This window comes from Melitaea cinxia, chromosome 6 (genome assembly GCF_905220565.1).
Source record: "Melitaea cinxia chromosome 6, ilMelCinx1.1, whole genome shotgun sequence".
In the NCBI taxonomy this organism is placed as follows: domain Eukaryota; kingdom Metazoa; phylum Arthropoda; class Insecta; order Lepidoptera; family Nymphalidae; genus Melitaea; species Melitaea cinxia.
Window position 1 is genome coordinate 10,038,920 of NC_059399.1, and position 144,179 is coordinate 10,183,098.

Consider the following 144,179-nt stretch of genomic DNA (forward strand, 5'->3'; position numbering starts at 1 on the left):
CAATAGCCTGCCGCGTTCTACGTGAAAAAATATATTAATTTAATTCCAATTATGCTTAATATAACAGCATAAATATACATTAGGTATGATGCGGGTGGAATGTTTCTCGTTTTGAATAGTACAAAAGTAATATTTTAATGTAATTTTTGTAAGTAAATTAAGTAATATAATTGATTACAGCTAGGGTGGAGTCGCAAGTGGCACAAGCGAGCAGCAGGGTGTGGTGATGGAGTTGGTAATACTGAAAGCGAGAGCCCAGCTGAATCGTCTCGTGTCGGGAGAGCGGCGCGCGAGCGCGAGCAAGGAGCGCGAGGCGCGCGCGGGCGGCGGCGGAGGCGCGCGGGCGGCGGCGCGCGAGCGCAGCATGGCGCCCGCCCGCCCCGCGCCCGCGACCGCCACGCCCTGGCTCAACGCCACGCTAGCGTACAACCTCTCGCGCATCAACTCCACCTTCGATACCGACTACGAGCTTCTTAACGCTAGTGCGACTGACGAACCCGACAACCACTGGTTCTGTGCTAAGTGGACCAGCGCTCAGCAAGATCTATTTCAGGTGACATTTCAATATACTTATAATTTTGGAAGCCTCAAAAATTCAAAATAACAAATGAGCAAAAATTTTTCCATTGTATGATATTAATTTTATAGTGAATTCTCTAATGACTCATAATGCACCCCTATGTTTATTTTTGTATTACACGTCCAAATTGTTTCACATGCTATAGATTCAGATACATACTCTAATTAATTATTACAGATACTCAAGCATTTACTTTTCGAATCTGAGCATTAAACTTATTCATTTCTATGTGGCTTACCCCTTTTAAATACTCGTTTCTTCCACCGTTAGAAAAAATACTTTACGAGTTTCACAGGCAAACGGGGATGAGTAGAGGATGATTCGTTTTATACGTTTTTTATTATTTTACAAAAAATGAAAATGAATGAACAAAGCAGTCTGAATTTTATGTTAATAAAGTTCACCAGTTTTTGTCCAAAATCAACGGTGACGATATACAATTACATACAGTAAGTTTAGATGCACACATTTTATTCATAGATAGTACCTACACGTCTCCATATCAACGATAACTAAGACATACCAATATTGATTATCGATAACGATTCTAACAGTAAATATTAATTGATATAGGCTGCAAACCTGTGCTTTGCAATCGCATTTCTGGCCCCGAAGAGCTTCAAGCAGAGTATATTGGTGCTGCGCGCGCTGGCGGCAGCGGGCGCTGTGCTAATGGGCATGTGGGCGGGCGCGGAGGTGTGCGCGCCCGACGTGCTCGCCTGGAGCCTCGCGCTCGTGCTCGTCAATTCTATACACACTTTTTTTCTAATAATAAGGTTTGTATGACCCTTGAAAAACAAAATTAATGGACTGGAGTATTAGATTCCTATCTATCAAATCTAATACAACTAGTTTTAATTTAAAATGTAGGTACTAATCACGTTAGACTGAGAGTCTAGTTTGACATTTTTCATTAATATCTTCTTGAAAATCAACTAGATTTTTTTGGATTGTTTTATTCATTTCATATAGAGGAACTAGAATTAAATTAGTTTTTATGATTAGTGGTTCTTGATTGTTTTTTTTTCCAAAGCTTTGCAGTTTTATTACTGTTTCTATTTCCCAAACACGTTGAACATAGATACACAAGTAGCGTTTATAGACAACATCTTAATAGTTTTTCGTGATTTCTTTTAAGCGACATTTCCTCAGGTTTCTTCCACCGGCGTTGTCATTAGAGCTGACTGATTTGTACCTGAAACTATTCAAGCCTTTGAAAGTGAATAAGAAGCACTTTCAGGAGCTAACTCGAGAAGCGAAGGTCGTGAGACTAGAACCGGGCGAGGCGTACGCGGTCGAAGAAGTCACGCCGGCAGACGAACAGTTGTCGATATTGTTGAAGGGAAAGTACGTACTAACTCATGCTTTCGAAGATGTGTTTCGGGGCGTTTATAACATTTGAGGTTTAGCCGGTTACTGACGCGGATTATTCTGTGTAATACGAGCAACACAGAGGCTGCTCGAATCAAGTTCTGTTCATATTTTCGATTTTATTTTGTTACTAGCTGTGCCCGCGACTTCGAGCGCGTGGAATTGAACAAAAAAGTTTTTGTTCAGTTCTCAGAGCTATAAAATAAATAAAATTCTAAAATAAAAGTAGCATAGGTTACTCCGTACTACATCAGCTATCCACCAGTGAAAGTCCCGTCAAAATCGGTCCAGCGGTTTCAGAGATTAGCCGGAACAAACAGACAGACAAAAATTGTAAAATATGTTATTTTGGTGTATGTACCGGGTATACACCCATATGCATCTAGTAAAAAGCGGTTATTTTAATATTACAAACAGACACTCGAATTTTATTTATTTGTATGTATATAGATGTTAACTAAGTTAATCGTGACAGGAACATTGACGGGATTGCATTTACTATGTGACATTCTTCTTTTACATTATAATATTATTATAAAATAAGTCCAAAGTAAGTTTTATCCATAGTATTTATTTAAAAAATTTTTTGATTCACTTAGAGTAGATGTTAAAGTAGAGTTAGGTGTAGATGTATGTGTAAGGTGTAGTAAGATCATTTATAGTTTCTGTAATCGTAAACTGGCGTGGTGTTACTTTGGGCTTGGTCAATGCCGGTAATATACGTAGGTGAGTCCCGCTAGTTCACTTCCCCTGCCTGACCATTAGGGAATAACGTTACTACGTGGCCTGCTGTCACTTTTAGAACGTATTATGTACGTATTTTCAACTCATTTCACCATGATGTAAATAATATTCGTTATATTGAAAACATATTGTTGAAATGTATAGGTGTACATTGATCATGTAAAAAATAGTGACGGTATTTAAAACAATCTCGTATTTGTAGTTTTTTTGTGGAATAAATTTTTGTAACACTTCACACTTTGAGTGGTGTCCACGCGATCGAAACTGCTGGCGTTAGCTACCGTAGTATTATATAACTTTGCGATTGAAAGTATGATATAAAATAAAACACCTCTATCAATTTAATACTTTCAATCGTTTCATGCAAATGCAAGTTTTTATTTAATACATCAAACATTTTCGTTCGTACAAAATATTTTTTGAAATATGCAATACTTTGAAGAACAATTACGCAAAGTTTGCGAATAGACGTAGAGCGCTGTACTTTGCTGCACGTTAGTTGTAATAGGAAAAACACGCAATTTTCTTCGCCCACGAATAGAGCCGCGGTCAAAATTCATTTTGCTCTAAGTTCATACTTACGAGTACTACTATACTTATATTTTTGCGTAGGAATAATTTACTTAATAGGTTAAAAAGGTATTAAATATCGCTTAAATTTAAATGTTTTTGGTAAAATGTTTTTTAATATAAATAGTTGAAGGTATATGTAATTATTTATCTTGTTAGGTAAAAAAAAAAATAATAAAATGACTTAGATGCATATCAACTATTATATGTTCATATTTAACTTTGAATTCAGTAAGTTAATTAAATAGTTTTAATTAGAAAAGGGCATAAATATTATTTCAACGTTAAAAGTTTATGCAACGTCGCGTTGATATGCAAGATCTTAAGGAATTTAGTTTTATTTATAACTTTAGCTGTGCCCGCGACTTTGTCCGCGTAGAATTTAATAAAAAGGTTATTGTTTAGTTCGCAGAGCTATAAAATAAATAAATTTCTAAACTAAAAGTAGCCTAAGTTACTCCTTATTACATCAGCTATCTGGCAGTGAAAGTCCCGTCAAAATCGGCCCAGGTGTTTCAAAAATTAGCCGGAACAAACAATAAGACCGACATACAGATAGACAGACAGGCAAAAATTTTAATAAATGTTTATTTGGTATATGTACAGTGTATACATCAATATCATAATCGCATTTAGTAAAAAGCAATTATTTTAATATTACAAACAGAAACTCCAACTTTATTTATTTGTATAGGTTACAAGGCTGAGTTTTAAGTTGGTAGTTATCTTATTTATAATGAAATTCTTTACTATGACTTTTTGAGAACTAAAATACGTATATAGTACATAATGTATATAATATTATATTTACAGTAATTTAAGTAATTATTTAATAATTTTATGGTACGCAAATATAATAATACTTGCGACCTCTGTCCGTCCATAATTTTTTGACCCGATATGTAATTAAAATCTAAAATCTCCGAAACACGCTCATCTTATGGTATAAGTGTTATTCCGATCGGTTCACTAGTTTTTGCTGTATTACCGAACAAATAAACCGGCTTTCCATTTATTAGTATAGATATGGATAGATGAATGTATTTGTAATAACTACATTACAGGCAACTAATGAAACAAAACGTTTTGTCAACTTTGTAAGCAGTAATGTGAAAATAATCGAACGTAGGAAATTTTTGAATATTTGTTTTTCAAACAATCAAAGTCGGTCATTTTTACTCGTCCAAATTTCCGAAATATTTGGAAAGAAATAGAAAATATATTTGATCCATTAGGAAAAACAATTATAATTTTGTGTAACTAAGTTCATTATCATATTTATGATGAGAATTAAAATTATAAATAAGCTTAGATTTATTTGTTCAAAGTAAATCTTGTTCGATTGCTAACTAAAGCAATGTATTAAATAATATTTGATTTCGTAGAATCACAGCTACACGGTGCGATGGCAATAAAAAAAAAAACAAAGAGTTCGATAATTTAATTTTCGAATATGCTTTTTTTAATGAGATTTTGTGAACTCTGTGACCAACACGATGTTACCAGTTTCATATGAATTTATTTTTTTAAAAGGATGCGAGTGAGCTGCGATGAAACACATCTTCATTACATACAGCCTTACCAGTTCGTCGACTCGCCTGAGTGGGAAGCGAACCGCGAACAGTCTGATGACGTCTTCCAGGTAGGCAAAGAAATATTACGTAGCTCTGAATTATAAGAAAATATACTCTCGAAGTCACCTTCAAAAAGTAGGGAAAAATGTATGAATCACTTATTATTTAGACTATTTTTATTATTATTTGACTGCACAAGGTTGAATAGAGTTTAAAGTATTTCTACATTAACTGTTTATTATAAGTTGTTTTGTACGATGAGTTGTATTTGTGATTATATTTCAGTCGTTTTGAAAAGTTAATCACATTAATGACTTTACACGTTCTAACTATTGCTACTATCTCGTGTCGAATTTTCAAAGGTTATCTTGATGTAACTCTTTCAGCGATAAAGTCGCCTTTGTTTATCATTTAACGCATAGTTACGGCAAGCGTTTATTTTTTGTCATGTGTACACCACATTAATATATATATATGTATATATATATATATATATATATAAGTATATTCAGATATAAATACAGATAGCACGGATTTTAAATATAGCTCTGATATTTATATATGACCAAACGATAGCGCAACGGTCACAGCACTGGATTTTAGCTGTTGTTTTGGCGGTTGCGGGTTCGATCCCCTTACATAGCATGCATTTGTATTGGACATGGTTGGTGTTTGCAGTGATCTAGGCGTTTGCGCTTGTGTATTGTGTAAATAATATAAATCCTAGTGGGGTCCTTTGTTGTGAGACGTTTATTTATGTATTTATATAACTATAGACAAACCTATTATGTAGATACAAGTAAAGTGAGAACGCAATTACGTTAGTAATAAAGTATTGTACACAATAATATAGAGTCTTACATAGAGGTAATCAATCCTTTTGTTCTCAATTCGATTGAGGTCGACATTAATGATCAAATATAACACGTGGTTCAATAAGTCCCGAGACTAAGTACTAAAAAAAGGTCTTTTTTATAAAATTAATTTTTATTCATCAACATAGTCTCCTCCAAGAGCGATACAGTCCCTCCAACGCTTTTCTAACTTTTCTATCCCATGTGTGTAGAACGATTTGTCTTTGGCTTCAAAATAAGCCTCCGTTGCTGCGATAACTTCACTATTTGAGTCAAATTTCTTACCCTGAAGCATTTTTTTGAGGTCTGCAAACAGCCAGTAATCGCTGGGGGCCAAGTCTGGCGAATAAGGGGGATGAGGAAGCAATTCGAAGCCCAATTCGTTAATTTTGGCCATCGTTCTCACGGACTTGTGACAAGGCGCGTTGTCCTGGTGAAACACCACTTTCTTTTTGTTCATGTGAGGTCGTTTATCCGCAATTTCGTACTTCAATCGCTCCAATAAGCACATGTAATAGTCACTATTTATATTTTGCCCCTTTTCAAGGTAGTCGATGAAAAGTATTCCATGCGCATCCCAAAATATAGACGCCATAACCTTACCGGCCGATTTCTGAGTCTTTGGACGCTTCGGGCGGCTTTCACCAGCCGCTCTCCACTCCGCTGCCTGCCGATTGGATTCCGGAGTGAAATGGTATATCCAGGTTTCATCCATTGTTACATACCGACGTAAAAAATCCTTTTTATTATGATTCATCAGCGCCAAACATCGCTCTGAATCATTGATACGTTGTTCCTTTTGATTGTAAGCAAACGCGGCACCCACTTAGAAAAAAGCTTTTTCATGGCCAAATTTTTATGTAAAATAATGAAAACACTACCAGCTGAAATCTTCACTATCTCGGCTATCTCTCGCACTTTTACCTTCCGATCTTCCAATACGATTTTGAGGACTTGGTTAATATTTTGTTGAGTCACTGCTTCATTTGGACGACCTGAGCGTTCCCCATCATTGGTGTCCATGCGACCGCGTTTGAAGTCGGCATACCACTGACAAATGGTTGCTTTAGACGGAGCTGATCCTGCATAACATTTTATAAGCCATTGCTGTGCTTCAACTGTATTTTTTCCCATTAAAAAACAATGTTTTATCAACACGCGAAACTTGTTTTTTTTCCATTGTATCGAAATTACAACCGTAGCGTCACTTAAATGTTTCAAAATCAATAATTTTATTGTTCCATTTTTAAAAATTTGACACATATTCTTGTATTGATAGCCAGTACTTTTAAAAATCAAAAGAGTTTTTAATATATGCGCCATTTCCAGGTTAGTCTCGGGACTTATTGAACGATCTAGTATTCTTACAATATAGCTTCAATGGTTCGAAACCTTAATATTTACAAGAACAATAAATAAAAATAAATTTTCTAGCATAATAACATCAATAACAAAGATGTAAGAGTTACTCTAATAACAAAAGTCATTGTTGTTTTGATTTTCTGTACACTTTTAACTTACGTAATTGAAGTGAAAATAACAACAATTTAATAAATCCATATACTATGATTGACGATTTTTCAAAATAAAAATAAACATAATTCCATTACAGTAATATATAACAACAAATACTTATTTTGAGTTAAAATACGTAGAAAACTAAGTTTCCTTTACGGATCTTTCATTATTTTGTAATGTACTATTCCATTATTTTTAATTTTCCTTGTTTTTCCTCAACATCAAGAAAAGCTGGATTTTGGTAAAAATTTGGGTCTTCTAACGAAACGAAAACATAATCAACAACAACTTAGAGTCCAGTTAGGTAAACAGGCAAAGTTGGTAAGTTGAGTTCTGAGTCAAGTGTTTTGTCTGATGTAGGTGACGGTGGTCGCAGAGGAGGTGTCCACGTGCCTTTGCTGGTCGCGCATGCGCCTCGAACGTGTCCTGCGTCACCGCCCTGCCCTCAAGGTCGTACTCGACTGTCTCATAGGTTAGTCAGTCAGTCACATATACATATTTGTATATTTCATTTGTATATATATATATATATATATATATATGTTTGTCTGTATGTCATCTATAGAATCGTAAACTATACATTCGGTCATGTCATGATCTTCAGCAAAGTGTTGTGCATGAGCCCACAAAGATTTCTGAGTTGGTCCGACAAAAAAAAAAAGAAAAAAGCGTAGCAACACGCGCAGCGTACAGCTAGTTATTTAATAAAATATTAAAATTATAACGAAGAGAAATAATCGTTGTTCAATGTAACTAGCTGAATTAGTTTAATTTTGAAAGTGGGGGTGGATCTGATCCTATTTCACACTTGTTAATAACAATGTAAGGGTAACACGAGATCTTAGTTAACGGGGGGAGACGATCTTCTTAGCCGCGGTTGCATCGGCCGTTTTATACACGTCAGAATGACTCGAGTAATAGAATGAGTGCGGGTAGGTGAGTATCAAACGATTTGCTAGGTGGCGAGGTCCAGTCAAAATTGGTCCAGCCGTTTCAAAGATTAGCTAGAACAAACAGACAATGTATGTGTAAAATTGCGTGTATATATCCATATGGATTTAGTAAAAAGTGATTATTTTAATATTATAAATAGACACTCCAATTAAGCTTCTAGCTCTAAAAATGACGATAGGTTCTTCCATACAACTTTTCATCACCACCTATCAACCCCTTACACCCCTTTTTTCGCATTAAATAGTAGCCTGTGTCCTTAGCTCTATCTGTGTGTTGTATGTAAATTTCATTTAAATCGATTCAGTAGTTTTGGCGTGAAAGCGCGACAGACAGACAGACAGTTACCTTCGCATTTATAATATTACTATAGTAAGGATAGAGAAGGAAAAAAAAAAAAAATAAAAAAATTAAAAATAAAATTAAAATTTATTTATGACTAGCTGTGCCCGCGACTTTGAGCGTGTGGAATAGTGACTTTGGACAGCATTTTTTGGATATCTTTATGGTTTATTTTGGATTATACACGGTCGATAGGATATTTACATGTTCAACTTGATTCTTTAAATTGGTATAACTTTTTTTCAAATTTTAGGTAAAGACATCACGCACAAGTTGTACTCAGTGAGCGAGGGGCTGGGGGCGGGCGTGGGCACTGAGAGCGAAGGTCAGCCGGCGCACCTCACGCGCTCCGCCAGCGTCGACGCCGTGCACGAAGGGACTCGCGGCCGTCTGCGGAGCGTAGCGTGGAGAGCGAGATCTACTTCTACAAAGGGTAAGCAACATATGTAGTGAACTTAGTCGTGTGTCGACGCCGTGCCTGAAACCTCCTCTGTTTGTGATGGAAAAAGATCTGACCGTTCACGTAGTGTTCGTAGCAAAAGACGATCAAAGCAGTAAGGGAAGGGATTCGAAGAAATCCTGTCCGAAAGCAAAATATTTTATCTCGGGAGATAAAAATAGCACATAGAACCATGTCGCGTATTTTAAAAGATGATTTGCAGCCTATAAGAGACGCACTGGTCATTTCTTAACTGATATATGCCTATTTCAATATTGAATACTATAAGCAAGATTTTTAAACGACTAATTTACAATGCGATTGTGCCAACTATCCATAAATCCATCCCATTAGAGCAGCATGGCTTCATGCTTAAGCGATCAACACAAAAAAATCTAGCTGTTTTTACCAATTTTGTTCATATGGCTATGGATAAAAAACAACAAGTAGATGTGATATACACGGATTTTCAGAAGGCGTTTGACCGGGTAGATCATGTAATTCTATTACAAAAGCTTCAAGCCCTCGGTGTCAAGGGTGATTTATATGGATGGTTTTGTTCGTATATATCAAAAAGACAGGAAGCTGTTGTCATGGGCAGTGCTCGTAGTGATTTTGTACACGTAACCTCAGGTGTCCCGCAGGGTTCTCTTTTAGGCCCATTACAACTATACAACGCCTATTTATACAAAATATATAGATGTTTCAAATATTCTCGTTTCTTGCTATTTGCAGACGATAAGAAAATCTGTAAGGCTATAAATAAAATTTCGGACTGTGTGGAATTGCAACATGACTTAAATAATCTTTCCAATTTCTATAAAGAAAATAAAATATTTGTCAACATTAAAAAAACAGTAAATATAACATTCTAAACATTTTTGAATATCATATCAAAAATTGCTGGAGCGGTCAATTTTTGATATGATATTCAAAAATGTTTAGAATTCCTAATGTGTGGGTAACACAAAAATAAAATCATACATATTAAATATAACATTTTCAAGGAAAGTAAAAAATATTAAGTTTGTCTACTACATTGATAATAATCCTATTCAAAAGATAAATTCTGTGAGAGATCTTGGAATTCAGTTAGATCATAAATTACTGATGACAGAACATATAGAAGTTATAACTGACGAAGCTTATAAACAATTAGACTATATTAAATGTGTATGCAAAACATTTACTGATGTTGATTCCATAAAAATGTTATATTTTTCATACGTTCGAAGTATTTTGGAGTACTGCTGTAGCATATGGTCACCAAATTTTTCAAAGTATAAAGATAAACTAGAAGCGATACAAAGACATTTTCAAAAATTTCTGTGTTTTGGAGATTTTAGAGAATATAAAAATTATACAGAAACCTGTAAACATTATAAAATGGAAGCTTTAGAAATCAGACGTCGGCAATATGATATGTTTATGTTATATGAGATATACTGGCTGGACATATTGATTGTAATGACTTAGTCAGTGTTTTATATTTTAAAGTGCCCAATCGTCGTACTCGTCACACAGAACTATTTTATACACCTAAAGTAGGCACAAACTATGCACGTAATTCTATCCTTAGCCGTATAGTCATCACATATAATGAGTTTTATTCAGAAATAGATTTGTTCAACATGACAAAAACAATTTTAAGAAAAGCACTCAAAAGTAAAAATGTTATTAATTAAAACACACGCACGCACACACACACATACAAACACAAACACACACACACACACATACAAACACACACACATACAAACACACACACGCACACACACATATACAAACCCACAACTACTCACTCAATTAGATTCATAATTTATTTTTTTACAAACGCTCATAATACGAGATGTCTTCTAATTTGTTAAATAATATTTTAAACAAACTGTGTAATCCTATTTTGGTTCTAGTAATTGTTATATTATACTTTAACTAAAATAAGCTATGTATCAACTGTTGGATTATCTAATAAATAAATAAATAATTTAAAAAAGAATATTGTAGTAAAATCAAAACAACCAACTACTTAAGGGGTACCCCAAAGGGAGGTCAGAGAATTTTTTTATTTACGGATGAGAAGTTTTACAATTTAACAAAAAGAGAAATATTATAACAAACAAATGACCGTATTTATGCTCAAAGCTCTAAGTAAGCTTCCCAATTAGTCATCAGAGTATAACTTGGGCATTATCTGACTTCAGTGATGATTAGGTGAGGTGTTGGCTATGAAGGAGTAACTGAGACATATTTTTGTGAAAAGGATATCAAAACATCAAGACACACGTGTATCAAGATACCATTCTTGAGAAGGTAGTTAAACCTCTTAACAACACCATGTTCAACATTGTTTTTACGAAGTTTTGCTACAGTCGTATAGTCTAAAGCAAACTCTTTTTTGTCAAATAAGCGTACGGCGCACCTGTTGCCTGGTGATAAACGGTTACAGTAGCATATGGATGCTTGTAACACCAGAAACATCGCAAAGGCATTGTCGACCCTACCCTCAATCTCCCCAGGAGCTCTGGTCATCTTACTCACCACAGGAACCCAGCACTGCTTGAAAGCAGTAGGCACCTTTTATTTAGTTGTGATTTACTGTAAAGTCGAAGTACTGTCCCAGTCGGACTGTTCCAGATTTTGAGCAGGATATTTCTTGCTGTGGCCTACTTCAGTAATTGTCTCAGGAAACATTTTAATAATCCTTCTCATGATTATAAATTTTTGTAAAATTAATAATGAGATTGAACATCTAAAAATCCCCGTTATATCATCATTCATCATTACAGCCTATACAGTCCACTGCTGGACATAGGCCTCCACAAGTTTACGCCAATAATACGTGAACTCATGTGTTTTGCCCATAGTCACCACGCTGGGCAGGCGGGTTGGTGACCGCATTACTGGCTTTGTCGCACCGAAGACGCTGCTGCCCGTCTTCGGCCTGTGTATTTCAAAGCCAGCAGTTGAATGGTTATCCCGCCATCGGTCAGCTTTATAAGTTCCAAGGTGGTAGTGGAACTGTGTTTTCCCATAGTCGCCTCTTACGACACCCACGGGAAGAGAGGGGGTGGCTAAATTCTTTAGTGCCGTAGCCACACATATGTTATATCATCATTACATATACAATTTTATTACGTCATTTAATATTGTTATTATAGGCACATATACTCGTAGTATACTCGTAGTATACTCGTAGTATACTCGTAGTAGTCGTTACTCATAGTAGAGGGAATATATCCACTAACCCGTAGTAGAACAGCAGAGTGGATGAAGTGCTAATCTTCTCCTACGTGGAGAAAGAGGACCAGCTATAAGATATTGCAGGCTGAATCGTGAATCGTGAACAATACATAGTATAGTATAAAATAAAAATATTTATCATAAGTACCTACATATGGGTAAATATATATTTTATTATGTATATGTGGCGACATCTATCGCGCAACATACTAACTACGTTATTAGAGAAAACTGACGTATATTACATCGCGCTATCAGAGTTTTCAAAGTGATTGAGTAAATACGAGAACCGGACAACAACCGTTGGGAGTGTTAGCCCACCAGACACAACACCCGTCTGGTTGGAGGATCCTCCTTTTTCGATGGCCGACGTGATTCTTCACACCACGTTCCTCTCGCTACTAAATATACATTACAAAATCTTTGAATTAAAATCTAATTTTAAATCTCTGGATTAACATTTATATGCAATTGTAATATAGTGTAACGGTATTCGCGTTTATTTTAGCTTAGTCATACTCAGTTGGGATGAGATAGCTGGCACTGCCACCAGGCGCCAGCCACCAATATCTTCACAAATATCAATATATTGCGCTCCATCATATTCACTACTTCTATACTTCCACAAGAATTCCTGATCATTTCATCACTCGATTCACTCATCTCCTCACTCACTCATCTCGATCACTCGATTTCCTGATTCATACGATAATGTAATAAATGCGATATTCCAGGCAGCTCGTACTGGCAGCCCATGGTGGCGCGGCAGTTCCTGCGGCAGTCCCCGTTCGCGCGGCTGCCGGCGCAGGCGTCGAGCGCCAGCCTGCAGCCGCGCCGCGCCGCGTCCGTGCGCCGCAGCCGCGAGGTCAAGTTCGCGGAGAGCGCGCCCGAGCCGCTCGCCGAGCCGCCGCCCTGACCGCTGCACACGACCGACTTCTAGGGCCCTCCCGTAATCGCGTGAGGCTTTGTTGAATATCACCAGCTTCTCATCGTGTGTTTATAAATCGTTGAACACACCATTTGTAAATATAAAAAAAAACAGCAAGACACCATCCGAAATTGACGCCTCTCTAGAAATTTTTATAACGATGCTCAATTTTTCAAAATACAATCTGATGATCAATGACGGTGAAATCTAAATACTTATCTGTGATTTTTGGGTATGGGAGGGGATAGTCTAAAACCTCACCATATATCACCAGGAGGGTGTTAAAAATTTTCTAATAAGCATCACGTGATTAATGGACGACCTTAACGGCGACGCTCCGACGAGATCACTCCGCTTTCGGACGGTGCCGTGTAGTGAAAGAGAACTTCTCGTGTATCCTGAAAGGATACTTCAAATCGCACTTCCGGAATGAAACGCTTAGTGTTCACGAACTATGAAGTGACCGGAAGACTCGCGTGGGCATGTGCCTGACTGCGTGGGCAGTTTAGTGACTTACTTTAATTGTTGTGTGAAAAGTAGACTAATCTAGTTAGATGTAAATGTATTTTTATTGTATTTATTTTGCGTTACGACCGCACAAATTCTTTTTCGACCAGTCGCTTTGCGGATATTTTTTGTTAAAATATAATATTAATTTGCATAACAAATGACTAGTACTTATAACAAAAATAAAATAATTAGCAGCTTCGACAGTATAGGCTTTAAAGCGGAGCGACGCCAGAGAGAAGACAAATACACGATGATAAAGGATTAGAAATAGAGAGTGCTGAAAATTGTCTTACCACGTGATGAAAGCCAAAGCTGAGCCTTGATAGTTTATTTACTCGTATTAAAGTGTAAATATCACAGTTGTGTAAATAATGTGTAAAAGAATCTTAACATAGTAATCACAAAACATGCTAGTTTTTTTTTCAACAAAAGCAATTCTAACGCAATACAATAGGTTCTTAATCGCCGTTAAATTGCAACAAGACCAAAGGAAGTCAGAGTATGCTTACTTATTATACTTAATTGAAAACGTCATTATGCTTATTTAGATGAAGTCAACATACAAAGTTGTTGTTATCGAGTCCATAATACAATATGTGACTATTTAGAGAGAGATTTTATAATTATGTTGTACAGAATTAAAAGTAAACCTATATATTATGTAAGTACATTTTTTTAATCCAAAGGACTCTCAAACTGTATTTAGAAATAAATTGAAATGTGTAATTAAAGATACAGGTACATAGATTTTGCATACAGTAAATTGTAGTGTAGTAGTGTAAATGGTTTAAGTGGTTTATTTTTTTTTTTTTAATTTTCTTTATTACATGAGTCTTCGAAATAAATTCTTCCAAGATTTACCAATATTTTAAAGTATCAAAGATGGTCATCTTTGATACTTTAAAATAATCATATGTTACGAAAATGTCCTTTGGATTGATTAGTACTTTAAGTAGTATTATTTGTAGAATGTCTATATGTAATAGCTAGTTAAAATATTAAAATAGCAAAGTGAGCGATAAAAGTAACTTTATTTTAATCTACTTAGACTGAACTGCTCACTGAATGAAGAAAATTTAATTATACATTTTTGTATCCTGTCAGCAACTGTCTGATAAAATTTAAAATTTATTTTAACTGACAATGCCTAAATACAACGCGAAAATAGGAAACCATCAAAATACTCAACTAAAAGGCTTCAAAAATATTCTTAAATTAATAACAGACATGTAATATTGATTAAGAGTTTAATTTAACGTTGACGTTTGTGTTACTAAGCAAGCAAAATAAGCTTCAAGAATAATGGATAAAAATATTCAAAACTCTCATTCATATATACATGCTAATTTATGCTTTCTAAATGATTGGCCTGGCATTGTCGTTGATAAAAGGTTGTTAACATGAATAATTATTCTAACATTTTTTATGCAAACTATTAAACACCTATGCATATAAAATACAATAAACCGCGGTAAGATCGGTAGGTACTTTGTTATATTACGTAAAAAACAAGTATTAGATTTGCATTTTTTTTTTTCATTTCTAATTTTAATATACTGTTTACAACGAAAGAGTAAATATTATAATCTTGTAAATTTGTGTTAACCTAATGGTAAGAAATAATAAATTTAAATCAGACTGAGCTGTTTTTAAAAGGGTTTAATAAACAAAAACAGTCGCTAAATAAGTAATAAATGTTGATTACGGACGTATAATAATATTTTTCTGGATGTTATATAGTAGCCTCGTTTCATAAAGACTCGTTTCGGTAATACAAAAATGGTAGTTGCGAACCGGATCTTTATGAAAGATAATTTAAAAGTTTTATAGCTAAGAAACCGAAATTTAAGAAGTGAGAAAGACAAAATGTACATAAACTGTACGTGGATTCAAAGTAATGATAATGAAAAACGCACTATTGAAACAATTTTCAACCTCTTATCTGAAATGCACATTACAATACGTATATCACAATAATGAACAGACAAGTTCTTTTTAAATTTAAACAGTTGTGCTTTTATGAAATGTTCACTTAACACATTGTCGTCACACTCGGTGGTTTTCACATTGTTAGGATCTTGTAATTAGATGTCATTTCACATCTAAATAATAATATATCACGTCGGTGTTTAGTTGTTGTTGTCGCTTCGTGACTGTACGTGTGCGGTGTCAGACTAGGTCAACAGTAGTGTTCATATTTATTCTGTATAAGCCATGTCAAACGACTCTTCGGCACTCACTGTAAAGTGGACACCGTGTAATAAGAGCGTAACACTTTAATAAGCCTGATCGACTAAGTAAATGTAAGAAAGGATAGACAGCTTTCGTTGTTTTGTTCTTATTCAACGGTGTCTTTTACAAATACATATCGTACTACGTCTTCTCTTATCTCGTTAGTAACTTGTCTAGTGAAGGATCAGAAACCGTGTTTGCCATATTCTAGGCAGCTGAAGCTACCTTCACCGTTACTCGTAACTCGGCACGGACGTCGCTGTAACCTGTTAAAAATTTTGTTAAAATAGGTTCAATGTCAGTTTCACTAATGTAAAAACAAAATGAGATAAGTGTGGTAATGTGATACAAATAACGTTATTTATTCATAAAAATTAAATTTCTTGTAAACGATGTTATTGGCTTCGAAATTATATAAAGCTGAATTCGCAACGTTTTCAATGTTATCATCTTTTATATAACAAAAATGTAGGCCTTGCTTTTATGGTGTATTTAATGACATTGGAAAAGGCTAGTGAAATTTTGATAACTTACACAACTAGATTTGAAATTAAAATTGATAAGATTTAAAAGTTGACAGATTTATATAATTTCTTTACACATCATAATGATAAATATTTACAAATTCATGTTAAACTTTAATTTTGTTACGTGTTTGTAATTTTTGGTTTATGCTTTAAATGCATCTACATGTACGGTACGGACGACTTCGAAGGGTAAACGACTGCTTGTATTTTTTTTATAATGTAACATAAAAAGAGTAATGCTAAGTGACTATATTATCTAAAATTTTTGTAAACTTGGAATCGTAAACATCTTTAAAGGATTATTTTAAGCAAATGTCTGCGTAACAAGCTATCATTTTAACATGCATATAATTTCAACGTGAAAGCGTCTTTACTAATTATTTAAAAAAAGGTCTTCCACTGTTATGAACTGTCATATTCAGTCTTACGTACTTCAGATGTGTTGTGATTAAAGTTATTATGTAATTAACTACTTCCAATTAAAGTAAAATTATTTATCAACAGATTTGTAATTGTTTAAAATGTAATCGACATAACAGATACTCGTATATTACATTCAATGTAAGCAAGGTCCTGCTACTTTGAGTTTTTATACATATATCTAATAAAAACGTTAGTTTATAGGAATATATATGTATTTATGTATTATTTTCGAATAGCACGATATAACGATATTTACAAAAAGGTGATCGTTTTGCCTCCTATAATATTAATAGATTAAATTTTAGATCAGAGTTTGAGTTTAAGTTGCATATTTTGACTTCTAATATATTTCTTTTTATTTCTATATTGTTCAAAATACATTTTAGTTAATTTAGGCGTTCAACTGGAGACAAATACAGGAAAAGATGAAATGCTAACAAATAATATACAAATATTATTTATGGAATGTGTATGTTTGTCCGGAAATGTTAAACCTTGGTATTTTACCCTATGTTTAGTCTTCCTACAATTTACAAATTCATCCTTATCATCGAAATACAAACAAAATATGTTAATTTAAATTATTATTAACAATCGACTAGCACTATTTAAAATTATGTATATTTAGTTAGCTCGAGTTGAAAGTAAATGAAAATGTAAAATTGTATATTCTTCATTATATACATATATAGTTAGATATGTGTTATAGGCAGTTACGATGTGATAAATATCAGCGTATTCATAGACTCAGCGTAGCGAAGTAATGCAGGTGTTTAGGTGCATTGATTTTCTTTTATACGTACTATACCTACTTGTTACGTTTTATACTTAATTAATGATGTTTATACTATAATTATTTAGAGTCCGTGCTTACACTTTATTATGTTAATAATGCAAGTCGATCTTGATTTGTCTCTCGATACAGCGTTGCTACAGAAGACAAGACAGTGACAACTATAGCAGATATTTGCAGAGCGCCTCTGTGATACACGTTAGCTATTTAGAATAGAAGTCGTCGTTTAAAATATTGTGAACTAGCAAACTGATATTATTCCGATTATTATGGGTTGCCCCGCGTCTCGTGCATTACATTACCGTTATCAATTATATATATTATTGTATTTATTCACTTTATTAACGTGTTTATTATATCTTTAATAAAAACAATTGCTTATTACGCATATTATTTCATGTACCCATTCAAAGGCAATTAAAGGATATATAAGAAAAAACAACAAATACTTATGTACAAACTACTACTATCTACTACTATCACCGAAAGAATTCTCATACTTAATCGAATTAAAAAAAAAGCAAAACATTATATTAACTTAAAAAAGGATCCGTAGACCAACGGTCACAGCACTGGTTTGTGGCTGTTGCGCTGGCGGTTGCTGGTTCGATCCCCGCACATGACAAACGTTTGTATTGACCATACAGATGTTTGCCGTGGTCTAGGTGTTTGTGCAGTCCTCGTGGGTCTCTCTACCGTACCTGAGAGAGCACGTTAAACCGTCGGTCCTAGTTGTTATCATGTACCGTGATAACGATCTTTACTCAGGAATATATCCGCCTAAAGAGGCCTATGCCCAGCAGTGGAATATTACAGGCTGTAACGAACTTAAACACGGGTGCTGTTCCGTTTATTTAAAATTAAACATATTATTTCACAATTTCTCATTATATAAGTTTAAAGTTGACAGGATGTGTTATATGAATTCTTAGCAACGATTAAAATAAAATATTGATATACTTAGTTAACGTACTACAAAATTTATTTAAACTTCGTACGTTGTTTAGCTGGAAATCGTTAAATGACAAGAACAAAAAATATGATTCTGACTTGCACTAACATTTACATAAAACTCTTTTTTATTCTAGTCATTGGATTCCATGGATGTCATTCCATGGAGTCATAGATGCAGAAAAAAAATAGATGGACACAGTAGCTGAATATAGTTATATTTTTATACTTAGTTTATAATATTTTTTTATTTAATGACAAAAAATATATGAATCACTTGCACAATTAATCAGTTAATTTAATATAAGTTTTGTCATACGTTATAGTTTATATACAAGTTTGATAAATTTTCAATTTGGTGCCTGAATATGAATCCTACATACAAAATCTTTTCATGGACGGTACAAATTTTTTTGACGTTTATAGCAAATATTTTAAACTTGTCAAAACTGTAACACTAAACCGTCTTCCGCGATTTCGCATACACGTCTTTAGCGATGTCTGGGCTAATTTTAAGTGACCATAATAATGTACCCACTGTTTGTTAGTCGTTACTAGGAGTAATAGCATGGTGTAGCTCACTCATGCTACTTTTAGATAGTGCGGTTTTTAAATTTAAGAACAACTATTACAATCGGTTAGTTATTTCAGAATTCAGACTTCTTTTTTTAAATTGAAAAGATAGACACGACTTATCCCCGAGTGAACCCTGAATATAAAACGTCTAATTTTTGCTACTCTTTTTTTAAAACTTGTATAGCGAGAATATACGATAAATTTAATATTATGATATTTGAATAACAATAAGACTTTAGGTTTCAGAATGTATAAATAAATACAAATATCTAGGTAAAATGTGGTTTAAACTGTATAATTAATAGCAACACAGCGGATACTGTTATTTTCAGATGATTTTGTTTATGCACATTTTAACGACCACGACAATAAAGAATTTAAAGTATCTATACATATAAATAAAATTGAAGTGTCTTTCTGTGATTTCAAAATGACGTATTTTTTATTATTCAAATATCATATACGTATTTACACGGTACTAAAACAAACAAACTATTTTAAAAACTTGCCTGTCTGTCTCTCTGTCTTTCTGTGTGTCGGGGCTAATCTCCAGAACGGGAGAACCGATTGTTATGGGACTTTCGCTAAAGTATAGAGGAGATTATGGAACAACAAAAAAGCCATTTTTATCCCGAGTTTTCTGCGCGCGAGTATTTACCACTTAGATATAAAATAACGAAACACTTTTCTGTTAAAAGCGACAATTTTTGCTAGCAAAAATAACTAAAATCTTAGTACTAAAGTAACTAAAATCCCATATACTCTCTATCCCATAGTTCCCATGGGGTCAGGATCTCTCTGTTAAAAACTAATTAGTATCCAAATATAATATCCCACACAAAGAAAGTCGCAGGTACAGCTAGTATAATATATAAAAGTAAAACGCCACTCATTCATTCACTGAGCAGCAACAAGTTCAGTTCTTTGGTTAATGAGCAATAACAAAATCTTCATGCTATTAAAACTATGTTATGTACGAGGTTGAAAGGTGACACTTCAATACTCAGTTGGAGTTTCGTAGTTGTGGGTAGATCGGAGATCGGATAGATGAGGAGTCGTCAGCTAAGCAAGGACTTTATTTTTATAACTTAATAGTGTATTTGCTACAATTTTGCTATAGAAAGTAAAAATTTCTTTATTATAAAAAAGTAATTATAACGAGGAAGAAGTCACAGGATAAAGCTTGTGAAGTACCTACGTTTTCAAAGTAAAGAAATATTTTTTTAGTTAATTAAAAAAAATCAGATGCATTATAAATAAAATATTAGACATTTATTTAATCTCTCAAAATGATTCACATAAACGATCGTGAGCGTGCCTCCCAACGTGAGCCGAATACCTACATAATACAAATAGACTCATTAAATATATATATATATAAATTGGCTTTGTAAGAATATCTAACGCTCGAAATTGTATAAAAAAATTCGATAGTAAAAAATAATAATGGATCAAAATCTTTTACTGTTGGATATTATCATCCGTTAAATAGCGTTATACACAACTAGTGAAACAGGCCCTTAGGGCGTTGTTCTTTTTTATCATCGAATTCTACTATATGTATGAGATATTTCTATTTGCATATATTAATCTTAAATTTGCAGTTCATTAATAGAGGAGAAACATGTCTTATTGGCCTATTCTACCTCCCACTGTCAAAGTCTATCTGTATCGTCATCCATCAAATAGCGTTATCCACAACTGGTTAAACAGGCCCTTAATGTAAACACAACGAATTATCAAATATTTTAAAATAATTGACTTCAAACTTGACCTCCGTGACCACAAGACGGATGACGTAGCAACTTACGAAACATGCCACTTTAGTGAATAATATATTAGTGACTAAAATGGTAATCAATGCCCCGGCACAGTGATAATGTAGTCTGATAAAAGCAGTTGTGCTCGTAAGGCATGAAATATTCGCCCGCGACATGTTTATATTCTGATTATATATAAGGTTATGTTCATTAATTAACACAATGGCATTTGCAACAAGAAAGTGGTTGGTGAATTTAAGGAATTTAAACAAATACAACAAATTCGCTGTTTCGAGAAGTGTAAGTCGATATTTTTAATTAATTTATAATTTATTTATAATACTTTTAATTTATAATACTATATTCAGTTTTATTAAATTATCTATATTAAATATTTTCAAAATTACGAACAATTATTTACATTTGTAAATTATTATATATCTATTTATTTATTTATACTTTTGCACATCAATACATAATGGATTAACCTCATAATATGTAAGAAAATGTAGATGGACTTTTAGAAGTAATTTATTGTTTATTATTTTTTTGTATGTTCTCAACGTTACAGTTTAGTTAAAATATTTTCAAATTAAAAAATATGATTAATGTTTACAACAAACGAACACGCTTGAACGTACTACATGCATGAAATGTACGATAAGGAAAGAGCCAAATCTTATCAAACGCAAACGAAAATTAAACCTCATCAAACATACAGTTAATTACTTTATTTAATATATATTCATATTTTAACATACGGTTAATTAATTTATCTAATAAGATAAGATTTCCTATTGTTCGGCTACATATTATAAGTATTACTTTGAATAATAAAAAATGTGGAATGATTTTTAAATATTATGAATTAAATAAAATTTGTATTGATTGCCACTCATTTACGTTACCCGAATATAGAGTAGACATCTTAAACAAATTTTGCGCTTCACCAGCAGTGCCCACGCGCAAACACTAATTAAATTTAATTGTTATTTACATACTACAACAATAGATACAACATAGAACTTTTTCCTCACTGATGTTTGCGTTGTTATTAAACAACTTGGCAATACTTCATCCTAGAACTGGGCATTATAAATTAAATCATTGACTGCAGATTGTTTTCGATTTGGTTTCATATCACATCAACTTACAAAGATCTGCATGATTATATTTCTTACGTAAAGCCACGAGTAAGATTGGTGTAAAGTCAATATTATGTTTGATCGCAAACGGAAAAAAAAACTCCAATTAAATCGACAAGTAATTCGTATTAGGTAGACGAAAATATCGTCAAGTGAATACGTGTTATCAAAGATTACTTAAAAAGTAGTCATCAGATCTCAATAAAATTTAAAATTTTGTGGTCCCAACCACAAGACAAGCACCACCTTTTGAGAGGTAGCAACTCTGAGGTACCTAACACATATAAAATAGCACAGTCGATTTGAGAACCTGCTCCTTGTTTATATTGGTTGTAAATACAGTTTTACGTTAAAGAAATATAAAGAAAAATTGTAACAAAAATGACTTGATTGCGCACTACGGACTACTTTTTGTCTGATAATTTTGAAAACGTCGCAAATGTCAATTTTTTTTCATGGTTGTCTTCTCGATAAAATTAATACTTACAAAATTAAGCATGTAGATTAATAATTGATGTTTAACATATACCTTTGACATTTTTGACAAACAATTCTTACACACACTGCACACACACATACTGCAGCCTATCACAGTCCACTGCTGAACATAGGCCTCCACAAGTCCACGCCAAAAATGGCGCGAACTCATGTGCTTTACACCATTGAATACGATACCTAATCATAAAACTAATAATTTAACAAAATCTTACAACACTGTTCCCAGTACAATACGTACGCTATGTACCTAATCGTTAGATCTCAACTACATAGATCTTTATCCATCAGTTTAATTGATGAAAATGATTTTAAATCTACATTAATATATTAAAAAACAATCGCGAACGGGTTGGCAGAAAAATTCCTAGCCAGGCTGTATTTATTATATTTGCCAACCGCCATTCAAACCAGTTTTATAGCAGACAACCCTATAACATGATATTCCTAATAGAAGCGCCTATTTCGAAAAGAGATTTATTGATTAATTTGTTTTGAATACCAGTATCAATAACAAATAACTATTATAAACTAACATTAATAAAGTTCTTTTATCATTGTTTTCTAACTAGATAAAGTATAAGTAAGTATAATACACATAATTATAAGGATCAATAAATATATTTAAATTAATATCATCATCGCTTCAGCCTATCGCAGTCCACTGCTGGACATAGGCCTCCACAAGTTCTCAAGAACTCTCTTCAAGAACTCATGTGTTTTGCCCATAGTCACCACGCTCGGCAGGCGGGTTGGTGACCGCAGGGCTGGCTTTGTCGCACCGAAGACGCTGCTGCCCGTCTTCGGCCTGTGTATTTTCAGCCAGCAGTTGGATGGTTATCCCGCCATCGGTTGGCTTTTTAAGTTCCAAGGTGGTAGTGGAACTGTGTTATCCCTTAGTCGCCTCTTACGACACCCACGGGAAGAGAGGGGGTGGCTTATATTATTTACCACACAGTCGAACCATTTTCAATACCTACTTATTTTATTTCCGCCAGCGGCTTCACCCGGGTGTAGACGATTTTGGCTGTAATCTCACGTTAAAATATGCCTATATCTTATGTCACTCAATGATAACGTAGCATTGTACTGGTAAAAAATTGAAATCAGTTCAGCAGTGTCTGAGTTTATCCATTACAAGCAAACAAAACATCAAAACTTTCCTCTTTATACTATTAAATGTAGACAAAGGTATTATTTGTATATAGTTAGTATTATACCTATGTATATATGTATGTATAAATAGGTTTGATCATTCGATTTTATTTACGTTAATTTTTCCACTTTCAAGGATTAGCGTAATAGTTAGCCACGCATAGCCTTGACCTTTATTAATAAAAGATTCTCAGACTTATACTTCAGGTGACGTTAAAAAAATTTTTTTGGAATGTTTAAATTTGTTTCACACACTATGCATGTTTTAGCTCGAGTTGAGTTCATAAAAATACTATTCATAAATTTTCAGAGATCTTTATCATCATGGAAATATTCAAATTTAAAAATAAATAACCAAGAGGAGAAACTTGTGCAGACCAGATGGATACACACGACGAATACAATTAATAAAACGGTTGCCTTCAAACTTTCTGATATCGGAGAAGGCATAAGGGAAGTTGTTATAAAAGAATGGTAAGAAAAATTGCATTGTATTTTAGAAATAAACATATTAATGTAATTGTTATTATTGATTACGGCAATTATTGTAAAGAATTTAGAAATCATCTGAAAAATTATGTATATATTATATCAATACGTATGTATCTTGTACACATCAAACAAAGCAGCTCGTGTGAATGATATCTTACATTTCGCTTAGATCCTGTTCTACTACCTGATATTTTTCACATAAGTTACTGATATGCCTCCGCAGCAGGCGATAAAATAAGCCTTTTGAGTTTATTTCACCTCAACCAATAAACTACAACTTTTGGATTAACAAATTGTAAAAAGGTTTTTTTAATAAAAATGAAATATTTTAACAAGACTTAATTTCATTGCACATAAGTACTTAGTCCAATCGTTAGATGGTAAGAACCGCTATTTGGCTGACCTTGGTACAACAACATAAGATATACATAAACATTGACTTTTTGTAAACTACTGAATTAACACATTATTTGATACCGCTCACTTTTTCTGTTTTTTAATCGCAGAAAGATAAATTATAATTAAAAAATGTAACTAAGATATGCTATGCGGGTACAATCATCTACTGCCGATATATGGTAATATTGTATTTTTTTTTCTTTTGTAAATAGGTAATGAGCATTGTTTTGAACAATTTTTTTGAGATGTCTACTATTCATCATCATTATCATCATCATTATTTCAGCCTATCACAGTCCACTGCTGAACATAGGCCTTCAAAAGTTCACGTCAAAAATCGCCGTGAACTCATGTGTTTTGTCCATAGTCACCACGCTGAGCAGGCGGGTTGGTGACCGCAGGGCTGGCTTTGTCGCACCGAAGACGCTGCTGCCCGTCTTTGGCCTGTGTATTTCAAAACCAGCAATCAGTTCAATGGTTATCTCGCCATCGGTCGGCTTTTTAAGTTCCAAGATGATAGTGGAACTGTGTTATCCCTTAGTTGCCTCTTACGACACCCACGGGAAGAGAGGGGGTGACCACATTCTTACTGCCGTAACCACCCAACACTATATACTATTCATCGACTCTTAATATGGTAGAGGAAAGCAAGAAATTTCATGCTCAAAATATTCAGCAGAACGACTGGGAGTACTAACCCTTACATAAAACCACAGCTAAATAATACTGCTTTCAAGCAGTTTTGTGTTCCTATGGTGAGTAAGGTGACCGGAGCTTCTGAGGTAGATATAGTTGGGTCGGCAACGCGCTTGCGATGCTTTTAGTGTCTCAGGCTTCTTATAAGCTACGCTAAGCGCTTACCATCAGGTGAGCCGTACGCTGACTTTGAGATACACAGGCCGACAGCGTCTTCGGTGCGACAAAGCCAGCTCTGCGGTCACCAACCAGCCTGCCCAGCGTGGTGACTATGTGCAAAACCAATGAGTTCACGCCATTTTTGGCATGAACTTTTGGAGGCCTATGTCCAGTAGTGGACTGCGAGGGGCTGCTGTGATGATGATGATGATGTGATGAGCCGTACGCTTGTTTGCTGACCTAGTTGTATAAATGTGCTGCTAAATGAAAGTAGTCATGAAAACATCTTTCAGGTTTGTCAAAGAAGGAGATAAGGTACAACAATTTGACAACATATGCGAAGTTCAAAGTGATAAAGCCGCGGTGACTATAACAAGTAGATACGACGGCGTTGTAACAAAATTGTATCATGCTGTGGATGAAACTGCACTAGTTGGACAACCTTTAGTCGATATTGAATTAGAAAACTCAGGAGATGAAAGTAAATACATTACATAATAAAAAAGCGTACGTGTTGTGTGTCAGCTCCGACACGCGACTGGAGTTATTCCTTAATAACGATTACCGTGATATTAAAAATTAAACTTTATTACTTTACTGTCAAAATATCGAATTATAATTCAAATAATAAAAGTCCAAAATCAAAACATAAATTGACTCTTGATATACGTATGGGTACAACAGTAAATAGTGGTAGTGGTAGTATTATACTATTACCCTTAATCCTATATCTTACATTAACCGCTAAAAGGACTAAAAAACGTTTCACCCGATTTCATTCCACATATGTGTGTCATACCGTGCGCCTTATATCGTTTCTTAAGGCAGTAAATTTTGATAATTCAGACCACTATTTCCGTTACATCCGTTGATAGTATAAAATGCAACCTCGATTAAAGACAGAGATATATTGATGCCTCATTTAATCTTTTTGTTATAAATTCGCTACTGTTAATATCTGAGAAAAAAATCGTAGCTTAAAACAGTCCAAATAATGCTTAAATTCATAACATTGTTACAAAATAAGTTTGAGCTGATAAAAACTTGAAAAAACTTATAATCTTGTACGCCTTTTAGTTTCGAATAAGAGCAACAAATGAATTTCTTTAATTTTTCTTCAACGTGGATTATTCCTGTCTTACATTCTATATAAGTTAATTGTATTTGTATTCATATTATTATTTTCTGAAACGATTATTTTTTTAAATAAAATATTTAAAATATATTTTATAGGTACAGCACCAGAAAAACAGACAGATGACGTTGTGAAAGATGCAACGAAGGCAGAAAATATTAATACGCAAAAAGTGAAAGTATTGACAACACCTGCCGTAAGAAGAATAGCGGCACAATTCAAAGTAAGCTAATATTACAATGTATATATCCTGACTTTACTTCTTTCGCATATCATACAACATTCTAATTTTTGATTTTTTATCATTTACGCAAGGTAGACTTAAGTACTGTGAACGCTACTGGAAGAAACGGAAGACTGCTTAAAGAAGATCTTTTGTCATACCTTAATATTAGCGCAGATAAGTCTAATGATGTACCAAAAACCGATTTTACAGTTGAAGCAATTTCTATTCCTGTGACTGAAGCCTCAGCTAAAGCAGAAATTTTACTAGAAGACAAAAAAGTCCCTGTCACTGGATTTACGAAGGCTATGGTGAAATCTATGACAGAAGCTATGGTATGTTTTAAAATCAAAACAGCAAAATAATATAATATTAAATAATTACAATCTTCGCACTAAAATTTAATTATATTATTTCAGAAAATACCACACTTTGGATTTAGTGACGAATATGATGTTACAAATTTGGTGAAATTTAGAGAAAGCCTGAAGGAAATAGCTCAAAAACGAAATGTTAAACTGACTTACATGCCTATAATTATCAAAGCCGCATCCCTAACTCTTTCCCAATTCCCAATAATAAATAGTAGTCTAGACAGCGCTTGCGAAAATATTATTTACAAAGCTAGTCACAACATAGGTGTGGCAATGGACACACCAAACGGCTTAGTTGTCCCTGTAATAAAGGTATTATAAGTGAAATTGAATAACTTTTTTTTATGTTTATTACAAAATACAAATAAAACACATTTTACATTTCACTATCTTTTAGAATGCACAAGCCAAAAGTATAATTGAAATAGCAAAAGAATTGAATTCCTTGCAAGAAAAAGGGGCGAAAAATCAACTAGGGCTCAATGACCTAACTGGTGGAACATTCACAATTTCTAATATAGGCATCGTAAGTTACAATTAAAACAATAACTGATGATAATATTTTTTATAAATACCCTTATCTAACAATAAAACTATTTTAGGTTGGAGGAACATATACAAAGCCAGTAATATTGCCACCACAAGTATCAATCGGTGCCTTAGGAAAAATACAGGTAAAAAAAATCTTGTATATTACGCTATTGTAATTGTGTTTGCTCGCAAACGTAAAGAAAACGACTTTAATCATTAATTTACATCGATAAGTAATACAACGTAGGTAACTTCCTACGACCACATGACAAGCACTAGCTTTTGATTAAAAATTATTAATAAATTTGGTACTCACAGTAAACATATATGAGATTAGCACACAAAAAATACAGTTGACTTGACAACCTCCTCCTTTTTAACCGACTTCCAAAAAAGGAGGAGCTTCTCAATTCGACTTAATTTTTTTTATGTTTGTTACATCAGAACTTTTGATCGTGTGGACCGATTTCGACATTTTTTTTTAATCGAAAGATGGTGTATGTCAATGTGTGTCAATCCAATTTAGAATTTGAATTTTGAGATCTAACAACTATTTTTCGAGTTATATCTAATAAAGCGTTTTTACTTGACGCTTTTTTCGTCGACCTACGTTGTATTATACCGCACATTTTCTACTGGATGTACCGATTTTGATAATTCTTTTTTTGTTAGAAAGGAGATATCCCTAGTTTAGTACCATGATAAGGAAACCAGGGTCTGATGATGGGATCCCAGAGAAATCGAGGGAAACTCTTGAAAATCCGCAGTAACTTTTTACTGTGTGTACCGATTTTAATAATTTTTAATTTAATCGAAAGCTGATGTTTTTCATGTGGTCACATATAAATTTTATTGAGATCTGATAACTACTTTTTGAGTAATCTTTGATAACACGTAGTTACTTGACTATTTTTTCGTCGATCTACGTTGTATTACTCGTCGATGTAATTGAAGTCGGTTTTTTTTTCGTTTGCGAGCAAACACAATTATTTGAGGTTAAAAAACAAATCAATCACTTGTATTATTATAACTTGTTGAAAAAATTTCAGGTATTACCAAGGTTTGACTCGGAAGGTAATGTGGTAAAGGCTCACATTTTATCAGTGAGTTGGTCGGCAGATCACAGAGTCATCGATGGTGTAACAATGGCACGATTTTCCAACCAACTTAAAGAATATCTCGAAGAACCCTACAAGCTACTTTTAGATCTGTAGATTTATGTTTTAGTATTTAAATTTATTTGTCACATTATTTTACGTTCGATCATATAATTATTAAATAAACATATTTTAACTTTGTAAATTTTTATTTCCTCTTGTAAAATTCGTGTTGACTTATTACATTATTATTTTCAAAGTGTTGAAATATTTAATAAGAAACTATATCAAATACGAAATATAGATCGATCGCCATGTTATTTGCACAGTTGTGATAATTGGTTTACATTAAAATTATTATTGGGACGAGCGCCGTAAAACCTCAAATCTGGTTACTTTAAAAAACGCTATTGTCCATTCCGGTATAGAGTGCGGAGTGTACTCACGATGAAAACGAGCAAATATTTCAGCAAACAAGAGCATTTCGATGCTATTTATTGTAGCCCATTTCAATGCTAAAAATGCCATGTCTACATCGCAGAACTTTTTATCTGAAAATATTATAATTTTTTTTAAAAAGTAACAAGAAATATTCTTATAAAACTTACTTTAAAAATATTAGATCACAAATATCTCAATTACAAAGTCTTTGATATTAAATTTTTTGAATCTTAAGGTAGGTAATAAAAGTCAAAAGAAAAATTCGTCTTTCTTATCCTCGATTTTTGAACACAACTACATTAATAATTAAAAATCGAATAACAAATTAAAATGTAATTGTTCCTATTAGAATGAGAATCGTTGGTTAAGGGTCCAAAACACACACGTACGCGAAGTCACGAACACAAATGGTCAGACTACCAGAAACATTATTTTGTATTTATAGTCTACAAAAATACTTGTTATGTGCGGATCGAACCGTCGATTGATAGCACTTCAGCCAGTTACTGTGCTCACTGCATCAAAGCGTTGTCAATAGCGCTCGTCCATTAGAGTTTTAACATTATGTTATAGTGTGGTTAATAACAAAATATTATTCAGCTGTGTACAACCTAACAAATTGGACCATTTAACATCTCCAGGGGCGTAGCGGGGCGGGGGCAAGGGGGGATGGAGCTTGAACGCTAAAAAGTTAGTGCCGCGGGCGCGATGATGAATGTCGCTACGTGATTGAGCATGTCGTTGCTAGGTTGTATAAAAATAGTCAAATAGATGCAATAGCTTAGACGCAAGATACGTAGGATAACAAATGAGCTTAAATTAAGTATATACAAATATACGTGGTCTCCTGTGAAGCTACGGCAGTAAAGAATATAGCCGCAATTAATAATACTTTTTAAGATTAAAATTGAAGATGGATTTCCCTACAACTTCTTGCAGATAAAGCGACTAACAATACTACATCTTGATAAAATAAATAGTTTATTCTTTTTTCCTATATAAAGAAGGCTGCATATAATGCTTAGTCAACAATTTTCTTCTTTTAGGAAATCCATTCCATTAAAAAAATCCCCACCCAACTAAAACGGATAGAACAACAGTTTCAAACAGTAAATCAAAAGATTATTGTTTAAAGTCAAGTTTAAAGTGCTACATGAATTGAACTCCCGACCCCTGTAGTCCGGTCAATTTAGACATTCGAAGTTACCTAAATTCCCATCAAGCTGAAAATCGGTAAGATTGTTTAAAATATCATTAAAAACAAAATTTGAAAGTTCCCCATCTTTCCCCTGTAAGGAAAATTTTTTATTCAAGGTCAAAGGTAAAAAATAATGAGTTTTTCGCGATTTTCAGCAAAACGGTAAGTTTTATCATAAAAATATTTTAAACAAAAATTGTAAATCATAAAATTATCTACAAAAAATTAATTAATACTTTTTTTTCTACGAGCCACCGTTTTTGAGATATAACGATTCAAAAAGTTGTAAAAGTTGTAATCGTCATAATATGCACACGTTTCCTCGCCACCTATGAGCTAGTGTACTTAGCGCGTTTTTTTTGTGGTTTCCCCAGTAGGCCTATTCCATGGGTCAGCTTTGATCCTGTTTAATTTAAAACTATTGAAAAATAATGGATATTAGCAGAGATTGAAAAGATAAAAGCAATTTAAGTTAAAAAAAGTAGTGAAATTTAATCGTCCGAGTCGTAACTTTCAAAATCTTCTTCTTGTTCTTGTTCTTCTTGTTCTTGTTCCTCTTCATCTTCATCCTGAGTGCATGTAAACTGCGTTAATAGCGATGTATCGCATGTTGCCTCGTTGGAATCAAACGGATCCTCTACTGTTGGTGATTCAATATTAGAGCACAACCGGCCTTGACAATGTGTACATGTCGGAGAACAGAACAGTCCGACTTTTTTGCAACCACATTTAGCACTGCATCCCTTTTTGCAGTTGCAAAAAATCGAGTTCAGCAGCTTTTCCGGCGCAGGTGGAAGTAAAGTGTGCACTGGTTCTAATAAATTGTTAACCAACTTCCAATCCCAGTCTGTAGGGTCTAGCTGATAACCAAGCCACACTTGAACCTGGTAATATACCCTAAAAAGATGTTGATGAGCAGCAACTGAGGTTGTTTGTAACAGGGGACAGATGTTTTCTCAAGGTTTCAATGGCGTATAAATTAAGGGACTGGGCTTCATTTTACCTGATATTCTTATAGTTATAACTTATGTATATTTTATATTAGTAGTGTAAGTTACAATAACCGATAGAAAAATATTTTAACATATATTACAACTATAGAGATGTATATATACGTGGCGTACTCATGCATATTATGACGATTACAACTTTTACAACTTTTTGAATCGTTATATCTCAAAAACGGTGGCTCGTAGAAAAAAAAGTATTAATTAATTTTTTGTAGATAATTTTATGATCTACAACTTTTGTTTGAAATATTTTTATGATAAAACTTACCGTTTTGCTGAAAATCGCGAAAAACTCATTTTTTTTTACCTTTGACCTTGAATAAAAAAATTTCCTTACAGGGGAAAGATGGGGAACTTTCAAATTTTGTTTTTAATGATATTTCAAACAATCTTACCGATTTTCAGCTTGGTGGGAATTTAGGTAACTTTACTCTTATTTTTTGGTCTAATTTGACCGGACTACTGGTGGTTAGGCACTTACATGGCACGCCCACACGAGAGCGCTTGTCAAATAAATTATTTTTTTATCAATTTGGTTATATACCATTATTATATTTTCTCCTCATATTCTACACTTTCTAAACGTCCCTTTTATATCGTGTCCTATGTCAAAAGGTTACCTGGAAGCTTTTCAGCGATAAGGTAGCCTTTCTACATCTTTGCTTTTTTGTTATTGTGTATTTTTGTGTACGAAAAGATATATTTTTATTATTATAAAAGACGCTTTCGTATTTATGCTTTTTACACACAAAATGTATTTATTATCTTTTTCGCGAAAACAATTTGCTAAAATATTTGTAACAAAAGTTTAGCGGTAAAAAGGATAAATCATACAGATGTTATGTTTAATTTTCTTGTAACTGTTGTCATGTTAAAAGAGAATATTAGTTGTCAGTCGGTTGACATCTAGGATGCACTATAGGGATATGTTTAACTTTACTATACTACTGTATATTACTTACTATTTATGTTTTTTGTTACCAATAACAAGTAGTCACTGCAATTTATTTACTGCGATCGCTATCATGAGAAAAAGAAACGTAGGTACTGCTCTATATTTTTTACTAAAGTAAAAAAAATACGTATTGTTCCTCGCACTTGGCCGGTCAAATCTTTATTAATCAATCCAAAAATATACACTTTTTCAGTAAAGTAACTCTTATTAAAAATATGTATGCACCTTAAAAACATATCTTCCGGAGTTTATTTTAAACTTAAAAAAAATCAACCGAAACCAAAAAGTAATATGTTACAAAAACTCTTAATATTGTTTGTAGCGTCAATAGAATTGAAATTTGGCTATCGGTGCTTTAGTACAGTGGGTTAGTACTAGCAGTAGATATCTACTACAACGTTTTTATAGATTAGATTATATGTATATTTTTGCATTTATCTGAATGCTGAACGTCGTAGATTACAAACGTTTAGAGCAACTATTTAGTAGTTTATCATCTCAGCAGAATTTTAATATAGATGTGGGAGAGAAAGAGACTGGGATCACTAGTACGGTAGAGTCCTTAGCGCAAGTCACTTGGAGTAGCAACAATGCACACGTAAGTACTTAATGATAATAACAAATGTTTCATTTCATTTCAACATTTCAGTTTGTTAATTTGTCATGATTTGGTTTATTATTAGTTGCAACCTTGATATCAGAAGTACGTTTAATCAAAGCATTTTGATTTTCTATATGATAATGACTAAAAAGAAAAATAAACAATTAATTTAATATTCGTTAATTGATCCTACTTATCTTAAGTTATCGTCAAAAAGCAAAAAACAATTATAAAAATTGTTTTAATTATGAATTCTATATCTTTTCAAATTTTACCCATGTTATAATCTCTTCGGATCTTTTTAAACTGAGTGATGTTTATCAATATATAATTAATTGTTGTTTTAAATTTCTTATTACTATACGACCCGTGAAATAATACTTTTGTGTTATAGACTTGTTTCTACCTTTATACCTTAATAAATTATTATCAATATAAGAAATATTTTTTCTATAAAAAAATCTTTGACTCAAAATTATTTGAGTTATACTTAAATGAAATACGAGTAGTAATATTTTGAGTCAATAAATTTTTGGTCGGGGGGCTGACAGGTCTGGTCTAGTCATTAGGTAAGGATTTTTCGTGAAAGTAAGTTATGCTAAAAACAGGTTAACCGCTGTTAATTTTTCCTAATCGTTCATAATAATAACGCTTAACATAGACACTGTATTAATATTATAACATCGTATAATCATGTGACTACTTTTTATTTTGACGGTACCATCAGCTATTCCAGTAGGCCCCTGCATTAAACTTCATCATTTCAGCCTATCACAGTCCACTGCTGGACATAGGCCTCCACAAGTTTACGCCAAAAATAACGTGAACTCATGTGTTTTACCCATAGTCACCACGCTGGGCAGGCGGGTTGGTGACCGCAGTACTGGCTTTGTCGCACCGAAGACGCTGCTGCCCGTCTTCGGCCTGTGTATTTCAAAGCCAGCAGTTGGATGGTTATCCCGCCATCGGTCGGCTTCTTAAGTTCCAAGGTGGTTGTGGAACCTTGTTATCCCTTAGTCGCCTCTTACGACACCCACGGGAAGAGAGGGGGTGGCTAAATTCTTTAGTGCCGTAGCCACACAGCACAGCATTAAACTTAAATTTGTTAAATGTGTTACTGATACAAAACGATACCTCCAATTTTTATAAAATAGACTTTCCGTGGTGATGATATTTGAATGTCGTCTCGTTTAAGAGCTATCAAAGATCGCTGTTTTTCTGTCCAATTACGATCTAATTCACGCACTAGACTCACTCGTGCAGCCTTTGTAAGCAAGCCATTCAGTTCATTAAAGTTACCCCCGCTTATAAGTTGTGTCACCCGAGATATCGCCTAAAACAGTAAAAGTTGTGGTTATATTGTCTTTTATATGTTGTAACACAACGGCAATGTTTTCTTAAGTAACGTTGTTTGAATTTCGATGCAGACGAAAGAAAAGTTATACCCGGTTGCTATATCTTCTCGTTTTGCTTACGAACCTTTTATTGAATACCTATAGCAAGCAAGTTTTAACTATTATAAAGAATTTACTATTTTTTTTTGTGATTTATTGTTATTATTACCAAAGCATAAATAATAACTGAGGTAAGGCACAGCAGGAAATTACCTGCTCATAATATGGAGCAGCCCGACTGGGGAAGTACCTTGACCTTACAGAACACCACAGCTAAATAATACTGTTTTCAAGCAGTATTGTGTTCCTGCTGGTGATTAAGGTGACCAAAGCTCCTGGGAGGGATTGAGGATGGAGTCGGCAACGCGCTTGCGATGCTTCTGGTGTTGCAGGCGTCTATAAGCTACGGTAATTGCTTACCATCAGGTGAGCCGTACGCTTGTTTGCCGACCTAGTTACATTAAAAAAATGCATATTACATCTAAAGTAATTTATTTTAATAAAAGAAAAGAAGTGAACTTGGCACTTTTTGGATTGATTTCAGTATAGTGCCGATTAATCATTAATTCTCAAATATATGCAGCGGGATAAACTACGAGTATAATGGTTACAAGTGCTTCGTCATTAACCAATTAAAACAATAAACTCATTTGTCTATATTTTAACAAAAATCAGAATACTTACTTGGCGAGTGCCGAATTTGAACTCTCTTTCTTGGAATTCAGGGTCCCAGACACGTCTCAATATGCCAAAATCAATTTTTATCATTATCCAAGTAAAAGGATTTTGTAATAAAATTAATTTAGGAATACGTTTCTTTCGTTTTTTGGGTTCCTCTTTATTATGTCCGAACATAAAGGTTCTTGAAACATTTTTAAGATAATCTTCATGACGATGTGGACTATGTAAAGATATACGAGTTAAATTTCTGTTAGGTTCAATAGCTCGAAAATGATAAAGTTCATGATGAAGAGACGTGATGCTGCGTTTACAAATAATATTATTTGATAAAGTCTCAATACTTCTTAGTTGATAACATTTTTGTTGCACTCCAAATGAATTTGCGAAACGCGCTGCAACAGGCATGCAAGCTCTTATAAAAAAATTTGGATTGGCGATCATCTGCAAAATGTATAAGTGATTTTATTTTTATATAACTAGGTCGAGAAGCAGCCGTACAGCTCATGTAATGGTAAGCGATTGCCGTAGCTTCTAGACACCTGCAACACCGGAAGCAACGCAAGCGCATTGCCGACTCAACCCCCAATCCCCCCAGCAGCTTTGGCCACCTTAATCACCACAGGAAAACAACACTGCTTGAAAGTAGTATTTATTTAGCTTTGATCTTCTGTAAGGTCGAGGTACTTCCCCAGTCGGGCAGCTCCATATTTTGAGCAGGTGGTGATGAGTGGCATCCTGCTGTGCCACGGCTCAATTAAATTGTATCAAATTCTTGGAAAGATTAAATAAATTCGCATTCAATAGATATTCGTAACTACATTTAGCTACAAAATAAATTACCGTAAGTCCATTGCAACGTTTTCGCTTATTTAAGGAGGAGGATTTAATTACATTGATAACGAGCAATTTTTCATTGTATTATGAGTACGTGTCACAAAAATTTACTTAATTATTACATATTTTACAAATGACATTAAAAATATTAAACGGATATAATTGACAAGATGCAACCGTCGAGGTTTTATACCTACTTAGTTTATTGTTTTAGCAGAGATAAATTACAATACAGATACAAATTAATTTAATTATTTATTAATTAATAATTATAATACCTATACTTGTATCTTGAATTATTTCACTTTTCGCTAATGCTGATATAAAAATATGATTACAATCAAAAAAGTCTATAATTTAATTTCAAAAAAAAAAACTAAAATCTGGAATTCGTAGAGTGCAGGTCATGAAACAATGATGGGAACTCACATCGTAATTTGTTACGCTTGAGCGACTTTCCGATGAGTTCGTGGTGTTTAAACGTATAAGGGAAAATACATAGTATTTACTTATCTATAGGTTATGTGACGAACACAAGTCGTATATAAATAGTACAAAATACAAAACTGTGCTTTAAGTAAATAGAACGCCGTACACCAGACTTAACTGGTTTGAAACGCTCCGTTAAAAATTTTATATAATAATTTTGTGTTCAAAATTATTGAATTGTTTATTGAAACATTCCTTAAATAAGTAATTAAAAATTGTTTTCGTACACTTGTTTCGGTTCGGTATACTGAGTTTTATATCTATTATCTACTCCGCTTGCATAGCAACTTAGTACCAACGTAATTAATGTGACCCTAACGAACGATACAATCAAAATGCAATCGATATAAATACGATAAAATCAAAAGCTTATAGATTTATCAAAAAGATTTGTTACAGAAGTATAAATGAAAATTAAATCTAGAATCAAAACTCAGTTTGTGAAGATCTCGTGATGGTGTGCCAGTAAGTTAAAATATTTATTATTTTGTGAGCGCATTGCTCAATTTTTTCATTTGTATAACACTTAAGTGTATGTATTTAATATTTAATACTTTAATTGCAAGTCTATTGTTTATTCATCTCTTAATATTATAAAGGTGAATGTAAGTTTGTTTGTTAGGCTTTTACGCGAAAACTACTAATCTGATCATCATGAAACTTTGTGCACTGTAGTTTGGACATACTTTTTACTAAAAAAAAATCTATGCGTAAGAAGCCACGAGTAAAAGCTAGTATAAAATATATGTAAAAATAGATATATATGAATATGTATTTTATTTTGTAATTTCGCTGGAACGCGAAAAACCTAAATGAAACACTCATTTATGTTTTTTCACGACAACAACCTAGATTTTTTTGTACGGATATTATGTAGGTACTAGCTATTCCCACGACTTCGTCCGCGTGGAATAGTGACTTTGGACAGCATTTTTTAGATATATCTTTTGATTTATTTTCGATTATTAACATCGTCATTTGGATATTTACATATTCAACGTGATTCTTTAATTTGGCATAACTTTTTTATTTATAAACCGATAGACATGAAACAAACACTCAATGTTAAGTGAAGCTTACCACAATATATTAGTGAAAACCGCATCTTAATTGGAATATGAGATTAACGTGCACAAACATATTACATTTACAATTTTATTATATGAACTAGCTGTGCCCGCGACTTCGTCCACGTGGAATTTGAAAAAATAATTATTAATAAGTTCGCAGTTATAAAATAATAAATCTAAAATAAAATTAACCTAAACTATTCCTTATTACATCAGCTATCTACCAGTGAAAGTCCCGTCAAAATCGGTCCAGCCGTTTCAGAGATTAGACGGATCAAACCGACAGACAGACAGACCAAAATTGTAAAATATGTTATTTTGGTGTATGTACCTTTTTACTACATCCATATGCATTTAGTAAAAACCGGTTATTTTAATATTACAAACAGACACTCCAATTTTATTTATTTTTATAGATTAATATTTAAAATTTGTAATAGGTATAACGTATGCTTATTTATCTGCAACAAATTAAGTTAGTGCAAATCTGATATTTAAATAATTGTATTTGCTCGCAAACGAAAAATAACCGACTTCAATTACATCGACAAGTAATTACAACCTGGGTAGACGAAAAAAATAAGTTTAATCGTAACTTATTTGTAGGATAACCTTTCACAACCTTTCTCATTATCTTAATAATAAAGAGGAGTGAGTGTTAATTTAAATAAAATACATTTTTGATGTAAAATAAGTATGTAATATGTTTTGTTGTGATGTAAAATTAGAAAACAGTTTTCATTTTTACGATAAAATTTATATTAATAATTCTTATAATTACCGCAAATGTTAGCTATCTAAATTTCAAGTTACACTCGCTTTACTGTAAAAAATGTCTGCTTGAGAGCTACCATTAGGAAATTTGGTAGATATATACTTTAATACGAAACTTTTTGCAGCGCGATGTGGTCGTCGTTCTTAGGGGTAGTGGTATTATCGTCAGTGGTCAGCGCGTGTACGCCTAGTTTGACCACGGTGAGCGGTACACACGCTCCGATCACTGTATGCTCTGGAGCCCTAATTTTCGCTGATGACTTCGAAGAATTCGATCTCGAAAAATGGCAACATGAAAACACTTTGGCTGGTGGTGGTGTAAGTTTATTTTGTATATATTTTTCATTTATAATTTTTATATATCTTACAAAATATTTTGGTCAATTAATTATTGAGTATATTTATTAATCACATTTTTAATGAAAATATTTATTCTCAAGTATGATATGTAACTTTTATTAAATAATACGTAACTACGAGTACCTTATGTGATAAATACAATAATACTTTTAAACTAAATTTATGTTAACGTAAATTTTCCATCATGAAAATAAACTAAGTATAATATAGTCTTTGAAAATATTAATAATAATAATGATGTATTCATTATTATTATTAACCTGTTTTTTGCAGAATTGGGAATTTCAATACTACAACAACAATAGAACAAACTCATTCACACATAGCGGAAGGTTATTTATTCGACCATCATTGACGTCAGATCAGTTTGGGGAGTATTTTCTTGCAAATGGTCACCTCAACATTGAAGGTGGAGCTCCTGCCGACCGGTGAGACACTTTTTTGGTAACCTTTCTTACTCCTAAATTTAAGTCACATACAAATAAAAATACGACAATTCAATAAACCCTTTCATTGGACTATTAGAAAGAATAGTTATGTAATAGTATACTTTTTTTATCGAGCGATTTTATAAAATTAAAAGTTTATGACAATAAAAATACTGTTAAACAATATTTTTCAATTCATTGATTTCAAAACAGTAGAGGCGTCATGAACTCATTTATCGATGTAATTATACCTACATATTTCAATGTAGGTACATTTATTTATTGGCATATCGTCACGCACCACGCCACGTTCTGAGTAAGTAGGTAATGTACCTAACATTGGCGATAAATCTGTTAATATGGAAATGACGCAAGACTTACCTACAGTTTTTTTTTTTATTTCCATCTCAAGTTTAATACTAATGAATATGTAATTATTTTCAAGGTGCACTAATCCTCTATGGTATGGATGCGAGCGTACCGGTTCGCATTCAAATATCCTAAACCCAATCAAAAGCGCCCGTATCCGCACGGTAAACTCGTTCAGTTTTCGCTATGGTAGAGTTGAGGTCCGCGCCAAGATGCCCGCCGGTGACTGGTTGTGGCCAGGTAACTTCAACTTGATATTAATATTATATTAATACCATTTACATCCTACAGGTGATTCAAGAACCGTTATTTGATCGTTCGTTGAGATTTTAGATATCACATAATTTATCTAAATATGTGCACAGATAAAAATGAAACAATATGCATAAGATGTCTGACAATTTAATTCAGAATTTATTGCTAAGAATGGCCAATTTACCAAACGAAGATGTAAAAATCGCCACTAAGCAAAGTAAACACTCAAGCTTTAACAGAATACCTGTATTTATCAAATTTTCATATTTTTTTCTGCATATGTATAAAAAAATAAAATACTTTCTAGGGTTCCGTATTCAAAGGGTAAAAACAGGGCCCAAACTAAGACCGCTGTCTGTCCGTCCGTCCGTCTGTCTGTCCCCAAGCTGTAACCTCAAGAACCGTGATAGCTAGACAGTCGAAATTTTCACAAACTATGTATTTCTGTTACTGCTATAACAACAAATACTAAAAACAAAATAAAATTAAAAATTAAGGGGGGCTGCCATTTAACAAACGCCATTTTTTGCCTATTTTTGCTCGATATCAATAAATGGTAACAGGCAGGCACTTAAAAAATTCACAAAATACTTACTTGTATATTTATTTTAATAATAAATAATTTAACTATAATAAAAAATATATTTAGGGGGGGCTCTCATACATCAAGTGACTTTTTGGCCACTTTTTACTCGATACTAAAACCATCACTAGGTAAATGCTTGAAATATTCACAAAATATTTAGTTTTATTTAACAATTAAATATTTAACAGACCATTTGTTTATATTTAGTTTAAACAATGGTACGGAACCCTTCGTGCGCAAGTACGACTCTTGGCCGATTTTTTTATACTCTTAAGCCACATAAAACAAATTGAGAACATGTATATTATCCTGAACGTAAACTATCATTAAAAGCTATAAAAATATCAAGCACGTTAAATAAATCAAACTAATGATTATTTTACAGCGATTTGGCTTATGCCCGCTTACAATACATACGGCAGTTGGCCAGCGTCTGGAGAGATCGACCTCGTGGAGTCGCGCGGGAACCGCAACTTGCTCAACAACGGCGTCCACATCGGGACACAGGAGGCGGGATCTACATTACACTACGGGCCCTATCCCGAACTAAACGGTTGGGAGCGAGCCCACTGGGTTAGAAGGAAATCTAGTGGTTACGATCGAGAGTTCCATCGCTATCAACTAGAATGGACTCCAGGTATCTTAATAATACCAGTAGCTATAGCAGGGAAAGACTATAATGTGTTTCCAAATCTTACATACACAGATATTTATGATTCTAAGGGTTTTAAATCTTGAAAACTTTTCTGCAGACTTTTTAAGATTCAGCATCGACGATGTGGAACTTGGTCGAGTAGCACCTGGTAACGGAGGCTTTTGGCAATACGGCGGTTTTAATAGCAACCCTAACATCGAAAACCCATGGCGATATGGATCTAAAATGGCACCTTTCGACCAAAAGGTAAGACATAAGTACATATACATACAAGTCCAATCGCCTATCAGTTTTCGATATTGTATATATCGATCCAATTTAAAGATATTAAACATCGACATGTTATTGTATAAGTAAACGTGCTAATGTTATAGCAAGCACACATAGTTCCAAATCTAGTATTATTTTTTTTCGAAATTGAGGTCATTTTAGGGTTCCGTACACAAAGGGTAAAAACTGGACCCTATTACTGAGACTTCGCTGTCTGTCCGTCCGTCTGTCTGTCACCAGGCTGTATCGCAAGAACCGCGATAGCTAGACAGTTGAAATGTTCACAAATCATGTATTTCTGTTGCCGCTATAATAAGAATAAATATTTAAGGGAGCCTCCCATACAAGAAAAGCGATTTTTTGCCCTTTTTGCTCAATATCAATAAAGGCAACAGGTAGGCACTTGAAATATTCACAAAATACTCAGTTGTATTTTTAATTTAATAATAAATAATTAAATTACAATAAAATAAATATTTATTTGGGAACCCCCCCATACAAAAAATGCCATTTTGGCCTATTTTTGCTCGACATCAATAAATGGTAATCGGTAGGCACTTGAAAAATATACACAAAATACGTAATTGTATATTTACTTTAATCATAAGTAAAAAAATTAAAATAAAAAATATTTAGACAAAAAAATTGTCTTAATATTTTATCTAGTCAGTGGCATGGAACCCTTTGTGCGCAAGTCCGATTCGCACTTGGCCAGTTTTATAAACTAATCGTTTACATTGTCCCACAACGTCACCTTCGGCAACATTTGAAAAAATCGTTTGGGTGTGTGTGTGGCTATGTTTAAAATGACAAAAAATTATAAACTATATTTATACGAGTAGGTAGGTATTTACATTATATTAAAATTGGTTTTTAAAAACTACATTTATCCAATTCTCAATAAAGTATCTGAAAAATATTGTTCAAAAAATTTAAATTTGGAGATTTAATAGTATTAGTCGAAAAGCGAATTAAGTCGTCTTCAAACTCATAATAATTATCGAAATTCTATAAATAAATAACGATTAGATAAGACATAGAATAACAATTAAGTAGTGTATTTTTTCAACGTTACGACAATAATTAACTATTAACACAGTAAAATAAAATTCACCTACAAAAACACTTTGTAGTGTTGATTGTACAAAATAAATTATTTTTTCAGTTTTACTTAATCATCAACTTAGCCGTGGGTGGTACTAATGGTTTCTTCCCCGACGGAATATACAATCCCACCCCCAAACCATGGTCGAACAATTCACCAAGAGTAAGTTACTTTTACGTAATTTGAACCTACCGCTGTATAAGAAAATATGTGTGTATGATTCTTTTGAACATTAAAACATAATAGTATGTGGCGAACTACGATACACTCTTAGTTTCGCCACACGGGAAGATCGAGAGAAGACAATGAGCGCAGCGCTCCGAGTCCAATTCTGCGGGCAATGGTTGTATGACGACAACTAAAGTGGGCGGAGCCAGGAAGCGCCCAACGGCCGCCGTAGTAACGAGCGAACCGAACCCAAAGAACCTGTGTCGAACGCAACACGTCCGATTGTAACGATCTGCATAATTGAATAAATAAATTATTGAAGTAAAACTTCTTTTACGCACACTTGACTTAGGGAGTAAGCTGGTGAATACGTTACTAGCCTTACGAAAAGTGTGATCGGGCGAAACGAACGGAAGTTGAGAGGAAGATATAAATTAGTGAGAGAGAGAGAGAGAAATAGAGAAAGAGAGTTACGTTTCGTATATTACTGCAGCGGCAACTAAAGAAGTTTTACATCAATCGTGTGTGGTCTAAGGCAAACTCGTTTTTTTATAAGCTAATAAGTATCACTGATAACGTACAAAGGATGAATTTAAGGCTATAATAAAAATATCCTCTCTTAGGAGCATTGTCTTGTACATAAATAAAAATGTTGTCGGATTCTTGTACCAATATATTTTTCAATCTTCGGATAATTTTAATATCACGATTTAGGATACGTCAGTTCTTAGTTTGTATGGTGCTAGATAGATGTCGCTACATATCTAATAAATGTTAAATAAATATGATATTTTATATGACGCTGTGTGGCTACGGTAGTAAACAATATAGCCACCCCCTCTCTTCCCGGATAACACAGTTCCACTACCACCTTGGAACTTAAAAAACCGATGGCGGGATAACAATCCAACTGCTGGCTTTAAAATACACAGGCCAAAGACCTGTCTTCGATGCGACAAAGGCAGTCCTGTGGTCACCAACTCGCCTGCCCAGCGTGGTGACTATGGGCAAAACACATGAGTTCACGTCATTTTTGGCGTGAGCTTGTGGAGGCCTATGTCCAGCAGTGGACTGTGATAGGACGAAATAATGATGATGATGATGATATATAAAAATATTTAATTATTTATTTATTCTTAATTTAAATGTATACAATCTGCTAACAGGCCGCTACTGATTTCTGGAACGGGCGATCAGGCTGGCTCCCTACCTGGAACCTGAACCAAAACGACGGGCAAGACGCGTCTCTTCAAGTCGACTATGTACGAGTGTGGGCTTTGTAAAAAGATAATAACAATATAAAAAAGAACTACATACAAAATCTATTATATGTTATATATTATATTTTTAGTAATAAAACATTTTAATATTTATGTTCTTTATTAGTAAACCATAATTATTTTTACATAAAAGGTATGTGGAAGCCACTTTCTGAACAATTTGTTTTGATTTGTAAAAGAGTAACTAACAAAGATATAAAGTGGAATATTTTTATGAATTATATTAAATAATAAAAAAAAAAACAGTTTTAAGATACTCTTACAATCTCCCGATAAACTAGTAATGAAACTTAAATAAACTTAACCAATAGCTTTAATTTTTGGTAGAAAAATAATATGAAAAACTAATGGATATGTCAGATTACAGTAACTCTTCACTGATACAACTCTACAATATATATGTGTTACTATTATCTGTAATTTTTACAGCTTAACCTGTTTACTTACTGTATATATTAAATTTAATACATCTTTTAGTTACAAGGCATTTTATTAATCCTAATATGCCGCTATCGATGTTTATCTGAAACAAGGTTGTTTTTTTAATTATATTACTATTAAAGTTGAGATGCTAGTTATCTGAATTGGCCGATAAACTTAAGAGGAAAGTTATACCTGAGAGACTTTTTGAAAATAGGTATTCGAAAAAAATGTTCCTGTCTCGCTGTATGCTACCGCCGCGCCCCAAGACAAGAAAGGGACAACTGCAGCTCAGACATTTCGTAGTCGACTATTTTCTCCCCAATACATGCCAATTTTGTTAATTTTTTTTTTTTATGTAACTAAAAATACCTTCAGCTATTAGCTTCAGTCCCTATGTTCTCAGATTTTTGTAAATATGCGTAATTTCTCTTTAATGGGTCTAATGGGGAATTGGGTTTAATGGGGAAGGTCTGAAAATGTATAAAAAAATTAGGTAATATTTCTAGAATTAAATTAGGTAATATTATCCAGGGAGAAAACAGTCGACTACGTTTGTATGGAGAAAAAGCCTACCGGCTTCCTTTCCTCTTAATCGTCATTGCGATGATAGGAATTTATTCGCGGACCTGCAAATGCTTGTGTTATAGGTAACAGCCGTCTGATATAGCTGTTTTTTTTCGATAAACATACTTATAAATAATACATAAATAAATATATATATTACACCCAGACTCGGAGTGGGAATCGAACCCACCCCCGAAGCAGAAAGCAGGGTCACTACAGACTGCGCCAACAGGCAAGTCAAATTAATAGGCTAATAGCATGCGTTACTTTATCTCTTCATATCATATTGAAAAGTCATCGAATATATAAAATATAAAATATAAATTGAGAAAAAGTCGTCAATTAAATGTTATAAATTGTTGATAGCTCCGCTACTCTAAAAATGTATTTGCAACTATCTTTAATAATCGATTCCTTTCAATTTCTAAATACATTACGATAGATATCCAGTAAACTCACCGTTAGGCAAATAACTAGTTTATAAAAGAGATTATTTAATCTACACACTTAAATCACAGAATCCGCCATTCGCTCTCGTCTCAGAATTTTTTTCGTAATCAGCGCCGCGGGCCGCCGCTTGTTGTATATATGACATGTGTGTGGACACAGCACATACCCGGGGGTGCGCCGTCAGTCCATGCGGTAGAAGCGCGGGCTGAGGTAGGCGTGCGCGTGCGCGTGCGAGCGCGCGGACACGGGCGTGGACAGCACGTGCGACATCAGCGCCGCGGGCCGCCGCTTGTTGTATATATGACATGTGTGTGGACACAGCACATACCCGGGGGTGCGCCGTCAGTCCATGCGGTAGAAGCGCGGGCTGAGGTAGGCGTGCGCGTGCGCGTGCGAGCGCGCGGACACGGGCGTGGACAGCACGTGCGACATCAGCGCCGCGGGCCGCCGCTTGTTGTATATATGACATGTGTGTGGACACAGCACATACCCGGGGGTGCGCCGTCAGTCCATGCGGTAGAAGCGCGGGCTGAGGTAGGCGTGCGCGTGCGCGTGCGAGCGCGCGGACACGGGCGTGGACAGCACGTGCGACATCAGCGCCGCGGGCCGCCGCTTGTTGTATATATGACATGTGTGTGGACACAGCACATACCCGGGGGTGCGCCGTCAGTCCATGCGGTAGAAGCGCGGGCTGGGGTAGGCGTGCGCGTGCGCGTGCGAGCGCGCGGACACGGGCGTGGACAGCACGTGCGACATCAGCGCCGCGGGCCGCCGCTTGTTGTATATATGACATGTGTGTGGACACAGCACATACCCGGGGGTGCGCCGTCAGTCCATGCGGTAGAAGCGCGGGCTGGGGTAGGCGTGCGCGTGCGCGTGCGAGCGCGCGGACACGGGCGTGGACAGCACGTGCGACATCAGCGCCGCGGGCCGCCGCTTGTTGTATATATGACATGTGTGTGGACACAGCACATACCCGGGGGTGCGCCGTCAGTCCATGCGGTAGAAGCGCGGGCTGAGGTAGGCGTGCGCGTGCGCGTGCGAGCGCGCGGACACGGGCGTGGACAGCACGTGCGACATCAGCGCCGCGGGCCGCCGCTTGTCGGAGAACGGGCTCGCGCGTGAGTAGTAGCGCCTCTCAATCACCTGCCACAAGAACCACTTTACGTATAGCGTCGATACCGTATTACCACATAATGTACTAGCAACCCGCCCCGGCTTCGCACAGACAGTGTGAAAGCTGTGTCGATCATCGGACGGGAGGCGCGACGCGGCTATGATCGCACAAAGCGAGTCTCGTCATCGGTGAGGATTTACTTCTGTTTAGTATTTAGGTCGGCAAACAAGCGTACGGCTCACTCGATGGTAAGCGATTACCGTAACTTATAGACGTCTGCAACATCAGAAGTATCGCAAGCTTGTTGCCGACCCCATCCCCAGTTCCCCCCAGGAGCTCTGGTCACCTTACTCACCAACAGTGTTATTTAGCTGTGATCTTCCGTAAGGTCTAAATACTACACCAGTTGGGCGAAAGGTTTTATTTACCATAACTCCTAAGGAATTCGTTTAAAATACATGATGTATAATAACGCAACAGTTGACAATCTTAATGCAGTTAATAATGTTACATATTACATCAAAACTACATGTTTCCGACTTACTTTACTGGAGCTCTGTGTATGGTGACCAGACTACAGTAACCACTTACCATCAGGTGAGCCCTTAAGCTAGGTTGCTGATCTTGTAGTAAAAAAAAAAATCTTTATGAGCCAAGGTATATGCATACTTCTGTAAGAAAATCTCTGTAAGAAAATCCATCCGTAAATAAATTTAAGATTTACACTATTACTCTGTATTATTTAAAACGATAAAAACGGATGAATTTAAAGGTGTCCTTTTATTCTACCAACTTCAAAAAAAGAGGAGGGTCTCAATTCGACTGTGTTTTTTTATGTGTTATTTCTACCTTTTTCTGGGTGTACCGATTTTGATAATTCTTTGTTTAGTCGCTAAAAATCTCACTGTTCAAATTACATTCTTGCCTAGTGGGCCAAACCAATACGAAAATATTAAAATAATTCTCACTTTATCGAAAAATCGCGTCAATTTCACAGAGTTGCTTGTACCGGGAGCGAGAGATCTGAAAATATATTAAATAATTCAATTATTTTTTTGTTTACCTATTTGACGATATTTTTATTAAAATAATATACATTTTTCACCTCGCTTGGTAGCAATTCACGAATATCTCGTCGGCGCCGCATTGTTCTGCTATACTGCTCGCTAATCGCCTGTATTGGTTTTTCCTTTGCTTTTCTTCGGCTAAGTCATACTTTGTGCCTATAACGAGAATTGGAATCTGAAATAAGATTGAAATAATAATTTTACTATTGTTATATCTGTAACTAAATGACATGATTATAATGTTGTTAGTTAGTTTTTGTTTTATACATGGAACCTCAATTTTAATTCTAAAAGTAAAAGTTACCCAAGCACCGTACCCTAGACCCAAAAGAACCATGGCCCAGGGTGGCGCAAGTTGAGAATACGAATCTACTAGAGATAATCAATTTTTTCAAGAATCGATTTTTTTTTTTGTTATAGTCAATTTTTATTGATAAAGTCAAATAAAAGATAATAATGGAGCCAAAAATTTAACATACTACATTACAAAGAAAATAATCCATTTTTTACTTGTCGATTTTTTCCAAAATTTCATGTCTCATACACTCTTTCCCTATTTTACCTTATTTATAATCAATACAAATCAATTGTCTCTACCCTTTAGTTAGCAATCAATTGTCTCTACACTATTAGTACCTCATAAGTAGACTCATTACAATTGATGTTTAAAAAATTGTCTTAAAAAATATTAGAATTTTTTTTTTATTTCTAGGGTGAGGGTTCATTTTATAATAAAGCTGATTTGAACATAAAAACAACATATTTTTTAATTTCATCAAATGAATTATTACTTGAGTAGAACCCAGGAACTGCTCAGGATCTACATCAATATGTTGGTAGTTTGAATTGGTACTATCTTGATTTAGGATTTCAGTCAACCATTTCTGTAGATTTACTTGACTTTTCCTGTTTGTCAAGTCATGTACCAGTATAATACCTAAAAATTACATAGCGTATTAAAAATATAGGCAAAACTGTATATAGAGATAGTTACATTATAATACATAATCAATACATAATTATTTATAATAAAATAAAACTATTTTTTGTATTATTAAATATTGTTACATTTTTTTGCGACTGTTTGAAAATAAGTTTAGCAAAATTAAAATTTACTTATTGAAATAGGCTACAAAGGCACTTTTGAATCGTCATTTTACAAATTAAAATTTGATAAATTAATTATCATTAAAGTGTTTAATTATAGTTAAATTTTGAGACCGAGTTGTTGCAAGCCGAGAATGATACTCCGCACTTACTCTTTAATAAAAAAAGTCTTTTGTTAAAAAATTATTAATATCTTGCATGAAGTACGGCGCCACTGAGTTCACACATCTTTATCATTAACTAGCTTACCGGGCGAACTTCGTATCGCCTAACACAAACTATCGTATGGTATTAAAGTTCAAATTGACTTTTAAGTATTATCACAAATCTTTTGTATGGGAGTATAGAAAAGTGTTGTTTTTAGACTTTTTCAGGAAATTTAAAAATTTTTTTTTAAATTTTTCTCTCCGTAAGAAATAGCGAAATTCTTAAAAAAGAATTAGCGAAATCGGTCCAACCGTTCTCGAGTTTTGCGCTTAGCAACACATTCAGCGACTCATTTTTATATTATAGAAGATATAATCTTGAATGAAATAATATACTTTAACTATTAAATTATTTTTAATATAAACTTTAAATTTATTATCTGGCACTTGTAAAATCATTTGAGGGGTTGTTGTTATAAATACACATATAACAATAAGAATACGCGAATACCACCACCTAGACAAGAGACGTTTTCTTTGCGCAGTGTTATAATTTTGCCATTCCTTCTTGTTCGGATATTAAAATTATTACTAGTTATGTCATAATAATCAATATTCTTGTGAATATAAATAATTCTTATAAATTTATTGAGACGTAATTTTAGTATAAATATATTTTTAAAAACATTCTGCAGGGAGAGTCGATCCAAGATATTAAAATGCAAATAGCGTTTATTTTTAAAATAAATACAGTCTCAAATCTCAATCTGTACCATTACCTCAAAGTAGCAGACCGTAAGACATTGCCTATACTATGGAATAGCTAACATATATTAATCGAGCAGTAGCAATCTCAGTCAATTAAGTAACAAACTTTCTTAATTGTGAATGCTGAGGAGCTATCTTTCAGTCAAGGTTAATGTAATGATGAAATGGGAATTAATAATAATAATAATAAAGACGTTTATTCACCAAGCATAAAATAATAGAAAAAAACAAAAGATTTCTTAAATTTTAGAAAAAATGCTGGTGAAAATGTCGTAGACTCAGCTTATAGCTGCTTTTCAGTCCGCACCTTTACAAATGCTGCCAGCACAGGACGTTAGATTTACATTTTAAAAATATATATAGTAACATATATAGCATTAACAAAGTATTTGAAAAAAGTATTAAAAAAAAAGTATTAAAGTATGTTGCCGAAGGTACAAGTAGACAAATTGGTAAGCCACGTGTGACACACTATACGCTTTTAATAAAGTCATAGTTACTACAAATCCGGCTTAGTGAGCGTTTCGTACCAACTGTCTGATGAAATGCTATAGTCGCCTATATCAATATATTGATAGCTTCACTTTTTGCCAATTTGATTCCGATTTTTGCTGCTCAAGAAGCCATTTCTTGGTAAGATTACAAAATTTCGAGCGAGTTGCAGCAAATCTAATGGGAAGTGGGATGTTGTTCCAACATTTGGAAGCTGCAAAGCGAAAACTACCTCTAAACGCTACTAAGCACGGACGAGGTACAAAAAGGCGATACGCGATGACCGATAATTATCTGTGTCAGATGCGTTTAGCCACCTGTTTCTGTGCCAAGTATGATGGTCTATTATGCTTTCTCAGATCAAAATACGATAGCATTCAATTTAAGAGCACGTCTATTTAGTACATTAAAACTATTTAGGAAAGGGGTAATATTAGATCCACGAGGAAAATTATGGCAAAAACGCATACAGGAATTTTGTACTTTTTGGATCTTCGCCTTGTTTTAAAAGACATGTCCCAAAAACTACATCACATTAATCCAAGTGGGACAGTATTAGTGCGTTCACAAGTTTTTTTTCTAACAACAGCATTCAATAATGGTCTTAACTTATAAATCATTTTAAGCGAAGCGTATTGGCTATTTTTTTATGAACAGTTTCTCTAAATCTTAAAGAACCTTCAAATTCAACACCAAGATTTTTTACCACTTGAACTTCTGGAATAGTACAGTTATCTACTATGATACTTGGGCTAATCCGATGGATCATATCAATTTGTCTTTTTGTACTAAACACTGTGAATGAATATTTTTGTGCATTCAAAATAAGGTCAGGTTTATGAGACCATGATGGATGCCAGATCTTCATTTAAGTCATTTAGGTTTTTGCTCAAGTCTACATTAAAACCTAAATTTAATTTCATTGAGATCTGCGTATCATCTGCATACATATGTATGAAAGAATATTTAATGCAATTAACCAAGTCTGATGTATAAACAGAATATAGAAGCGGACCCAAAATAGATCGCTGCACTACACCTGTATTCACTGGGATCGGGTTCGACCTAACCAACTTACCACAATCCCTCTTACACCTCCCCAACAAACAGCTTTTAAACCATACACTCAGATTCGTCACAACCATACATTTTTAATTTATTAATTAAGATTTCATGATTGAGACAGTCAAAGGCGCGACTATAATCAAGCAGAACTAATATAATTGCATTATTTTCATTTGAAGGTGCTAAAAGTTCATCAACAATATGCAAAAGCGCAGTTGTAGTGCTATGCATTTTACGGAAACCTGTATGGTATAATTTGATTTTCTTCAAAATAATTAGATATTTGTGCGTGAACTATTTTTTCTAATATCTTTGATAAAACTGGTAGTAGTCCTGCGTCTCAAGTCTTTTATTGTTTCAATATTGGATTTTTTGGGCAATGGTTTTACTAAGGCTATTTTCCATTTACGTGGATATTAACCTCTGCGTAAAGAAGAATTCATAATATGTGTTATAGCACGTAGTGAGTATGGCAATGTAAGTTTTATCATTTTTGTGCTAATGCCATCCACCCCTGACGCATTCGAACTTATTGAATTAACAATTTTTATAACTTTATCCGGAGAAACTTCTGAAAATTTAAATGCCACGCCAGTTTTTATTTTATCCTCTTTAAGCAATGTTTCAGTACAATCGCATTGACCATGTTTAGGTGACGGTAAAGATTCAACAAAATTTTTGTTTATTTTATCTGGATCGCAAAGGTGTATCGGGAGCTAATTATGTGTTGATGAGCCAAGTATTTTACGTAACTCATTGCACATTTTTCGAGAATTATGATTATTTCGATTTATTTTATGATTAAAATAGTATTATTTTTTTAACTTCGTGATGTCGATGTACCTAAGTTTCTATATATTTTATATGTATACCAATCACGTTCACTATTTGACTATTTTGCTTCCTTGCTCGAATTTGTGATCCAAGGTGTTGGGGAATTAGGAAATCCTTTCGTTTTTAAAGGTGCAAAATGATTAAACAGACCAACATCAAAAAAGCAAAGCCATCCACCATATCATCATTACATCATCATCATTACAGCCTATCACAGTCCACTGCTGGACATAGGCCTCCACAAGTTTACCCCAAAAATGGCGTGAACTCATGTGTTTTGCCCATAGTCACCACGCTGGGCAGGCGGGTTGGTGACCGCAGGGCTGGCTTTGTCGCACCGAAGACGCTGCTGCCCGTCTTCGGCCTGTGTATTTCAAAGCCAGTAGGTGGATGGTTATCGAATCGAACTGTGTTATCCCTTAGTCGCCTCTTACGACACCCACGGGAAGAGAGGGGGTGGCTATATTGTTTAGTACCGTAGCCACACAGTACAGTATACCATATCGTCAATTTTATTTATTTGGAGCACCCATTCCCAAGGTGTTATTGAAGAAGCGAATTCATAAGTATCCAGATCGAACCGACCAAATGGCCTGTAAGTAACAGTTCTTGTAATATTCTTACAAACATCAATTGGAAACGTGGCCTGAACAAAGGCATGATCACTAAGGTCATCGTTATGTTTTATTATAGTATCGCTTGGAGTCATCTCAGAGCTACAGCATATGACATCCTATAGGGAACGACTATCAGGCGTAATACGTGTAGCGTCACACACTATTTGGTGTTAGAGATTTGGTGTCTATGTCACTTTTTTCAATTTTTATTTTTAAATGTTTAGCCAATTCAATCACCGTGTTGGAGACGCCTTTTTTAGGACATTGAGGAACACCAGAGATCACGATATTGTTTAGTCGGTCTCGCTGGTCTTGCAAATTTATTTGGAATTCTAAATCTTGGTTATCTGAGCTAGCTTGGTTTCAATCGAATCTAAGCATTCCGTCGTATCTTCTCATTCTTTTACTTTATTTTGAAGCTCGGCCAGATCAGTCTTCATGGTAGTAACACTCAACTGCAACAGTCTCAATACCTCACTGTGTTCATTCAGTGGATCAATTACCTCGGCTCGGAATGCCGTTAATTCCGATAATAGAACTTCATTCGAATCCGTATTAGTTGGACTTTGACTTGCACTTACACTCGCAACTTTTTTTCCTTTTTTTGATGTCGATAAGCAAGGTGAACACTTCCAAGTAGCTCTTAAACTTGAAGACTCATTTGAGAAATTAACGCATTCGGAATGAAATATTTCTAAACAATTAGTGCGTTTAATTCGCTTTTGAGTGGCGGCGGCTATATTTGTCTTACATGATTCGCAAATAAGAACCATGATTGAAAATATTTATTTAAAAAATAAACGTAGTGAAATTACGATACAGTTGATTCACACTTATAATAGTTATATGAATGTACAGTAGAAGATAAACAAAACCAAGTTGCAATGATACACACAACAATTTAACTCAAGAAGATTCATTGTATTGTTTACTATTAACGAAAAAAACCACTTCTCTATACCCACAACGTTTAATTGTCTGTAAAACTATACATCTATACACTTTTTAACCGACTTCCAAAAAAAGAGGAGGTTCTCAATTCGACTGTATTTTTTTTTTTTTTTTTTTTTTTTTTTTTTTATGTATGTTACATCAGAACTTTTGACCGGGTAGACCGATTTCGACAAATTTTGTTTTAATCGAAAGGTGGTGTGTGCCAATTGGTCCCATTTAAATTTATTTGAGATCTAACAACTACTTTTCGAGTTATATCTAATAATGCGTTTTTACTTGACGCTTTTTTTCGTCGACCTACGTTGTATTATAGCGCAAACTTTCTACTGGATGTACCGATTTTGATAATTCTTTTTTTGTTGGAAAGGAGATATCCCTAGTTTGGTACCATGATAAGGAAACCAGGATCTGATGATGGAATCCTAGAGAAATCGAGGGAAATTCTCGAAAATCCGCAATAACTTTTTACTGGGTGTACCGCTTTTGTTAATTTTTAATTTAATCGAAAGCTGATGTTTATCATGTGGTCACATATAATATTTTATCGAGATCTGATAACTACTTTTTGAGTAATCTTTGATAACGCGTAGTTGCTTGACTATTTTTTCGTCGATCTACGTTGTATTACTTGTCGATGTAATTGAAGTCGGTTTTTTTCGTTTGCGAGCAAACACAATTATGCACGAATGTATCTTTAAAAAAGTCACTTTTTTATTATTTTAATTACAGAGCTAGTGGCAAAAAGTTTTCTACCCTGTGGTGGCAGCACCAGTAGGTTACCATCACCAGTAGGTAATTTCACTGAAGTTGCCAATCCAAACTTATCCCTGAGAAAACTAGTGTTATTAACAAAATTTATTTAATAATAATTATATAAGTAAAATTTTAATCTAAAAATAAAATTTAAATATTCTAAATCTAATAAAAATATAAATCTTATGCCGAGTTTCACGAAAAGAAATTAAAATTTAAGTAGTGATTAAACTAATTTAATCGCAAGAATTGTATGAAATTCTTGTGATTAAATTAGTTTAATCTCTACTTAAATTTTAATTTTGTTTCGTGCAACTCGGCGTTAGTCAATCTATAAAATGCACTTAATCAGAAACTGAATTGTATATATTAGGTATTACCAACTGACCGTGTGTGGGTTGATAAAAAACATTTCTTGTATTTCTGTGGTTATTTGAACCACCCACATCCCACAGTTCAACAAAAAACGTATTTTGGGCCTGGGTCCCCTCTTTGTATCTGTGCAATTTGACCTCCACTGAGCATCCGACGGTCCATCCCGGTGAAAGTATTGGTTTATTATGAGCAATTAAATAAGTTAAAGATGTTTTGCCGACACCTTAAAATAATTTGTTTAGTTGTTAATGCTAATTAAATATTACAAATTCATAAGTAATAGAAAATTTGTCAATTTAATTAAATTGACTAATTTTCTAGCAACAGAAAAATAAAAATAAAATATTAAAATTTACTAGGTAGGTACTGATAAATAGAAATAAAGTACCTAATTAGTGACTGACGATTGAAAAGTGACTGACTGAATAATTAATGAATTGACGACGTGTTGGCGCAGCGGTCACAGCATTGTATGGTGCATTAGCGGTCACAGGTTTGATCCCCGCACATAACAAACATTTTTTATATTGGACATATAGATCTTTGTCCTGGTTTAGGCATTTGCTCTGTGTATTGTGTGTGTTCCCGAACCCCCAACACAGGAGAAAATCCTACTGGGAGTCGTTAAATGTAAAGCGGTGGGAAGCCTTTGACTAAGTCGAACATAATTAACAATTATAATCAACTAAGTAAACAATTATCTAAATTAACAATTTATCAATAATTATTAATATAAAAATTCATAAATAGAATATTATATTAATTACATAATAATTTCATAAAATAGACCATACAGTCGACCCTCGTTAATTCGAAACTCTGAGGACTCGAAAAATATTACGAATTATCAAGTGTTCGAAATTTTTGAGACAAAATAAATAAAACTTCGAATTATTAAGTGTTGATCAATTATTATCTACAAATTTATTAACTGCTGTTCTTTAACAATGGCAAAAGTCACCTTTCTTCTCACTTCCCTCTACTTTATCGATTAAATTCTTCTTTTCAGCAATCGTCAAACATTTAAGGCAGCATTCGGATCTGGGCAGCCGCGACCTGGCAGTGGCGACCAGCTGCCGCGACCCATTGTCGCTGCTGTGCAGCGCTGCTAGAAGCTTACGGATAGCAGCGTCCGTGACCCGGGCAGCGACTGCCGCGTGCATTAGTCAAACAGCACTCAGTGTGAACGCTTGTGCATTCCAGTCGTGTATAAAATATTCACTATGTCTGACTATTTAAATATACGAAAGCGAGAACTCGTGAAGAGACTGATAGAAGACGAAGAAGAGGATGATGAAATAATGTTAATCTTGCTATCATCAAAGAGGAATAACATCGATTCATTATATACGTCTAGAATTGATGAAGGCACCTATCAAATCCTGATAAAACGGCACTTAAATGTAAAGAAAAAGAAATTCTATGCGAACGGGCAGCGCGACCCAACTGCCACCGGAGCGGCTCGGCGGCGCTGCCAAGGCCGCGCGTAGGCCACGCCCCCCGGCCGCGCTGCTCGGTCGCTTGCGTTGGTTATTATTGCATACAATTCCCTACGAAGCGGTGGGTCGCGACCGCGGTCGCGGCTGCAGGGCCGCGGCTGCCGGGTCGCGACTGCCCAGATCCGAATCATACCTTTATACTTATTAGGACTCATAACTAACACAAACTTTTAATCTGTATACAACAAAAAGTAGCAGTAACTGAAACATAACTAAACAAACCACTTCGTGGGGAAGTGGGTGTCACACTAATCATTATAAAAAAAGACTCGTGTACGATGATACATGTATTTATAAGTTTGAACTTGTCTCAAAATGTACCTACTTACAAGCTTTCTGTTTTTTTCTTTTTGCAACTTTGAATTGTCGAGTATTTGATGCCAATGAGTTCGAATTAACGCGTCGTTTTGTTACGTGGCAATGGTTTTTTTGTTCGAATTACCAAATGTATAAAAATGTATTGATTTATTTCGAAATATCAAGAGATTTTGTCGGGATCTCGTGACGACTTCGAATTATAGAGAGGTTTGAATTATCACAGATTTGAATAAACGAGAGTCGACTGTATTTTTTATAACTCGGTAAAAAGTATTGTTAGAGTCATAACAATAAAAGTTCCCGCCGAACTGGTATATTAAGATGATAATGTTGTCTAACCTGCAACGAACTGTCATGGCACCGAGTGATCGTAACTGTTGGCAAATGTTAGTTTATATGTGACACATAGTGATTATTCCTTAAATTATTGATGTAAAAGTAATAAAAGTGCAACTGCTAAACAAAAAGTTTGTAAATTACCGGAGTCACCAAGGACGACGACTTTAACTTTCTCGATCGCAGCCATTTGGGTAAATACTATAAAACAACAGTATATCTAATGCGTCTCTTTTGACTCAATTATTTTGATTTGACATCTCTTTTACCGAATAGTATTGCCAACGTTATTCAACAACAATAGGCATGAACTTGGGTTGCTATATCTAGTAACATAAAATTTGTCTCAATTTTTTTTATTTATTCTAAGCAATATTTCTTTAAAAGTTTATTGTTTACTGATAATTCTGTGTATCAATTTAAAAAAAAATTGAGGCTATTTCTTGCTTATCCAATACCATACAATTGTAAATTATTAAAACTTAAACGGAAGTCAGAGTCCGGTAAAGGGTAACATTAAATATATATCATATTTTTTTGTTCCCTTGAGTTTCTCTCCTGTACCTACTGTACGATCTACTTTACTTGAAAATTTTGCTAAAATCAATAATAAATAATGCGTCCGCCATTGTGTACTATCAAGTTTTCAGTATTTTGTAAATATCTTTAAATTAAAATGCAACGATTTTATATTTTATACATCGAAACATTAACTCTGTTATAACAATGATCGTGTATTATAAAGTAATTATTGTGCTTCTTTCCATAAAATCTGTGCATCTTTATTGTGGTCCATACAATGGACAAATTTGCAAGCACTATTCAACAGGATACGTATGGTACAACCATACTGGAGGTCTTGAAAATGAGAAGATTACGAGTGGCCTGTGGAAAGAAATGATATCCGCCTTGAAAGAACCTTGCCGCAGTAAAGCAGAAAAACTTCTGTGTGCCTATGCATTTCCTAAATGTATCGATAAAGACGGAGTTGGTTACTATGCTTTACCGCTTTGCTACGAAGATTGTATGGCGGTTAAAATGCAATTCTGTTACAATGATTGGATTGTTATTGAAGAACAAAAACGCCGTGGTGTATTTTTTGAATCAAGAGGTCATTTTCGATTTCCAGAATGTGAAAAACTTCCAAAATTCTCTGGTAAAGGCTCTCAAGTAACATGTAATAATGCAGGTATTACAGAAATGGATTACAGCCAGGTAACTACTACTTGCATCAAAGGAAATGGGCGATATTACCAGGGTACCATGAATGTCACTGAGACTGGGCTAGCGTGCCAAGCATGGGAATCTCAATATCCCCATCAACATACCCGACCACCTTTAGTATTCCCAGAAGTTCAAAATTCTACAAATTATTGTAGAAATGCAGGTGGTGAAGAGCGAAAGCCCTGGTGTTACACAATGGATCCAAATGTAAGATGGGAACTCTGTGACATACCTATGTGTGCCAATTTTAGTGATGAAATAGACAATACAAATGGATCAATTGTTATGGAAAATTATTTTACACCTACATTTGTTTTGTTGCTCTCTATTGGGGGCCTTGGGTGTGTATTAGCTATAGCATCAATTGCACTGTTGTGTCACTATTTCTTTAAAAATCATTATTCTAAATGTACCATTTCTAATCGAAGAAACTTACAAAATGTCGATATCGATTTAGATAAGCTCCCAAGTAACCTGGCTTATCATACAACTGGTGCGCAACTTAATCCTAAATTGGAAAAATTAGAGTTTCCTAGAAATAACATAATTTATATTCGAGACTTAGGACAAGGTGCATTTGGAAGAGTATTTCAAGCAAAAGCACCTGGCTTAATACCCGAAGAGGAATTTACTTTAGTAGCTGTTAAAATGCTCAAAGATGAAGCTTCACATGACTTGCAATTAGATTTTGAGAGAGAAGCTTGCCTGTTAGCTGACTTTGATCATCCAAACATTGTTAAACTATTAGGTGTATGTGCAATAGGACGACCTATGTGTTTATTGTTTGAATTTATGGGAAAAGGTGACTTAAATGAATATTTGCGAGCATGCAGCACAGCACCAAATTTTCAACCAGCGGTAGAAAACAGAGAAGATTTAAGACTTCTTGCCACTCCTCTTAACCACTTGGATCTTCTCCATATTGCTAGACAGATTGCTTCTGGAATGGTATACTTATCAGATAGAAAGTTTGTGCATCGTGACTTAGCCACTAGAAACTGTCTTATCAATGATGATATGGTTGTAAAAATTGCTGACTTTGGTTTATCCCATAAAATTTACTTACAAGATTATTATAAAGGGGATGAGCATGATGCTATTCCTGTGAGATGGATGCCTTTAGAGAGCATATTATATAATAAGTATACTCTAGAATCAGATGTATGGGCATATGGCGTATGTTTATGGGAAATATTTTCCTTTGCCCTACAGCCCTATTTTGGTATGACACATGAAGAAGTTGTGAGATTTTTAAAGGATGGCAATGTCTTGGCATGTCCAGACAATACACCTAGATGTGTTTATGATTTGATGAAACAGTGTTGGAATCATCACCCCAGTGATCGTCCAAACTTTAGAGTAATATATCAAACATTGGACAATATACAAATGATACTTGAAAGAAGTCATACTAATTAATTTGACTTATTTATTTTTATTAATAAATTTCTAGTAAGCAGATATTGAGATAAGATTTTTATTAATTGTAACAAATTTGCAAAAATATTTCATCACTTTTTAAATAGACCTAAAAATGTGAAAAACCTTAGTATGATATTAGCAGGTATTTTGATTATTGTTCTGAATAACATTGTATGATTACAACTTTTTTCTGTGTAGAACACAAAAATACTACAACTTGACACATGTTTTAGTCATATGGCAATTACAATAATGATTTAAAAAAAAAAAAGCAAAAAAATTTCCTATCTGGACCACCTCTAGTGTAGAAACACTGTTTTAAGACAGTAATTATAATTTGTAGATATTTTTATAATGTGCAGTTTTATCATAACAAGACTGATTTTATTTTATAGTTCCTTTTAATTGTTTTTTTTTTAATTTCTTAAATTTTCAGTTAGGCATATCTGAATTTAATAAAAATTGATAAATAACAATGATGATTGAATTTGTCCGTGTATGATATTTTATTTAGTAAATATGTGACAAAAAAAATTTACCAAAACTCACGTAAAATTTATGTTAAATTTTAGGGATATTTAACTGCATTGGCCAAAAATTACATAAATTCAGCAATGTATGTAAAGTGCCAATAAAAAACCTAACAGTAACTAGTTACTTTAAGAATTTTGGTATATCTTTTATACAAGTTTAGAAATGTGAAACCAAAAACCCGATTTTTGATTGATAAATAATTGTCTGTTTTTGATATAATATAGTTTTGTATTTAAAATATATATATGTTAGTACTTCAAAATTAAATGTGACAGTTAAATCATCTGCCACAGCAAGAAATCAGAAATATAATTCACTAATTATTATTCTTCTATGATCTTCTAATTATATAACTTTATTATGTTGTCTAAAGCTCATATGTTTTTATATAACTTGCTTATATGATTAACTCAATAAGCAATCAAGCCATCCATTAAATCAACGATAAACTTATGATGACAAATCACTGCCAGATATGTCCTTAGTGTATTTAATTTAAAAATAATTATGTCGTTTAATTTTATGCCACAGTATTTTGGAATGATGTATTTTATAAGCATTATACATTTAATTTAATACATTATGTTAATCTTTGTCGTTAAAAGTAAATAATTCCATTTTTAATAACTGAGTTTTTCTTCAAATATAACCCTTACATTTAAATTGTCCTAAGAGATATTACCTTAAGTTTTGTCAATAATTTCAAAACATTACAAGTTTCTTAATTAAATCAACTACTAAAAGAGAAATCTACCTAACTACGATGCAAATTGCTAATTTAGCAAATTCAATTTAAGCTCATAACATTTTAACTAAGTTTCCTGAAGTTATAATTTTATGTTTGAAACTGGTGGATGATAAATATGTGATTAAAACTCAAAAAATTATTCATTAAGGAAGATTTTGTTGCATTATGTACGATCGTGGCTTATCTGTACAAATAAATAAAATATATATAACTTTACGTACATAACAAACTTGGGTAACGACCCAGTGTTATAAACAACCTTAACTTAGTCAAAATATTAAGTTACTCAAAATTTCTAATATCTCGGTAGACATTACCTTCCTATTTTATCCTCATCATTTCAGCCTATTGCAGTCCACTGCTGGACATAGGCCTCCACAAGTTCGCGCCAGAAATGCATGAACTTATGTGTGTTGCCCATAGTCACCACGCTGGGCAGGCGGGTTGGTGACCGCAGGGCTAGCTTTGTCGCACCTAAGACGCTGCTGCCCGTCTTCGGCCTGTGCCTTTGAAAGCCAGCGGTTAGATGGTTATCCCGCCATCGGTCGGCTTCTTAAGTTCCAAGGTGGCAGTGGAACCTTGTTATCCCTCAGTCGCCTCTTACGACACCCACGGGAAGAGAGGGGGTGGCTATATTCTTAGATGCCGTAGCCACACAGCACATTTTATCCTTGGCTTTATTAAATATTACAATAATATAACATAAAGTAATGTCCCTAGTGTAGGCTGAGAAAAAAAAAGCCAGAGGAAAAAATCTCTCGGTACTCTTTTAAAAATTTAAAGTCACATACAAGATAAAAACGCCATAGTAAACCATGAAATGATCAGATCAAACACGAGACAGCCAACTGTGCTTTCCGAAACCACCACATGCCACCTCCTCACAATATTTGTAACTGTTTCTATTTACAGGGCGGGTCATAGACATAGCCTGGTCGAGCGGAGGTTATTCAATCCCATGCTTTTTCATCATTAAGGTACATATTGATGTTATAATAGGTTTTACTGCATAAAGCTAGGTTAATCTTTTTTTTAAACTTCAGTAAAGACAGAGATTAAAGAGCAGCCGGAATCTTATTATGTATTAATCTAATATATAAAATTCTCGTGTCGCGGTGATTGTAGATAAACTCCTCCGAAACGGGTTGACCGATTCTCGTGAAATTTTGTGTGCATATTGGGTAGGTCTGAGAATCGAACAACATCTATTTTTCATACCTACCCCTAAGTTATATGGAAGGGTGAAGGGGGTTAACAGCATATATGGCAAAACAACGTTTGCGGGGTCAGCTAGTATTCCTATAAAGGAATCACAGGAATCTTATTATGTATTAAGATTCCTATAAAGGAAATACTTTTGTTCCTGGGCCGGAATTTAGGAAATATTAATCTGTGGCCGTTACTGAGAGTTACATCATTTGAGGCATGTCGATCACTACGACTAACAAATATATGCTTATTTTTCCGTATGTGCATTATATTTTTTATAAATATACTGCGATGCAAAAGTCAGGATATTGTCTCTTTAAACTTTTCTTTCACAAATTCTTTACACCGCATTTTGTAAATATAACGGATAGTCCTTTTCTGCAAAATAAATATGACATTAATATCAGCCCAACCAACCCGCCTGCCCAGCGTGGTGATTATGGGCAAAACACATGAGTTCACGTTATTTTTGGCGTAAACTTGTGGAGGCCTATGTCTAGCAGTGGACTGTATAGGCTGTAATGATGATGATGATAATATCAGCCGCATGCTCCATAGCAAAATACCATAGAACATTATACTATAGTAGTAGCTGAAATAAATTAATCTAGCTAATTAATTAACCGAATTCTTTTAACCGCGTATGCTCCAGAACTCAGTCTTTCCGTCAATTGACAGATATGGGGTCCCCACTGTAACTTTGAATCAATGGTGATTCCAAGAAAAACGGTTGAGTTAACTAAGTTCAATTTATCACCATCGAGTTTTGGTTGCACATCAACTTGTTTTACATTTGGAGCAGAAAATTTGATAAAATAAAATTCAGAGAGAACATTGTTTACATCGTCATAGTTTGTTTCTTGTCTATGCAATTTAAATATTAAATCAAAATCAAAATCAAATACAGCTTTTTCAAATAGGCTCCAAGAGCACTTTCGAATCGTCATTTTACAAATTAAAACTTTAAAAATCAATTATTATATTTGTAGAAGTAAAGCTACCACCGATTCGGAAATTATCGGAACTTCATTAATCGAAAGATACCGATTACAATCTCATGTTTCTTATCTACTAAATATGATAGGTCGTTAATATATATTAAAAGTAAGAATCCCTGTTGAAAATGCCAAATAAAAAACGATGATTTGTATGGGAAGTTATTGTAAACTTTTGTGTGATTGAAACAGGGATTCCAAAAATTTCATACAATTTTTATCTGTTTTTATCTGGGCTATCTGGATTCCAGGTAGATATCTATCTGATTTTGGAATTTTCAGCAGGGATGGACTAAGAATTGAGCCTTGTGGGACCCTCATCTGTAAATGAGACCCAGGCGACTTAGTACCATTTCCTTTAACCGTCTGAGTTCTATCACTAAGATAAGAACTCAGAAGTTTTAATGCGATATTTTTAATGCCATAGTGACTGAGTTTCCTGATTAATGTGTCATGATGAACATAGTCAAATGCCTTGGATAAATCACAGAATACCAACCTCCCAAGCCTTGACTATCGAAGGAAAAAGCTCAACACCGGCATCAGTTGTGGAGCGTCCGCTGGTGAAATAGAATTGCTTATTATGTAAAAGTTTATTTCTTGTGAAATGGTTTAAAGCTGACCGAGAATCACTTTTTTCAAATAGTTTACTACAGGCTGGTAGAATAGAAATAGGCATATAATTTATTGCATCTGTATGAAAACCGGACTTAAACAAATTTATAATTTTACTATCCTTCATAAGATCAGGAAATTCAACACTCATAATAGATTCATTAAATGTAATCGCTAAGTGGGTTGTTATGATATCAACAATTTTAAATATAATTTTAACAGATATACCCCAGGGGTCAGCGGTGTCCTTAATTTCTAGAGTTTGATTGAAATATAAGTACGAGCATACCTACCTATAGTATACTATTATACTATAGAATACACTCCAGCTGACCTGGGGAACTTCGTAACCCCATATTTTTTTTTAATTTTGCAATAAAATATAGCGGTCATTATTGCAATTAAATAAAGGCCATATTTTAATTTGAACAAAGTTACACATCTGCGAGTAAAAATTAAAATCAGTCCACTTAACTAGTATAATAATAGATAATCACATATTTTAGAAAAATTAAATTAAATATACACCCACACACACATATATATCGGTTAAGTAATTTAGAAGTCCATCGCGGACAAACAACGTGACGCCTAATTTATATACAGGGTTACTTGTAAAACACCAGCATCCTTGCAGGACAAGATAGCTAACATCATAAGTAACAACATTTGTTCTACGACTTTTCATAATTTGTTAGATTTTACTTTCATACAAAAAAAAATATTAATTTAATTTTCCGTTTGAATGTTATAAACTCTACGCGCATCCCAAATATTAGGTAAACAGTTACTACTTGTAGGTGTGAATGTGAGGGGGGAAGGAAGGGCCGCTAGCGCCCTTGAACTTGAACTATTTCGCTAGCCGAAGCAGTCGGCGCGGCGACTTTGATGCGCCCGCGTTTAATGTTCTGTGCGCCCGCGTCATATGATTTTGTGTGCTACTCGTATTTATTTTACTCGTATCGATCGATGTAATGTATATGTACTAAAATAATTTTATAACCATGGCGTACTGCTATTCTAATGTCGAATACACGGAAATGGTGAGGATGATTATTATCAAATTAAAACGAATTCGGAAGTGTTAGCACGTGTTAGTGAACAGCTGATTTTTAGGTGTGGTGTGTGTGTTGATTGTGATGGTGACTATTTTGAACGCTATGTGCGCGGTGTAGAGGTAATAGAAATTTAGTTTGTAAATATAATTTTATTGTCAATTATTTTTTATTTTTTAATTATTGTAAATACGCTGATTCCACTTTTTTAATTCGCCTGCATTAAACAATGAAAAGTGAATAATACCCAGCTACCAATATTTAATATTAGTTTGGTTTAATTAAACTTTAGTAAACGTTAAAGACTAAAAATTAACTAAGTTAATAATTTTCACATATTTTGGATGTTCAGAATTCAGATAGCTAATCTACATACACATTTACCTAAGTGTAAGTGTAAGTCACTGCGACATACATACTGTGATACTGCCTACAAACCCACCAAGCAATTTATATTATTAATTTATTTATTTTATTAACTAGAATTATCGAGCAGAGAAAGTGTTATTTATTATTATTATTAGCAGTGCAAAAGCGCGCGAGCGTCGCGTCGTCCTTTCGATAATGAATGAATCAATGAAACATAGACTTACAAATGTTAGGACCGTACAATAAAAGCTTAAAAAATCATTTTTAATTAATGTATTGAGTTACGTCAAAAGTCGTAGAACAAATGTTGTTGTACATAATGTTAGCTATCTTCTCCTGCAAGGATGCTGGTGTTTTACAAATAACCCTGTATATATTAAGATAACTTTTAACTGAGGTAGGGCACAGCAGGAATTTCCTGCTCAAAATATGGAGCAGGCCGACTGGAGTAGTACCTCGACCTTACAGAAGATCACAGCAAAATAATACTGTTTTCAAGCAGTATTGTGTTCCTGTTGGTGAGTAAAGTGACCAGAGCTCCTGGGGGGATTGGGGATTGGGTTGGCAACGCGCTTGAGATGCTTCTGGTGTTGCAGGTGTCTATAAGCTCGGTAATCGCTTACCATCAGGTGAGTCGTACGCCTGTTTGCCGACATAGTGACATAAAAAAAAAGATTTAAAATCCAAAGAAGAGATACGTACCTACCTATTTCGTTACTGTGCTAAATTCTGAAATATTTTTTCAGACAGGCTACTGTTAAAATATTTTTATATCTTCCTAATTTTTATCAACATTTACTGCAATCATCATTACTGTGTATTGCATTTTGCAGTTACAATGACCGAGGAAAGGCTCGTTACCGAGGTACCAAGTAGCTTAAAGCAACTAGCTAGGCTTGTTGTCAGAGGATTTTATACAATCGAGGATGCTCTAATTGTCGACATGCTGGTTAGAAATCCTTGTAAGTAAAAAGTAAAAAATGTTTATTATGTATGTTGTAAAAATATGAAGTCCCTGTTTTTGCAAACTGTTGTGTTTGTTAAAATAAGTCTGTATTTTTTTTTTAGGTATGAAAGAAGATGATATTTGTGAACTCTTGAAATTTGAACGCAAAATGCTTAGAGCCAGAATAGCAACTCTAAAAAATGATAAATTCATACAGGTTCGGCTTAAAATGGAAACTGGTACGTTTAAATAATTATTTTTTATCTCATCACTTCAGCCTATTGCAGTCCACTGCTGGTCATAGGCCTCCATAAGTTCGCGCTAGGACAGGCGGGTTGGTGACCGCAAGGCTGGCTTTGTCGTACCGAAAACGCTATTGCCTGTCTTCGGCCAGTGTATTTGGAAGCCAGCAGTTGAATGATTATCCCGCCATCGATCGGCTTTTTAAGTTCCAAGGTGGTAGTGGTACTATGTTATCTTTTAGTCGCCTCTTATGACACCCATGGGAAGAGAGGGTGGTTATATTCTTTACTGCCGTAACCACAAAGCAAAGCAAAAGCAATTTTTATCTATATGGGAAAGAAATATAAAAATACACTAAATGCAAAGAAAATTATAGTATATCTATGTATTTATTACAATGTATTCGATGAATTATTAGCATCATTGTAATAAGTATTTCATGTCTATTAAACTTAATTTTCAAGGTCTGGACGGTAAAGCACAAAAAGTTAACTACTACTTTATAAATTACAAAACATTTGTTAATGTAGTAAAATACAAATTAGATTTGATGCGGAAACGTATGGAAACTGAAGAACGTGACGCTACAAGTCGAGCTAGTTTTAAGTGTCCTTCATGCGGCAAAACTTTTACAGATCTAGAGGTAAGCGAAACTTTATTCCAATTAAATATGATGTATATGTAAAGTCATTTAGATACATACAGTGAATGGCGTATTTAAAGATTCAGCGTCCCGGGCCATTTTAATGTGCCTTAATTTTTTATTTTTTACTTAATAGTTTACTAACAGATATACATCAAATATAATATTAAGAGTACAACGTATATAAACCGTCATGTTAGGATGTAAATCCAATTACAGGCAAACAGCTTCCATATTTTAAGGCTAAATATTTGAAGGGGAGAAAATAATAATTATAGATTAAGTTAAGAGAATATTTTTTTTAGGTTAAGTTAGAAGCTTTAAAATGTTTGACTAATTTTCTATATCCACCAAAACAACTGTGGAATGTGTGTATTGTCACACACTTTGTCTTTTGATAAAAAAAGTTATGATCCCGACAGATTCTCGGCAACAAGCTATTGAAGCCCAAGTTGGTTCCATACCCTTTGACATACAATGGCTTAAAGTTAACAATCCTATAGTTTTGGAACAAGAAAACCAATCTGAGACAACAGTCGTGGACAGTCCAATAGGCATCTAGAAATCTTGTATTTATCAGGATTTGGTAAGCAATCCAACGACGATCGACCAATCCGGTGATGTTAAAGTATTTTAACTGGTCCTCATAAGAAAGCATTTCTCTTAATTAGCCTTGGTGAACCACAAGGTAGAAAAGAAACCTCTTTTGTATACGCTCTGTTCGATCAATATGACAATGGTAGTGCGGGTTCCACATACTAGAACAATATTCTATGGAACGAACTAAGGCACTATAGGTGCATTTTAGAGCAGACATATTTTTAAAGTACTTACAGTTTCTCCATTTGAACCAGAGCATCTTAAAAGATATGGAGACTATAGAAGGATGACTTTTATCTATTACTCTTAAATCCCGAATTTGGTCGACTACGTCTAATGTGATATGCTTGTACTTTTGAATATTAAGGTGTAATTTATTATTTAAAGTCCAGTCGACCAGTACGACTCTGATCTTCTTGAAGCATGTCAGCATTAGATGCACATTTAATAGTTTTAAAAAATTTAAGATTATCCGCGAATAAAGAGAAATTTGAGTTGCGAATTTCATTTGACAAGTCGTTTATAAATAATAAGAAAAGAATAGGACCTAACTGTGAACCCTGTGGAACACCACATGTTATTTCAAATTCCTTAGATTCATAGCCACAAACCACAACTTTTTAGAACCTTGGTGACAGATATGACGAAAACCATTTTAGTAAGCTTCCATAGATGCATAGTTTAATTTATTCAGAAGTAAGGAATGGTCTACTCAGTCGATGACTTCTGTTACTCCAGTCACGTATGTGGCGAGATTAGTTGTTGTGGACATTTTATCATTAAAACCTACGTTGTTCCGACACTAATCAGTTAAAAATGGACACAGAACCAACTCAAACAACTTTACAAAAGTGTGTAAAAGTGAAATAGGCCTGAAGTTTTTAATGTTATTGGCATCCCCATATTTCGGAATTGGGAGTGACATAAGCGTTCTTCCACGTTGAAGGAAAAGTTCTACTGTAGAGGGATTTGTTAAAAATAATGCTCAAAATCGCCGGAATCTGATCAGGGCCAGTACTTTATTATTATTATTATGTCTATTTCTTTATTAATGTTTCAATTGCATCTTGTGTAATGGTAATATCGCTAACGCAACGACAAGGGGCGTTTTGGGAATTATTTATTTCTGTGTGTAAATTTGCAGTACTTAAACTTGGTTCCATTTAAGTACATTCCGGATGGTATTCGACCCTTTGATTTACGTTTAGATGTTATAAAGGACCAAAATGCTTTAATGTTATTATTATTAATAGAATTTTCAATATTTTCCAAATATATGGAATACGATATTTTAATCAGACTATGACATCTGAATGTGTTCTTAAGGTACGGACAGACGTGCTCATTACTAGCACGAAAGCATGCTTTTATTGAGCAAGTGCTCATTAGTAGCACGTGTGTAATGTAATGAGCATGCTTATTTAGAGCGTGCTCAAAAATCAAACGACGTTTGATTTTCGAGCATGCTACCTGAGGCGCGGGTAGGTGGGGGGCGTGCTCCGAGCACGTCTGAACATGTTTGCTTATTAGCATGCTATTATCCATTTTGTCTCGATCTGCGGCGGACGACTGTTTATGCAATTAATAAAATTGATGTAATTAATTAAAATTAAACCCGCAATATGAAGAAGAAAAAACTTTGCTTTTTGTGTCACATTATAGAAGTTACGAATATCTGTGGAACACACATTCTTCTTTATATAAAAATAATATTGCTCGTAATAATGCTTATGAGGCTTTATTAAAGGACATGAATGATTCAAGTTTAACAATGAAAATAATTAAAACTAAAATTAAAAACCTAAGATCTGTGTAACATGCCGAAGATAGCCAAAGATATACGAACAAAGATAGCCGAGCCTGGTGCCAAATAGCACGTCTGTCCGTACGTTTGCTTTGAGCATGCCTATTTAGGAGTATGCTTTAAATCAAGCATGCTTATTTCTGGCAAATGTGAACAGTTTGCAGAGCATGCTAATTTTAAGCAAGCTTATTAGCATGCTTTTTTTGAGCACGTCTGTCAGTACCTTTATACTTTTTGTATCTTTTGTGAAATCCTTCCTATCCTTTTCTTTCCTTTCTTCTCTTTCTTTCTTTTCTTTCCTATCCTTTTCTTTCAACAAATTTACTAAGTTGTTATTGTACCAAATTGGTTACTGTCCCCGTCTGCTTGCTCGCACGACCATTTCGTCAACAGTTTCAGCGTTCTCCAATAAATGTCGCTAATCTCCTTATTTATGGATATATAGTTAGCTTTATAAAAGTTATACTTAGTTACATATTTTTTCTCTAAATAATGTGAAATAGGAAAGTCAATACTAATATTTAAGTGGGGATGGAACTTATCCACTTTAGACAAAGGTACAGGAGAGAGTTATGTTTTTACGCATGAGATATTACTTCGTATTAGGTCTAAAATTTTACTATCATCATTCAAAATAGCATTGAACTGTTGTAGATTATATAAGGCCAAAAAGTCGAGAAAATACCAAGTAAGATTTGTACACACACAATTGGCTATAGTAGATGTATGATCAAACTGATCAGGAATTAAGTTCCAAGAAATTTGAGCAATATTAAAATCTCCAACCACCAATATATCGCAGTTGTCAATTTGAGAAATAGTATTACTGTTATATTTTACAATCCAACTGATTTTACAGACGAATTAGAGACAAAGGTGGAGGCAAATATATAGCGCAAACAAATATGCTTTTCGATATACGATGGTCAGTGGCACGAGATGTAATTTTTATCCACAAGTCCTTGTCATTACTTTCATAACATAAAAGCCTAAAACATTCGAGTCATTTTTTTACAGCTATCAGTACTCCTCCGCCGTCTGATTTAGCACTGTTAGTATTACATCGATCTCTTCGGTATATTTCGTAATTGGGGTTTAGAATATCGACATCAAAAATACTACCATTCAGCCTTGTTTCGGTGAGAATAATTAAATCATAACTACAATAATTAGGGCTAGCTATATAATATAATTGCACTAACTTACCACGTATATTCCTTGAGATCTGCTGATAAATATTCAATTTATACATTTTTAGTTATCAAAACTTAATACTGTTGATAGACCAGTGTTTTTAGCCTTTGAAAATGAAAAAAAATAAAATAGTAGTTAATTTGAAATCCATTGAAAAAGGAAGAGTGCCCATACAACAAAAATAAAAGGAAACAAATTACGGGCGATCTGAGTTCGGGAAGTGGTAGGGAAGGGATGGGTTTAAGGGTAAAAAACGGTAACGGTCTCGATTTCTGGCTAAACTACAAGTCCCTTGGAAAAAAGCTCAATGACAAGGTTGTAGGTAGTAAAATATCTACAACTTTTGTATTTACGCTTTTTCAAATAACCTCAAAATCATGTGAAAAATTAAAAAAAACCAAGTTTTTGGTCATTTATTTTACGAAATTTGGTGAAAATTTACCTTTCTATGTCACAAACAAACTGTAATTTTTTTGATTTAATTTATTTATTTTTTCACCTTTTTTTTTGACCTCAATATCGAAAAAGCACCCTCATTTTCAATCGAAAATTCTCACGTCAAAATATCTGCTTTTTTAAAAAAGTCGGTGGGCTTTTTGTTTTTGTAAAATCTGTATTTTCTAAGGCGAACGGAAGTTGAGAAAGAAATATACGTTAGTGACGATAGAAAGAGAGAGAGAGAGAGAGAGTAAAGTTTTACGTTATGTTCTACTTCAGTCGTGTGATCTAAAGCACACTCGTTTGTTTCGGATTACTTTTTTAGGCCACCCATTCCATATATAATCCAGTCACACATACACACAATGTAACATTATACATTAATTATAATTTTTGTTACATTATTAATTCATTGTATAATTGAAAATTAGCTATTTTATCAGCGTGATATTATGGTTTGTAGGCTGACCAGCTCTACGATATGATGACCCAAGAGTTCCGATGCACATTTTGTAATCAAGTCGTCGAAGAAGACCAATCGGCTCTACCAAAAAAAGATTCGAGATTACTACTAGCAAAATTCAATGAACAACTTGAAACTCTCTACGTATTATTAAGGGAAGTCGAGGGTATCAAACTAGCGCCAGAAATACTGGAACCGGAACCGGTGGACATAAACACAATAAGAGGGTTTGTCCGTTTAATTTTTACAAAATTGTCTCTATTACACTAAATTAATGACAATCTTAAAAATTAATCAAAATACTGTTTAAAAGTGTTCGTGAATATTTCTCATTTTAAATAATGTTTAGAGACTATGAGAGACAGCATAGCATGAAATGGCAATTGTGCTTCTGGCTACAGTTTCGCGTCGAATATTTTTTTCTGTATCTTATACCCTTGTATAGTTTTTCGGGTATGAACGTTTTTTAGTTGTTAAATATCAATAACTAGTAACTACACACTATCTTGGTCAGGTTGACGTCCAAGCAACAGACGAACCGGCCGGGGGGCGAGCAATGGTCCGGCGAAGCGACGCGCAACCAGGGCCTGGCGGTGGAGGAGACGCAAGTGGACGTCATCATCGGGGACACGGACACCACCGCCGACACCGCCGCGCAGCGCAAGGAGCGCCCCGTGTGGATGGTGGAGAGCACCATCGTCACCAACGACCAGGTGAGCGGTGAGAGCGAATCTTTGCAGATGGTTGCCATTATAGTGGGGAGCAGCATTGTCACAAACGTCCAGGTGAGCGGTGAAAACGAAAGTTTGCTTGTGGTCGGTCGCCCTCATAGTGGGGAACACTATCGCCACCAACGACCAAGCGAACGGTGTGAACCAATGGTTGCTGGTGGCCCCCATCAGCGACCACTCGCGCAATACTTACTCGCGAAAAAGCTCTCCTTGTGGATGAGAGTACCATCGAAACAACCAACAATAGAGAGAATACCAACAAGTGAACGATGTGGGCGAACTGTCTCTGTACGATTATGGTAATGAGCAATACATATAATGATACAAAATTTTCTAATTATCTGAAAAACTGTTTTAAACTTGAAAAACATTGTTGTGACTACAACATGGTTGTAACGTTTATTTGAGAAAGAACTAAAAGTATTTATTAATAATAATTGAGCTTGAAAATAACCTTCAAATAATAATTTCAGGGCGACAGTGTTCATTCTTCAGACATGGCTCTCGAAAAGGCAGCCAGCAATGCGTCGAATACAAAAACAGCGGGAAAGGAGAAAAACGACGACATTATGTCCGTTCTTTTGGCACATGAGAAACAAAACACAGGTAATTTGTGCTGTCTATTGCTCTTTACTTTATTGTAACAACTTAAATTATAATTAATTTAATTCTCCGATGAAGACGGATTGGAACTTAATTTACAGCTCTACTCCACCACAGGTTTATATGCATGTCTCAAAATGTTTTTAAACATTGCCTTATAACTTACAAGTTACAACACACAATTTTTTTAAGGCACAAATGTTTTTCAACACAAATAGAAAATTTAAGTGTTAGTCTTGGTTCACAATATATTTTTTTTATGTTAGGTACGCTTACAATACCTATACAAAAATAATTCTGTAACTGAAAAACTAAAAAAAAACTTTGTAATTTTTAGATTTAGAAATATGTTATATATGTAAGATGTAAACATTTTAAGATTAGTCCACTCCTAAACTAATAAATAGACATTATTATGTAATTATAAACAATAGCTGTTACAGAATGTTTATAGGTATATAGTATCTATAATATAATATTCTTAAATGTTTAACAATCCGAAATGTTGTATAGTCATCAGTGTCAAGAGCTATATCTATACAAATAAATAAAATTGGAGTGTCTGTTTGTAATATTAAAATAACCGCTTTTTACTAAATACATGTGGATGAACTCATATACACGGTACATATATACCAAAATAACACTTTTTCAAATTTTTGTCTGTCTGTCTGTTTGTTCCGACTAATCACTGAAACGGCTGGGCCGATTTTGACGGATGTAGTAAGGAGTTTAGTTATTTTGGAAAGGACAATGCTCATGAAGTATGAGAATAAAACCCAGGCCCGGAGCAAAAGAAATGTAACTCAAAATATAGGTAAATATAAGTAATTAAATATTACATAGGCAAAAATTCAAATGGCAATTTCATACATACAGCCATTGATTTCGATGATGCCTCCTATGCAGTATTTCATTACTTATTATTACCTATAATTTGAGTTACTTTTCTTTTGCGCCGGGCCTGGGTTTTTTTTTTTTTTTTTGAGCATTGTCTTTTATTTACTTTGTAACTCTGCGAACTGAACAACAACTTTTTTTTAAATACCATGCGGACGAAGTCGCGGGCATAGCTAGTTTATGTATATAAACTAATTTTTCACAAACTAAATGGTTTCAATTGGTTTCATTTATTAATGTTGTTTTTTTACAGGTCATAATGTTACAAATACCTCGAAAGGAGCAGAACAGGACAGCTCCGATTCAAGCGACAATGAATCTAAGGATCCTTACAGACTGAGAGACGAATTAGCTGCAGTGGGTGAGTTCTGATCGAGATCCGATATCTCCGTCTTAGAAAGAAAGATTTCAATGCAAATTATAGTGTAATGTAGTCTAGTCGCAGTTAAAGTCGTCGTAGTCGCGTTAAAATAGTGACTCAACGCGGTGTACGAAATGAAATTAATGTAAGCCCGTCAGGTAAGGTGGGTGATAGACGTACGAACTTAAAGTACGTCGTGAACTTACTGGGCTCGACGTCGGTGACACGCGTAAAACTTACTCATTCTGTATTGCGATGTCGTCGACAGAAGAAGCTTTGTGTTATTTAGGAATTGTATCGTATTACATTTTAAAAACTAAAAAAGACTAAGTTCGGAAATAATTCATTTTGAGGAGTATAGTATATATAAGGTGAGGTGATGTTGTCGTTTTAAACGCCATATTGTAATTTATTATAATTCAAACTCGAAAAACTTGTGTGAAATGCATAAGTTTTGACATTTCAAAGGAAGCCTAAGTACTTATCCAGTTTAATCGTTACAGTAAAACTATATTAATATTGCAAAGCAAATGAGATCGTTTTTTTATAATTTACATCTCATTTGAATTCATTCTCACATCACAAATTAAAATCTCTACTCGAAATTGCAAGCTTTTAACGGTCGTTTTCCTCGAAAATGAAATTGAAACTGTGGTCATTGTTTTATTATCTAACTACGTTTAAAGTGGTAGGTATATTGTGGAGTAACGATATTATGTTATTATGACGTAGGTATATTATTAAACTTTCGTTGCAATATAACTACAAAACCGTTTACAATGATGGTATAGTTCGCGTCATGTAAAAAGAACGCTGAAAGAAACTGGAGGGGGTGCGTTTGCGCATGGGTATACTCGCGCACAAGTACTACTGTTTTATTTTTTAATTAGGCTTTCACTCGCAGCTTCGTATAATGGTTATTGGTAGGTACATTAAAAAATACTAGAAATACCAGTGCGAATACTTCGGACTAAATAAGTATAATAATTATCACTTTACAAAATCACAATTTTTTTTTAAACAAAAGCAATAACAATTTTTTTTAGTTATTGAAATGTCGTATTCAAAAATAATAATTATCTGTACTCTCGATATTCGTATCTTAATAGTTTTTATGTGTTTAAAATGATAAAATTTATAATTGTTTTTTAGTGAAATAAATAGTAAATGGAGAATTTTGTAATTTAAAACTTTTGTGCGCGATAATAATTTGAGTCGACGTCGAACTGTCAACCGCTGTCAACCAATAGCACACCGGCAAGCATGCGACAGTGATAAACACTCCCGTCCCCTACCCCGTACCACCAAATAGACCGATAAATCGCTTCTGCGCAGCTTCAAGGCCAGCGTTCTTTTTACATGACGCGAACTATACTTGGTGTCTAGATAGAGGGAGAATTTATTTAAGGCATAATGTCCACGGGATCGAAATTTTGCAGGTAAAACTACGATAAATAGCCAATAGGTTTTTATTGTTCTATGGTTCATAATATAATTATAAAAAAATGAAATAATTAACTAAATTTTTCAGCCGAGATGGAAAGCGACGACTCCGAGTCCGATGACAACGCGCCGACTGTAATGGTGAATGGGAAGCCTGTACCGTTAACAAGCATAGACGATGACGTCATCGCACGTATGACGCCCTCCGAGAAAGAGACGTACATACAAGTCTATCAGGAGTACTATAGCCATATGTATGATTAGTGTTTATCGTTTTAGATGTCTCTATGAACTGTGTATGGAATACAATTATACAAATAATAAATTAAATAAAATATGTTTTATTGATACTTTTATTTAATTAATACGATGGTGATGCACCCGAAAAAGAAAAAAAGAACACATCCATCAAGACTGATTGTTTTGATGGATCCAATTATTAACGAAAATTATAACTTAAAAACACACTGATATTATAAATACGAATCCTTTAGTTTGTTTAGTTTTTTTTATTTTTAACAACTACTGACGCCTGAAAAACGAGAAGCATCGCAAGCGCCCCGTCGACCCTACCCCCAATCCTCCCAGGAGCTCTAGTCACTTTACTCACCACAGAAACCAAACACTACTTGAAGCAGTATTATTATATACTTCCCAGTCGGGCTACTGCTAGATTTTAAGCTTGTGAAAGTCAAACTTTTTAAGCTGAATCCTTCGACCTATCTCGAAATAGTATGGCAGGCACATAGATTTAAACCCCGAAAAGGAATAAGATTTGGTACTTTTTAATAGTGCTTTATAAAAATCCAGAAATCAATTTGAAACCTTTAAGTTACTGTCTAAAATAAGTAAACTAGAAATATATTTTAATCAGTCTTGTCGTCTTCATTAAATTGCATAAACTTAGATTAGATTCAAAACATCTTACACTAAATTAGATTATCAATTATAAAACACAAACAAACTTAAAGAAGAATAAAATAACTTTTTAATAAATAAACACTTCATCTAAAATATACAACACACAACAAACTAATTACACTGCGTACACATGTAGATTTGGGATACTATAAGAAACTATTCTAAATATACATATATAACTTAATACTGAACTATGTGTATGTTTACATTTGTACAATCAAATCAAATAATCTAAGACTTACGTCCGTATGGGATATAACTTGTGTTCACATTACTGTCCTATACTTAATGTTACGTGACTTCATTGTCCATCTGTAAAATTTGTGCGCAAGATAAAACACTTAACATTTGGTTAATGACAACAGTGTAAGCACAGAAAGTTATTTTTCTCTGATTGCAATAATTATTAATGATTCAGTTAAATGCTTACAAACAGAGGACAATAAAACACATTGATTTACAATCAAGGAAAAAATATTTACATAAAACAAATTTTGTAAATTTATGTATCTGCTTTCATCTTCATATATCATTACTTATTACTGCTATTTTTTAATTTACATTTAATAAAATATATTTACAAATTAAATATTTAATCTGCATTGAGTACACACTCGACAAAAAATGTAAAAAACTTTATATACAAATATTGAAAAATGCTAATAACAAAATAAAATAGCAAAATAATTTATAATTTCGGTAAACCACACAAAAAAATGAAATGGAAGTTCCCATATGTCGATCGTTTTAGTTAATGTGTTTTCCCCACTTTTCCCAATACTCGTCTGTTTGCATTTCCATAATCCTAGAGAGACATCGATCGCAAGCAAACATTTCTTCTTCTCCTGTAAAAATAGCAGCCTTGGCATCGTCCTGGGGATGTAAAAATCAAAGTTATTGTCATTTATTTAATTAAAAAAACTCATACCATTTGTACCTTATATTTTGTAATATATGTTTTATATTTTTCTTCTATCTAAAGCAGCCTTTAAAATATCGATATTAAATATAAAAATTAGTTGAATAACTTTCCTATCATATTTCTAATCAAAACTAACTTTTTCGCCATGTAGATATTTGCAAAATGAGTTTTTAACAGTTTGACGTTAAATATAGTTCTGTTCATTGGTAATAGATATCTTTGAATATATAGCAACTAACGTTTATGTGACTGCTAGATATTACAAAAATCATCAACCAAAAAGTCAATAGCTCGTGAGAGTTATCTTATTACACACGTTACACATTCAAAGATAACAAGCTTTTATGCTTGTAATAGTTCTTAGTCATTTATATTGGCGCATATTCTGTAATGATAAAAAATGTGACGAATCTGATTTTTGACAGACTTACAACAAACAATTGTGTTTGCCAAATTAACATCGATCATCGATAAATTAACATCGGCAAGTAATACAACGTAGTCGAGTAGTAGATACTAGCTGTACCCGCGGTTTCGCACACGTTCATTTGAGGACAAAAATAGCCTAGTCTTTCTTGGGCTATTCAACACAAAAAAAAATCTTCAATTCGAACTAGTAGTTCCTGAGATTAACGCGCTTAAACAAACTTTTCAGCTTTATAATATAAGAAGGTAATAGATAAATAAGTAAAATGTGCTCTTCCAATTTCGGAAACGCAAATAGGAAACTCAATATAAAATAGTTCAAATGTGATATCTGGAACATAACCAACACCCTATTATTTCAGTCAGTTATATACTGGGATTGAAACTAAGCTAAATATATATTTTAGTCTTAAGTTTTGGACATATTTTGGTGGTTGTGCAGTATATATTCCCACTGACACCTGACTATGAATTTATCGCCTTGGTATGTCATCGCATCGTTCACTCATACGATACCTATTGCTAGAAATCCAATACATAAAATAATGTAGGGTAATGTAGGGTGTTCGACTCCTAACTGCGTTCCTTCGAATGGGGGTTTTGTAAGCTGTAGGGGTTACAGATCAAGTTCCACATGGAAAAAAATCCTAATTCTTTTTTAAATTTAACTTTTTCTTAATATACGAGCTACTCTGGCAACATACTTCTGCACAACCGTCCAATACTATTGTTCTTAGACCTAAAATAAAAAATATATATCAGTACTAATTGCCGTATGCAACTAAAGAACCGCATATGAATTTTTTTTTCTCGTAGAATGTTTTTCATTGTAAATTATAGCCTTGCTCTCGAAAGCTATCATGCGGAACGAGTCTATCAAAGTAGTTCGTCTATTTAACAACTTCAAATTAAAAAATGGCTAGAATTTTTTTCAAGCGATACGTGATCTAAAACACTTGCAGAAACCTCATTTGAAGGAATGTGTTAGGAGTGGAACAGCTCCAGCCTGTAATATCGAGTAATGTAGAAATAAAGAGAATGTTGAAAATGAGTTTCGCTATGTGGTTACGGTAGTACAGAATATAGCCACCCCCTCTCTTCCTGTGGGTGTCGTAAAAGGCGTCTAAGAGATAACACAGTTCCATTACCACCTTGGAACTTAAAAAGCCGACCGATGGCGGGATAACCATCCCTGCTGGCTTTGAAATACACAGGCCGAAGACGGGCAGCAGCGTCTTCGGTGCGACAAAGCCAGCCCTGCGGTCACCAACCCGCCTGCCCAACGTGGCGACTATGGGTAAAACACATGAGTTCACGCCATTTTTGGCGTTAACTTGTGGAGGTTTATGTCCAGCAATGGATTGTGATAGGCTGAAATGATGATGATGATGACGATGATGATGATTATGATGATGTCGATGATGTTGATGTTGATGATGATGATGATGATGATGATGATGTAGGAGAACGATCAGAGATTAATCCCCCACGCTGCTCCAATGCGGGTTGGCGGATATATTCCCTACTATGAATAACAATCGCTATCAGGTGTACATGATAACAACCGAGACCGACGGCTTAACGTACTCTCCGAGACACCACAAGGTCTGCACAAACACCCAGACCACGGCAAACATCTGTATAACCGATACAAATGTTTGTCATGTGCGGGATCGAACCCGCAACCGCTAGCGCAACTGCCACAAACCAGTGCTGTGACCGTTGCGCCAACGCATCGTAGGAGTAGAACACCTTATATAAATTTGTAAAAATAAATTTACGTACAGAATCTTTGGTTATTTTTAAGTCATCCATAAGAGCCCTATCAGCATCTCCATATTGATCTTTTTCATCTTCTAAATTAAAAAGATTCTTTGGATCGCAGTCAGCAGCAATAACAACCTTAAAAATAAAGAATAAATTATAACAATTAATTATCTGTAACTACTGTTAATGCTCGTTAATAGTATAATTTATAACACATTGTCATGTATAATTTTTATGGCACTATTACAGTGCAGTACTTACCCGAACTCTATTGTCATATAGTGTATCAATCAATGTTATGAATCTTCTTATTTGTGATCTATGTTTAAATATTGATAATTGAGGTAGCTCTCTTATGAAAACTGTATGGAACGTTTTAGATATTATGAGGTAATCACTTGCACCAAGTGGCTAAAACAATGAAAAGAAAAATGTTAAAAACAAATAAAGTCCTATTAAAAGTTATTGTGTCATATCTGAATACACGCATCGCATCAGCGAGTCCGAGTGATTTTCACATGCATTTTTCTTAATTGACGATAACTTGTAAAATATTTAAGGTAGGTAAGGTAAGGTTTAAATTATATGTTGTAAAAGATTATCATATAGACATAATTTAAGATACATCGCCCCGGGCCATTTTAATTTGACGTACCATAGTGAAATTTTTCGGCTGAACTTTTTTTATTAATCTATTGTTGATTTTTTGCATCCGCCCCTAGTAGAATGCCGCCCCGTGCCATGGTCCTTTTGACACCAGGTTAAATACGCCCATGTATCTGTCTAAACAGCCACACCAATACCGCATCCAACAGCGCGTGGTTAAACTACTTAATTTTCTTTGCTCATTTTTTTATCATTTTGTATTTTATCAATACAAATAAATAAAATTAGAGTGTCTGTTTGTAATATTAAAATAATCGCTTTTTACTAAACGCATATGGATGTATACACGGTATGTACCGTGTATACATACATATCCGTGTATATATCCAATATAACATTTTTTACAATTTTTGTTTGTCTGTCTGTCATAACTCTGTAAACTAAATAATAACTTTTTGTTAAATTCCACGCGGACGAAGTCGCGGGCACAGCTAGTATAGAATAAAAGTAAGAAAAATAGAAAAAAAACTTTTATTAGTTTTATTGTATTTTTTACTTTAGAGTTAGTGAGTACGTATATTCCAATACGATACTTCCTAAATCTTGATCGTGTAACGTGGTGTGTACCATGTAAATACGGTTTTATATTTTATATTCTGACGTGTTAGCGCAGCGGTCACTGGCTGTTGCGCTGGCGGTCGCGGGTTCGATCCCCGCTCACGACAGACATTTGTATTGGCCATATAGATGTGTGTCGTAGTCTGGGCATTTGCGCATTGCGTTTGTGCTGTGTATTGTGTGTGTTTCCGGACCCACAACAAAGGAGAAAATCCTACTGGGGGCCGTTGAGTGTGATGCGTTTATACGTTTATATTATTTTTAGAAAATTAAAACAAATTTAGAAAAACCTTTTAATTTTTTTTATTTCGCACACCTGCGCTATTGTCGTACTTTAACCTTTTGACCGCCGTAGTCACCTATACTTGACAAGGACTCGCGAGTCCTGTGCGCCAGCGACGTCTATAGGTGACAAAAAACCCGGACCACAAAAATATTAAATAAAATTATTAAAAAAATATTTCTAGTATTTTAATTCAACATTTATGAAAATAGAATATCCCCGCAACATTTGAGTATAAAAAACAAGTCTTTTAGAGCTACACGTACTGAGAAACATTGAAATAAAAACATGCATTTTTATTCCACGTAAATGATATGTCCAGAACGCCGAAGTCGTCTATAGTTGACCGCTAGGGATGTGACGCAAGAGGTATAAATAAATAATAAATAAATAAATATTTACAACATACACACACGGTCATCTGTTCCTAAAGTAAGCAACTTAATGCTTGTGTTATAGGTAACAGCTGACTGGTATAGCTATTTTTTTTTATAAGCATACATATAAATATAAATAAATATATATTATACCCAGACTCGGGGTGGGAATCAAACCCATAACCTCCGGAGCAGAAAGCACCGCTGACCTGTAGTCACTACAAACTGCGCCAACGGGCTAGTCAAAATGGTATAGATGATTTATATATTCTTTATTGCACTTTAAAAAAATCATAATTACAAGTCATTTTTGCAATTAGCTATTCAAAATTCAACTCAAACGTGTTATATTTTCTATAAATAATGTAATATTTGAATAAAACAAAAGGTAAAAAACATAAAACTATCATCAGCTAACATATAAATAGCAAATGAATAAAAAATCAAATCAACTAAAATCAATTAAATCGCCATAATAAATCTGATATCTCAAATCTGGCGCATCTCTAGCGCGTAGTCATTAATCCGTTCTCTACACGCCGTTGTCAAGTATAGACGACACGCTGATGACGTCATAAGCGAATAGCGAGAAAACTAGTGAAGTGCAAGACGAGCGATACCTTAGAACGTCGTCGCATTTTGGAAGGCGTCGATGATTTTAATAATATACAATAAAAAATATATATATTTATTTTCATTTTTTTTATCTAAGGTTAAGAGCGAAATTACGATTTTCTTTCTCATTCTCAAAATCATCTGGCAGCATCAATATCATCTCTAACCCCCATTCTCATAAAAGCTTTTTTCTAAAACCCATGTCGTGTCGTGTGTCGTGAAATATTTGATTTGAAATATTGCTACTTACTCAGTACTGTTTTAGTACTATTTGCTACCTAAGCAAAAAAATATTTAACGCATGTAAATATTTCTTTTAAACTAAGGCTGGCATCGACCGCACCGATTATATTAATTTGCTTCATCGGATCAACTACTGAGTTGGGGAACAATGGAACATGGGGCACTATGGAACAGTGTCGATAAAAATTTGAATTCTAAACTAATTCGTGTGGTAACGCTTCGACCAATTACAGCGCGTAGGGACTCTTGAAAATCCGTAATAACTTTTTACTGGGTGTACTGATTTTGATAATTTTTAATTTTATCGAAAGCTAATATTTATCATGTGGTCACATATAAATTTCACTGAGATCTGATATCTACTTTTTGAGTAATCTTTGATAACGCGTAGTTACTTGACTATTTTTTCGTCGATCTACGTTGTATTCGAGCAAACACAATTATTCTTGTTCAAAAGTTGAGATTTCTTTTCAAAGTACTTTCTTTTTAGTAAAAAAGTTTAAAGAATAGGTAAATCATATTTTTTTTCATTAATTTTAATCATTTGAGACAATTGTGTGGAAAGTTCAAAAAATAACCTAAGTTTTTATAAAACTCGTTTAAAACGTTGGCTTTATGAGGCACTATGGAACGGGGCACAGTGGAATACTGTTCTAATGAACTTTAAATAATAAACTATTATGTAATAAGACAATAATTGTGTTTGCAGGCAAACGAAAAAACTAACTTCAATTATATCGACAAGTAATACAACGTAGGTAGACGAAAAAATAGTCAAGTAAATACGCATTATCAAAGATCAATCAAAAAGTTGTAATCGGGTTTGGATGAAATTTAAATGTGACTACATGATAAACATCGGCTTTCGATTAAATTAAAAATCATCAAAATCGGTGCACCCAGTAAAAGTTATGCAGATTTTCGAGATCTCATTATAAAATCCTGGTTTCCTTAGCATGGTACTATACCGGGGTTATCTCCTTTCCAACAAAAAAAGAATTATCAAAATCGTTTCATAAACGACAAAGTTATCCCCGAACATAAATAAAAAAAATATAAAATATATATCGAATCGGTCGAATTGAGTAACCTCCTCCTTTTTTGAAGTCGGTTAAAAAATTACAAATTTGAATTCGGTTAATTTTTTTCTAAATTACTTTTCATGTATATATCGATTCGATTCGAAATCGATATATAGCCTGCGGCTTCCTTTCGTGCGACACAGCACGTCTCTAAAGAGAGTTTCATAACCGTAGGTCAGCTGCGCCGTAGTCGTCCAGTCGTGACAATGACGTCATGGCGATAGAAAAGAGTGTTGTGCTTTACTACGATTATTTTTGTAATGTTTGTTTTTTATTTATGTTGTTGTAAGTATATATAACGAGTGCAAGATAACACAAGAAAAATATTAAAAAATAAACCTTCCGAGATTATATAAGTAGTCATTTATTGCATAAAAACCAACAAAAACAAGTCACTGTGTGGTACTCGATAACGACTCTTGGCAGCACTATTTTTTTCGTAGGTATTTTTGTTTATTTTATGCCTTGGCGTACAGGGCACGGGAATGGTTTTGAGGCGTGGCGGTCAAAAGGTTAAACTGATTTATAGAAACCGTAATGATACACGTAAACCTTCATTAGAAATAACTCTGTCTATTGGTGAAAACCACAATAAACACTTAATTCAGTATTTTTATTTTATCACATAAACAACAACTGAGGTAGGGCACAGCACGAATTCCCTGCTCAAAATATGGAGCTGACCGACTGGGGTAGTACTCGACCTCGACCTTACAGAAGACCACAGCTAAATAATACTGTTTTCAAGCATTATTGTGTTCCTGTTGGTGAATAAGGTGACCAGAGCTCTTATAGGGGGATTGGGGATTGGGTCGGCAACGCGCTTGCGATGCTTCTGGTGTTGCAGGCGTCTATAAGCTACGGTAATCGCTTACCATCAGGTGAGCCGTACGCTTGTTTGCCGACCTAGTTATAAAAAGGGGGCTGGCGGAGGGGGGGTGGGGAGTGGGGAGGCGTTATAAAAAAGGGGGGTGGCGGAGGACATTGTTTCATAATATGTTGAGACATTCTTATTATACGTATTTTTGAATAATATTATACCAAATAATTGTTTGCAGGCAAACGAAAAAACCGACTTCACTCATATTGACAAGTAATACAACGTAGGTAGACGAAATTAGTCAAGTATATACGCATTATCAAAGATTATTCCAAAAGTTGTAATCAGATCTCGCTGAAATTTAAACGTGACCACATGATAAACATCGGCTTTCGATTAAATTAAAAATTATCAAAATCGGCACACCCAGTAAAAAGTTATGCAGATTTTCGAGTTTCCCTCGTTTTCTCTGGAACCTCATTACGACGAAGTTATCCCCAAACATACATAAAATATATATATATATATATATATATATATATACGGTCGAATTGAGTAACCTCCTCCTTTTTTTAAATCGGTTAAATAAAACTTGATAACGTTTTTCAAAATGAGTGAATGCTAATTATATATAATACTACTGGCCGACCCGGCGAACTTCGTACAGCCTTATTTTTTTTCTTTTATTTCTCTTCTTTGAATATAATAATTATATATATTGAAATAAAATATAGCCTATATTTCAGGTTGAATCAAGCTGCACATGGTGTGCAAATTTAATTAAAATCGGTCAGTTAAGTAGTTTAGGAGTACATCACAGACAAATAATGGGACGCATAATTTATATATATATATATTAAGATTTACTTAACAACAAACACATACTCGATCACATAATTCTTCAAAAGTTGAATCCAATACACGCCCACATGTTTTAGAAAACTTCACATTTCTGCCCAATATATTTATCACTCTCACTCTCACAGTGTCAGTCTCCTTTGATACAAGAAATTTGAACAAATTGTCGACAGGATTGTTATCTGCAGTTAATTCACTGTTTCTGTAAAAGATAATTTAAATATACTATTAAAATAAATATTTCATGCTAAAATTCGATGCGATGAAATCAAGATTAATGAATTAATTGCGCATTTTAACACATATAAAGTGTAATAGATTACTATTACATTATCATATATATTATATGTCTATAATATAAATTTTATTACAATTTTATAAGTAAATTTAGAAGGAACAAAAAAATTTAGATTCATCACATTCATAAAAACTTTAGTATTTACTTAAAAAATTCATATCACAATTTATACCACATTTTAGGAGTAGGTATCTAAATTTTTAAGATGATATATGTGCATATAATTTATTTCATACTTACATAAAATATTTTCCATACTTATTGCCTGTACCCCTTGTCCTGTAATCTATACCAGAGTCTAACTGAATAACATTACAATGTGCTTTAAGAATTGGTATGAATGGTAGAAAATTTGATCTTTGCAATCCATTCTTATACAAATCATCTGGTTTCCTATTACTAGTTGCTATAACAACACAGCCATTATCAAACAGTTGAGTAAATAGTCGTTTTAAAATCATAGCATCCCCAATATCTGTCACCTATAAATATTTTACTATTAATTAACAATAAATATTTACAAATCTATTTGCTCTTGATAATTGTTCTAGATATTCTGCTATTTGTTCTTTCTTGCTAAGAAAATTTTGTTGTCAGACTGAATATTCTAAGTAAAACTATGAATTAATAATAAACATAACACTACCTGAAACTCGTCAAAGCAAATAAGCCAAGATTCTTGAGTAATATCAGCAGCCACGGGGGGTATAGGATCAAATGGTTTAGAGCCTTCATCTCTAAAAGAACTTGCTCCTTTACCTGATTTGATTTTTAGCTCATGTATTCTTGCATGTATATTTAACATAAAAGAGTTAAAGTGTACTCTTAGTTTTTCTTTTATCTAGAAATAAAATAAAACATATTATATAATACATACATGTATAATACAGACTTTTAAGATAATTTTCATTTTATAAATTAAATTGTAATATGCTTACAGGTACAGTTTCATAAAATAAGTCCATTAACATAGTTTTTCCACCTCCAACACTCCCATAAATATACAGACCTTTTGGGGCAATTACTTTCTGTGGTTCTTTTTTTCGAAATATACTAAAGAAGGATTCTCCAATTTTTGGTTGTATAACAGGCCTACGGAAAACTGACACCTCTTGAAAAATTTCTTGTAAATGCTGCACTACCAACTCTTGATGTTGGTCTTTACTTAGGACTCCACTAGACACTTTTTGTAAGTATAAACTCCAAGGACTTTCATTTGTAAGAGGTTGTTCCTTTACTTGGGATGAAATAAACTTCGCACAGTGGTAGCAGTAACGCATATTCTTTTTATTTAAAAATTGTAGTTGTAACAAGAAATTTCTTGAAAACATTTTCACTAATTTTCTAGTATTCAAAATTTATTAAATTATAATATTTAAAATTATTACATAAGTGCAATCTAATTTGAAAAGTCAAAATGATGTACATACATTAATTTTATTTATTTAAAATAATTATGGTAAAGGTTAAATAGCAGAACTATAACTAACTAGAATTAAAAAACAGGTGTTTTTATATTATTAGAGGCAAAGAGTATATAAAATTAGAGGTGTAAGTATTACTATGCTCTGTGGTCTACCATGTATGGAGGGTAGAGGGGAGGAGAATCATCTCATATGGGAGAAAAGTTGAAAAATTGTCCGGTTAAAAAATAGCAGTTCAAAAACTTTCCACAATCACGCTGGTGTAGACAAAAGGTATAGTATGAATGTAGCAATTGCAGATGAATTGAAGTATGCCGAGTTAAAAATTTAATATCATTTTCAACTAAAGTAGTTATACTTAATTATTTAAAATGTCAGCAACTTACATTATACAAAATAATATAGTAATTAATAAATATCCTCAAAGCAGCGACTGATCTTGAGTTCTAACCGCCCTAGGCTAATTATGAGGATGCACCCCCAGGTGTGTTACGGGCGGCCTAAATAGTAGTAAATGAGTACAGTAGTAGTATGAAAATTTTAAGATGGTTCATACTACCTATAAAAATTCAGTTCGGTGTCAGATTCTAAAAACTGCGCCAAATGGACGCATTCTTCTGCAACGATTTCTTGTAAATCAGTGGCATATAAGTAGTTGTTTTAAACCATTTGTTTTGCTTCTAAAAGATTCACTGTCGTCTAGTTCATACAGTTTCCATAAGAAACCAAACTTTGTGTTTATTGTATTATAAATAATTTGCCGGTTTTTTAAGTGTGCTTTAAGATAATCAATAGCTGATGAAAGATCGTCTCCCTTCAAACTCAATGTGGGGAACATTTAACTTCATCAAAATGAAATTTCGGTTTCTTTCTTCTTCTAACATCTTTTTTATATGTGGTCACTGAGCATCTCTTGATTGCCTCTGATTCAAAATTTTCGAACTCTTTTTCGTCACGCAACGTATCAAGATAAACATGTTATGTCTCATAAAGAGTAACAACGTTAAATCAACAAAACTTGCTTGTAGCTGTGCACTAAGATTTGAAACTTTACAAGCACAGAGTTCCAAAAGCACAACATTATTGTCATTTCTAGAATTTTAATTTTTTCTTATATTCCTTCTGGTCCTATTTTGATCTCTTTGTAAAAATGTGACAAAACCAGCAACAGGTTCGGCGTCAGGCAAAATATAAAGGGATAGACGTACGAACTTAAAGAACGCGATTTTTAAGATCGCGGCTCGACGTTGGTAACACACGTGAAGATTACTCATTCTGTATTGCGATGTTGTCGACAGAAGAAGCTTTGTATTATTTAGGAATCGTATCGTATTACATTTTAAAAACCAAAAAAAAGACTAAATTTGGAAATAATTCATTCTGAGTAACTTCACAATCAAAAGAACCAAAACTACAAATACCTACACTACAAACGTTGCGCGTCCACGGACTGGCGAAACATAATTGTGTTTGGTCGCAAACGAAAGAAAAACCGACTTCAATTAAATTGACCAGTAACACATCGTAGGTAGACGAAAAAACAGTCAAGTAAATACGTATTATTAGATATAACCCAAAAACTACTTATTAGTTAGCAACCAAATTTAAATGGGACCACAGGACACACACTACCTTTTGATTAAAATAAAAATCATGAAAATCTGTCCACCCAGTCAAAAGTCCTAAGGTTCTGATTCGAATTGAGAACCTCCTCCTTTTTAGGAAGTCAGTTCAAATTTGTGGCTCGCGGCTCGCAGTGCTGCCACACGCACGAGCAGAGGCGGATTACGAGCAAAATTTCAAACTTGTCGGATCGCCAACGAACTTACTCGGCGGTTTTAAAGTACGCGTACTTATACGACTTATACGACTTGTACGCGAACTTACTCGCACTTCTATCACCCCCTTAACGAACATAAATGTCAACTGATCGGTGTGTATATAAGATTCAAATATCTAGAGTAGAATCAACGCTAATCGAATAGTATTTTTCTTTTTTTTTTTTCTCCTATAATCGAAAGTCGAACTTCGTCAGCGAGAAGTAAAATAAATTCATCAATTATAGAGGATGTCAAGTACGACGTTGAACCTCTGCCGTTGTGTCCAAATCTCACCACATGTTCTGCCATAAAAGGATCAAATTTAGATATAAGCTCAATGCAGCCAAGAAAACTTCCGTTTAGTGAAGTGGCAATAATTTCATTTTGACCGTGAAATGGAAGCCCACGAGAAGCTTAACTTACTTTTTTCTTCTGGTTATATTATAGTTTCTATTAGTTTAGTTAATAGTGGAACTTAATTTTTTCTATTAGTCGTAGTAATACATTTCGCCAATAAGTTATTTCTTCATTACATTGTTTGACTCTTCGGGTATCCAGTCCTTGTAAAAGTTTACCTGTACATACATATTGTCCCAAACATTTACGATAATCCCGAGAATTATCGTGATCAGTTATTAAGTTAGAATTTTTCCAGTCATTGAATCCACTTTTGCCAAATACAGATATTCCTCCATATAATTTTCAAGGGCGACAAAACACGTGACCTGTGGATCTGAGTATAGTAACCAGCTTCTCTTCACATTTTCACCATTCATCATCATTACAGCCTATATAGTCCACTGCTGGACATAGGCCTCCACAAGGTTACGCCAAAAATAACGTGAACTCATGTGTTTTGCCCATAGTCACCACGCTGGGCAGGCGGGTTGGTGACTGCAGTACTGGCTTTGTCAAACCGAAGACGCTGCTGCCCGTCTTCGGCCTGTGTATTTCAAAGCCAGCAGTTGGATGGCTACCCCGCCACCGGTCGACTTTTTAAGTTCCAAGGTAGTAGTGAAACTGTGATATCCCCTAGTCGCCTCTTACGACACCCATGGGAAGAGAGGGGGTGGCTAAATTCTTTAGTACCGTAGCCACACAGTACACCACAGTTTTCACCATTAATAAGCTTTTTCTTAAGCATATTTTTAGATATAAATCTTTTTTGAGTTTTATGCTGATAATCGATAGTAATAATCGATTTCTTCGTTTTGTTGCAGTCCATTTTTAACAATATAATCTCGAAATTCATCATTTACTTGCCACAGTGCAGGGTCACTTGACGGAATAGACGACTTTTCATCTATTAGAATTTCGTCTTCATTACAGATCGTTGGCGTCGTCGCTACTATAGGGCTAGTGTTGGACGGAGAAACGTAATATTTCATGGTAGAGGAGCCAGGGCAAGAAATTGCTGGCGATAGTGCAACATTTGTCACCGTTTCGTTTCTTTCTGCAGAGTTCGTAAAAAATGTTTCTAGTTTACGAGTATGTTTTAAAATGTTTTCTATTTTCTATTTCTTTTCTTTTGCCTTTTTTCTGTATTCTGCTCCAGTTGGCTTTTTTACCATCGAACTACTCTCATTATCACTCATAGTCTTAAAAAAACACAGAAACACTAAGAAAAGGACAATAAATATCAATCACCAAAAACGAATATACACGAGCGCGTGATATCTCGGACGAACGACGAAAGAGATAAGACAAATGAATGAAACACGGCAAAGTATACTATTAACCACACCGGGGAGTCCCCACACATCGTCGATGTTTCATTGTGCGCGGCAAACTGCGCTGTTGCCAGCTCAACCACTCGCTCGACCACCGACCGATTCGAGTAACAAGTCAAAATTTCAAAATTTATTGTTAAAATCAGAGACTCTCAAGCACATTTCATTTTAGTGTTTTGTCTCGGTCTAGTTGAAATATATAGATAGTCTCGGTCTAGTTGAAATATATAGGTAGATATAATTATGCTAGATTAGTGCATGCGAAGACACGATTTCAGCGCGCCCCTCCCAATCCTCGCGCCCTAGGCTGCAGCCTAATTAGCCTAAGGGTTAATCAAGCCCTGCCTCAAAGAATTATTTTAAGGAAACGTACACCTAGAGTGAATTATTTCATCAGCCGTGAATAGTGCGCTTATCGTTTTATTAAAATTTAATTTTATGAAAAAGTATGTGAACAAGATAAAAAGCAACTCTAATAATATTTGGCGCTTTCTTTGAAATTTACCCTGATGATATATTGCTGAATGCTATATTAGCGCCACCCTAATGTAACCTCTGCTAGACTGGACTACCCCGGGTGCGAGTTTCCGTAATCTACTGCGGGGTTGAATTCAACCCCAGCACTCAGTCTACCGCACCGCCCGCACGGCGCTGATTTCGCACCATCCACGTAATATGATTCGATAAGCGTGCGCTACTTGAGACGTAGTTTTTTGTTCATAACTCACAAGTTTCTACACTTAGAACAAAAACGCTTATATTATTTTGAAGAAAAAAAAAGCAAAGCTTTAATTTACTGCATAAAAAGTGTTATACATGTGCGTATATCAATTATAAAATCGCGTTTGTTTCAGAGGGAGGCGCTTTTTTCTCCAAAAGTGGTCTTGGCGTAAAAACATGTGGAAAAATATATAATATTATTGATGCATTTGTCGTTAATTCTACTCATTCTGTTTTCCAATAGTAAGTATCTAGCTAGCTCTAACAGTAAAAGAAATATATATTGTGATACGGCTTAAAGTTTCTTTTTTATACTTGAAAATAGGTGGTCTAGATTGTCGAGTTACGATCAACATTTCAATTACACATTATAAAGAAATTACCGTAGGTGTGGGGTTTGTACTTCATAGTTCATTTAGGAAAACTAATCAAAATTAATATTGAGGATAAACAAAGCAACGATAAAACTAAAAACAATATTTTTGGGCAATAATATCCAAAGTGGGCAAGAAAGTAGGATATTTTTTTGAAAGCAAACTATATTTTACATATCCTTGACAAATAGCACTATTAATATTCAGAAAGTACGCAAAATACACTTTGCATTGGTGTATAAAATATATACAATTTTCTTATAAAGAAAATAAGAAAACTCGATCTAAACATAGAGCATAACGGTGCAGAAATTGGTGGTATGGGGAGACTTTGACCGGTTGAATATTGCATTTTTGGATTGAATGTTTGGTCCGATTGATATCTAATTTCGTACGTCTTTGTCGAGTAAGTCATTTGGGTTGAATTCAAACCCGCGGTAAACTGCGGAGACCAAATTTGTGGTGTGAATTCAACCCCGCGGGAGACTACAGAGTACAAAACTTATGAGATCGTGACATATGCGTAGAAAAATAATCTGGAGTTGAATTCAAATTCGCGGTAAACAAGTGATTAAATCATTTCGATGGACACTTTCTGATATATAAAGATGATTCTCCTCCCCTCTACCCTCCATAATATTATGTCATACATTGTCACATGAAGACCGTGGTCACATGTCGTGTCATTACGTCAGTTGTCTCATTTACGTCAACTTCAACCCCTGATGCATGGAGAATACAAACAAAACCCTGATGTCCGTGTTACAATAGCTATGTTCCACTTAACGCCTGCAACGTCACCGACCATGGCCGCTGAAATTGCCGTTCCACTAACGAAAAAACACCGTGGGCGTTGTAGGCGAATATTATAGGTGGAGCGTATATTTGAGCGCTGTGTGCTCGCGATATGGTGGCATATTAAAAACATGCAGCTGTAGGTGTTGTGAGTAAATATTTTGCATGGATTGGAGTAAAATTTAATTCAATAAGGATTCCCGTGAATTTATCGTTGCCTCTTTGACAAAACGAATAAGAGATAATGACTCGGAAAGTTCATCAAGTTTAACCCACCATTTTTTATGGACGAAGTGAACACGATGTAGTCACGTACAGTGACGTCATCTATGACGTTGAGCTCGCGACAATCACAGGCCTTAGATGGAACGATATAGAGGATGTTACATTCGTTGCGGGCGTTTAGTGGAGCGTACGCTATATGATGCAAACAACAGCTGTTCCAATCAATTAATAATTAATGATAACAACCAGATAACCAAAAAATTGTGGAAATCAGTAACATTCTTATAATGTTTATTATTAATCTATAATCAGCAAACCATGTAAGAAACATTATTTTTGTCAGAAAATACCCAGCAGTGTGATGTTACCGGCTGAATCGTATCGACACACTGTAATTTGATTGTTTATAATTGTGTTTGCTCGCAAACGAAAAAAAACCGACTTCAATTACATCGACAAATAATACAACGTAGATCGACGAAAAAATAGTCAAGCAACTACGCGTTATCAAAGATTACTCAAAAAGTAGTTATCAGATCTCGATAAAATTTATATGTGACCATATGATAAACATCAGCTTTCGATTAAATTAAAAATTATGAAAATCGGTACACCCAGTAAAAATTTATTATAGATTTTCGAGAGTTTCCCTCGATTTCTCTGAAATCCCATCAGCAGATCCTTGTTTCCTTATCACAGTACCAAACTAGGGATATTCCCTTTCCAACAAAAAAAGAATTATCAAAAGCGGTACATCCAGTAGAAAGTTATGCGATATAATACAACGTAGGTCGACGAAAAAAGCGTCAAGTAAAAACGCATTATTAGATATAACTCGAAAAGTAGTTGTTAGATCACAAATAAATTTAAATGGGACCAATTGGTACACACCACCTTTCGATTAAAACAAAATTTGTCGAAATCGGTCCACCCAGTCAAAAGTTCTGATGTAACATACATAAAAAAAAAAAAAAATACAGTCGAATTGAGAACCTCCTCCTTTTTTGGAAGTCGGTTAAAAATAAAAATTAAACATTAAAACATATGTGTAACTTGAATGTAGTACATTTTCACATTTACGATTAAAAATGTGTTGTATTAAAAAAAAATAAAAAAAAATGTTTTGATATTGGTTTTGTTACAGTTTCTCAGGACGTGCAAATATTGAAATAATATTTAGCACTTATACACCCAAAAAAATGGTTTCGTAATTTTTTCAAGTTTACTTATGAAATTTAGAAGTAATACATAATTAATTATTTTTAAAACATTTCAAATATCCTAAATCAAACTTACCCGTTTAAATGTTTTTTTTAAAATCAGTGTAATATATTTTATATTTATTTATTTAAAAAGTCATTAAAATTATGATTTCGATAAAGAAATTAAAGGATCTTTATCATACTTTTTCGTATTATCATATTTGAAAATAATAATACTTAATAGATCTCACCTTAAAAAAAAACTACGCACAGAAGAATACATCACACACCTTCGAGACGCGCATTCGCATAAATGATGGCAATATTGACGATATTGGAACAATGGTAATCTTACCCTCATCATACATAGGAAGTCCAAAACATATGCACGAATATACTCAAGATGCCATGACCTACGTAAGAAAATATGGACGACCTGATCTCTTCATAACATTTACATGCAACTCATCATGGACAGACATCAAAGAACAACTAAAATACGGACAAACCTCCATGGATCGACGCGACATAATAGCCCAAGTTTTTTAATCTTTGGAACCGTTAGATGCTGGATGTATACCATCGAGTGGCAAAAACGAGGATTACCTCACTCACACACTTTCATATGGCTACACGATAAAATTTATCCCACGGATATCGACACAATCATCAAAGCTGAATTTCCCAATCTACAAAAAGATCCGGAAGTATACAACATAGTAGTGAAAAACATGATCCACGGACCATGTGGACCATTAAATTTCAATGCGCCATGCATGAGTGATGGAAAATGTACAAAAAATATCCAAAACCATACTTGGACGATACAAAAACTGAAGATGACGGCTATCCCAAATATAGAAGACGATCACCGAAAAACGGTGGCTTGACAACAAAAATACGAATACAAGGCAGAGACGAACTGGAAATAGAGATAATTGATGGGTAGTAGTGGTACCATATAACCCACTACTTTTTAAAATGTTCCAAGCACACATAAACGTAGAATACTGCAATTCAGTAAAATTTATTACACACTGACTATAGAATTCAATGACGACATCTTCAATGAAACACTCGCTTAGAAGATAAATGCTTAGCAATAAATAATCAGGCCTTAGTAGAACTTGGAATGCCAGCACTACAAAGAAATGTTTTCAGTGTGCTAAACTACGAAATTACAAAGATAAAAAGCTACAATGTCAATGAACTACTTGAATACATAGCTCACACAAACCACTCCTCAATGACAATCAAAAAAAGTTTGCAACGTTATAATGAACCGGATTAATAACAACACTGGTGGAATTATTTACTTGGACGCACCAGGAGTCACCGGTAAAACGTTTCTAATAAGAAGAATTATCCGGCATTGCAGCCACACTTATGGAAGGAGGACGAACTGCCCATTCTGCCTTACAACTACCGTTGAATATAGCCGAACAACAATTCCCAGTACGTAAAATCTCAGGAAAGTCTGGACGGGGTCAATTTCTAAAACAAGCTAAAATTATCTTTTGAGATGAATGCACCATGGCCCATAAAAAATCACTAGAAGCTATGGACAGAACATTACAAGAATTGCGAAAAAACTCTGAAATAATGGGAGGAGCTCTACTCATACTCTCAGGAGACTTTCGACAAACACTTCCAGTTATTCCCAAGTCAACACCAGCAGACGAGACCAATGCATGTTTAAAAAAGTCACATCTCTGGCCACAAGTACAAATACTGCAATTAACAAAAAACATGAGAATTGAATTGTCAAAAGATGAAACAACAGCACATTTTGCTAAAATACTTTTACAAATAGGCGAAGGTACATATCCTACTGACCAAACGACCGGCCTCATTGAACTCAATAGTGATTTCAGTAACATAGCCACTACAGAAAACGAACTAATCGACAAAATTTATCCAAATATTATTCAGAACTATACCAACTTAGAGTGGTTATTTCAAAGAGCAATTTTGGTCACTAAAAATAATATTGTTGACGATATCAATTTTAATATTCTAAAGAAAATACCTGGTGAAGAGAAAATATATAAATCGATTGACACGATGGTACCCATTGAAGAAAGTGTTAACTTCCCTACTGAATTTCTAAACTCTTTATAGGTACCAGAAATGCCATTACACTGCCTTCGTCTGAAAATTGGATCTCCAATCATACTACTCAGAAATCTCAACTCCCCAAAATTATGTAATGGAACGAGGATGATCGTAAAATAGCTATCGAATAATAATATCAGTACCTGGGCGACCGAGCCCAGCTCGGTATTTTTAGTAAATCGTGAAGGATTAGTAGTACAAGAGAGAGTTAAAATGATTCGCTGCCGGTTTGGATGAAGTCTTTTTTAACCGACTTCAAAAAAGGAGGAGGTTACTCAATTCGGCTGAAGGAAACTCAATACATATATATCGCACCTTCGGTGCAACAAAGTCACAATTCAGGACACTTTTTTTGTTATGTCTTTTATTAGGACTTTTTGATAATTTAATATAAGATTTTTAAACTATAGCAAAGAAAGTAAACTATTAATTTATAAAGATTTCAAACCTACTATAAATAGTAATCCAGAAATGAGGTAGTAAAAGCGAAAACAAAAAAATTGAAAATCCTCTCCTGTAAAATTAAGAAATGAGCTGTTTTGACTTTGTTGCACCGAAGGTGCGATATATATATATCACTATCACTACAAAGTATAAAACAAAGTCGCTTTCTCTGTTCCTATGTCCCTATATATGCTTAAATCTTTAAACCTACGCAATGGATTTTGATGAGGTTTTTTAGTAGATACAGTGATTGAAGAGGAAGGTTTATATGTATAATAACATCCATTAAATAGTGGAGAAATACTGTTATTTTTGAGGTTTCTAATGTTATGTCGTAAATAATTACATTTTTTTCGCTTACATTGCAAACGCAGCCTGAACCCTACGAGATTTATCAAAATAATGTACTAAGTATTATACACATTGAAAAGTTCTACAAAAAACTCCGCTATAGTATATGTCTATCTCTTATGGATATCCCACAATAACATTTTTTTGTCATTTACTTTTTACGATAAATAATGGCTAATTTTCAAAGCGATTTTAACCAATACAGCATTAATCCTTATCTAATTAAATACCTTAAATACATTGTTGATTTAATATAGCCCTTTACAGCATATGATTTAAATGAATATTTTTTAAAGATATTATAGATTTAAAAATTGCGATACGTAGCGTTTGCGACAGTTCCGGCCGGCTTTTACTCTAAAGTTAACGCGTGCCACGGGCAGTAATGAATAAATCAAAACTACTGGATCGATTTTAATCATTTTTCAGTGAATGATATAGGCTATAATTATATTTTATACCCATGCGAGGCCGGAGCGGGTCGCTAGTATATATATATTTTAATTTATGTTCGGGGATAACTTCGTCGTTTATGAAAATATTTTGATAATTCTTTTTTTGGTGGCAACGAGATATCCCTGGTGTGGTAGCATGATAAGGAAACCAGGATCTGATGATGGGATCCTAGAGAAATCGAGGGAAACTCTCGAAAATCCGCATAACTTTACATTAACTACATAATACTTAACATACTACTGGGTGTACTGATTTTGATGATTTTTAACTTAATCGAATGCCGATGTTTATCATGTGGTCATATTTCATCGAGATCTGATTACAACTTTTGGATTAATCTTTGATAATGCGTATTGCTTGACTATTTTTTCGTGTACCTACATAGTATTACTTGTCGATGTAATTGAAGTCATTTTTTTTTCGTTTGCCTGCAAACACAATTATTAATAATGAATTAACGCAAAATAAAAATAAAAAATAACGATAAATTAAAAATTGATACAAAATACACAATTACAACGCTTCAGTCTGTAATATCCCACTACTGGGCATAGGCCTCTTTCTCCATCTAGGAGAAGGATCAGAGCTTAATCCACCACGCTGCTCCAATGCGGGTTGGCGGATATTAAGCGAGTAACGATCGCTATCAGGTGTACATGATAACAACCGGGACCGACGGCTTAACGTGCTCTCTAAGGCACGGTGGGGAGACCCACAAGGACTGCACAAACACCCTGACCACGGCAAACACTTGTATGGTCAATACAAATGTTTATCACGTGCTGGGATCGAACCCGCAACCGCCAACGCAACTGGTACAATCCATGGCGTAACCGTTGCCCCAACGCGTGTCAAACACAATTACAAGATTGAGAATAATTGCGTCTCAAAAACTGACAGGCGCTCCAACAAATCGTGTTTTTTTTCTGAAAATCACATTTAAATACGAATTATATATTTATAAAATATGAATAATGTTTTTTTACCGACAATAATAAAAAATTTAAATAAACAAAAAATCAAAAATAAAAAATAATTAAAAAATAATAATTTTAAAATATGAATAATATTTTTCGATTTTACCGACATAATAAATAAAAAAGTAGGAACAGCCTTTTTAAATAAAAAATAACCAGTGCAATTAGAAAAAGAAAAAGAAAAAATAATTGACCATCGCTGAACATGGGGATTTGAACCATGATCTTCTCGGTTGGTCCCGACCGACCGATTTCCCACCGAGCTATTGCAACTAACTTGACAACTGCGAAATTTACTTTCGCATTCTAACGATATTTTTTTCACTCCCTAAAAACAGGGATAAAACGACATTTTCTGAAAATGAATCCTAGCTAGATAGATTTATCTCCCCCGAAACCCCCTATATACTAAATTTTATGAAAATCGTTGGAGCCGTTTCCGAGATCCAGATTCTATATATATATATATACAAGAATTGCTCGTTTAATAGTATAAGATTGAAGCTGAACTTATTTCTGGAAAGAACAAAGGACACACAGTATTTACACCTAGAATACCACTGATCTCTTCTGAATTGCCATTTCAGTTTAAAAGATTGCAGTTTCTAATTAAATTAGCCTTTAGTTTTACAATTAACAAAGCGCAAGAGCAAACTTTAAAATTTAAACCTCAAAGAATCCTGCTTCTCTCACGGTCAGCTATATGTAGCTTGCTCAAGAGTAGGAAATTCGAAAATTATATATGTACTAGCTGTGTGGCTACGGCACTAAAGAATTTAGCCACCCCCTCTCTTCCCGTGGGTGTCGTAAGAGGCGACTGAGGGATAACACAGTTCCGCTACCATCTTGGAACTTGAAAAGCCGACCGATGGCGGGATAACCATCCAACTGCTGGCTTCTCAAATGCACAGACCGAGGACGAGCAGCAGCGTCTTCGGTGCGACAAAGTCAGCCCTGCGGTCACCAACCCGCCTGCCCAGCGTGGTGACTATGGGCAAAAACCCCCATGAGTTCGAACTTAAAAATAAGGCCCTCAGTTCCCGGCAGCCCCACTATTCCCGGCTACGGCAGCGGCCGTGGTAACGGTGGGGTAGAGGGTGCCAAGAATCACCGGGGTACGGGAGGCTGCCATAGAAAAATATTCCTGGCTACGTATAATGGACGCACGCTACGGTTGGACCATCACCTCACCGAACTTGAGGTAGAACTTAGTCACATTAAGTGGAGCATACTGGGGTTGTCTGAAGTCCGAAGAGAGGGAGAGGACTCGATGATCCTGGACTCCGGGCACTTGTTCTACTTCTGTGAAGGTGATGGGCTTTCCCAAGGTGGCGTCGGTTTTCTGGTCCACAAGACTCTCACTAACAACGTTGTGGAAGTCAGTAGTGTGTCGACCCGGGTAGCGTACCTTGTACTTAAGCTCACCGACAGGTACTCCCTGAAAGTGATACAGGTATATGCGCCGACCTCGGCACACTCTGACGATGAAGTCGAAGCATTGTATGAAGATATTACAAGGGCCATACATGGCACTACTTCGACCTTCTACAGCGTTGTTATGGGAGACTTCAACGCTAAAGTGGGAGTACAAGGCCGCGACGGATCGAGCATCGGACCACACGGATTGGGGCACAGGAATCACAGGGGGCAGACGCTTGTCAACTTCCTCGAATCGGAGGGGCTCTTCTTGATGAACTTATTTTTCGAGAAGAAGCCCCAAAGGAGGTGGACATGGCAAAGCCCCGATACTGTGACGAGGAATGAGATAGATTTCATCATAGCGGATAAAAGGCATATATTCAGAGATGTCTCAGTGGTTAACAGGTTTAACACCGGCAGCGACCACCGGCTAGCACGGGGCACTCTGAATATATGTCTCCGAAAGGAGCGGACCCGCTTGATGAAATCTACTCTCCGACCTACGCTGCCCCAAATACTATGTGGCTCCGAGCAGTTTCAGTTGGAACTCCAAAACCGATTCGATTCGCTGGAAACTACTAGCGACGTGGACGAGATAACCGACAACGTGGTGAAGACGGTGTGTACACTGGGTCGCAGGCACTTTCCACCAACAAAACCAATGAAGCAGAACAAACTTTCTCCCGAAGCCTTGGATCTGATGCGGCAGAGGCGCGAGTTGCCGGCTGCTTCGCCAGAACAGAGGGCTCTTTCCAAAAGGATACGGAAGCTTGTACGCCGAGACCTCCGTTGCTCAAATACGAGAGAGATTGCTACTCTGATTGAGCAGAATAGGGGGTCCAAAGTTTTCCAAAGACCATTGGGGAGAAGCCTTCTTGCGAAGCTAAAAACAGCGGATGGCAGAACCGTCTGCTCTCGCCCTCAGATCCGAGGAGAGGTAGACAAATTTTATGGACAGCTGTACTCATTGAGCGCACGCAAGCCTGCGACTTGGGACACCGAAGATCGGCACCATTGTTGCGCCATTATTCGTAGTGTATCCCGGACTTCGAAAAGGATGAGATTGGTGCAGCGCTCGGGCAGCTTAAAAACGGCAGGGCCCCGGGGGATGACGGAGTTACCACTGAACTCCTTAAAGCCGCAGGGCGACCAGTCCTGAAAGCCTTGGCAAGACTATTTAACGCCGTCATCCACCGAGGTACCACGCCGGAGGCGTGGTCCAGGAGTGTGGTGGTGCTGTTCTTTAAGAGAGGCGATAAGTCTCTGTGAAAGAATTACAGACCGATCTCACTTCTGAGTCACGTCTATAAGCTGTTTTCGAGGGTTGTTACGAATCGTCTCGCTAGAAGATTCGACGAATTCCAACCACCGGAGCAGGCTGGGTTTCGAAATGGCTACAGCACCGTGGACCACATCCATACTGTTCGGCAGATTATTCAAAAGACGGAAGAATATAATCAACCGCTGTGTATGGCATTTGTGGACTACGAGAAAGCCTTCGACTCTGTCAAGACCTGGGCTGTCCTGGACTCTCTGCAGAGATGTCATATCGACTGGCGATATATCGATGTACTGAAATCTATGTACGACGCGGCGACGATGACCGTTCATGTCAATGACCAAAGAACAAGACCTATTTCCCTCCGGCGCGGGGTAAGACAGGGGGATGTAATATCACCGAAACTGTTTACCATTGCGCTAGAGGATGTTTTTAAGACCTTAGATTGGGGGGAACGAGGCATCAACGTCAACGGTGAATTCATCTCTCACCTTCGTTTCGCCGACGATATTGTCATCTTTGCGGAGACGCTGGATGATTTAGGCCAAATGCTGGCCGGCCTAAACGAGTCCTCCCGACGTGTCGGTCTCTGTATGAACTTGGATAAGACGAAAGTCATGTTTAACAACCAAGTCATACCGGTATCGGTCGATGGTACCCTTCTCGAAGTTGTTCAGGATTATATTTACCTAGGCCATACTATCCAACTAGGCCGCAACAACTTCGAGAGGGAGGCCGACAGGAGAATTCGGTTGGGCTGGGCGGCGTTTGGCAGGCTTCGTCGAGTCTTCACTTCGAAGATTCCGCAATGCTTGAAAACAAAAGTCTTCGAACAATGCGCCCTGCCTGTGTTAACATACGCAGCCGAGACGTGGACACTGACGAAGGGACTGGTCCACAAGTTTAGGGTCGCTCAACGTGCAATGGAACGGGCTATGCTTGGGGTTTCTCTTAAAGATAGGATTAGAAATGAGACTATCCGCGAGAGAACGAAAGTAACCGACGTAGCCTACAGAATTAGCAAGTTGAAGTGGCAGTGGGCTGGTCATTTGTGTCGCAGGACCGATGGCCGTTGGAGTAGACGGGTCCTAGAGTGGAGACCGCGTCTTGGCAAACGCAGTGTGGGACGTCCTCCGGCCCGTTGGACCGACGATATACGTAAGATTGCCGGTGTCGGCTGGATGAGGATTGCGGAAGACCGGGATGTCTGGCGCGAACTTGGGGAGGCCTATGTCCAGCAGTGGACTGCGATAGGCTGAAGTGATGATGATGATGATGATGATATATACTAGCTGACCCGGCAAACTTTGTATCGCCTAACACAAACTTTATCGTATGGTATTAAAGTTCAAATTGACTTTTAAGTATTATCACAAATCTTTTGTATGGGAGTATAGAAAAGTGTTGTTTTTAGACTTTTTCAGGAAATTTAAATTTTTTTTTTTTTAATTTTGCTCTCCGTAAGAACCATCCTCGTACTTCAAGGAATATTTTAAAAAAAGAATTAGCGAAATCGACGGTCTAACCGTTCTCGAGTTTTGCGCTTAGCAACACATTCAACGACTCCTTTTTATATTATAGATATATATATATATCCCGATATATATATATATATATCCCGGACAACAAAATGAAAAATGTTGTTTATAAACAAGTAGTGTAAATAATGAAAAAAAGTTTTCAATATTTTTTTTAACTTTTTACGTCATAGTTTATTTTTTTTATTTCAACTACCACGTAATCTCATATCAACTCCCGAGTGAATCCGGGTATCATATAGAGATAAAAAAGCTATTAGCTATAAAAATGTTAAATGAAAAAATATAGTCAATATAAACTATTTAACGGTAAACCTAGTTATAGGTACCTACATACTTTCTTTATAACTTGTTTTAGTTTTTTTTTGTTATGAAAGAGAATAAAATTACAAATCAAGTAGGTATAAACATGGTTGCGCAAGTGCGCGTTCTGTATAGCAAACTTCATTATAGCAGTTAGCATTTCTGCAAGCTGCAAGACGGTCAAAGGAGCCTGTTTTGCATAAAGCTTTAAAATAAGAAAAAAAAGTAGATAGCATTTTTATTCTGTTATATAGGAACATCCGTACCTACTCATATTTATTACTATAGTTATCTTGTATCTATTTAATGAAAACGATAATTTGTTTGTTTGTAATCGGAAAGCTCCGAAATAAATGTATTGATTTCAATAATTCTTTCACTATTAGAAAATTACGTTCCCTTCATATGAATAGTGTAATATAAACTATAAATATAAGCATTACGGAACTAGAAGTAGTATATATGTAATATTAACATTCTGAGGGTAATAATAACTTAATGCTTACCTAAAATAACCTTTTTTTTACGTTCGGGGCGGAGCCGGGACCTAGGCATGGTCGCGTCGCACACGGCCGTCACCCCGTCGCGCAAGTGGTCCGCCGCAACGTCTACCTTCGGGTGGACCACGATTGGACTATCGCCGCCTCCTCCACCAACTCCGCATCGAGGTGGATGACGGCCCATCGCCGAAATTGGGACGCAGCGTGCCGAGGCGCACCTTGGCTGTGGGAGGTGGAGACATTGAACCTCACGTACATGTAGTCCGAGAGAGTCTTCACCTCTAACAGAACCTTCCAAGCCTGCACTTGTGCGACAAAGGATGGGGAGGCAAACGATACGTCCACCACAGAGTCCCCGTTGTGTCGCACGCACGTAAGGACCAACCCCGTGTTGAGTAGGGACAGTCCAGCGGCAACCGCCCACTCCCTGACTACTTCCCCGCGAGAGTCAGTGGAGGGGTTGCCCCAGTCCCGGGTCTTGGCGTTCAAGTCACCGAGGACGACGATCTGACGTGGCGACTGTCTTCTAGCCGCAGTGGCCAGGCGATCCACGAAGGTCTCCAGCTTCGCTTCCGTTTTGTTGGGAGAGCAATATGCACCTACCACAGCATACTCTCCCGACTTGGCCACTACGTACCCGAGCTCCTTCTTCGACTGGGGGGGGATCGACCCACGATGGCAACGGAACCGTCAAGATCCGCAGTCCAACAAGGCTGTGAGCTGGGAATGTAGTACAGCTTCCCTGCCACTGCCACGTCTAGGAGTTATTGCTCTAAAGCCTGCATAAGCAGATCTTGGGCCTGGGCTCAGTGGTTCAGGTTCACCTGGAGGAAGTGTGTCCTTAATGTCTGAACTGGTCCATAGAATTCAGACATCATAACTTCCTCCCCGTCAGCCGCCAAAATGACGACCTCTGCAACTTGCCTCGCAGCCACTGGGGTGGCCCGGCCCCAACGGCTTTTCCCTTCGTCGTGGCCGGCTTACACCTACCACCTCCCATCCTGTGACCGGAGGGCTTGCTGGTCTCCTCGCATACTGCGCAGCGTGGAGTGGCCTCTTCGCGCGCGGCCACCCTGTGGCCCACACGTCCGCAACGAAGAGGTCCACCTTGTCTGAGAACGTTGGGTACTGAGTACGCGAGTGGCCCAGCCCCATGCACCGGTAACAACGCATGGGTAGAGCTTTTAGGGCCACCACGCGCGCTGAGCTCCACCCGATCAGGAGCCTGCCTTTTTCGGCCAGCACATTCCCTGCCGAAATCGGGCAGGAGACCACGGTGGAGCTAGTGCCACGGAATCCGAGGGGGGAACCCCCCCCCCCCCGCCTTTACTGTGCCGACGTCACAGCCCGTCGCTTTGGCGAACGTCCCTGCTACCCCCTCCTTGGTGGCCGTTTCGCCCAAGCCCAAAATCCGCACCTCGGCAAATTTGACAGGCCTGACGACGTTTGCCATGCCAGACAAGGCTTCATGGAGTAACTCCGCAAGCTTGTCCGCCTTCGCGACTTTTTCGGAGCCAGGGATTTCCAGCACCCTCGCTCCCGTCGCCGTTTGGCAGAAGTGGATCCGCTTGATCCCCCAGCTCTTGGAGGTTCACTTTTTCTTGAGCCGTCCGAAGGATGGAGCCGTAGGTAAGTCCTCTTTCCACGGCCTCTGGCTGCGACTGAAGAACGCCTGCCGCAGTCTTCGGTGTCTTAAAATTCGGCTTGGCAGTCGCCTTCGCAGCCGGTTTTCCGGACGGCTCGGCGCTCGGCTTCACGGACGGCGCGGCAGTCGGCTTGACGGCTGGCTTCACCGACAGCGCTGTGGTCAGCTTGGCGGCTTGCTTCGTCGGACGTGCAGAAGTCACAGGTGTAGGGGCAGGGGTGGAGAACTCCCCCGTCCTTTTGCCCTTCCCTTTCCTCACCACTGTGCCCCTTCTGAGTGACAGTGGATGGACCCACCGAGGTAGTGGCTGTCACCTCGGAGCCTCGAAGGGCAGATGGCGCACTAGATGGTGCGGTAGCGACTGCGTCTACCCTCAGTGCTATCGGGGCCGGCAGCAGCTGGTCAAGGACCGCTTCATTTCCTTGACTAGCTCCATCCCCAGCGAGGGTGTAGACACCGTTCGCGTTTCGGCAGCAGCAGCGGTGGAGGTGGTGGTAGTAGCCTCAACCGCCTCAGACCTGGCCTCGGTGAAGCTGCGCCGCAGTGCCTTGACCTCCTTCTTGATGGCCTCCACGTCCAGTTTGAGGTGACGATTTTCCGTCCTCAACCACCTCGTCTCCTCGGCTTCGCTCCGACTGGAGAGTGCATCGACCACATCGGTACGGGCCTTGGCAGACCTCTTCAGTCGGGCCACAAACTCCCAATTGAAGTTGCAAAAAAGTCAGGCAACCTCCTGCGCATTTAGTACGATGGTATCCAATGACGCTAGCTGACTCTGCTTGCGCCTTGTCTTCTTAGGGTGGTTTGGTGATCGTATTTTAAAAAAGAATGTCGCTGGAGGACCATACTAATTATGGCTATTAGTTGTCAGATAGTAAGGACTTTACATTTGGAGTAAAGTTTTGATATTAGATATGTCCGTTTTATTTCTTGTCATTACTTTTAGAAGGGCTCTTTGTGCGCGTACCAGTTTCATCATTAGCGTTTTATTCGCACTTCCCCAAATCAAAACACATTATGTTATGATGGATTGTCATAGTCCGATATATACGGTGTGAATTGTTTTGCGCTTTGCGGTCTACTGAGTTTCGCCAGTTTTTGAAAACCATTTAAAAATGCCAGTAAAGTCTTTCATCCAGGTGTACCTACTCCCAGATATTTAACGCTACATAAATATAAAATCTATACAAATAAAATAAAAAGTTATGACGGATATATTTTATCAATACATATACCTAATAAAAATGTAACGGATTGCTGTCTGTACATTTAAAGTATATATATGAGAAAAAGAGGGCCTTTATCAACGTAAATAGCACCCAAAACAATGAATGTCAGGATTTTTGTCAGGTAAAATTAATGACAGGTAACAAATTAAAATAATGCACTATTGCGTTAACTTTTAAGTGTAAAAACAAATTAAAAAGATAAGCGGAGGTGCTCGTGCTTTTTATTTTTAAATAAGAATTTTTTATAGTGAAACTTTTAGAATCGGCGTGATTTGAAACGCGATGAAACAAAAATACGTCACTATAAAGAAACAAAAACATTTGTATAAGAGAGAGTGACATAGAATACATTACTCGTAAGCGACACGTTTTGCATGGCACTTATTTTACCCTCTTTTCGAGACCGTGATAATTGTCATTATTTATTTTTTTTTTTGACTTTAATATTGAGGTGGCAATCAATAATATTAATACAATTATATACAATATTTTTTTTATAATTAGGCCTACACTATCCCCGAACCTAAAAACCATGAAATTGCTCTTTATCACCTTTACTGAATGTATCCTAATCGCTCTTAAATTCTATTTTTTTATAATTATAATTCATTTTCTATTAGTTATGTGAAGAATAAGTTTTTATTTAAAAAGAATACTACAAATGCCAATTCTTTTTTATAAATCTTTATAATACTGATTTTCCTCTTACCACATTTATGAGGCCTACAAAATAGCTATTTTACATTGTAAATAAAAGGAGGGCTAAACCAGGTAAAACTAGTTATTATATAGTAGTTATCCAACTACCACTAACACATGTAATTTTGCCTATATCACATGATTTAATATTCGTCATTATATAAGTATATTTAAATGATGAGACGCTTTAAACTCGTCACAAGTATAAAAATTGTAGTATACTATCGGAAAGATAATATCAAACAATACACAATGGATACCGCTATAACAATGCAATATGCATTATGAATATTAAAAATAAAAATATATAGTTAAATATAAAACATATCTACACATTCACAAATAATCGTCAAAAATTCGGTGCGATTGGCAAATATAATACAGCCTGGCCAGGATTTTTTCTGCCAACCCGTTCGCGATTGTTTTTTAATATATTGATGAAGATATTAAATCATTTTCATACATTAAACTGACGGATAAAGATCGTATGTAGTTCAGATCTAGACGATTAGGTATATATATAGCTGACGTATTATACTAGGAACAGTGTTGTTAAGATTTTGTTAAATTATTAGTTTTATGATTAGGTATCGTACTCAATGGTCACTTGTATGTTACATCCAATCTAAATGTATGACTCCAAAAGATTACACATTATCTAAGTTAGCTTCTAATATAATATACAATGGTTTAAATAGATGGTAAATTGTAAAATTGTTTTTCGACCAGATCTTTAAATCGATTAAGTATCGGATATTAATGTTTCTGTCTGCAACAATACATTTCATTCATTTGTCCGTGTAGTGCTGACGTTCGTCACAGTGGCGTAGCGAGCTTAACTCGCGCTCGGGGCACAAAACCTTTTAACCCCCCCCCCCCCGCGCCATGTGTATTATGTCCAGCAAATTTTTGTTTTGCGGATCATTTGGCGCCCTTTTGTGAGTAGCGCCCGGACATGATGCCCTCCCCCCCCCCCCACGCGCTTCACCACTGGTTCATCAAGCTCTTGTCTATTCATTCATTTTTAAAGTACGACTCTCATCTTACCCTGCGTCATTGTGTCGTATCTGTATAAGTAACTATAGTCGGCGAAAAATAATAGGCCCGTTTGGACATACGTCATCGGGACGTAAATAGCGAAGTAACCTTACAACTCGGTATTCGAAACTCACGATAAATCGATTCAAGTTTGTATGAGTATTTGATCGATTTGATTATGTAGTGTAAAGTGCATTTGATTAAAATTTTGATCAGAAATTGAACTTCAACTTTAATAAGGTAGGTAATTTGAAATAATACAATGGTCCAATAGGTCTATTTGTCTTTATTTTTATATTTTTATATTGTTTACTAGTATTTACTCAAATTTTAGTCATTATAATGAACCTTTTTTTTTGGATTTTATTGCAGTTTATTAGCCAAATCAAAATTTTATTTACGACTTTGAGCGCCAAGCTCTTTTTTCAGTAAAGATCACGACACAACAATTAATTACGATTGAAATCTAATGAAACTGGTAAAATTCAGTATTTAATTAGTTACAGCACTAGTGTTTAAAAAAAAGACTTCGAACGTAACTGTTTTTGAGACGTTTCCTAATAACTAGAAATTGCACGCTACTATAAAGTAAGCGCGAAAAGAATTCCCAATATATTCTATTATATTATTAGATAAGCTACCACCGATTCGGAACGTAGATTCTGCAGAGAAGAATCAGCAAGAAACTCTGCAGTTACTCTTTTGAAAAATCGCTACTAATATTATAAATGGGAATGTAAGTTTGTTTGTTACGCTTTCACGCGGAAACTACTTAACCGATCATCATGAAACTTTGTACACATATTTTTGGAGGTATTAGAAGTAACATAGGATACTTTTTATTAAAAAATTCAATGCGAGCGAAACCGCGGGTAAAAGCTAATAATATATAAACTGTGTTTTAGTACAAAATAAGTAACAAGTTATCTATTATGTTTTTAAATAAAAACTTTAAATTTATGTAGAGACAATTCTCAAATTGTTTATGGGATTTTATTATACGTGCGAATACCATAACCCAAAAAGGAGACGTTAACTCTGCGCAGTCGGAAACTTGGAGTTACAATTTTGTTATTTCTTCTCGTGTTTGCGAACGAATTGTACGGATCCTTATAGGCCAAAAAAATAATTTTCCAAATCTTTGTCTGCCTATCTGTCTGTATCTTACGTTGCTTCAGCGCAACGTCGCATAAAATCTGCCGCATAAAAACAGATGTGTTTTTCATGTTTATTTTTTTTGTATCAAATATATAACGCACATTAGAAACCAAAGTATTGGCGTGAAACACTCTCCAATGTCAAAAATCCCTTTTTACGAGTTTCTTCTCCTTAAATTATATTTAAGCGCGATTAGTGTTTAAAACTCTATGTACATGTAGTTATTAATTCTATTAGTATATTAGCTCAAAAATTATTAAGTTAGGCCACTCTTTAGGTCACTCAAACTTTATTATCTCAAAGAAAAGAAACATATCTTTAACGTTCATGTATCTCTAAGAAGTTGGATGATCAAGAAATAAAAATGTAAGTAGATTCAAAAGTATTAACAGGGGTTGTCGTAAATGGCGGTGAATAACCTTAATTTTGTTATTGAGAGGAATTTAATAAAAATTACCCCACTTTGCCATAATAATAAAAATATCTTGAGAAAAGAGGATGTGGTCAAATTGAAATCGACGTCCTGAATGCATTCATGCGATAAGTGCATAATATATTGCAATCAACAATCACGCATTATCGTGACATCCTCTTTTTATTTTTGTTCGTCAGGGATGCGTCGAGATAAAAGGGTAATGTAATTAAATAATAAATAAATTAATATTTAGTAGTAAGTTTTATTTGAGCATATTTTGTAAATAGGTTTGGATATCTAAATACTTAGTCTTTATACAAAAAAACCACACAAACACACACACACACACACACAGGTTATTACTAACAATTTTCTTTTTTCTTTTATTTATTTGTATTATTTGTAAAGCTTAGTTTGCTTCGTCTTATAACTTTCTATTAAGTATGAGTGTGCTAAGGAAGAGTGACTCCTTCTGGCACGGGAGCTTATTGCACTCAAAAGAAGAAGTCAACCTTTGTGTTATTATTGTAATGTGTTGGTTATTGATGAAATAAACATTTATTATTATTATTATTATAGTAAACTATAATAAACATGAAACATTTTTTCATGAATCTACTAAATCTTAATTTTCCAAATCGGTACATACTGTTCTTTCTACACATTAGAAATATTATGTTGTATAAGATTGTACGATTTTATTTTTGTGCTACCCACACATTAGGAATTCTAAACATTTTTGAGCGGTCAATTTTTGATATGATATTCAAAAATATTTAGAATTCCTAATGTGTGGGTAACACAAAAATAAAATCGTACATATTAAAAATAACATGGTGTCGTTTCCTGTCAAAGATTTTCATTGTAATATGAAACTTTGAATAGTTACGGGTTTCTGTAAAGAGCTCACTATAGACGGCGCCACGGTTCACTTAAACCGAAAATAAAAATCATCATATCAAAAATTTCGCTCTAGCGGGTACATCGTTCCATAGCTTAATTGGCTAGAGCGCCGACACGGTCAGTCGGAGACGCGGGTTCGAATCCCGCTGGAGCGGTCAATTTTTGATATGATATTCAAAAATGTTTTGTATAAGATTTTTTTTTAATTTACTCCCTTAGAAACGATATAAGGCGCGCAATGTGAAAAAAAAACCGGTCAAGTGAGAGTTGGACTCGTGCATCGCAGGTTCCGTACAAAAATGATTTTAAAAAATTTTTGTTTATGAATTGTATGATGTAACTAAAAATTTATACTTCTCGCAATTTTTTCTTTATCTGTGCTGTAAGACGTTGCTTCGCACCAAATTTTAAGACTCTGAGTTCACGGGAAGTGGCTGTCGTAAGAGGCGACAAAGGGATAACACAGTCCCACTACCACCTTGCAACTTAAAAAGCCGAACGATGGCAGGATAACCATCCAAATGCTGGCGAACTTTTGGCGCGAACTTGTGGAGATCTATGTCCAGCAGTGGACTGCGATAGGCTGAAGTAATGATGATGACCCTGTGGGTTTTGATTCCTTTGCGAGTGTCGAAAATTTGCAGCATAAACGGCTGTATCTTTTGATTGCGTTAGTTTAGAAGTTTGATTTTTTCACAGCTCTAAGAGACAGTAAACCTGAGTATTTGATATGAGTTTTAGCTTGATACCTTTTCGCGTGTGGTTACATCAGTAAGAATATAGCCATCCTCTCTCTTCTCGTGGGTGTCGTAAGAGGCGACTAAGGGATAACACAGTTCCACTTCCACCTTAGAACTTAAAAAGCCGATCGATGACGGGATAGTCATCCAACTGCTGGCTTGCAAATACACAGGCCGAAGACGGGCAGCAGCCTTTTCGGTACGACAAAGTCAGCTCTGCGGTCACCAACCCGCCTGCCCAGCATGGTGACTATGGGCAAAACACATAAGTTCACGCCATTTTTGGCGCGAACTTGTGGAGGTCTATGTCCAGACTGTTTTAGGCTGAAATGATGATGATGATGATGATGACCTTTTCGCGTTCTTGAGAAAAAGGGCATTGACAGACGAGTTCCGTTTTTTTCCATTTGAGGTACGGAAGCCTAAAAAATATTGGGGAGTGAAATCGTGTGAAATAACACTGAGCAGAGTGACGCTGATGCGTAACAGTATAACTTTTACAGGGCTTTTAGCTGTTTATCTAAGGTATATATAGGGTATGTGTCTGTATATATATATATATATATATATATGTCTGCTGTATATATATATATATATATATATATATATATATATATATATATATATATATATATATATATATATGTCTGCTTACATAGGGTAAGGTATATTTGGGTTGTCTGGAAGAAATGGCTAAATAGCCATAAGTCCGCCCGTTGTACTTCACAGTCTGTAAATATATTTTTTAATGTGTTTATTGTTTAAAATGTAGTTGTGGTATATAATAAAGTATAAATAAATAAAATAAATAAAAATATAGTATGCCAGCATTTCCTCTACCAATATGAATTTACATTTTATTTATTTTTGAGATTTAGTATTTTAATTAATTATTATAATTTGATTTATTTTAAATTAACATATCTATTAATGTACTCCATCTTGTTAAGTTTCTTCAAAATATTAAAATATTAAAATCTATGTCGAAATATAAACTGTACTATGGACCGCAAAGAAAAAGGTTAGAAATCGGTTAGGAAATCTGCAATATCTTCAAAAGTACCTGACCTAACTGTAAAATAAAGACTAAATTAAAGAATATTTTAATATTTTAATATGCTTAAATGAAAATAAAATAAAAATTAACTAAGGATATTTATCAATAAATACATATCATAAAAATGTAACGTAAATATATATATATGTATGTGAGAATAAATATTATTGGGACCTTTATCAACGTAAATAGCACCCAAAACAATGATTGTCAGCATTTTTGTCTGTTCGTCTGTGTGTTTGTGTACGCTAATCTCAGAAACAGCTTATCTGATTTAGATTTGGTTTTCACTAATATATTGTGGCAAGCTTAGCTTACAATTGAGTTTTTTTTTTCATATCGATCTGCTTATAAATAAAAAAGTAATTAGCCAATAGTAGTAGCTAATTTAAAGATTCACGTTGAACATCTGAGGTTGAACATGTAAAGTCACTATTCCGAGCGGACGAAGTCGCAAGCACAGCTAGTCTATACAAATAAATAAAATTGGAGTGTCTGTTTGTAATACCAAAATAACCGTTTTATTACTAAATGCATATAGATGTATACACGGTACATATACCAAAATAACATTATTTACAATTTTTGTCCGTCTGTCTGTTGTTACGGCTAATCTGTGAAACAGCTGGATCGATTTTGACGGGACTTTTACTGGCCGATAGCTGATGTAATATAGGTTAGTGAAGATAGAAAGAAAGAGAGTTACGTTTCTTAAGTTTTACTTCAGTCGTGTGTTCTTAAAACGCACTCGTTTTTTTATTGTAAAACTAAACAGACGCGAAACAATTGATTTGAATTTTTTAACCGACTTCCAAAAAAGGAGGAGGTTCTCAATTCGATTACATTTAAGTACGCGTACTTCAAAACCGCCGAGGAAGTTCGTTGCCGATCCAACAAGTTTGAAGTTTTGCTCGTAACCCTTCTCCGCTCGTACGTGTGGCAGCACTGCGAGCCGCGAACCGCCATTTTTAACCGACTTCCAAAAAAGGAGTAGGTGCTCAATTCGATTGTACTTTTTTGTATGTCACCTCAGAACTTTAGACTGGGTAGACCAATTTCGATGATTTTTTAAAATCGAAAGGTGGTGCGTGTCATGAGGTCTCACTTAAATTTAATAAAAATCTAACAAGTACTTTTCAAGTTATATCTAATTATGCATATTTACTTGACTATTTTTTCGTCGACCCACGTTCTATTTATTATACCATATAACTTTTCACTGGATATACCGACTTTGATAATTCTTCTTTTAATCGAAAGCTGATGCTTGTCCTGAAGTCCCATTTAATTATATCGAGGTCTGATGAATACTTTTTGTGTAATCTTTGATAACGCGTATTTACTTAACTATTTTTTTCGTCTACTTACCATGTATTACCTACTTGTCGATGTAATTGAAGTCGGTTTTTTTTTTGTTTGCGAGTAAACATAATTTTTGGTACTAAATTCGAAAACAACCATTATTTTCCATTTTTATTTTTTATACAATTATCAAAAATAAATAAAAAAGTTGTATATATTATTATATGCGGCATTAAGTATTCTTTAATTTAGTCTTTATTTCATAAAGCTAGGTCAAGCACTTTTGAAGATCCTTGGACGGGATCTCTCACTGCCGAGCGTCGTAAAAGCCATGCTCGACAGTGAGACATCGTGGCAGGCAGCGGTCTCCTTCTGCGAAAAGGTAATGACGCAGAAGGAGGCCGCGGAGCGGGCCAGGGAGAATGACGCCTCCGCTGACCCACTCCGGTGCAGACGTACGGGGGCAAGAAGGAGACGGTTTGCCCACCTCCTCCGCCCCTCGTAATAATGGGGTCGCCGTCCGATAGTCGGAGGACTTCGGCCGGTCGGACGACACGACCCCACGTGTCTGAGGGCTGGCCTTGTTTTGAGCGAGGCCACCCCCACTATTGTGCCGGGGTCCGGAGGTTTGTCCGGGCCTACCTCCGGAGCGAGGTGGCGAATGCTAGCGCGACCCCATCTCGCACTACCCAGGCGGACGACTGCTCACACGTGGTGGAAACACTTTTGAAGATTCCTGCGAGTGGTAGGGGTCTTGGGTCCTGGATCCCCTTGGACCAAAAACCAGCAAAGGGAGGACCACCAGGGACGGGTGGTTCGGTCGCCCGCCCTGTGGCGTGAAAGCGCCGTGTGGCGCGAAAGCACGGTGTGCCGGCCGGGTTGTACTGGCTCCCTGGAGTTTTGCTCGGCTGCTGGTGCAGTCCGGTGGACCCATGGGGTAGTTACCGGGTCGTGCTGGGCTCCCTGGAGCTTTCATCGGTTGCTCGGTGCGAACCGGCGTTGGAGGTCGGGCAGGCCTGACCCCCAACGCCGTGCAGCCGGGCGTTGGAGGTCAGACCTGCCTGGCTTGTAGGTGGGACGCTCCTGGGCATGTACCCCATTCTGCAGACGGTAGACTGAGCGTCCCTTAAGTGGGGTGGCCGTCTGGTGGTCGGGCGATCTTCGCTTGGCTTGAAACCCCACGCATCGTCAGGAGGGGTGGTCTTGTGAGCGCCTCCCCTCTAGTTGCCGGGGCCCGGATTTTCTCATTCAGGCCAACCGCCGGGGCTTCTTTAAAAGTGTATAAATAAATTTAAATAATTTTTGTGTAATAATTTAAATATAAAACGACATCAACGATTTTCATTACTTAAAACACTTATACTGTTACAATGACTTAATTTTTTTAACGTATAAATATAGAGACAATTAATCAAACGCTCTAATGATGTGAATGTTTTCTAACAATCACATTGCTTATTTGTCATAAATCTAAAAAAAACCACTGTGGTTCTTATGAATGTAAAAAGTCAGAGTTTTATTTTAAAGTAACGGGAGATATACAACAAAAATGTGATGTAAAACAGCCCTGAATGAAAGGACAAATAGAAAGACATCGACGAGCAGCCTTGCGTCTCCGTCCGCTTAATTTACAAACCAATTCTTTTTTTTCTGTCTGACCCCCTGTCCTGTCTCCTGGAAATTCGTCGCGACAGTTTTACAGACGTGCTATTTTTAAAAAATATGACCCATTACAAAAGCTGTTAATCGTAAACGTGTCAGTTTAATTTATGAATGCATACAACAAACTACAATTTATCGTCTGAAGTGTCGGTTCGGTTCTTTGCCAAAACAAAAAAAAAAAGTTCTCTTGAAGTGATCGTGTCATTAACATTAAACAAAAATATTCAGTTCTATTGAAAATACCAAAAAATAGCGAGATAGAATTTAAATTATGACAATGTTTCATAATTATTTACAAACAAATAAAATTATCACACGAATTAAAAATATTATATTATAAATAATTATCCGCGGCCTTTGACACCGTATTAACTTATGCATCTCGCAAATCGACGTGGACTTTTATCCATAATATTAGACCTAAATAAAAATGAGATTATCCTATATTTTCTTAGCTGTAGTCTAGCCAACTAAACTACAACTATACAGTTACAAAGCGATATTTATTTTAAAATTCCGCTTAAAACAGATTTGCACCTTGAATCCGTGTATAGTCAGCCCACGCTGCTAATAAATTTTGAAACAGATCCACTAGTAAAGTGGTGAATTCTTAAGATAGCATAAATATTTTTAAACTAGTTTTGCTTCTAATAAACACCAGTACATTATAATTAAAAGTCTGTGGTACATCTAACCATCTATATATAATGACATAAAGAGTGTTTTCATTGTCATTACAAAATTTTAATTTCCTATTAGCAACTCCTATTATGTGAAATGAAATATAAATTATATTACAGTTAATGTTATAATTTTTTTTGTCACCGTAAAGTACGTTCCGTACAAAAACTATCTTACAAAATATTCTACATAAACAAATTATAAAGTAGGAAATTCATATGTTCGTTAAAGTGAACATCGTATCACTTCAACAACAAGATCAACTAGATACAACTAAAGTGAGCTTGATGTTGTTTAGAACTAAAGTGGTTCTGTCTAGTCGATTATTGTAAAAAGAAAATAAATAAACAAACTTCAAGACGATTATTAAAATCTATCATTATATTTTACAACCAATTGACAATTTTTTTATTCCTAAAAAAGCAAAAGACGTCATGTTTCACAGACATCAAATATTTCACAGCTAGGAACATTTTGTGTTGGAAAATTAAATTGTCATTTTCCGTTAATTATTATTTATGTTTCTCACCGTTTAAACCTTTCCTGAACTTCCACCATTCTCGAGTTTTTGCAAGACGTATAGCAATTGATTTTTATATATATAGATTTCTTTACTTCAAATAATTTGTTCAAATACAAATCAGAGTACGAACCGCATCAGGCACCTTGGAAGCAGAGGTTGTTAACCGAGACATTATACAGGTCGTAATTGAGGCCAGTGTGCGAGCGAGTTCAAGAGCAATTTAGGTTCCGTAGGTCAGTTCGCCGAAGGTAACCTTGACATTGACAGCAATACTATTTTATTATGATTATCTCTTATATCAATATAAACCATTCAACTCCATGAGTAATGTAATTAGACATATTATTTTAATTGATTACACCACTATTGTCTTATCGATAAAGTTATAAAGAATGGTATGGTTCACACAGGAATGATAGTTTACAGAACTTTTTACTTATTTAAGATAAGGTAAGTATTTATTATCTGAACACTCTTATAATGAAACAACTTTTTCGGATTTTATTGCGGTTTAATAAGGTTTTTAGATGCCCGACGTTTCGGATACTTTACACCAACCATCTGAGGCAACCATAGTCAACGGAAGAGACGAACTGAGTGAAATTTGCGAAATCATTAGAAAACAATATGTGAATACTCCTACTTAGTAATTTTTACACTGTCGGTTAACTATACGCAGTCATTAATACAAGCTCGAGTAATAACTTTGTAAAGGCAAAGTATACTTTTCCAGTTGAATATTATATATTATTGCTGGTGATATACCTACTAAGTAGTGACGACCTATGGAGCTGAAACGTGGTCTTTTATTTTAGCCTTCTCTATAGGCTCGTGATCGCTCAGCGAGCGATGAAGAGAGCTATGCTTAATAATTTTCTAAGCGACAGAATTCATAATGATGAAATACATAAACGAACGAAGGTCATCGATATAGCTCTCAAAATCTCCAATCTAAAGTGGTAATTAGGCAGGCCATAATGCAACGAGAACCGACAACCAATTAGGAAGAAAGGTTCACGGATGGCGACCACGTCCCGGCAAAAGAAGCACAGGCCGCCGTCCAGTCAGGTGGACCCACGATCCAAGCCACAGAAAACAGCGGGAAGCCGCTGGATTCAGAGGGCACAGGACCGCATGGAGTGGCGAACATTAGGGGAGGCCTATGCCCGGTAGTGGACTATTAAAGACTGGTGGATGAATACCGAGTAGTCGTACCTTATCCAAACCTTCATATTTCCAAAACCTAGTTGGCACAGTCTGCAGTGACACCATCGCAACATGACATAATTTGCACCATCGTTAATGGGTTCTATTTCCGCCCCAAGGTTGGGTGTAATGTATGTATTTATTTATTTATCTAGTATTCATATGTGTATATTATAATTATAAGAAATAACCTGGCTACACGAGTCGGCTTATATTTGTTACCTATAAAACAGGCAATAATTTGCATTTCTTAGAAACAGGTGATCGTGCGCGTATAATAAAAATGTTGATTTATTTATTAAGTATTAGTTTTCAGAAAAAAAAAAAATTGTTAAATCTATTTTAAAGGTATTGAAATCCCTGTTTCCTTCCTTTATTTAAAAAATCAATAACAAAACAATAAGTGTTCATTTCACTTTGGATGGTGCAAAGCAAAGCTTTTTTTTACTTTCGAAGAATGTCTTCTTACTAATCTATGTTACTAATTATAAAAACTTCGAGCTACTTCATGGTAGCTACTACTGATGGTGCAAAGCAAAGCTTTTTTCTTTACTTTCGAAGAATGTCTTCTTACTAATTATAAAAACTTCAAGCATTTTCACTTTGGATGGTGCAATGCAAAGCTTTTTTTTTACTTTCGAAGTATGTCTTCTTACTAATTATAAAAACTTCGAGCTACCTCTTCCTTTCGTAAATATTTGTATTTAGTAAATGAAGATAACTAAAATTAAAAATATATATATATATTTAAACTCCAGTCTACACAACTTATATCAGTGGTCTCTTTTCATTTAAATATTCATTCTTAAATAATTTCTTTATTTATTAAATAAGGCCCCACCACTCGAATAACTTGTACTTATATTGAAGAAGTGTACAGAATGTTCGTGTGCTTATTTGCTAAGAGTATATGTATATTAATCAGTATTATGATATAAAGTCGTGCAATTATAGTATACACTAAAACATTGAAAAGAAAAAAAAAATGTGAACAAAAAATATCACTGGTGTGTACCTAACCAGCAAAATATGTAAACTTATTACGAAAAAAAATTATTAATTTATATTAAATACTCATAATGAATCAAGTACCTACCTACCTAGAGTTATATAAAAGGTTACAATTTTAACAAAATAATAATAATAATAATTTTATTGTACACCAAGAGTGAGCAAAATTACAAAAAATAAAAACAGGAGATAAGTACAAAAGGCGGCCTTATCGCTAATGAGCGATCTCGCCCAGGCAGCCTTTCGGCAGAGGAAATGGTATATATGTAGATGGTTTAGGTGTACACTTTTACCTAAACATATACAATATATTTAGACAAATAAACAATGCAAAAAAAAAATATATGTACGCACATGGCATATATAAATGGAAAGTTGTAATAGACATACATATATATTTATATTTATACATTACATATATACGTCATATAAAGTTAATCAATTATTATGATAAGATTCCAAGTGAGGACAGGAGATAATACTAGATAGAAGGATTAAAATTGAAGGAAATAGTGTTTTACAGACTTCTTGAAAATTGGAAGGGATTCAACGCGTTTGGATGTGCAAAAGTAGGGAGTTCCAAAGCCGAGCAGCTTGGACAGTAAATGATTTAGTATAGAAAGTAATGGAGTGGGGAGGAATTTTAAGAAGTAAACTATCGTCGGAGTGAAGACTTCGCTCATGAGACTCACTGAGATACTGAAAACGTTCACGTAGGTAAAAGGGAGTAGCAGGATTAAATAGTATGCATTATAACTAAGTAAGTATGTGAGTATTCCTGCGAAGACGTATTAGGAGCCACTTGAGTTTTTTGCGACAGTCAGAGAGGTGATTATATTTGCGAAGGCCAAATATGAAACGGATACATAAATTCTGAATGCGCTCAGTTTATGAAGTTGCTCCTCAGTAATGTCAAGATAAGCAGTGTTAGCATAATCAAGCAAAGGTAAGATTCAAAGTGCTAATGAATGCTATGTGCAAGCGCAATTTTGGTGGAAGTAGGAAGAAAATTTTGCAGCCTGCGGAGTGATCCTACAGCTGAAAAAACTTTTCGACTTAATTCACACATCTGTGGACACCAAGAGAGATTTTGATCCAATATAATACCCAAATTAGTCACTTTATCGCTGTATGGAATTTCAACGCCATCAAAAATTATAGGAGGTAGTTGTGATTTATTAATGCGAGAAATAAATTTAGAGCTTCCCATTATAAATTATTGCGTTTTCCCTGGATTGACCGTTAAACCAAAGGATTTACTTCAATTAGCAACTACAAGCTAGAGATTGTTCTTGGTAATTCTTCAATACTACAGTGTGTGTAGATTTGGAGATCGTCAGCATAAAAATGGTAGAATTGATGAAGATAAAAAATAAGAGAGGGAAAGCACGCCACCTTGCGGCCCGCCAGCACTGACCGCACTCTAATTAGAAAAGGAGTCGTAAACCTGACTCGTTGCCGGCGACCTCGCAAGTAATTCTGAAACCACTCAGACACCTCAGGAGATATGTTAAGAATATACAAAGTATCGGACATAAATCAATGTCCACTGTATTAAATGCATTAGTAAAATCTGACAGCATCAACACCGTGACTCTTTGGTTGTCCATTTTCGACCTGATATCATTAGTGATTTTAATTAACGCAGTAGTCGTACTATGTTCAGGACGAAAACCTGATCGGAGCCAGATGATATATTAAATAAAAAAATAAAAAAAAATGGATAAATCAAATCATAATATTATATATAAGTGTAAGTTTTTGCAAGTAAATTTTTTTTTACAGGCCTTTCAGATCGAGATACAATAATCCGTCGGCCAAAATTATGATCTACTCAATTCTAGTTCTTACTTATTTAAAAATTATTTACAAAAAAAAACAATATCTAATATTAAAGAAGACATGAGAAACGTATTATACATATTTCGTAAAATGTTATCGATACTTCTATACTAATATTATAAAAAGGAAAGATTTGATTGTTTGTTTTCATTGAATAGGCTCCGAAATTACTGAACCGATTTGAAAAATTCTTTCATTGTTGGAAAGCTACACTATTCGCAGGTGACATAGGTTATATTATATTTACAAAAAAAAATTGATTTTTTTTAAATACCCGTGCGAAGCCAGGACGAAATTCTAGTATTTCTATAATTTTACAATAATCAACCGCCCTGGTAGCAGTGCGAATAGTCGCCTAAACACCGACGATTGGTAAAAATATTTCTTTCCAGTTTGGATGTCTCTGCTTGTGAGTCTCCCCATCGTGCCTCGGAGAGCAATACTTTATAAGCGATCGCTTTTTATGACCCCTTCACGTACCACTACACCAGAGCGGTTGTCTATATATTGCGGTGGTATGTATTAAATAAATACATTTTATCGTATATTACATATATGTATAAGATTCTCTTCTCTGTTGCGTAGAAGCGGTCAAGTTTAATCCGTCACATAATTCCAAAGCAAATTGGTGAATATATATTTCAGAGAATATTCTCAAAGCATAGACCTGTAAAGTTGTACTTTCTTGTTGTTGGACTCTTGTATCTTACCTTCTTTCACCTACGCATCCCAAACATGGATTTTTAACAAACAAACCAGAAATAAAATATTAACAACTCAAAAACCCATGGAGCGGAGCATTCTAAGTCTAAAGTTGAGACACAAAAAGAGAAACACGGATATAAGAAAAACAACAAATTTAATTGATAATCTGGAACACTGAAAAACTGAAATGGAAGACTGAAATGGAAGTGGGCCGGCCATATTGCACGTATGAAAGAAGACAGGTGGGCGAAAAAGATTACCTCCTGGAAAGGACCTATAGGCTAGAGAACCAAGGGTAGACCGGCGGAAAGATGGCTCGATGACGATTTTGAAATAAGTTGGAAAAGAATGGACTAATAAAGCGAGTGACAGAATTATGTGGAGAAAAATGGAGGAGGCCTTTAAGCTAAGCTTTAGACTAGGATAAACAGAATTATGGGGTTTTTGGGGGTGGAGGGCGGAGGGTGTAGTGGAAGCTACACAAGGTAATACTGCCACACTTCGAAACCCCATGGTTATGGAGATATCCATGGTTAAAGTTTTGAGATTAGAGGAAGAATTTAAAGCTATTATAATACCTTTGAGCTCCACGTCTGACTTCACCTTAGCTCCGGCGCTGCGGGCAGTGCAATCCATGCGCCGTTTCGCAACTTTATAAGTTATTTTCGAACAGGAGTACGTAAAAACGATCTCGATTGCAAAATCAACAAACGATACAACTTGCGGTAACCATGCTTAGTTCCGTAGCTTTCAGATGTTATATTTACATTTCGCACTTGATATTAACATTTCAGACGTTACGTTATTGTTTTCACACGGTTTTTTAACAAACGTTTGATGTTTAATGACTGAGAGATAGATGCTTTAAAAAAAAATGGCACGCCACTTATCGTTTCGCTCCAAAGCAATGTAAGCATAAATTCATTGTTTTTGTTTAAATAACTGTAAAGGCAAAGTCATGTTTTTCATGCCATGTTTTTCACTTCATTATATTTTTTTATTTTTTTATTTATTGTCATATAAAATGAACTAAAATATTGAGTATTTTTCGTATATAAATCGTTCGTATTTCGTAAATAAATAAAAATAAAATATATTTAAGTAGAAAACATAACGTGAAAAAAGGCTGTATGGTCTTAGACCTTTGCCTTTACAGTTATTTAAACAAAAACAATGAATTTATTGCATTGTTTTGGAGCAAAACGATAAGTGAGCTGTCATTTTTTAGTTAAACATTTATTTCTTAGTTGTTAAACATTTGTTGTATCGTTTGTTAAAAAACCGTGTGAAAACGTTAAATTAACGTGTGAAATGTTAAAATCATGTGCGAAATGTGAAAATAACATGTGAAAACTACGGAACTGAGCATGAGTAACGTAAGTTGTATCGCTTGTTGATCTGGAGTTGAGATCGTTTTTATATTGAAAATAACTTATGAAACGTAAAAATAATGTATGAAATGTGAAAATAGCGTGTGAAATGTGAAAAAAACGCGTGTGAAATATGAAAATAACGTGTGAACGCTGCGAAATTCTTCTTCTAACCTCAAAACTTTAACCATGGATATCTCCATAACCATTTCGAAGTGTGACAGTGGTACCAGGGGAAGCGTTTTATTTTTTTTTTGAGAATGTTATATTTTTATTTTATTTTGGCATTGAAAAATACGTACAACCCTAAATTTTCACCTTTCTACCATCAACCCCTATTTTTAATAGCGTTTAGTGGCAAGACAACGTTTGTCGGGTCAGCTAGTATACATATATATATATATATATATATATATATATATACTGCGCTTCAGCCTGGGCCATTCCACTCATCCATGGGTTTATTAGGGCTCTACCCCAATGTATGAGAAGGATCAGAGTTTAACCCATCCACGCTGCTCCCTTGCGGGTTGATAAAATGGCAAAATGATATCAATATATCGTCGGTTCAATAGAAAAGTGACATTACTCAAAAATAGCAATTTTTGCAATACACGCATTTAAAGTTTTTATTTTATTAAAATGACTTTTTCCTTATAATTTTTGTCTTTACATGTAAGTGTTATATATAATTTAAAGGTATTTACATAAAAATTAAGATATCGTTGTTATTTTAAAAAATAAAAATATTTATAAAAAATGGCAGAGCGACGTTTTTCTACCATCAATATGCGATGACCACAGATTACCGAAATGACACTGGTGTCATCTATTAGTGAGCTTGACGTGTATTTTATAAAGGGTCTGTTATCCATATAAAAATAATGTTGTTAACATTCTTTCCAGTAATAACCTTACTTTTAGAAAATTTTGAGAAATGTAATTTTTCCGTTTAACCGACGATATATGATATCATCAGAATTTTAAATAATTAACTTAATCTTCTATATATCTATATATATAAAAAAATTCATGTTTGTCTCTATGTCCTTTATAGAATCGTAAACTATGCATTTGATCGTGTCATGATCTTCAGCAAAGTGTTGTGCATGAGCCCACAAGGTTTCTGAGTTGGTACGACAAAAAAAAAAGCATAGCAATGCGCGCAGAGTATAGCTAGTAATTAATAAAATATTTTTTGTTTAAATCTAATTACAAAAAAAAAACTAGTGTTATTTTTGCATGTAGATATACGCTAAAAATGGTTCATAAAATCGATGCTATAAATAATTGGATTTCACGGAACTCCCTTACTTTCGTTGCGTCCCTTACTTTCTATTCTAATACAATTTTTATCAATCAACTTTGACAATAATCATGAGAAGAATTTAACATGAGCAAATATTTTCTACCATTTTTCGAAATGTTTTTATTTGTAATTGTTGCTAGTAACAACTTTCGTCTTAATAGTATAACAAAATTGCATGACCATTTTAGCAGGTAAACTGTAAAGGGCAATGCTGAATGGATCCTGATGGATCCTGTGTTTGAGGGTGGTCGAAATATGCGGGCTCAGCTGCAATCAAGATTTGCATTCTTGTCTACATCCTATACACATCAGACAGCTCTCCTATAAAGGCGGATGTGCTTTGCATTGGCACTTATGCAGAATTAACTTAGACCTTAAATTCCTAAAACGACACAGATTATGGTATCAAGATAATATAACCTGTCCTATTGCTTTATAAAAATCAATATTACTTGAATTATATGATGCTATTACTTGTCTCTAGATTTTATATTATATATTAACAGTAGTTTTAGTTTATATTATTAGTACAAGCTGCTTAATACCAGACACGTATCATAAAGCATATTTTGAATAATTTTGCTTATTTAGATGTACAATGTAAGTAAGTAACATCTACCTACCTAAGAGTAAAATAATACCTATATATACGTGATTACAAATTACTACGACTTCATTTTGCTCATTTCGATTATATAAGCTTTTTTTTCTTCAATTATTTATTACATTATTTTAGAAAAATAGTTCACGTCAGTAAATCATTAAAAATTAATAAAAATTACTAGTCGTTAAATAAAAATTCTAGACTATATAAAAGTTCGAGATGGTTTGATTCTGAGCAATTAAGGTGACTGCGAGCAGCCAAAACAATCGATCGCTACAAATGACCGACCGTCTCGTCGACACGTACTGAGCACATACAAATGGGCATTCACCGCTAGGATTTTGATTCAACTACTGGCTGAACCGACTGATGTCTTGTCTTGCGAGCTGATTAATAAATGCAGTTTAAGTCTTCGTTACGTTACCTAAAATTTTAAAATTTTCTTAATGTTTTATTTCGTAAGAATCTTCTACAACGTGGGTATTAGAGAAGCTTAAAAAAATTTGAAGAATTACTTACTCCAGGCTTTCGATTTTTACGCTTAGCAACAAATCTAACGATTCTTTTTTTTCTGTAGATAGACGTTTCAATCATTTTTTATACATTTTATGTACTTACTTGTTGTATAATGATATTATTAGTTTCTTTAAAAAAGAGTAGATATTTTAATACAACAGGTACAATCTGACTACTTTCAGTCCAGACTCGACCACTAAGACATAATGTTTTTAATGAACATAAGAGAAAAATATCCTGTTACAGTATTGTAAATGTAATTGTTATAAAATAAAAAAATATGTACCTAGGCATGTCGTTTCCTTATTAGGAGTTTAAGATAAAAACCATAATCGATTACTCTGCATAGTGCTGTGTACTATCTTTATATACTATTGTTTATATACTACTAAATAATATTGAGAAAATTAAAAGCAACATTCAAAAGAGTGTTGTAAATATAGATACTTTATACGCTCGACATTTTTAATAGAAACGAATGGATCCTATTGCACAAAGCAAGGTAGCGAAATGTCTTTGGAAGAGACCTCAAAAAAAGTCTCGTTAAAAAAAAACACGAATATTGTATTTTAAAGGCATATTATACTTAGGTACATAGTTAATTACACATTATTATTTATTTTGTTGTTGTGTTAACATTTTACATTATTTACATAACCTATTTTAGTTAAATATAGATTAAAATAATTGTGTTTGCTCGCAAACGAAAAAAAAACCGACTTCAATTACATCGACAAGTAATACAACGTAGATCGACGAAAATAAATAGTCAAGCAACTACGCGTTATCAAAGATTACTCAAAAAGTAGTTATCAGATCTCAATAAAATTTATATGTGACCACATGATAAACATCAGCTTTCGATTAAATTAAAAATTATCAAAATCGGTACAACCAGTAAAAAGTTATTGCAGATTTTTGAGAGTTTCCCTCGATTTCTCTGGGACCACATCATCATATCCTGGTTTTCTTATCATGGTACCAAACTAAGGATATCCCCTTTCAAACAAAAAAAGAATTATCAAAATCGGTACATCCAGTAGAAAGTTATGCGGTATAATACAACGTAGGTCGACGAAAAAAGCGTCAAGTAAAAACGCATTATTGGATATAACTCGAAAAGTAGTTGTTAGATCTCAAATAAATTTAAATGGGACCAATTGACATACACCACCTTTCGATTAAAACAAAATTTGTCGAAATCGGTCCACCCGGTCAAAAGTTCTGATGTAACATACATAAAAAATAAAAAAATAAAAAATATACAGTCGAATTGAGAACCTCCTCCATTTTTGGAAGTCGGTTAAAAATTACCGAAACCCATCAGAATGGATTGAAAATCTTAGCGCGGGTCACCAAATTAACTTTCTGATATAGTAGAGGCTTATTTCGAGAATATTTAATTTTAACGAATCTAACATACTTAAACATAAGCTAACATTAAAGTAGATATAGTATGTTGAACAGTGTTGTATTATTATTAAGCACAGATTATAAATTGCCGACAAATGAAATTTTTATTTTTTTTTGTAAGAATAGTTAACGTAATAGTTATCTTGTCACTCAATTGGAATGTTTAAAACATAGGTAAGGTATATTGGAAATATATCATTTTTATACCTACTTGTGTATCATTACATAGTATAAACCAAAGTCGCTCCCCACTGTCTGTATGCTTAGATTTTAAAAACTACGCAATGGATTTTGATGCAGATTTCTTTAGTAAATAGAGTGAGTAAGGTTTGTATGTAAAATACATGCAAAATGTAAAAACATGTAATGTGATGTCGTAAATAAAGTTATTTTTTGCGCTTACATTGCAAATATTTATTTTATATTTTATACTTATTTAGTATCAGCATTGCAACCGTGCAAAGCCGGGACGGGTTGCTATTATATATACAGTTCTTTTTCTGTAGAGAGAAGTATTATTTACTCAATAAACAATAATATATTTGAAAAAAATTTTTTTTCAACACAATCAAAAATTTTTGTATAAAAAAATGTGTTGCTAAAATATAGTAAAATCGAACCTGATCTAACTTATACTTTGATTTTTATTTTTCATAAATGCTTAAAATTTATCCCAAAAGTACGAAACTCTTTTATTCCTAAGTATGTCAGGCTGATAAAAATAAAAATGTTGCGATTACTGTCTTTATAACGATTCCTTCATACGCACAAGCAAAAAAATATCAAGATCTATTAATATGCGCTACATTGGCATGTCCTCGCTTTAATGATAAGTAATTTGATAAACTGTGCGCATTTAATAATTTAGTATCCAGGAGAAATATTCATTGAACAAACTATTCAAAAAGAGTGAAATAAACGTTATATAAATCTAAGTTATAAATGTATTTTTGTATTTACATTTTATTATTTTTTCAAACCTGTAATCAGAATTCACGTAGTTATAGTTATTCCTATTTATATCAAATACTGACATGCAGGGATTCAAAATTGCGATAACCTAAATGCCTAATGTTAGAAATTGTTGCAAGTCATATTAATAGTGTTAATATCCCTTGCAGACAAATAAATTATTTTGTTACGATTGACTTTATTTTTTTATTGTTAAGACTTGTAAGTAATATACCAAGGTATATTTAAATGTTTATTTACAAGTATCTTGCAGATTTTTATAAATTATTATTAATATTCTATAAATTCCCAAGATAAATTATTATTAATGTCACTTGTCTTAATAAGTCAGTATTATATTCTTGTTACTTCGCCCCTACGCTGCAACTTCCCCAAATTTTTAGAACAAATTATTGTTACGCTCTCTTCAATAGATATTTACTGTTAATTTAATATGTATTTTAAACATTATAAATGAAGTTAGTACTTACAGCATTCAATACGGTTCTATTTCCACACCACCTTTGAGGTAAGAACCAGTGATGCGCTTTTTTTATAGAGGTATCCCCAATAGGCCTAATCCTCTTAATTAAATAAAAATCGTTTTTATTAAGAAAATTGTTTGTTATTATTAAAATATAGGTATGACAAAAATTGAGATAGCACACGTAGACTATTAGGTAATGTCTCAGAAATTGTGTCACCCAGTATAATGGAGGCGGTACGTTTGCAAGTCGATTACGAGTCGAGGGCAGTGTTCCTTGGCGGTCACAGACTAGCAGACAGAGAGTCGTCACGTAACGCCTACACGTTAACACCACTGTACCGTCTAAACTTCATATCGAAAATCTGGTGAACTCTATATAATCAATTTCTTGTCGTAGCAATTATTATTGAACTAATGCAACAATTTGTTTGTACTTTATATATAATTTTTATCTTATCACTTTTACAATTACGGTTACCTTTTAAAAATCACTAAATGGAAAAGTTAACTACTTAAAAATAACATATAAAATAATTACATGTAATTTTTATAATCACATATTTTATGGAACCCACTCAAAGATTTTGTGGTGGCGGCCACGCATCTTACAGTTTTGATCCATAAAATTGTAGACTATAAAACATAATTTGAACAGTTAAAAATATAAATATGTAAGCAGACAAATATATCTACATTACTTTTTATTTAATAGGTTGTGATTGTTTATATATTTTCGCTATTGTGAGAAATTTATTTTATTAAAGTTGTAGCAGTTGTTGCATTTAAATAATAAACAGACTCATATGCTAATAATAATCAAAAATTTTGAGTTTTATGTTCAATAAGTAAGGCCGTATTTTTCAAAACATAGAGACTGAATATTTTAATTCTCAAACAATCATAATAAATAAGACGAACTAAGAATGCGATATCTGCACCGAGCCTGTCATTCGGTACGGGTGACCTATCAAAAGAGCTACAGTATCGACTTTGATAAGTATTCTAAAAATAATAAGTAATATTTACACTCATATTCCGCTGGTTTTATTTGTAACATTACACACAATATTGATTTATAAAGTGATCGCTTTTAATAATTATGTCCGTCTATACACATTTATAAATTATTTAACTGTAGTAGCGTTATATAAAGTAAATTTTAAAATAAAAATTATTTTGATTTACTGTTTTGGCATTCTTATATATATTTCTGCCACAAGAGTTTTAAGTTTGAAATTCGAAATGTTAACACAAAACATATTTCGATCTATGTACCGACTACAGATGTCTAAGTAGATAATACAAATATTTTGATTAAAATTTGTTACGAAGAAAAGAAACAAGCGATATTATTATTAAATACAACAAATACTTAAGACGCAAAAGCCTGCAAAAATGCATTATTTTATTTTTAAATAAACTATCATACTTTAACAATATAGTAACCTTTTTAGTACTACCCTCTAAACATATACGTTTACATGTACGGAATCGTGGAGATTAAACTCTCACATTAATTATTATTCCACACTTGCTTTAGTGATCGCGATATAAATCTTAACATAGAGACAATGACAAAGTACCTAGGCTATGTCCGATCTAAGCCGATCTTTTGCTAATTAAAATTGGCGGTGCGTGAAGCAATCATCCAGTGCCTTACCCACTTATAAGCTGCACACGTGCCTGTCAATGAACTTTGTAAACCATGTTAAGCGAATAGCCGTTCGCACGTGTAGTTTACAATACCTCCTAACTGAACATATCAGCCGATAAATCCAAATGAAAAAGTTATTGTTTGTCAAGAATTGATAGGGGTTAAATGACGTTGATGTCACAAAAGAAACAATGCGAAGTTCTCAGTTTTTTTCAATAAAACCTAAGCATTGTTCAAAGCTAACTTTAGAATTATTTAAAATTAAATAGACACTCATTAGAATTGGCAGCATGTAGAGTAATACGTGTGACAGTAACATTTACGGGGCATCGAACTTGACTATGTAACAAAATTTTGCAACGAAATAAAATGTCAACTTAAAAATTATACTAACGGGCAAATACGAGAACATTGTCGGTGCGAGCGAGGAAGTCATCCTGCTCAGTGTGAGTTACAAAAGTACGCGATAGAGCCGGCGCATCGGCCTGCACGCCCGCCGGAGGCGGTTTTCTCTCGAACCGCTCCATGAGATCTGCCGGCACTCGCGGTAACTGTCGTCCAGTCGTATTCGGTGCTTGCGCGAAACCTAGCTTGGCCAGCAAGCTCTCTCGAATAACTCGTAAACTGTGCTCGCGAGCGTTCTCGTAGGAACGACAGGAGGAGCAAACGACGTGCGTCGCCGGAGGTTCTTGTTGGCAAGCGAGGTCGGCGGCGACGGCCGCCAGCCACGCGGCGAACAGGAGCAGGCTCGCGGGCCTGGCCCGCGGCCCGCGCGACGCTCCCAGCGCACGCGTGGTGCGGCAGAGCGGGAAGGCGGCGCGGGCAGCTCGGCTGAGCGACGGAGCGTGAGCGACCGCGGGCGGCGCGTGCGACACTGCTGACTGCGCGAGTGCGCGCGGCCGGTCGCCGAGCCGTGCCCTCGCGCCCGCGCGCGCCGCCCGCCCGCATGCTCCGGGCGTGACTCACGTCGCAACTGCCGCGGTCGCTCCACCGTCGCCGTACAAGTTCTACCTAAGAAAATACGCCCATCGCTTTTCTCCGCCCGCCCGAACAGCATGCTTTCTATTGAAGTATTGATTCAGTTATATTGTAATACCTAGTTATTTATGCAGCTGTTGTATATTAAGGGTATTAAAACACTAATGTGGGGAATTTTAATATTTGTGGTTCTTTTAATATTAGCAGTAAGCTATCTGCTTCAGAATCTACACTAATATAATATTAGCTGAAAAGCTGAAGAGTTTGTTTGTTTATTTGCTTGAACGCGCTAATCTCAGGAACTACTGGTCCGATTTGAAAAATTCTTTCAGTGTTTTATTGGCCTTAGTCCATCTATTGCAGACAATTTAGTCAGTGTGAGACAGACACTGTGTCGCCTAGGACACTTCAGGAAAACGCAGAGTTGCCTAAGCTCTGTGCCACCCTCTCGACCTCACTGGCTAGGCCCATAGGAACGACGAGTCGATACGTGTGGAGCCAGTTCGGCTGCAAGTGTCTTTCGCATTTTAGAGCTATGCCACGAATGCTTGACGGAGACCCCATTCCGGGTTTCAAATAAAGTTTTCCTTTTCCTGGACCCAGATGATTTTAAGCCAGGTTTATCCCTCGGTCGCCCTTTACGACCCCCACGGGAAGAAAGGGGGTGGTGCTATTCTACTCGGCCGCCACCGCACGGCATCAGTGATCATCATAGATAGCCTATTTATCGATGAAAGCTATAGGTTATATAATATTTTAGTACCTCTTTTTCTTAAATCAACGTGGGAGAAAAACCAAGGGATACAACAGACTATAATAGTCTTTTATAGAGGATTCTTATTATGGGTGTAGATAAAGTCTTGTATGCAACTGTTCACAACACTCATATAATACTATTATAATAACCCACATTCGTGTTTTAATACCTCTTATTGTACAATAGTTGCATAAATAATAAGTAGAGTTTTAAAATTTTATAGGTAAACAAACATACATACATACTCGCAATCATATTGAAGAGTAAACAAGTATCTACTCCAATAAAATTCAAAATTTGTTAATTGCATATTTCATTTCTACATATTAAAAAGTAACAAAGTTTTTTATTATTCAATAATTATAAATTATTATTACGACTTAATTGATGTTATAAAATGTACTTGTGCAAATAAACTCTAATAATCAATAATTATTCATCACAAAAAATTCACGAATACAAAGTATTAAGCTACAGAAATTATTTATTTTGAGTTTAATAAACCAATAAAATGTAGAAATCTCACAAGCTTTATTTATGTTAAAAATAATTTTGTTCTGGCAACTGCAAACATAAAGTAGTTCGTTTATGTCTGAACACAAATATTTTGAAGTATGCACGTTATTATAACATTTACGTTTAATCTCAAGGAAGATATTCTAAATATATAGTAGATAAGGATCGAAATGTACCTATCTGTTAGACAGAGACAAATTTCTATTTTCAAACATTTTTAAGCATAATGATGGAAACTGATAGAGCTTGGAAGCATTTTAAAATGTTATTTTCTTGGTTCCTCATGCAAATCTAAAGTCAATTCCTTCATTTTTTTTCAGGCAGGACCTTCTAAAAGGCAACGGCTCATATAATGTTTGCATATTATAATTTGTAATATTATTAATTTATGATCATAAGTAACGATATTTTAAGTTTTATTTTGTTAGAGTCCTACCTTTTTGTTACTGAATTATAATAATTTCCATCTCTTTTTTTTCCTTTTTAGGTACTTGTGCAGTAAAATAGAAGAAATTTATCAAATAAGAGCATTCGAATATAAAAATAAGTTTCAGAATGTAAAAAGTGGATTTTATAGAGACCGCTAAAAATTGCCAATTTTCAACTCACATTTGAGACCGAACAGTTGGTCTCAAACAAAACTAAACAGTGATATTTATAGACAATTTTAAGTACCTTAATTTCTGTACACAAACCATTAACTAAAATTTAATAGTTTTCGAGTTTTAGGCAAAAAAAAAAAACGAAAAAAGCGGCTTTATTTTGCGTTTTTGCGAAATGTTGTCCGCAAACATCAGGTTCGTATTCAGCACCCCAAAATACATATACTAGTATATGTATTTTGGAGTATGTGGAATGACAGAAATCAGAACTACCCCAAAACTTTCCTAGTAAAACAAACTAGGAACACAATCTAACTATGTTATTCGTCGTCATTGTCAACTCGCACTAGTTATAAAATATTTTCAGTCGGAGAGTTTTTTTTCTATTAATTTTTTTTGTTCTATAAAATTAAAGTATTTAATGTTCACTAAATGTCTATAATTCTTTATATATCTATACATATAATAAAATGGTAGGAAAGATAAAACTGTACATTGAATATTTTTTTAAAGAATATTTGGGGTGTGATCTACAATCGATACCGAAGCCAAAAATATAGTTTTTAGAATTTTTGTCTGTTTGTCTGTATGTATGTCCGGGATAAACTCAAAAAGTACCGCATGGATTTACTTCAAATTTGGCACGAATATTATTAAGAAGTCGGGTCAACATATAGGCTACATATTATCATGCTATCACCTACCGGGAACGAGCAGTGAACCTTCATTTCTTCAACGCATTCTGTAACAACGTGTAATCTAACGACGCATATTTGAATGTTGTTGTTATTATGTTAATAACCATGCTATATAACCACACTATTAAAATCGCGCAATATAAGTAACTAAGCTGATAAACATAATTAAATGAATATAAGTAGACAAGACTATTTTAAAGCAGCGCCATCTATGAGATTTTTCTGTAGATATGAAATGTAAAGAAGAAACGGGTAAATGAATGTTATTTTGAAAGGTATACATCGTAGGTATTTTTGGTGCTGTATAGCGTTAACGCAGACGACGTCGCGGGCAGCAGCTAGTTTCATGTAAAATCATGAACGCTATTAGTATTGGTATTTGTAATAAGTAAAGTCAATAAATGACGGCTCCGGTGCAGTGGCGTATGCCGTGTAGGCGCCTAAACACCAGCGGTTGCAGGTTTACATCTCGATTGGAGAGTATATTAATAATTGTACAAATATTTATTTCCGGTCTGGATGTCTGTCATTGTGGGTTTCCCTACCGTGCCTCGTAGACCACATTCAGCTGTCGGTCCCGGGTGTTTTTGCATTATATATATACTAGCTGTACCCGCGACTTCGTCCGCGTGGAATTTCACAAAAGGTTATTGTTTAGTTCGCAGAGTTATAAAATAAATTCAAAATAAAAGTAGCCTAAGTTACTCCTTACTACATCAGCTATCTGCCGGATCAAACAGACAATCAGCCAGAGAAAAATTGTATGTGTAATATTAAGTGTATATTGTAACTTGTAAGGCCTACTTAACCTAAGTAGGCCAAGTATAGGTCATAAGTGTACATATACGGTAACTAGTAAATAAGTGTACATATATTAGGTTTAAAGAATTTATTCTCAAAAAGAAAATTGACTTACATGAGAACAACATAATAAATGTAATGATACAAATATTCGCCTTATAGGTAGGTACTTAGTTAACGGAATAGAGTATAATTAAGTCGCTTTATATTTTTTAATCACTATAAAAGTGGGTATTCTCTAAAATATATTTTGATAGTTGAGACTTAAATCCATTAACTGAGCTTACATTTTTTATATGGGATGGTAATTTGTTATAAAGTTGTGCTCCATCGAAAGTAATTTTTTTTTTGCAAATTTGGTTCTTATTTTTGGGACAACTAGTAAGCTTGGTCTAAGGGTGCTACGTTTACTGCTTTGGGCTAAGATCTAGACTAGGAAAAACTGAATTAGAAAAACCGAATTATGGGGGATTCCCAATCCCCCCAGGGCTCCTGGGGGGATTGGGGATTGGGTCGGCAACGCGCTTGCGATGCTTCTGGTGTTGCAGGTGTCTATAAGCTACGGTAATCGCTTACCATCAGGTGAGCCGTACGCTTGTTTGCCGACCTAGTGACATAAAAAAAAAATGGAGTTTTTGGGTGTGGAGGGTGGAGGGTGTAGGGGAATCTATACAAGGTAACACTGTCACACCTCAAAACCCCATGGTTATGGAGATATCCGTGATTAAAGTTTTGAGGTTAGAAGAAGAATTTAAAGCTATTATAATACCTTTGAGCTCGTACTGTTTGCATTGTGTGACAAATCGACACTTTTAAACAAAATAACGCGTCAGACATAATATTCTAATAAAATTAGTAACATTGCGTGCTAGAATATAGGTTTAGAAATTCGAAAAATACCCAAAACCGAATCGGAACACCCCACTGTCCACGTGGTCTTGGTCTGTCCTACCCCTAGAGTGTTTTTTTATGCCGCGGAGGCGCGGAGGGAGGGCAGCCCTCGCCCGCAAATGCTCCGTTCCGCAGCGGTCGCCTTCGGCGACCAGCCTCAGCCGCTCTAGCATTCGTTCGCGCGCTTTCGCACGCAAGGGCGGAAGGGCTGCACTTCCCGCAGCGCCGGAGCCAAGCGTTCCTCTAACTTTAAAGGTGGTAGATTAATTTGAAAAAAAAAAACGCGTGTGAAATGTTAAAATAACGTGTGAAAGCTACGAAATTCTTCTTCTAACCTCAAAACTTTAACCATGGATATCTCCATAATCATGGGGTTCTGAGGTGTGACAGTGGTACCAGGGGAAGCGTTCCCCACCCCCCCACCTTCCCCCCACGGTCCCGAAATTCGGTTTTTCCTAATCTAAAGCTTTACCCTGCTTTGTTTTATAAATTATATCAAATTAGCATGCATGGATTTACTAATATTTTTTTTTACAAAAATACAAGAATTATACACAAAGTTGTCGTAGGTTCATAATATTTGTTTCTTTATAAAGTGTAGTTGTTGGTGTCAAAGGTGGATATCGAAAAAGTATTTTAATTATTTTATTTTGTTTTCTTTGAAGTTCTTGTAGTTTTGTTTTGTCAGTGTTACCCCATATTTCTTTTCAATACAAAATGTAGATGTTATATTTTATTTTCTCAGATATACATTTTGAATATAAACATAGATAATAATAATAAAAATGAAAATAATAATTAAGATAAAGTGCAATATAATAAAAAATAATAATACTATTAAAAAAAAAAAAAAAATTGTCTATATCTTTTTGCATGTAAGATATCAATTAAGTTAGCGTAAGTTTGGTCGGTGGACTCACATCTGCATTGGGGACACTAGAATAATTGGTTTTCTTAATGTAAGCTGCAGTAGTGTATATACCAAGTATGGATTATTAACAAAAAGAAAAATTGGAATAACAAAAGCACGGGCATTTACGGGCACGGGATCTTTATATATAAAAAAAGACAAAAATTGTAAAAAATGTTATTTTGGTATATATGCCGCGTATACATCCATATGCATTTAGTAATAATTATATTTGCTGGCAATCGAAAAAAAAAACCGACTTCAATTACATCGGCAAGTAAAACAACGTAGGTAGACGAAAAAATATTGTTAAGGGCACACAAAGAAACTAGCGCCATCTAGCGGCAACCATTGAAACCACGCAAAAACAGAGACCGCATGAAACTCTCTACTCAATACTAGATGGCGTTAGAGGAACAACTGTGGAACTATATAGAAGTATAGTCTCGAAAACCGGGTACATGCGCGAACTTTCCAGAATGGTCTGGGCCTCGTCTCGGCCGATATAAATAGCCGCAGCGAGGCGAGCGAGGACAGTTCAGTTTGAGCGATCTTCGAGGCGACTTCAAGAGTGAAAACTAGTGATCAAGAGTGGTACCGGCGAAACCTACGACATTGGCTACGACTGAGGACATTGTGAGTGCTTAGTGTTTGAACTTAGTGCTTAGTGTTTGAACCTAGTGCTTTGTGTTGGACCTAGTGCTAGTGAATAAAGTCTTGAAAAGAGTCAGCAGGTCTTTCTCTCCAAATCCTTCGAACCCTAACACGTAACAATATTCAAGTAAATACGCATTATCAAAGATTACTCTAAAAGTTGTAATCAATCATTAAATGTGACCATATGATAAGCATTGACTTTCGATTAAATTAATAATTGTTTGCTCGCAAACGAAAAAAAAACCGACTTCAATTACATCGACGAGTAATACAACGTAGATCGACGAAAAACTAGTCAAGTACGTGTTATCAAAGATTACTCAAAAAGTAGTTATCAGATCTCAATAAAATTTATATGTGACCACATGACAAACATCGGCTTTCGATTAAATTAAAAATTATTACAATCGGTTTACCCAGTAAAAATATATTGCGGATTTTCAAGAGTTTCCCTCGATTTCTCTGGGATCCCATCATCAGATCCTAGTTTCCTTATCATGGTACTAAACTAGGGATATCCCCTTTCCAACAAAAAAAAAAATAATAATAAATACAGTCGAATTGAGAACCTCCTCCTTTTTTGGAAGTCGGTTAAAAAGGAGGAGGTTCTCAATTCGACTGTATTTTTTGGAAGTCGGTTAACAAAGTTACATGTCTTGAACATCAAAAGTGACTTTCATACAAACATTCAACCTCTATTTTACCTCCTTAGAGGATCATTAAAAAAAATTTTTTTGTATGACGCTTAGCGCTAGTTCAGACACGGCGGGAACCGCGCGCCGGAATCGCGCGGTTTCAAACAGCAAAATTGTGATGCTATTCAGACACCGGCGGTTATTAAGCGATTTTCGTGCGGGATAACGTCAGTTTGAAAATGAAGGTCGACGAAGAAGTGTGTTTACTGTGGTTGCTCCTTAAAACAAAGAAAAGAAAAAGGCGGTATTGGGTGCATCCAATATTAAGTGACCGACTAGTACATGGTCAGTTCGTAACGTTATATCCCAATTTAAGAATGTATGATAAAAAATTTTTTGACTGATCAGGCAAGATATTTCAAGCTCTGAAACGCATTTGAGGCCAAGCGTGTCACCAGAAGAAAAACTCGTAATAACTTTAAGGTAAGATTTATTTATTGTTCTTCAAAATCAGCATATATATTTTCTATAACAGTAGACGACTGAGAGCCAGAACTAATTTGCGATGGTGACGCGGGCGTAATAACAGGAGGAGATGAACCAGATGTAGTAATAAGTGTGTGTAATATCCTTGCGGGGTTGTACACTGTTGTCCTTGCCAATATAAAGGTGTGATCTGCTGAGTACTGTAGCGAACAGGGGGCAGTAAGATTTGTCCTTTTTGTATCACTTGAAGTAATTCGATTTTAGTCGCTTAACGCCTATTTTCTGGTACTTTTTTGAGTTCTTTATATAACGACATACAAAAGAGTTTATCGTCATCTTGTTTGGTAATACTATTTTCTTGTAGTTCAGTTTGAAAATTTTGTCGTGACTCGATGCTTTTTTCTATTAAAACAGCTAGTTTTTCTTCTGGCATGTGTGCTTTCTTACGTTTAGGGGGACGTATTTCAGTGGCTTCGGTTGCACTGGCGTTTAGTTGACTTATCTCCTCACTTTTCCTTTCATTCTGTTCTTCCATATTAGTTGTAGTGTCTTTATTACTTACACTATTCTGCAGGAAAGCAAGTCTTGAAAAATACATATATTGGGCTTTTTTACGAGCACCTGACCCAGAAGGAGTTGTTTTTTCTTTTTTGTATTCTTTATTGTAACAGTCTCGTATGTTTTTCCACTTTTTTTGGAGTTGTGTACCTAAAAATAATAATATTATTAATAATTTTCTTGTTTCAGATATCTTGGTACGGGTTGTTCATTTGGAGAACTTAGTTACAATTATCGCCTAGGAAAATCGACGATTACAGGAATTGTCCGCGAAGTATGTAAATCATTGTGGAATAAGTTGGTAAACAAAGTCATGCCGGAAAAGACTGAAGATACCTGGAAGACAATAGCACGAGACTTTGAGAGATATGCAAATTTTCCGAATTGCATTGGTGCTATAGACGGCAAGCATATCCGAGTTATAAAGCCTGTTGATTCGGGATCTTTGTATCATAACTATAAACATTTCTTTTCCATAGTGCTTTTAGCACTTTGCGACGCCAACTATTGCTTTACTTATGTTGATATTGGGGCTTATGGCAAAAGCAATGATTCTGCTATATTTAATAATTCTTTATTTTATAAACGACTGACAGAAAAATCATTAAACATACCAACACCTAAACCAATATCTAATATAGACCCAACACCAATGCCTTATGTTATAGTTGGAGATGAAGCCTTCAGCTTAGCAGAAAATTTAATGCGTCCATATTCAGGCAAATGTTTACCACATGAAAAAAGGATTTTTAATTATAGGTTATCGAGAGCCCGACGTAACATTGAATGTACTTTTGGTATTTTGGCGAACAAATGGCGCATCTTTCATAGGCCTATAAATGTAAACATAGATTTTGCCGAAGACATAATAAAAGCCTGTTGCATTCTACACAACTATGTGCGGACTAGAGATGGTCTAATATATAAAGATACTTTATATACTGCACCAATGACTAGTCTCAATACGTTGCATGCGGGAAGAGGGGCACCGTCATCTTTGAATATCAGAGATAAATTCGCTCATTACTTTGTGAACGATGGGCGTGTTCCATGGCAAGACACAAAAATATAGCAACAACTAACATAACGTACTTGAAAGGTTAAGGTACTTAACTAAATGTAAACAAACAAAATAAGGTAATAAAGTTGTGACCTTCATTTTAAAAAATGCTCGAAATGTCTATAAAACAGCCGAAGTTTGTTTATATTTAGTTAAGTACCTAAAGTATACCGAGAGTATAATATACTAGCGCTTCATAATAATAATTATACGAGTAAAATAATTCTGTCAGTTCATTTTTTTTTTTTTTTTTGAATAAACCTACTTACTTAAAATATTCTTTTTTTCAAACGTGTCTTCACAATTTCCAAATAACTCTACTAACTCTTGCCAAGCTTGGTTCTTGATAATTTTATTTGAATAATCCTGACACTGAATATCCCATATTGCAGGTCTCTTCTCCACTTCATCAATAAATAGTTCAGTGTCGAAACGATCCATGGCGATCTCTCGAGCTGTGACGTGCTAACCGCGCGGTATCCGCAACGCAACTGAACGCGAAGTAAAGACTCCATAGTAATAGAAACGCGCGGGAGCAGCGCGATTCTATTTTCTGGCGGTTGGGTTGCCGTAACCGCGCGGCTTGATTAACCGCGCGGTTATGTCTGAACGATTACTTAATAACTCGTACAAATAAGACTCGCGCGATTTCTATGCGATTCTGAAATCGCGCGGTTCCCGCCGTGTCTGAACTAGCGCTAAATCTAAAATTTTAAATCAATACATATAATAAAAATGTAACGGGTCGCTGTCTGTACATTTAAGATATATGAGAAAAAATATTATTGGGACCTTTATGCAAATAACACCCAAAACAATGATTGTCAGAATTTTTGTCTGTTTGTCTGTGCGTTTGTGCACGCAAATCTCAGAAACGGCGTATCCAATGTGGTTTTACTAATATATTGTGGCAAGCTCAGCTTAAAATTTAGTGTTCGTTTCATGTCAATCGGTTCATAAATAAAAAAGAAGTCAGTCTAGTATTTTTCGTGTCGCAATGTTAGTTACCATACTCCTCCGAAACAGCTGGACTGATTTTTATGAAATTTTGTGTGCATTAACAACGCGTTAGCGCAGCGGTAATAGCACTGGCTGTTGCGCTGGCGGTCGCGGGTTCGATTCCCGCTCACGACAGACATGTGTATCGACCATATAGATGTTAGTCGTGGTCTGGGCGTTGTGTTTGTGTATTGTATTTGTTTCCGGACCCCCAACACAGGAGAAAACCCTACTGGGGGATCTGTTGAATGTGAAGGATTTATCAATTCTTATTCTTATAATTCTTATATTGGGTAGGTCTGAGAATCGGCCAACATCTATTTTTCATAGCCCAAAGTTACAATAGGGGGAGGGGGGTTAAGGGGTGTCCGTTCAGGGATTTTAAAATTCAGGAATCCAACCTAATTTGAATAAAAGATTGAGATCTTACTTTGAGAAATGCTAGCGATATATTAACCCAAAAAAATTTTGTTCACCCTCACTATCGATCAGTTGACGCCTTACCAAATATAAAAGCAACCGCGTCTTGAAGCGAAGTTGAGCCTGACGCTTCAACATGCCCCCGGCCGTTGAAAGCTTGTCTTTCAGCAGGATTCCTCCAATATGGGACAAATTCTCGAGACTGCTCTTCGTATTATTGCAGTAGCAGTCTTCATGTCGGTAACTCTGACAATGTTGTCCGTCCCAGGATGAAGGGCTACAACTCGACCCATTCTCCACTTTAACGGTGGTAAGTTGTCTTCCTTGAGAACGACTAGGATGTTGAGCTTGATATTACATTATATTAATAACATATATGGCAAAACAACGTTTGCGGGCTCAGCTAGTATGAATATAAATATTCGACGTGTTGTATATGTACTGATAGCAAACACTTACAGATCCAAGGCGTATTGATCATTTTACGAGGTAGCTATTTGCCATGCTTAGGTCCGTTCTTTCTTTGGTATTTTTTATTTCATGCCTTGACCTTTAAACTTAGGTAAAACAATATCTATTACATTAAATCATTGAAGCAATAAATAAGGTTAATAAATAATTGGAGTGGAAGTCTTTAATACGCTACACACGGGATCCGAGTACGAGTTTTCTTTTATGAAAACAAGATATAAAGTAAGGCTGTAATAAAACTATAATCTATACAAATAAAATTAAATTGTCTGTTTGTAATATTAAAATCACTACCCCGCCTGCCCAGCGTGGTGACTATAGGACTCATAGGTCTCTTACTCCATGCAGGAGGATCGCAGCTTAATCCACCACGCTGCTCCACTGCGGGTAGGCGGGTATGTTCCCTCCTAGGTATTTATGATAACAATCGGGACCGACAGCTAAACGTGCTTTCCGAGGCACGTTGGGGAGATCCTCAAGGACAGACATAAAAACCGGAAAGATATATTTGTACAAATCAAAATTCCGAGCGGGAATCGAACCCGCAAACCATCAGTGTTTTAGGCGACTGCCAGCACCACTACACCAGAGCGTTTGTTGTATCAAGTGCTTAAATTATGTGATAAATTTTATACTTGTACAGTTACTTGTTACTCAGACAAAAAATTCGTATTTCTGTAAAATTTAGAATGATGAAAAATAAAGATATAAATAGCCCTTTAGACTTGAATTTGATTTTTATTTACATAATTTATTTATTTATACTTTATTATACACCACACCTACATTTTAAACAATAAACACATTTAAAAACATTTACAGACTGTGAAGTACAATGGGCGGACTTATGGCTATTTAGCCATTTCTTTCTTTTCTAATTTACGACCCGCGGAGCAGAAAGCACTACAAATTATGCCAACGAGCATCTAACCAAATGTTTCATTTGGCGAATAACGTCTTTTCAGCTACATAATTCGGCGTATATAATAAAGTCGGTTATTATCTCCAGTATCACTATTCGAAACCTGTGAAACCGAAATTTGTGATTTATAAGGCGGTTAAGGCGGAAACAGGAAAACAGTGAAACAGGTCCTTAGTCTGTAATCATTTTTATAATTTTTAGGATTCCTTGAAAAGAATAGTCGATAGATTCACTTTTGAAACTAAATTTTAATTCATTAAGATGGATATCATTTGTAAACCAATATAACATTTGCAAATAATGAGAATACAAAAAAAAAGTACGAAATATTTTGGGTAAAGGAAAATAAAAAAAATAGTAGTATAAAATTATATAATGGTTACACTTCACAATGAATGCGAAATATATATGTTACAATATTTTAATTATATAATATTTTATTATGAAAATGTAATTAGTATACAAGGAACTGGCTCGATGGCACTATATTTCGTTTATTCATTTGAAATTGAACAGACGGTTTTTTTATATGTGAATAAAAGAGATTTTGTCTACATATATTGCAAATCTAAGAACACATTTCTTTAATCTTGCTCAATAACTTCTACACATTATTTGTCTTTAACGGCATCGTGTACCTTATAGACTAGCCTTATCGACGGAACAACTTATCGAATTTTAAGTTTGCTATAATGATACCTGAAAAAAAAAGAACTTTAGCTATGTGCTATTTAGAATATTTAATATCGGTATCTAAAATTAAATGAGAGACTGTTTTAGAGACGCTTATCAATAATAGCTGTCTAATCCTTGATCATGCGTGGTAAAGATCCTTATCGATTGTTCCTATATAATGACAAAATAAACGTCAGTTAAAAATCGCGAGAAAAAGAGCTAATGTCAAATCCGCTGTATACTACGGGTATCATGCGGATGTGCTTGTTCAATAAATATATATATTATCATATTTTATAAATTAAATTCTAATAGATAATATAAGTGATATGTGTGAGTGCTATATGCGCAGTACATGTAAATATAATATACATAAATAAATAAATTATGAGTTTCCCACAAAAGAAAAACATACTAACGTAAATGCTAATATCGAGAAATCTAACTACAACAGGAAGATGAGCTAAATATTTATAGGAATACTGCAATTTATCTTTGAGAAACTTAAATAAAAAAGTCATAATTTAACAAATACATCTAAAGGAAAAGGTAACTTAATATAATATACGTTACAATATTGAGACGATAACGAGTATACGTTATTAACAACGTACATATATTATTAACAAATATATACAGTACATTACAGCTGAATACTGGAATGGAACTGATATAATATATTGGTTAATCTTTATGTTTACAAATGAAACCTTTGTAACCTGTGTGTGTATGTAATAATTTATCAAAATCAAAGGACGCTGAAAGTATGAAATAAAACGCATTTGGATTGCGAATGAAATTTTCAGATCACGTTTCAGTATCCAGCGACGAAACACCCAACGCGCTTAAATCATTCATATTAAATATCATGGAAATATTAACATAAACTGTATCTATTTTTAATCCGTTATTACGAAGCAATTCAAATGCAAATATATGATTCATTGAATCTTGAACACAGCGGTGTAATATTAGTTAAGATGCGTATAAAATATAGGAGTCAGTATTAGACTTTAGGTGGGATACATCACTAGATTAGAAATGAAATAATTTGTCATCTATTATTTTACTAGCTTAGACTCTTCCGCAGTCACTTGATCCTGCTTTAAAGAAGAGGTTACTGTTATAGTTAGGTATTACCCGAAATGATTAATATTGTTTCCAGCGATTATGTAAATAAACCAATCTGATAAAAGTAGAGTAAGTATTTCAGGCAAGATAGAAAATAATATAATAGTTTCAATAGCCACAGTGGTATATAGAAAAATAGTAATTATGAGAAAATAAATAAACAAGACGTGTGATATTGACTTTACTTGGATTTTCTATAAGACTTTATACTAATTGTAAAAACTAATATGAGCTTTAACATAGATAATTTTTCGACTTGAAAAAAATAAAAGATTGAATTTAAATTCTTTTTTGTAGGGATTTTGATAATTTAGACAATAATTTATGTTTAATTGTTCGTATGAATATACTGAAATTTTTAAGTTTATGACATTGTTTATATCACAGTGCAGACTAAGTAGATCAAACAGTGTACTTAACATAATAAAACAATATATTATTCTGTTACAAAGCAAATTTAAGTAGAGCTAGATCAAAAATAAAATGTAGCAATCATTACATCAATAATTTCCCGACATTTTCTTAGGTCATACAAGAAAATACATACAAAAATTATATTATACTCAAACAATATAATAAGTTATTTCTTATATTTACGCCAAAATGGCATTATTTAATAATTTAGTAAATCTTGTAATTATATATTTCCTTTTAATACCAATATGCCGCTAAATCCTACTGAACTAATCACTTTAGCGTAACAAGCACACACAAACTCTAAATCATAATAATCAACGTCACGCAACAAAACTCGATTACTTTAAATACAACGTAGAACGATGAGCCATCCACACAATATTTATATTTACGTGAGGTCGCGTAGTAAGATTCTTGATGAGCTGCCATTTGAAAGGCTCAGTAGAGGAATGGATTGATTAAGGACGCTATCACATTTTTAACTCGCTCAAGTTTAGGTATTTAAATCGCAACACAATAACATTACACGTACGCACACATTGATACCGCTTTCTGCTCGATTTTGTACCGACGTAACTAATCTTGGTACTTGAAAGTATTAATTTTTAATTTTACTGGTATTGATTAGTAAATTTAGTTGTAAGTTTAAAGTCGAACTTGGTAACTGTTACTAAGTTACTGTTACCTACTATTCACGGAACCTCTCCCTTACTCTGTTTATGACGATGTCTTAAGGCGTCAGGGTATCTACTACTCGTTCGTCGTACTATACAATAAAATATAATAGATAATAATACGCCTATTTTTATAATTCAAAATCACATACAATTTTAAG

General features: G+C 34.9%; 9 protein-coding genes across 9 annotated transcripts; 6 read left to right on the top strand and 3 right to left on the bottom strand.

The window, feature by feature from the left end:
- The first annotated feature begins 226 nt into the window (after positions 1-226).
- On the top strand, positions 227-13,099 carry LOC123654717 (blood vessel epicardial substance-like). The gene is made up of 7 exons (XM_045590603.1): positions 227-553; positions 1,154-1,356; positions 1,733-1,927; positions 4,799-4,907; positions 7,572-7,683; positions 8,758-8,937; positions 12,918-13,099. Exons 1-7 carry the CDS (start codon positions 227-229, stop codon positions 13,097-13,099), a joined length of 1,308 nt encoding a protein of 435 aa, XP_045446559.1.
- A 7,828-nt stretch (positions 13,100-20,927) lies between these two features.
- Positions 20,928-28,983, top strand: LOC123654641 (lipoamide acyltransferase component of branched-chain alpha-keto acid dehydrogenase complex, mitochondrial). Its single transcript, XM_045590536.1, has 9 exons — positions 20,928-21,183; positions 23,989-24,152; positions 25,718-25,905; positions 26,658-26,782; positions 26,875-27,117; positions 27,202-27,468; positions 27,554-27,682; positions 27,759-27,830; positions 28,737-28,983. Exons 1-9 carry the CDS (start codon positions 21,106-21,108, stop codon positions 28,899-28,901), a joined length of 1,431 nt encoding a protein of 476 aa, XP_045446492.1. The 5' UTR covers positions 20,928-21,105; the 3' UTR covers positions 28,902-28,983.
- LOC123654718 (m-AAA protease-interacting protein 1, mitochondrial-like) lies at positions 28,975-35,238 on the bottom strand. Its single transcript, XM_045590604.1, has 3 exons — positions 35,068-35,238; positions 34,124-34,322; positions 28,975-29,335 (listed from the first exon to the last, which is right to left on the bottom strand). Exons 1-3 carry the CDS (start codon positions 35,236-35,238, stop codon positions 29,142-29,144), a joined length of 564 nt encoding a protein of 187 aa, XP_045446560.1. The 3' UTR covers positions 28,975-29,141.
- A 3,122-nt stretch (positions 35,239-38,360) lies between these two features.
- On the top strand, positions 38,361-43,752 carry LOC123654341 (beta-1,3-glucan-binding protein-like). Its single transcript, XM_045590254.1, has 7 exons — positions 38,361-38,549; positions 38,865-39,019; positions 39,465-39,628; positions 40,615-40,866; positions 40,982-41,130; positions 42,320-42,421; positions 43,594-43,752. The coding sequence occupies exons 1-7, from the start codon at positions 38,361-38,363 to the stop codon at positions 43,708-43,710; spliced, it is 1,128 nt and encodes a 375-aa protein (XP_045446210.1). The 3' UTR covers positions 43,711-43,752.
- Positions 43,753-43,788: 36 nt separating this feature from the next.
- LOC123654342 (rab-like protein 3) lies at positions 43,789-56,885 on the bottom strand. The gene is made up of 7 exons (XM_045590255.1): positions 56,737-56,885; positions 54,453-54,662; positions 48,120-48,265; positions 47,367-47,503; positions 47,230-47,284; positions 46,121-46,290; positions 43,789-44,230 (listed from the first exon to the last, which is right to left on the bottom strand). The coding sequence occupies exons 1-6, from the start codon at positions 56,780-56,782 to the stop codon at positions 46,135-46,137; spliced, it is 750 nt and encodes a 249-aa protein (XP_045446211.1). The 5' UTR covers positions 56,783-56,885; the 3' UTR covers positions 43,789-44,230; positions 46,121-46,134.
- A 433-nt stretch (positions 56,886-57,318) lies between these two features.
- On the top strand, positions 57,319-60,396 carry LOC123654340 (tyrosine-protein kinase transmembrane receptor Ror2). Its single transcript, XM_045590253.1, has one exon. The coding sequence runs from the start codon at positions 57,319-57,321 to the stop codon at positions 59,233-59,235; it is 1,917 nt and encodes a 638-aa protein (XP_045446209.1). The 3' UTR covers positions 59,236-60,396.
- A 5,205-nt stretch (positions 60,397-65,601) lies between these two features.
- Positions 65,602-75,480, top strand: LOC123654343 (general transcription factor IIE subunit 1). Its single transcript, XM_045590256.1, has 8 exons — positions 65,602-65,725; positions 65,832-65,948; positions 66,417-66,595; positions 71,095-71,321; positions 71,609-71,807; positions 72,299-72,431; positions 73,582-73,689; positions 75,221-75,480. Exons 1-8 carry the CDS (start codon positions 65,602-65,604, stop codon positions 75,394-75,396), a joined length of 1,263 nt encoding a protein of 420 aa, XP_045446212.1. The 3' UTR covers positions 75,397-75,480.
- Positions 75,481-76,714: 1,234 nt separating this feature from the next.
- Positions 76,715-86,561, bottom strand: LOC123654642 (putative ATPase N2B). The gene is made up of 7 exons (XM_045590537.1): positions 85,907-86,561; positions 85,615-85,809; positions 85,209-85,450; positions 84,698-84,872; positions 79,430-79,579; positions 79,187-79,303; positions 76,715-76,926 (listed from the first exon to the last, which is right to left on the bottom strand). Exons 1-7 carry the CDS (start codon positions 86,297-86,299, stop codon positions 76,801-76,803), a joined length of 1,398 nt encoding a protein of 465 aa, XP_045446493.1. The 5' UTR covers positions 86,300-86,561; the 3' UTR covers positions 76,715-76,800.
- An 8,230-nt stretch (positions 86,562-94,791) lies between these two features.
- LOC123654719 lies at positions 94,792-95,379 on the top strand. Its single transcript, XM_045590605.1, has one exon. The coding sequence runs from the start codon at positions 94,792-94,794 to the stop codon at positions 95,377-95,379; it is 588 nt and encodes a 195-aa protein (XP_045446561.1).
- Positions 95,380-144,179: the final 48,800 nt, after the last annotated feature.

Bases quoted from the DNA above. Each gene is read 5' to 3' on its own strand.
- LOC123654642 (XM_045590537.1), bottom strand. From the start codon at position 86,299: ATGTTTTCAAGAAATTTCTTGTTACAACTACAATTTTTAAATAAAAAG. The intron at 85,451-85,614 runs GTAGTGTTATGT...AAATATTTATAG, and splicing joins TTTGCTTTGACGAGTTTCAG to GTGACAGATATTGGGGATGC. The intron at 79,304-79,429 runs GTAAGTACTGCA...TTTATTTTTAAG, and splicing joins TATATGACAATAGAGTTCGG to GTTGTTATTGCTGCTGACTG.
- LOC123654342 (XM_045590255.1), bottom strand. From the start codon at position 56,782: ATGGCTGCGATCGAGAAAGTTAAAGTCGTCGTCCTTGGTGACTCCG. The intron at 47,504-48,119 runs GTAATAATTCAT...ATCTTATTTCAG, and splicing joins AGTTCCTGGGTTCTACTCAA to ATTCCAATTCTCGTTATAGG. The intron at 47,285-47,366 runs GTGAAAAATGTA...ATATATTTTCAG, and splicing joins GTGAATTGCTACCAAGCGAG to ATCTCTCGCTCCCGGTACAA.
- LOC123654719 (XM_045590605.1), top strand. From the start codon at position 94,792: ATGGCCCATAAAAAATCACTAGAAGCTATGGACAGAACATTACAAGAA.
- LOC123654717 (XM_045590603.1), top strand. From the start codon at position 227: ATGGAGTTGGTAATACTGAAAGCGAGAGCCCAGCTGAATCGTCTCGTG. The intron at 1,928-4,798 runs GTACGTACTAAC...TTTTTTTAAAAG, and splicing joins TCGATATTGTTGAAGGGAAA to GATGCGAGTGAGCTGCGATG. The intron at 7,684-8,757 runs GTTAGTCAGTCA...TTCAAATTTTAG, and splicing joins CGTACTCGACTGTCTCATAG to GTAAAGACATCACGCACAAG.
- LOC123654641 (XM_045590536.1), top strand. From the start codon at position 21,106: ATGGCATTTGCAACAAGAAAGTGGTTGGTGAATTTAAGGAATTTAAAC. The intron at 25,906-26,657 runs GTAAATACATTA...TATATTTTATAG, and splicing joins AGAAAACTCAGGAGATGAAA to GTACAGCACCAGAAAAACAG. The intron at 26,783-26,874 runs GTAAGCTAATAT...CATTTACGCAAG, and splicing joins GAATAGCGGCACAATTCAAA to GTAGACTTAAGTACTGTGAA.
- LOC123654718 (XM_045590604.1), bottom strand. From the start codon at position 35,238: ATGTTCGGACATAATAAAGAGGAACCCAAAAAACGAAAGAAACGTATT. The intron at 34,323-35,067 runs GTAAGTATTCTG...TTACTGTTTTAG, and splicing joins TCAAATTCGGCACTCGCCAA to GCGATATCTCGGGTGACACA. The intron at 29,336-34,123 runs GTATCGTTTTGT...TAATATTTTCAG, and splicing joins CTATTTTATAAAAATTGGAG to ATAAAAAGTTCTGCGATGTA.
- LOC123654341 (XM_045590254.1), top strand. From the start codon at position 38,361: ATGTGGTCGTCGTTCTTAGGGGTAGTGGTATTATCGTCAGTGGTCAGC. The intron at 39,020-39,464 runs GTGAGACACTTT...ATTATTTTCAAG, and splicing joins GGTGGAGCTCCTGCCGACCG to GTGCACTAATCCTCTATGGT. The intron at 41,131-42,319 runs GTAAGACATAAG...TTATTTTTTCAG, and splicing joins TGGCACCTTTCGACCAAAAG to TTTTACTTAATCATCAACTT.
- LOC123654340 (XM_045590253.1), top strand. From the start codon at position 57,319: ATGATCGTGTATTATAAAGTAATTATTGTGCTTCTTTCCATAAAATCT.
- LOC123654343 (XM_045590256.1), top strand. From the start codon at position 65,602: ATGACCGAGGAAAGGCTCGTTACCGAGGTACCAAGTAGCTTAAAGCAA. The intron at 71,322-71,608 runs GTTTGTCCGTTT...TATCTTGGTCAG, and splicing joins GACATAAACACAATAAGAGG to GTTGACGTCCAAGCAACAGA. The intron at 71,808-72,298 runs GTGAGCGGTGAG...TAATAATTTCAG, and splicing joins CCATCGTCACCAACGACCAG to GGCGACAGTGTTCATTCTTC.